This window comes from Strigops habroptila, chromosome 17 (assembly GCF_004027225.2).
Source record: "Strigops habroptila isolate Jane chromosome 17, bStrHab1.2.pri, whole genome shotgun sequence".
Taxonomy (NCBI): domain Eukaryota; kingdom Metazoa; phylum Chordata; class Aves; order Psittaciformes; family Psittacidae; genus Strigops; species Strigops habroptila.
In genome coordinates, this window is record NC_044293.2 from 6,798,081 (window position 1) to 6,901,038 (window position 102,958).

A 102,958-nucleotide genomic window follows, 5' to 3' on the forward strand; every position below is an offset into this window, starting at 1 on the left:
AAAACAATGTTCTTAATAGTAAAAATCACTGCATTAGTACTACTGGTGCCATTAACACCAATGACAAAATAGTGCAGATACCACGTTATGGTGTGATAATAACTGGGCATTAGCTTGGAGTCTTGAATTTGTACCTTCATTTATTTCTTCTGCTTTCTTTTAGGGACCTCTTCCCTCTCCCCAGGTTGCAGCACAGACTGCCAGACCCACTGCCTCATAGACTGCAGGCAGGGATATTACTACACAGCTGGCAACTGCTTGGAATGTCCAACAGGTTTCTAGTAAGTCTCCATGCTCCCTTCCCTCCTGCTTGGCACTGCAGGAAGGGAGTTAAACATTTGGGACATCATTTTTACACTCAGAATATCCTGAGAGCAGTCTTACAATGCAGATCAGGAGGTGGGGCACAAAGTGTAGTGCCCAGTCCCTTACAGGTGATCAGGAAAATCACCTTCTTTGGCTTAAACTGCCATCCAGGGCTTTCTGCAGCATCCAGAGCAACCCTTGAAGCCAATGGGAGTGGGGAATGTATGAAACCAGATTCCCTTTGAGATTGCTTAGGGCAGATTTTGTGTCCTGTGTATTCTGTATGGAGTGTGTGTTTAGGAGGGGCAGGGATGTTGTTTGGATTCAGGTTTCCCACTTCTTTATTTCTGATCCAGTTGCCCCGGGGGTCAAGCAGCTCCGAGGAAATGCCCACTGGGAACAGCCAATGTACTTACTGCTCAAGCAGATATCACAGCCTGCCAGGTGAGCTGGGGGATAGGGGGAGAGGGCAAGCAGCTGAAGTAGTGCTTTCTACCTCTATTCCCATGTATTCTGAACCATCAGGCTTCTTCCCAGATTTTACAGTCTACTTTGAAATTGTTCAGGATATTCCTGCACTGTTTGGCTCTGATTTGGCTCAGAGAAAGGGGTTTGCACTGATCATGCAAAGAATGTGTCTCTGTGATTCTGCTGCTCCTTGTGATCCCACTGCAGGTTTGTCCCAGTGGCTACCTCAGCCTTGAGAGTGGAGCTGGGTGCCGTGCGTGTCCGGAGGGTTATTCATGCCATCCCCAAAGCGGTGTGCAGAGGAGCTGTGCTCCTGGTCAGTACTCACCAGAGGGAGACTTGGAGTGTCAGGAATGTCCAGAGAGTTACATCTGCCCGGATGGACAGAGCAGACAGGTACAGAATGAGCATGTTGTTCTCTAAGGGCAAATTTTCAGTCTTCTGGGTGGGCGCAAGTGTGTTGTCAGGAGAAGTCAGGCTTCCTTGCTTTAATAGCAGGATATGGACCTTTCTTCATCAAGGAAAAGCACTCAGAACACTTCAGTGTTGTATAGTAGATCCAAGACCTTCTACAAGTAGCCTTTATTAATAGAAATAAATGTTTCTCATCTAAACTGTGAGACTGTTAGTGCTCAGATTATCTGCCACCACTAAAACCCTCAGCTGAGGGCTCAAAAAGCCTGGAGCTTGAAGTACCGTTTTTACTTCCCTGGATCTGAAGCTGTGCTGGGAAGGGAGAAGGCAGACAAGGAGGAAGCAGGAGATAGAATGAAGCACTTTTAGATAGAATGACTATAGAATGAAGATAGAATAAAAGACTTTTTCCTGCCTCGGGCCTCACTGGGTCACAGCTTTGGGCAGCAATGGCCATTTGGACCTTGTGGTGGGATCAATTTGTGTTTCTTCCCCTCAGCATTGCGGCGCTGGTGAGCAGCCGAATCCGAGCCGCACTCAGTGTGTAACCTCCGCTCCTGGCCCTTTCTCAAGGGAAGACTCTCCGCTGTGCCAGCCCTGCCCAGCAGGTAGGTACATCTTACCACGTCCTCCGTAGTCATTAGACCTTAAAGAGACTGAAATGGCACTTCGCTCTGGTAAAGCTTAGCTGGCAGTTTGGGAACAGAGAGAAGCTCCTTGTGGTACAGCAAAACTGGAGGTTAAAACCAGCAGATGTCATCAAGAAGAGTTCCTGAAAAGCAGGGAATGAGAATGAGAGAGCACCAAGGTTCACAGCTGGGTTTGATGGTCATCACACTTGCTGGGCTCAATGGCAGGGGTCCAGCCTTTGACACCAACAGTACATCTGGATGTGCAAGTGCTGCTGAGCAATGAGGGAAGCTTTTGCTTCCTCTTTCCTGACAGAAAGCTCTCCCACTCTGTGGGTTTTAACTGATCATCTGTGAAATTGATTCGCACACAGTTATGTCTTTCTCCACTTCAGGAGCTGGATTCACAGGGTATCACTAATACCCATTTATAGTGGGTGCTGTAGCATTACGAATCAAGTAAGACCGCACTGTGGTTTTCTTACCTAATTCCTCTTTCTGCTTGACACTCTCAAAGAAATCCAAATAAGCCCATGTTTAGGGAGTTGCAGTGTGTTATCATTGCGGGGGGGGGGGGCACAAATTCCTCACTGAGATGCTGATGCAGAATTAGGCAGGAGGGGAACAGAATAGGAGGGACTGGGTAGAGAATGTCATTTCACATGATTTATTAGCCAAAACCACCCATCAAAGGAAATGATGGAGTAACTCGGGAAGGCACTTTAAGTTACGTTCTGTGGGTGTTTGTTGTTTGGGGATAATCCAAATACAAAACCCCAAAGCTTTGTATTTGCGCATGGAGCATGCAGGTCTTCAGTGAAAGTGCAGGTTAAGCTGTCCTGGTACTGAATGGCTGCTTGGCTCGATTTGCCCATAAAAAGACAGCTTTCTGCAGCATTAAAATCCTGGCACGTCCTTATACATCCCAGAGAATGAGTATAAGCCTAGAGAGGATTTGGTAGCCCAAGGTTAGCTTTCAGTTGTGCTTGTTTCCTGTGATACAGTGTGGTGCTTTGGTGTCCCTCCAAGGCCCTCAGCATCAGTTCTGCTCCATTCTTCACCACAGTCCTTGGTAAGAGGGAAAGCTGGATGCTGCAGTAGCAGGAATATCACTAATAACTCCCTCCACACACCCTCAGACTCAATTCCCTAGCCCACCTGGCCTTATAGAGAGAGCATGGGGTAGCTGTTACTACAGAGATGCAGTTTGTGATCTGCAGTCCTATCATGCTTTTCCCTCTCTTGTAAGCCCTACACTGCATGGGAAGATGATTTAACAGCTCCAGGTGCCTCCTGCAGAGTCACCAAACTCAGTAACTTGATTCTTACCTCTGTAATTAGAATCCCTCTTATTAAATAATGAAGAGTTCCTGTACTCTGGGTACCTTACGTGTTGTGCAGTAGAAGGAGAAATGGAGTAGCTAATGAGATTATGCTAGAGCAAGATCTCAGGAGTTTAGATTTACTTATAATAGAGAGATGAGAAGAATAGAAGAGAGGATTTCTCTTCCTGCCATGCACATGACCAGCCAATGGCTGCAGTCAGGTTTCACCTCCAGTCTATCAACCACAAAACTGAGAGAGCAAGTGCAAATCTCTTGATGCTCAACAGGTTTGATAGATGCTGAGGATTCTGTGCTGAAATTCAATGTTAAAATCAGTCCCTCTTGTGTTCTTCAATCAGAAGTCATCCAGCCCAATTGCAAAGCTTCTGGCTGGTAAGGAGTTTGAATACCACCACAAGCAGGAGAGGCCTGACGATTCCCAGTGGGATATTTCATGGTTTGTTTAATTCCATATAACCTGTGTACTCAGCATTGCGTGCATATGAATAACATGTCATTGCTATGCTGATACATAACAACACATTTGCGTGTAGCAGTGGCTCTTCAAGGCAGAGTTAAATCCTTCTTTTCACTCTTCAAATATCCATCTGGAGTTTAGTAAACCAGTTGATACTCAAGTTCTACAAAGCCTTACTTGGAAAGAGTAATTCATTTTAGCTGGATATGAGCATTTAATCACTAAATGTACAACTGGCAGGAGGATCTCAAGGGAAAGATAGTGAGAGGAATGTGGTCCTTAGGGCAGGAACACTTCAGCTCATCTTTCCTCCCCATGATTTTGGAGACAGCAGAAGAATTGGGCTAGAAAGAGAAGAGTTAACTCTAATGATGCCAAGTAATAAAACTAACTGAGATATTTAGCTGGAAATATCACTGTATATTTTGAATTGAATTCAAATCACCAGCTCAGGTTTTACCAAAGGAAGAAACACTTTTGGATGGGAAATTGATGAGAATTTGTCATATCTTTTCAAAATTTCCAAGCCAGAAGATTTGGGCTGTCTATAATGTGCTGCTTTTAACTAAAGGAAGTGACCTGCTGGTTTCTTCCACTGATTATGCCCATGTATCTCTGCTTCTATTGCAGAACCAGGCCTTCAGGGTGCAATGTTCAGACACCATGATATGATTTAGCCATGGATACTTGAGCTTTCCCATTTGTCCCCTGCAACACAGACACATGTCAGTATGCAAGAAACCCACCAGCATTCTGCTCTGACTTGGCCAGAATGTCATTGCTGAACCACACGTTGTTTTCTTCTTCTCTGTAGGTCACTTCTGTCCTGATGGCCTTGCAGTCCCTCCATGCCCAGCAGGGAGCTTCAAGCCCAAAGAGGAACTTCACACACCCAGCAGCAGCAGCTCATCATGCTTGCCAGGTCTGTGTCATAAAAGATCTTCATTTTGGGCACTGGGGTTATAATTCTCACTGTAAATCACACTGTTAAATCACGTTCTTGTGAAGGGTCTGGCAGTTACAGTACTTATTTACTAGGCTCTGTCTCAGGCAATCCTAGAGCTCTGCATGAAAGGACCACCCGTGGAATTGCCTATGAGTCACCAGACTGGTGGTGAAGCATTCTGGAATTACAAAGCTGTTACATCCAGAAGTTACTATCCACTTATTTCACTTCACTTACATCACTTATGGATGTGGACCCTGGTACTTAGATATCTGCCCCATGCAGAGACTTGAAAGAAGTCGCCATGGCAGGGGAAAGTGATGCTTGTACTTTGAGTAGGAGGAAAGAAAATCAAGGAGCAACCTGACACAGTGTGCTAAAGGCATCCAACAGGTCAGTTGTGAAACCAAGGTCAGCAACTGCCCTGTTTTTAAAGCTTCTTCGACTGTGTCGGCTTTGCATGAGACACCTTTTTTAGCACCATTCTTGTAGCAAAGGGGAAATAAGGTTACAGACTAGGCAAAACTTTATTATACCAGTCAAAAAGCACTGGAATTGAAACCTTCAGAAGCTGTAGAAGCCCTGCCCTTAAGAGTTCTTAAAGCACCAAGTAGATGAAGCAGCATATCATGTTCTGAAATGCATGCAAAGAGGTAGGCACAAGGCTTACACAGATTTCCAGCTTTTTTCCTTTGATGTTTCCTTTGTTTTGCATCCAGCAGGGCTGAGTTCCCCTCGTGATTGGGAAACCTGTGGAAGGTGATTGGATTTTGCAGTTTAGTAGTGGATAAATGAATTTAAAAGGACAGAATAATAGAGCTTGGTAACTAAATCTTTGCTTAGACATGGAAAGAGAGACCTGGCTTTCTGCTGCAGCAATCGTGTGCTGCTGAGGCAAGCTCTGCCTGGGTTTGAACACTGCAGAGTACCTCAGTGTCTCACAAAGGTATAAAAATTGCTTCTTTCTCCTTCAGTGCTGTACAAATGGGAAAACAGAGACAATCATTCAGGGAATGAGCTCAATTCACTCAAGTAAACTTTGGTCCAAGTCCAGAATGTTTTGTCCAGGGTCACAAATCACCATGTGCACTGGTAGGAGCAGAGACCTTGAGTTTAGGTGCTCAGGTGTTATGTCTGTGCTGTTTTATATACTGATGTTGTCAACTATCCTAAGGAACACTTGGCAAAGGTAGGACAACACCTGCAAAGTAGGGGACGTGAATAAACTCTGACAAGCCATAGAGTATTTCATGTAGACTACCATGAGGCAGGTGATGGCTGATGTGGTTTAGCCAAGTGGTGTGGATTCTGGTTCTATCAAATGGCATTCCCACTGGATTTGTTGGGGGGACAGACCCACATCATGCAGCTGTTTTCATCTTAAGGCAATGTTTAAATTTCCATGAGGTTGCAGCCCCCCTCAGGTATGTTGACTCAGTTGCTGTGCTTAGAGCTGGGGGATTTTATAGCCTTGAGAACTTCAAACCTGGATCTCCCGAGGTTTTTGACCCTTGTGTTCTTCTGTGCCACGTGGAGTAAAGGTAAGGGGGAAACAGTGAGATTTTTGAGGGTTGGGAATGAGCAAGTGGGTGCAAGGCAGAGGGAGAGATGACCCTTAAACTGGCTTTGCACCCCGAGGAATCCTAATGTGGACCTGCACCTCCCATCCGTGGAGAGGGAAGCCTAGACTTTAATAAATCCTGGTCATTTTGGGGTGCTGGAAAGCTCTATTCCAGCCTGCAGAGGCACATACACACTGGGATGAGCTTGAGCCTTGCCTTGACAAGCATTTGGAAGGCAGCAGGGGTTCAACCTGGGAGTGCTCCATCAGCCAGTGTTATCCCTTCCCCCTGAATTGCTCTAGTTGCTTTGTGCAGGTGGGGAATGACTACTCCTGTGCTAAAGTTGTGTTTCCTCTTCACCCAGTGAAATATTTGGGGGCATTTTGTGATGAAATACACTTTCCGAGCATGGAAACAGCACTAAGGGATCGTTGGTTTGTTATGTCTTGATCTTACTAGTGTTCCTCTAAGTCACAATGCAAGCCTCCTGTTTAGCACCCGGGATTTTAGGGGTGCTCACAGCTCAGATTGCTTGTCATTCAGGCAAGGTATCCATGCGTTTGTACTGAGTGTATCTCCAGTCTGTGAAACATGGAAAACCCCATACAAACATGGAAAACCCCTGGCTATCTTGCAGTGGAGGCCTGAGCATGAGGATTATTAAATACACCTGCAGCAGAGCGTGGTTTAAGGCCGATGGTTTTATTTTTAATGTGTCTCATTTCTTGTCCTGTTGGCTCAGAACACAGTCCAGGTGGTTTTACTGCTTCCACGAGCCACTAAACCTCAGTAACATTCAGCTAATGCAACAGCACCACCTTCTGGCATTGCAGTGATTTTATTGTTGGTACAAGTGAACCTCCATCATGCAAGCAAAGGAAGCGTATTTCACGGGGCTCTTTGTTTGGTCAGCACATCATGCTCCCTATGGGGACCTTAAATGTCTTCTTTCTGTCCCTCTTTAGGACTTGGGTTGTGCTGGAAGTGCCCTGCTGGGTATTTCTGTCCTGCTGGAACAAGTTACCCAGTGCCATGCCAGCCAGGTACACACAACCCTCTGCAAGGCCAGGATGAAGCTGCTGACTGCAGAGCCTGCCCAGCAGGGAGAGCTTGCACCCAGGCTGGCTTAGCCCAGCCTGATGCTGAGTGCTTACCAGGGTAAGCCTGGCTTGGTTCCTGTGCTTCTGCTAATGTCTGTGCATATATTTCAGCTCCCCTGGTTTTGCTTTGTGTGCCGAGAGGTGCAGGTGGCATCCTCTACTGTGTCAAGACTCCACTGCAGTTCCTGTTGAGTCAGTGTGATGTAGACTGTTCTGATGGAGGGCACTGCTGCCTGCTGTTGCCACAGAATAGGTTGTAAAAATAGACAAGGATGAAGCCAGGCCACACATCCCGTGGTTATGAACAGCACAACCTGGCTGAATAACCCACTTTTCTGTTGATGAAAGATGTGACACAACCAGTCCATTCTTTAATCTTCAGGATTTCTGCATCTTCCCAGCTGCAGCACTCATCCTAATACTGTCACAGAGCACAGAGTTTGTCTCCTTCTTTAACCAAAGCTTAACCTGCTGTGTTTTGTTAGGTACGTGTGCCCAGCAGGGTCATCCAGCCCCCATTCTCCCAGCAATGCCTGTCCTCCAGGAACAGTTGGCAATGATTTCAACCTCTTTGAGAAGTCCCAGTGCGAAACATGCCCAGCTGGATTTGTCTGTGGGAGAGGTAAGGAGGGGCTTTATGGCCAAGTGAACTGTGTTCTTTGGTAGCTGATGTCACGGAGCCCACTGGGAAATGCTAGAACAGGTCAATGAGGTATCACGATGATGGTAAATGGGAAAAAGATGCCCTTTAGTGTTACTGCAGAGATTGCTGTGCCCTATGGCAAGGTAAATTTACTCTCAAGTTCTCTCTTTATGCCACCCAAAGTGACTGTTTTAACTTCATGACCTCAAAGTGGCCAGTTTTTAGTGTCTTCAAAGCTTTTAGCTTATTGGTGGCTTTAATATCTGTGCCAGCTTTGGACAGGGACACTGTGTAGGGTACTTGAACTGATGAAAAACTGCTTTAGTAACCAGTTCTGACAGAATCTCTCATCAGAGGAAGTAATTCTTGTTACCCTATTTCAAATAGAGAAAGGTTCAAAATGAGGGGAAGACATAACTCTGGGTCACCCAGCAGAGCCGAAAACAGACTGAGGGAACTGGGCTGTGTGAAGCCAGCTTTAGGCTACATCACTTGTCTTCAATGTGTGTTACAGGAACAGGGGGGAAGCAGAAACCCCCCACTCCATGCCCAGCTGGTCACTACTGCCCACCAGGCACGAAGCACCCAACACAGCACAAGTGTGCCCCGGGCACCTGGAGCAACAGGACAAGCCTGACCTCAAGGGAGGAGTGCTTCCCATGCCCTGCAGGCTGGTTTTGCTTCGGAGGAGCCCGTTCTCCTACTGGGCTGTGCAGCTCAGGGCACTACTGCCCTCAGGGTAGGCAGCTTTTCACAAGAGTGAAGGAAATTTAGTGTATATCTGTCCTTAGAAATGTTGTTGGACTATGATAAAATCACACCCTTACTTTAGTGGCGTATCTTCTGCACTGGATTTCCAATGTGGAGTTGGTAACAAAACGTTCCTTCTCTCTAGTAAATACTTACACTGTTTGCACAGAGCATATTTGTGGCATTGTTTTCTTCATTGGCAAAGAATTCAGATGCACAATCAAATATCTGCTGCAATTCTAAACATGAAACTTCCTGCAGAGATTCTGCACTGTTTGCTAAATGGTGATTTTGTTGTTGTTGTTCTCAGAGCTGTGAGCAGTGATTTTTATATATAGAAATACATATTTACATGTAACTCATGCAAATACCAGCAATGAAGAGCAGGGGGCTTATTGCCTCCTATCTTTGAAGCTGTATTAAGAATTAGGCTGCTTTTCTCCTCTTTCTGGCAAGGTACACAGAGGGGCACACAGTACCCCTGCCCTGCAGGAACCTACGCCACCAGGCTGGGAAATGGGAGAGTGGAAGATTGTGCTGCCTGCCCTGCAGGAGCTTTCTGCACCAGTGGGACCTCCAAGCCAGTTTTGTGCCCAGTGTAAGTACACCCCACGTGCTGCAGCAGCTGTGCAGGTACAAAAGACAACACTTCTACATGGCATTTCAGAACACTTCTGGTTTTAAATAATAGCTTTCTGCACCAGCAATGTTAGCAAGTTCCTTTGACCTCGCGTGTTACTGGATGGTCCAGGCAAGATTTTTCTGAGTCAGACAGTTTCTTGCCTCCAGAAATGGTAGATTTCCTCTATACAGAAGACTGAGGATCCAGACTAGAGGTGTGCTGTCATGGAATCATAGAATCAGAGAATGGTTTGGGTTGAAGGGACCTTAAAGTTCATCCAGTTCCAACCCCCTGCCATGGGCAGGGACACCTTCCACTAGAGCAGGTTGCTCCAAGCCCCCGTGTCCAACCTGGCCTTGAACACTGCCAGGGATGGGGCAGCCACAGCTTCTCTGGGCACCCTGTGCCAGCGCCTCAGCACCCTCACAGGGAAGAACTTCTTCCTTATACCCAGCCTGAACTTCCCCTGTTTCAGTTTAAACCCATCACTCCTTGTCCTATCACTACAGTCCCTGATGCAGAGTCCCTCTCCAGCACCCTTGTAGCCCCCTTCAGACACTGGAACATTTTGCTGCCTTTTTTTGACTCTCCCTTCTGTTGGATTTTCTGCTGCAGAGGAACCTATCGCATGGAACATGGTGCAGAAGTGGCTGCAGACTGCACCCCTTGTCCTGGAGGGTATTACTGCCCTGAGCTGGGCACTGTAATTCCTCAACCATGTGGTGCTGGCAACTTCTCAGTAAGTAGCAGAATTTTACCCTGGCATCTGCTGGGCAGAAGGACTGAATTTTGGCAGAAAGGGGAGCTTCAAGGGGAGCTTGAGGCTTTGAGTGCCTCAAAGGAGGCATTGGAATGAGCTCATCTCCTTGCATGATGGCTCTGATTTGGGGTGATTGTATACAGTGCTCTAAACAATATTGGCCACGTGTGCTGACTCTGCAAGTAAGGAGGGAAAGTGCTAGCGCGAAGGAGTGTTTCTACACAATCAGGTCTGGATTTGCTACAGACATGGTGCTAAAAGTACATACCATGTGTGCAATGCTGCTCTTGCTGTTATTCCCACTCCACAGGCTTGCACCAGCAACCCGAGTACATCTGTCATGTAGCTGAGCAGGTACTTTGGATTTTCATGGCATATTTGACCCTGGCAGAAAGGAGAGTTTGTTCCTGCTCAAAAGGAAGCATTTGATTGCAGTGGAGTCAAACTGCCAGTTAAACAACAACATGGAGCCACAACAGGGAGCAGCAATGGCCCAACTGTTCTCACAAGCAGGCGCTGAGGCCTGTTTCTGAGTTATCTACCCCCAAAACATCATCAATAATCTAGTGCTAATTGCCATGTTTCCCCATTGATGGGAAATGGGCTCTTCACTCCTGTCAAGTGACCCCAGTACCTTCATCCAGGCCAGTCTTCCATCACTGCACAGATTTGGTAGTTACCACTGGAACCCTTTACTAAGACTGGAGAAGAGGGAAACAGTGAATGGAGATTGATGTACAGCAAAGAGATTCTTTCTCATTTGCACTTTGGGGTTCAGTGTAACAAAGAAAGAGGAGGGAATGTGTCTGTGTTCTCTGCTTCTGCTGGCAAAGGGTGTTGGATTGGCTGTTCTGAGGATCAGAACCTTTTCCATGGATAATCCACAGGACCTGCTTCTTATTTGTGAAGCCCAGGTTTTCCTGCCTGCAGGGTGAATACACTGAATTGCAAGTTTGCTGCTCACAGGTTAGCTTAGGTGGGAAGCCTTCATGTTTCTGGTTGCATTACCAATTGTGCAAGGATTCTTTTGCCTTGAGAAGTAGAACCATGTGCTTTCCCTGTTGTAGGACCAAGGTTCAGCCTCCTGCTTGCCATGCCTGGTGGGACATTACTGTGCTGGAGAGCACACCAGCCAGGAGGTGATGCTCCTAGCCATGGTTTGCCCAGCGGGTCTCCTGTGCCCACAAGGACAGGCTGTTGTTCCAGATGCCAGTGCAAACGCCTGCCCAAGAGGATATTACTGTCCTCAGGGAGACACTGTGAGTGAGTCTGCTTTGGTCCTTGGGATTGGGATTGAGTTGGCTGTGCAGTTACAGTCTGCACTGGGCTTTGTCTTGCTATGGGAGCCTTTCCTAATAGCCTGTGAACTGATTTCTGTACTCTTTTGCTGTTCACAGATCCTAGCAGTATTTGCCCTCCATAAAACTGTTGCTAATACTGGGATAACGTTTTCTGTACAAAATCCAGAGGGTTGGATCCCCATTCCATTATACCATCTTTTCAGCATTCACCCCAGATGCCTAGTGCCTCTTGTCAGTGTTTGTTCCCAGTCATATTAATATGGTAAAGATCTATTTTTCTATTTCATTTCAAGGGAAAGCCTTGTCCCAATGGGACCTATGGTGAGCAGATGGGTCTAAGCAGTGTTGCTGAATGCTTACCCTGTCCCATGGGGAAGTACTGCTATAGTGATGGGATTGAGCCTCCAGGAATTCCGAGCCCTGTAAGTAGAGCCTACTTCCTCCTGACTATTTTCTTCTCCAAAGGCTACAACTGTTAATGGAGTGAACTTAATGCATGTTTTCTGTCTTTACTTAACCTTCTGCCTGTCAATGCAGGTTATGAAAGAGAGGCCAGGAATTGGTGCTGTTCTGTTTCTAATGAGTTTGGGGATCTTTCAGGGTAATTGTTTTGTCTCTAGAAAGAGTGAACTCTTCCAACATTAATAGCTGTTAAAATAGAAGCCTCTTCCTCTCCACATGGGTGAATCTGTGCTTCTATTTAGGAGCAAATGATAACTCTTACCCCAGTTACAGCCCTTTTCCAAGTGTGGAAGAAGAGCATCTTCCCCACAACTGTATAGGCAACATGTAGGGCCTGTCTCAATGACAAGATTTTACCTTCCAAAAACCTCACCCAGAATAATGATCCTACATGGTCAGAATTTTACTGATAAGACTGTGAATTCTCTCCCTTCTCCTCTTTTCTGCCCCATTTTCCTGCATTAAAAGATGCCAGGTTATTCAAATTATAGATTAAGCTTGGATCTTTTTGAGTCGAATCTTAAGAGGTTCCTCTTCCCTACTCAGAAGAAGACAACAAAGCCATGCCTGAGTGTGTATTTTGCTTTCCAGACAGGGGATTGCCCACCTGGCTATAACTGCCCTCCAGGGACTGGATTCCCTTTCTCCTTCCCCTGTATGCCAGGCTTCTTCTGGGATAACTCCAGCACAGAGGGTGAAGACCCTTGCACACCATGTCCACCTGGGTACTACTGTGACTCTCCTGCCATGCCAGAGCCCAAAGCTTGCCCAGCAGTGAGTTGTTCTTTCTTGGTTACCTCAGGGAAGAAACTGGCATGTGGGGGTCTAATAGAAGAGCTTTAAGTGCTGTATTAAGCTGGCTTTGGTTTGCAGGGCTTTTACTGTGTGGAAGGCAGCTCTAAACCTGAACCCTGCCCTGAGGGAACATACAGCAGCAAGAAGGGGCTATCTGGACCCTCAGAGTGCAGCCCGTGTGCCCGTGGTTTCTACTGTGCTGCTCCAGGACAGACTGGGCCAAGTGGTCCTTGTAAGGCTGGATTCTACTGCCAGGGCAGGGCCCTCACTCCAGTAAGTCTTGTGGCAAGTTCTTCTCCTCCTTATCTAATTGTGCTCCAATGTGGTGGTTCTTTTCCCACTGTGGTGCTTTTTATTAACTCAGTGACTTCAGGAGTCACAATTCTGTGCTGCTCACATAGAATCATAGAATCAACTAGGTTGGAAAAGACCTTTAAGATCAAGTCCACCAGCTGATGGCATGAGGACCACTTGCTGCCCTCAAGGGGAGTGTAACCACATCATACTTGTCCCTCTCCCCTTAACTAAAACAAAAAGTTGAGTGGATGTGAATCCCAGTGGGATTGCTGCTGTGAAAACCATATTTATTCTTCTTGTGTTTACTACATTTCCCTTAAGTAGGTATTGTCTGTGCTCTGTGCAACAGAGGATGTCTCTGTTTTCCTTTCTTCCCTTGGGCCCAAATCAGGATGATGCTCTAAACACTTGAACCCTGGTTACTCCTTGTTTCGAATGATGCCTTTTCCAATTCCAGCTGCCCACGGATGGTGTGACAGGAGACATGTGTCCTGCTGGGGCTTACTGCCCACCCGGCTGTCCCTCACCCATCCCCTGTCCTGCGGGAACTTACAGCAACCTCAGTGGCTTGAGGAGCCTCCAGGAGTGCTTGGACTGCCCACCCGGGTGAGTGCCCTCTCCAGAGAAAATGGCTCAGCCCTGCCCCGTTGCAAAGGGATTGTTCAGCCTTCAAGCTAATTGCTCCAACAGCCCATCCTTACCTTCAGCCCCCTTACAGAGCAGCCCCCTCTGTGCCAGAGCTCTGTTCCCATGTGCTACCTGAGTTCTCCACGTGTCACCAGATTTACAACAAGGGATTTGAATTGGTTGAGTTGTCCCCCAGCTTCTGCTGTTCACTGGCTCTGCCAAGACTCCTATCTGTGGTGCAGCATGGTTTCATCCAGCAGCTCTTGTGTAATCATCCTCCCTGATACTAATGTTATATTAGCAGATGGTATAACTCACCACCTGTCGCATTAATTTTAATGACCCCAAAATGACACAGCTAATTCTGAAGGCCAAAGGTATGGAGTGTGGTGGCTTTCACCTCTCTCTGAGTCTGCATTGAGTATGTGCAGCTTAAGGCCAGTGAGGGACAGTCACTTTCAGGTGCTGTAGATCTCCATGGGATGCAACCCAAAGCTCTGAGAGAATCCAAATTCAAAGAACTATCTCTCTATATTTTTACTTAACTCTGTTTTCCCAGGAGAGGTAGGCAGGAAAACTGAGCCGGAGACTGCTCTGAAATTCATATCTCACACAGAAGCTGGAGGGAATGCCATCAGAGTGGCTTTCTTATGTATTTTTAGCCCAGAGCTGCGGAGCTGGTTTGAAGAAAACCAACATTTGGGTGTTTGTATGATCTTCAGTCAGAAGTAGATGCAGATGCTGATCCCTTCTTGTAGAGGGGAGAATTATTCCCAGGATACAGCTACTGAATCTGCGAGGTTATGGTCTTTAAAAAGCATGTGTGAGAAGTGACATGTATCCTCTGAACTCCCTTTCAAGGCCTGTAAGCAAACAAGACCCAGGTCTCCAAGATTCCAGGTAGACAGCAGGGATATTTTTGTATTGGGACTGTGTTATCCAGTGACAAAAGGAACTATTGCTACCCAGGGTGTCTGTTTTTCCCCACATAGTCTGTATTGTGATGGGACAAATAACCAAGCTCCCTCAGGACCCTGTGAAGCTGGCTACTTCTGTACAGGAGGCGCCAAAAGTGCTCTTCAGCAAGTGGTGATGGAAGGGCATTATTCCTTACCAGGAGCTTTCAAGCCAGAGCCATGTCCTCTTGGCAGCTTCCAGCCTGTAAGTCTGTTAGTATACACTGTGTAATGTACTTGATGGGGCATCAGAGCCCTTGGAAAACTGTCCAGTGTGGGAATAGAAACTCAGGAGGTGTTTGTAAGTGGTCAGCTTAAGAAAAGGGGACTTGGGTTTTTTCCTACATTGGGTAATCACCACCTCCTTTGCTTTTACCCTGCAACAGAAGAACTCTGTGCAGAACTACAAAGGTTTGGGTCAGGACATCAGGTCCATCAGTCCAGCACTGTTGTCAATAGCTCATTTGGCAGTTTTTCTTTAGTTTTCTTGCATAGTGCAAATGTAGAAGTGGCTGAGGAGGCTTCAGCCTAGCATGGGTGAGTTAACGTGTGCTTGTGCATACTAATACGGCTGTGTTAGATCAGGGCTGTGCCCGCCACTGCTTTAGTGGTGGAAGGTGCTGTTCAGATCCCACAGATCTGTTGCATTTGGACTGCAGTTCATTTGCTTCAAGGTGCTTATTTTGTAGTATGGAGTTGGTAGAGTGTGCAAAAGTCATTGATTCATGTGGCAAGCAGCAATACCCCACATCTGCCAAGCGCTTTCTGTGTTTCCTCTTTAGGCTCGTGCTCAGTCTCTTTGTAGGGATTGTCCAGAGGGTACATTCTGCAGTGAGCCAGGCCTGGCTGCACCCCAGGATTGTCCCAAAGGGCATTTTTGCTTGGCTGGAAGTTCCTTACCTCTCCCGTGTCCATTGGTAAGAGTGGACTTGGTTTTCAAGTGGTGATTTTCAGCGGGCTCCCAGTCCCTTGGCAGAGGACATTCACTGGTTTTCTCTGCAGGGAACCTACACCAGTGTAGTCAGGGCAGGTTCATGCAAGCCCTGCCCAGCAGGCATGTACTGCAGCAGGGCTGCTCTGACTGAGCCAGAAGGATATTGCCAGCCAGGGTATTACTGCCTTCAAGGCTCCAGCACCTCCTCACCCGTGAGTACTGAATATCTCACATTGCTTCATGCCTTTTGGAACCACAAAAACTTTTATAAGCCACATTAATGTAATTTTCCTTGCTTCAGATGGGGCTTCCAGTTGGAGATCTCTGCCCACAAGGACATTATTGCCCTGCTGGCACAACACACCCAAAAGAGACGCCGTGTCCTGCTGGCACCTGGAATGCACAGAGAGGAGCCCAGGATGCCACTTGGTGCCTGCCTTGTCCCCCTGGGTTTTTCTGCAACATGTCTGGCCAAGATGCTCCTGTGGGTCTTTGTGCACGAGGTGAGACAAAGCTGCAACTACTTTGGCTGCTTAAAAATTCACTTGGTTTTGAATCAGAGACAGAACTCAAATGTTTTCTGCTTTCAGGTTATTACTGCACAGGAAGGACAAAGACTGCAAAGCCAGAGGATGGGATCACTGGAGATCTCTGTCCTCGAGGACATTTCTGCCCTGCAGGCTCAGCAGCCCCTTCTCCCTGCCCCAGTGGGGAATACAGTAATGCAACAGGTCAGGAACTGGAGCTTTGTGATTTCACTGTGAGGTAGAAAACACAGATTACGTTTCTTATCTGTATCCAAGAATGTCCTGACAGCTGCTGGCCATGATCAGCATTCAGTGTGTGGAGGGGGAGTAAAGAAAGGGGGCAGGGGGCTGTTGTTTTTTCCTGGTGTCACATGGGGAATGTGAGATGCCTCACACATGGCAGACAGCTCACGTGTGAGGATTGCAGCAGTAAGTGCACAGACAGCTGGTAAGCAGTTCACCGGGTTTCCTTGCTGTTGTGCCTGCCGCCTGATGGTGAGATGTGGAGGTTACCGGCACCCCGGGGCTGGTGGAGTTGAGAAGCTGAACCAAACCCTCCTGGTTTGTGGTTGAAGGGCTTACAGAATAACTTCATTTCCATTCCTGCTTCTTAAGGCAGAGAGAAGTTGTGTGCGTGGTGTTTTTCTTCCACTGCATTACATGGTTCTTTTAATGCCTCTGTTTCCTTCACAGGTCAAGACAAATGCTTCTCTTGCCCTGCTGGGTTCCACTGCTCAAATGGACTGCGCCGCCGCTGTCCTCCCGGCTTCTATTGCCCTCAGAACACTGGAATCAGCTTTTATCCCTGTCCCCCTGGGACCTACAACCCCTCGTATGGGCTCAGCCAAGCTGAGGGGTGTCAGCAATGCCCTGCAGGTGAGGAAATTGCTCTGTCAGTGTAGAGCAGCGTCTGTGAGGGTGAGCTCTCTGTATATCCCTTTTCCTAAGCAACTGATGCGTGTTTCAGCTCTAGGAAATACAAACATCAAAATACACAGTCCAGAAGGTTCCTTATCCCACTGACAGTGTCCCACAGGTTTTCCTGAGGCTCTGCAGAAGGTTGGGTTACACTCAGGGTTTCCCAGAGGAGCATGATCTGAGTTGGGATATGGTTTTGTCCCTGTTGTGCTGATGCTGAGGGACTGGCTCTCTCGGTCTTCCCTTTTGCCTCCCAATGAGTGCATGCAGCATAGCAGCTCTCCCAGCTTTTCTCCCAGTTTACTGATACTTGATGGTATTTTCCCTCTGTGGTCTTCCAGGGATGTTCTGTGGAGAATGGGGATTATCCGCTCCAAGTGGTCCCTGCTGGCCAGGATTCTTCTGCACAGCAGGTATTGAATTTAGAGTTCACAGGGCAAAAAGAGAAGTGAAAAAGCAGCAAGCTTTAGGAATTCCCTTTAGGAATCAGATTTTGTACATTATCTGTGCAATCTCTCCCTGGATTTTATTGCAGAGAGTGCCAGGATGGTCCTGAGGAATAAAGCAATGTAATAAGGTTATCATCAGTCACATCATAAGTTTCTCTAGTTAAATACCTGCTTTCTGAGCCTACTAGAAGGACCTGGGGGGAAACTACAAGAAGTAGACTCAAGCAAGTCATTACCATAGGGATTTGACTATTGTGAGTAAGTTTCCTGGCAGCTTTCAGTTGGTGTTTGCATAGAATAAAGGCTTGGATTTGTAGGGACAAAGGACTACAGAGAGATAGGAAGGTGGTGGCAACTTCGTTCAGTCCTCCTGCACGATATTCAGTAGCACTGAATGTTCTCTGTGCTGCATGCTGTAACCATGCTGCTGAGGATTAGTGTTTGATATACCTCACAGAACCACGGCTCCTGAATTTGGGTGATTTAATAAGGATCCTGACCTTTACTTTACTTCTAAGTTACTATGTCCTTGGAATTATTAAGAAAGGTCTGAGAAGAGAGCTGAAAACCACACGAATACAAATTTCGTAGAGGCCTGGCTCTCTGGTTGTGACTGGATTGGGCAGTTCATCCCTTCTTTGAGATATCTTTCAGGTCAAGCCCAGAAGGCAGTCAGCTCTGCTGTGATCAGCATTCAGATCCACGCTTTGCAATGTGGATGACAGACTTTGAACTCCATAGATGCTCTCAATATTTCCATATAAATCAAATAGCTTCTGTACTCATTGGCCCCTTCAACAAACAGATGACTCTGGGAGGTGGACAAGGGAGGTGGGCATTTGGGGTCACTTTTAGTCCTGGTTGCAGCAGTGGGAACTCAGATGAGCTTATTCTTTTCTGAGTATGTTTTCCTGGCCGTACACTGGAGAGGGATGCTACATGCCAGGGAAGAATTTTGTGAGCTATAGTTAAAGCTATGTAGGGGTTTACATGCAATTGTATAAGGTGTGGTCATGGTCTCCTTCTCCCTGACATCCCAGCTTTTAAAGGAGTAGGTCTGTGGTGGGCTAAACCATCCAAATGGTTCCATTCCCATGGTACTTGCTGTTAGTTATTCCATTCCACTATAGATTGGCCTAAGTAAGAATCAGCTGCTCTCTTCTTTCAGCTGTGGAAATGTTTCTTTAGGCATGAATAGCCACCCGTGTCATTCAGGATACCTTTGGTTTATCTTCCTCATGTAGGAGCAAGCGTCCCAAACCCTAATGGAGCCACGAACACGAGCACTGGTGGTCCGTGCCCCCCTGGCCACTTCTGCCCAGCTGGCACAAGCATCCCCCAGCAATGCCCTGTGGGCACTTACTCTGACAGGTAAGTAGTCTTCTTGGTTCTGCTGACGCTCATTGGTATTATCCTTTTCTTTTTGGTTTCTCCATTAGTCCTTTAAGTAGCAAAGTACAGCTCAGTGAGGCTCATTAGACTCGTCTTTGCATTGATCATAAAAGCCTCATGGGTGCTTTCACTTGGCCAGAGCTGTAGGTATCAGTGGTCTACCTGCTGAACTTGTGCTCCTGCCAACAGAAAGCCTGCTTGTGTCCCTCACCAGGCTCTACAACAGGCAGGACTCCAGCTGCACAGCATGTCCATCTGGCTATTACTGCAGCTCTGCTGGCCTCACAGCACCCTCAGGACCCTGCTCAGCTGGTTACTACTGCCTGAGTGGAGCTTCCTCACCATCACCACATGGTGAGCTGCCCTGAGTGAACGTTGGTGTCTTCATTTGCCTGTGTCCAATAATTAGGGGGTTTGGCACCAGGTAGTTGCCTGTTGTGCCTGTAATGGACGTAGCCTGGTTGCTCCTTGTCATTTTATTGTGTCTCAGAAATAAGAATTTCCAGAGAAGAATTCCAAATCTCTAATAGTCAATTCCATGGTCTCCAGAATTCCTAGTAGATGTGAAGCAGAGCCTTTAGAAAGCTGATCTGTTAAATATGGTTTGTTGTGGCTTTGCCTGTGAAGCAAGGAGGGAAACGACATGCTGACATAGCATCAAAGAATTCCAAAGCCGGGATACTGTGGTCATTCTAGTTACTGTGTTGATCTGTCTTCTGGGATCCCAGAGAAGACAACATCTTTCTTGGTGGACCTTTGTTAGCATTGTCCCTCCCTCAGCAGCTCCCTTTATTGGCTATGTCTCTGCGCTTTCTATGCTCTAGGTATGTGGGAGAAAGGAGGTCCTTGTCCTGTGAGCCACTTCTGCCCGGAAGGAAGCAGTTTTCCCTTACCCTGCCTTGCAGGGACTTACAACAACCTCACCAGACAAGTGGCATGCTTCCTTTGTGCTGCAGGCTACTACTGCCCGGAAAACACCACCAGCTACAGTGTGAACCCTTGCCCAGCTGGCTTTTACTGCCCCAAAGGTGAGATGGGCCCAAGGGACAAGGCAATCCATTGGCCAGGCTGCAACAGCCAAGAAATGATCTCAGTGGACCAAATGTTTAAGTGTCAGTCTGGTTCTTCACAGAAAGAAACCGCAACCCTGGAAACCACAGATATGGCTGTTGTTTGGGCTTTAAAGGCAAACTAAACAGCACTGCCTGCCTGGCCATGAAGGGCAAGCTGTGCACTGTGGAGGTCAGCAATGACATAAACTGGCAAAGATGACCTCGAATCGTAGGATGCCACATGAAGTGATACAGCAGGGTTGATAGCCAAGATAGTATTTACAGTCCATGAAAGCTATTTTCTCTCTTTATTCCAAAGGAACCAGGTTTGCTACAGAGTTCCCCTGTCCACGGGGCTACTATAACCCTGATCCCATGACACAGAGCTTGGATAGCTGCTTGCCCTGTCCTCCTGGGCACTACTGTGGGAAGGAGAACTTGACAGCTGCCTCAGGCATGTGTGATGGAGGTGAGGCTGGATCTCTGTGGCTCTTGTATTGCCCAGCCCTTGGGGACAGCATGTTTGGGAGCCTGATGCAGCAAAGCCATCCAGGATGGCTATCCACAAGAATTCCTGGGGCTCTGTCATTGCTAGAGCTTCTCGGTCATGTTTTCTGTTCTCAGGTTGGTTTTGCATCTCAGCTGCTTGGACCTCACGGCCTTTTGATCTGGATAACTACACCAACACCAACTGCCTCTGTCCAGCCACTGCCACTGGAGGGAAGTGCACAGCTGGTTTCTATTGCCCCAAAGGAAGCCCAGAGCCACTTCCTTGTCCTCCAGGGTTTTACTGCAATGCCTCAGGTTTGTGTGTTTGGAGAACAGGAGTGATCTGGTTTGAGGGGAGTTAAAATAAAGGCATTGTGTGGGCAGGGAAATGTTTGTTATTTCAGAATTCATTAGAGGACCCTAAAGCTAATTTTGCTTCTGGGTGATAAACCCGGTTTTGCCCAGAACTTGCTGTGTGTCCTCAGGTGAATCACTGCTTCCATGGCCATGTTCCCATCTTCAGAGGACCAGTGGGAACACAGGTCGCTATAGGTTCATAGACATGGAGTATCAGGGTCTCCTGTCAGAATTCCCTGTATTCTGTGCACCTGCAGAGCCTGCAGATGCTGCAACACAGACAAAATGCTGCTTCATTTTCTTCTGCTCCTTTTCTGTCCTTTCAGTATCCCTTTAATGTGTTAAACAAGAGCTGATTTTATCCTGACATTTCTGTAGAGCTGTGATGGTGCTTGTGAGATGCCTTTGGTGTCTTCCAGAGAGATGCTTCGAGTGGTTGTTTTCCTGCTTTCCTTCCTTTACCTTAGTGCTTTGAGTGCTATTATCCCCTCTGTCTTCCAGGTCTGTCCGTGCCCAGTGGGGAATGTGCTGCTGGGTTTTACTGTAAAGCTGGAGCAACAATCCCTAACCCAACAGATGGTGTGACTGGGAATATCTGCCCTGGGGGCACTTACTGCAGTAGGTATCCAGCATCCATCAAGACTAAAAATTTCATGTCACATAATGTCTGAAATACAGAAAATTTCATGTCATGTAACATCTGAAACACTGTGGGGTGATTTGGGAATGTGGTGGCCAACTTGCTAGTGCCTAAAGACTCAGATTCTTCCCCTAGTTTCCCCCCTGACCTGTTCTTTGAAAGCGGGGAGTGATAGATCTGTCTCAACACCTAAACTAGTCCATCTTTGGATTGTAATTAGCTGCACCTCGTTTTTCCTTGGTAAATGAAGCTGCTAATGTCAGTCCTCTTCCATGCAGCACTGTTTGAAAACACTGCATGAAAAACATGACTTCCCTGATCCTGTTCCTGTGCTGCTGCATGTTCATCCAAGCCCTGAATGCAGCAATGACCTCCTTCATCTTTCACTGTTCATTTCTCTCTGTCTTGCTTCTGTCCTTGCAGCTGCAGCATCTGCAGTTCCCAAGCTCTGCCCTGCTGGTACCTTTTCCAGCGTCCAGGGGAGGAGAACGCTTTCCGAGTGCCAGCCTTGCCCCTCTGGCTTCTACTGTGAGGAACCTGGCCTCAGTGCTCCGACTGGAGAGTGCTGGGAAGGTAAGTCATGGATAAACTGCAGCCCACTGCAGATTGACGGAGCCTCTGGGCACACGCTCAAAGGAAAGTGTGTTTGTGTGTATTGGACAGGTTCAAAATGAATGTCTTTGTGTGAGTCAGTGGTTTAGAGAGGAAAAGCCAAACGTGGAACAGCCATTCCCCTGCTGGGAGATCTGCCAGGAGTCAAAAAGGTGCTGTAGGCTGTGCAGGCATCCAGAAAACAGGAGTTCTGTTTTCACAGTATCCAAATGCTATTCCATGCATCCCTCATACAAGAGATGGCTGCTTATTATTGACTCCTGAGTCTTCCTATGGGTGCAAGTTTAGAGACTTGCTGCCTACCTTGGCGGTTTCCCTCTCTTGACTTGGAGAAGAGCAAGTTCTGGCTTTGTGTGAAAAGGCCTCTAGAGGTTAAAGCAATTCAGACGTGTGTGCCTGGGAGAACCTGTTCTCTCCTAATCAGCAGCACCTCAATAGCTACTATATCCTAGTAACTATCTCCTAACTCCTTGCTTTCCTCTGCAGGCTATTACTGTGACAGCCAGCAAGGGCCAGTTATTGATTTTACCCTTTACCCATGCCCACGAGGGTTTTACTGCCCACCAGGAACAAAGAGCAGCACTCAGTATAGCTGCCCTGCAGGAACCTTTGGACCAAGGCAAAACCTGAAAGCAATCACAGAATGTCAGAGGTGCCCACCAGGGAAATACTGTGAATTCTCTGGGCTTGCTGCCCCAACAGGTATATTGCTGCTCTCCTGAGTATATTCACTGTTGTTAGAGTCATGGCAGGGGCTGATGGACTGGAGTCAGGACTCTAGGGTGCTGATCTTGCCTTAGGTGAACTGTCCCATTTGCTTGTCAAGAACTTCCTGATATGTTTTAATAGAATCATGTATTTTGTATCTGTTATTCTGTTCTGTAGGAGACTGTGCTGAGGGGTTTTGGTGCAAAAGTGGTACCTGCGTAAGAAACCCCCAAGATGGAGAATCAGGACTTCCTTGTCCTCCTGGTCATTATTGTCCTGAAGGTAGAGTGCTTTGCTAAAGCACAGTTGTTCTTCAGCCACAGAAAGCATGAGGTGGTGTTTCCTCACTCCGGTGCAATGTATTTTACCAGGTGCCCCAGTTCCATTGCAGTGCCCTCCTGGCACGTGGGCTGGTGGTGAAGGCATCAGGAGTTTGCAGGAGTGCCAGCCTTGCCCTGGGGGATATTACTGCAATAGCTCAGGGCAGACAGCCCCCTCAGGACCCTGCAGCCCAGGGTGAGTAGAGGAGCAAACACATTTACGTGCTGTGTTGTAAGAAGAGGAGGTCTACAAGGGCTCTTCTTTAGCCTTGTGGAAATGAAGGATGTTTGCCTGGCTGCAGGTACTACTGCACCACTGGGGCCCAGTCCCCAGCTCCCACTGATGGCCTCTCAGGAGCTCCATGTCCAGTCAGTCACTTCTGTCCTCTCGGATCTAGCAGTCCAGCTCCATGCCCCCCTGGCTCCTATGTGCCACACACCCGTGGAGAGAAGTGCCATGCTTGCCCAGAGGGGGAATACTGTGTCTCTGGGGAGAAGCCACAGCCATGTCCCCAGGGTGAGTTAATGTCTGTTAAATGTCTGGCTTGTCTTTGGTGTTCCAAAGGCTGCTGATTCTGATCTGTTCTTTCTTTTCCAGGGTATTTCTGTCCCAAGGGTACAGCTCTTCCATTTGCTTGTCCAGCAGGGTCCTATAACCCTTCACCAAAGCAAGGCAGCTGCCTCCCCTGTCCTAAAGGGTAAGGGTGAGACACTGAGTCCCTTACATGTGTGTCCCTTGCTCATTTGAGGTGTGAGTAAGGGGCTACTAGAAATAATTGTTTATCCAGTCATCATGGAGAGGTATGATGGGGAAATGAGTTCTTTTAGCAAAGAAAAGCACTTGTCTCTGTGAGGAAGCAGAGCTCTGTTTAACCACACTACAGGTGATTGTGGGGCCAGGCAAAGTCCTAAACCCAGGTACAACTACACTGGAATTTAGATCAGGAAGCTGTTTGGAGCAAGGAAACCACTAGCATCATAAACCTTTTCCATGTCTGAAGTAAGAGACTATTCCCTTGGCAACAAGCCTGTTGAAGGGGAAGAGGATCTTGGGTATCACCTGGTGCTGAGTCTGGCTTTTCCCTATGGGGATTCATCTCCAATTACTGACTGGATTTGACCTTGATTAACTTTTACAAGTTGATGAATCACAGCCTGGATATGTTGTGACTCAAGTTAAGGAAATTATGTCTCTGTGGCTTTTGCAATTATGCCATCAATTTGGCAGAGGAGGAAACAACTCAGAATGTAGTAACATATGCATAAGTAGGTCTCTTGTGGTCAATACAGCCACATTAGACTAGCTAGTCTCACCAGTAAGTTGTTATTCAGGTATTTGTGGATAGAATGTTGCTAGAAAATGTCTTATTTCCTCTTTTTTAAATCTCTCTTTGCACTAGGTTCTTCTGCCCCCAAAATTCCTCTTCCTTTATGGAGAATGAATGTCCAGCTGGCCACTACTGCCCTACAAGTACTGCTTCTGCCACTCAGTTCCCATGTCCAAAGGGGACTTACAATCCCCAGGCTGGGAGCAGCCTGGTGTCTCACTGCACCCCCTGTGACCCAGGTAAGCAGCAAATAAAGATATCTCAGTATGACAGGAGAATGCATGAAAATTGGGAATGTTCTCGAGCTTCATGGATTCAGTGGATGAATTGTGTAGCTTGCTCTCTGGAGTATCTCTCTGGGGTGTTTTCCTGCCACTACTAATGGCATTGCCTTGCTTTTTCAGGGTACTACTGTGCACTTGTGGGGCAGTCCCATGTTACAGGACCCTGTCTAGCTGGGTTCTACTGCACAGGAGGTGTTTCTAGTCCAACACCTACAGATGGTCTTCTGGGGAACACATGCCCAAAGGGGAGTTACTGTCCTATGGGCTCTGCCTTTCCGCAGCCGTGTCGTCCTGGTTATTACAGCAACTCAACTGCGAATACTGGGATCAAGGACTGTCTCCTATGTGATGCAGGTACAATATCAAAAGAAAGGATGAATGAGATTCTAGCCAAGCACCAGCATTTCTAGGGCTCCTGAGACACTTTGTGGTTCCAGAGCAGGCAACCATGAACAACTGCTTTCTTGGAGAGAGATGTAAGGTAGAGCATAGAGAGACTGAATCTGCACTGCTTCCCTTTCCACCTTTTCTCTAGGTGCTTTGTGTACTTGGAGATCAGAAAGTCATAGAATTATAGAATGGTTTGGGCTGGAAAGGACCTGAAGATCATCCAGTTCCAACCCGTTGTAGATGATACAAGGAGTGCTGTTTGTTCAGGCATTTGTAAGCTCTGTACTTGCAGCTATTCTCAGTGACAGCATCTCCAGCAGAACAGATGTTGGTGCCATCAAACATGATGCTTCAGTGATGATTATTTCCTCATTACATACTTGCTGTTTGTCTGTCTTGTGTGACCAGTATCATTATGGTCTTTTTGTCTTCCCTCTTCATTTCAGGGTATTTCTGTGATGGGACTGGACTTGTTTCTCCAACTGGATTATGTGAGGCTGGGTTCTACTGCAGTGGAGGAACCATTTCCCCTAAGCCTCCCAGGGTAAGCTGTGCTTGTATCATGAATAGTGTATAATGTACCTGTGGAACTGAAGACCATAAGGTCACCTTAGTTCTTCTGCCCTTGATTGAACTGTCCCTTAACTACATTACGTTGTGTATTGGGTACATCCGTGCATCTGGTTTCTTGATAGGGAAAGGGGCACTTGGCCTTCTTTCAGCTTTTACATCTAAAATCTGACCATAAAGAACTCTGTGTTTATATGCTGATGCTGCAAAGCAGAGTGGAATGCTGTATCAGATTAAAATTCCAAAGGTTAGGAATGCATGAGTTTGATGAGAACACTGCATCTGTCAGCCCTCCTCCTAGGCAAAATACAATGAGAATCTTTAAAGGTGATAACAAGACACTGGGTTTATGCCCCAGCTCTCTGCAGACTATGAATGATGAAAGGGTGCTGCCATCTTCCAAATGGCCATCCCAGCAAGATTTGTTATGGGCACAATTCTGACCCCTTCCTTTGGAAAAGGATACATGTGCAGCCCGAGGGATGAGCACAGGATTTCATACGACATGTCTAGTTCTCTTCAGCATAAGAATCTGACCCAAGTCACTTTGCAAGGCCACCCCTGAGTTGGTAGGCTTGTAACTGGGGTGTTTTTCTTGCAAGACAACAGTAAGTGGAGGACCATGTCCACCGGGACATTACTGTGTGGTGGGGAGCAGCAGAGCCCAGCCGTGCCCTGCAGGGAGTTACAGCCCATCCTGGAGCATGGCACAGTGTTTGGAGTGCCCAGAAGGCTTTTACTGCACGTCTGCTTCCACAAACTACACAGACTGCCCTGCAGGTGGGTCTGATCGTTCCACCCACTCATTCTGGGACAGTTTGAGATTGGATAATCTGGAATTAGCAGATGCTCCTACAGCTGTTTGGAGTGGATTTGTCCTTGGACTGGGTTGCATGATGCAGCAGATGGACAGATCAATGTCTTTGGTTAAAGCACTTCAGCTCTTTGGGATTCAGCTCCTGTCTAAATGAGGAAAATGGTAAATGGAGCATCAGCTTTGACCTTTATCATACGCTTTGAGATCTTCTCATTAAAAATGAGAAGCTTGGGATCAGTCCCTCTCAGATGAAGAGAATGCTTTGTGTCTGGGTTGGGAATTCTTCAGCATGTGTTAACCTTTATGAAACCTCTCCTTTTGTAGGTCACTATTGCCCCAGGAATACAGAATTTGCCACACAGTATCCCTGTCCCCCTGGAACCTACAGCGAAGCTTTAAATATGTGGGATGCTTCCACGTGCCAGCTGTGTCCTCCTGGAAGGGTCTGTTCCAAGCCAGGCCTAGCAAGACCAGATGGACTGTGCATGCCTGGATGGTTTTGTCCATCTGGATCCACATCAAGCAAACCAGTGTTTCCTGGAAATCACTCTGGTACAAAGGGGAATGGTAAAGCATGATGGCTGTTATTATTGAGAAGGGGGCATTACAGAGTCACCTAGAGGGTCGAACCAGTCCAGGGTGGGTAACTTTCCTGTTTCCTTTCCTTCATTCAGTGCTCTAGTTCTGTTTTCCTGAGCTGTGTAAGTCCTCTCAATTCTTCCATTTCGACTCAGTCTGTGTCTTTTCCATTAGCAGGCATGGCAGCTCCAGCTTCTGGATCTGTTGGCTTGTGCCAAGCAGGAACCTTTTGTCCTGCTGGGTCCTTTCTTCCTCTTCCCTGCACTCCAGGTAGGAGAAGTCTTTCTGCTTCCTGCACAGGTTGGTTGGGGGTTTTGCCCATGTGTGCTGTTTTCCCTTTTGCCAAGGTCAGTAGGCAATCCCAGTCTTGTGCTGGGGCTGGTTCTGAGCTCTCTTACATGACAGCCTTGCTTCTGCCCCCTGCATCAGGTTCATACTGTGCAACGGCAGAGCTCTCGGCTCCATCAGGTCCCTGTGAGGCTGGCTTCTACTGCACAGGGGGCTCCACGCTCCCAAACCCCATGGATGGAGCAGGAGGGAACATTTGTCCTCGAGGCCACTTCTGTCCTGCAGGGAGTTCTTCTCCATCTCCATGTCCTCCAGGTAGGTTTGATGGCAGCTGCTGCATGCAATCATTTCTCTTCCCAGCGCACTGCTGAGCCTGAGGCTGTGCCATTGTCCTGCAGCCCCTTGTCACTTTATTTCCCCAAGGGACAGCTGCTATCAGCACAAAGCTCAACCTCTAATCCAGTGCTGTTGTACTGGGAACATCAGTCCTAAATGTGCGTTCAGAGAGTAGTTGCAAAACTGCCCCAGGAGCCTCAGCCTGTGGCCTACATGCTGCTGAAGGAGAGGTCACACAGCCCAGCACACCACTGCCACCTTCCCTGCACATCCAGAGCTGTCCTTTAACATCACCATTCATGAGATAAATGATTAAGTTGAATGAGAAAGACTGTGGAATGTTTGTTTCTCTCTTTTTACATTAAACAAGTGGTTGCACTGCTCCGTCCAGACCAGAAATAAAGAGGAATTCACCTCAGCCAGCATTCAGGACCAACCTATCATCTCCTCTCCAAAGGGAGTCCTAGGGACTGTACTCCCTTTGATTTCCTTCCTTGCCAGCATCCTTTTGGCATCTTCTGCAAGAGGTTGCTGGGGCTGGTGTAGTTAGAGAGTTACTGTGTGAGCAGCTCCTGCTTCTCTCCTTAGCCCCTTCCAGCAGGGTCTAAGAGGACATGAGGATGTGCTTTTGATGGCTTTTTATTTCCAGGCTCCTTTTTGGCTCATGGTGGCGGCCGGTCAGCACAGGATTGCCAGGCCTGCTCCCCAGGGTGGTTCTGTTCTCAGCATGGCCAGAGCTCCCCAGAGGGCTTGTGTAAAGAAGGATGGTTTTGCCCAGAGGGCTCTGTGTCAGCCCAGCATTCAGGTAGGAAATCTTTGGGTCATTCTTTACCTACAGGAGTTGCAGTGCTTAAAATCTGACCTTAGTTACGCTTTCAAGTTACGTTTAGAAATGAGTAATTATTTAGATTAAAACATGTTTGCAACACAGGTTAAGTGATGTGTAAATTGTGTGTATATACACTAGGAAATCCTAGGGGATCTTACCAAGGCAAAAACAAAGCTGGAAACAATATCCCAAGAGGAGCTTAATCCATGGGATATTTTCACCTTTGTTAGAAAGAGAGCAAGAAAATGTATAAGCAATTGTCTATTCTCCCTTTCATAATAGTGATATAAGGATAAATGTAACTCAAATCCTGATGGATTAAAAACATCCATGGGGCTCTGAAAATGAAGTTATTGAACCATGTGGAATGCAGAGAGGCTTTATAAAGCTTTTATATCATACTAAATCTTCCAGTTCTAGGTGTGTGGTGATGCTTCCTCTCATGGCACTATATAGCTGTTCGGCACATAAGCAGAGCAGTGACATTAGAAGTTTCTTTCTTTGCTCCTAGACTATTTGTGTCCTGTGGGTCACTACTGCCCCACTGGCAGCCCAGAGCCCATACCCTGTCCCTCTGGAAAATACCAGGATCAGGCTGGGAAAAGCCAGTGTGAAACATGCCCAGCCGGAATGTAAGTGAAGTGGATTCTCTCCTTCCTCTTGATGTTTTCCTTAGGAATTAGCATGTGCATTTCCCTCTGCCTTAGGCAGCACTGTGTGTTGTATCCTTTGATACACAAGGCTGGTTTTCTTCTTTCTGTTTTCTTATCACCTTTCCCTTTATTGTGTCATTTTTCTGTACCACAATCTGTGGACCATAGAAAACCCATCCTGGGAGCTCTGTCTGCTGGGATGGACAAAATGCTCCTGACAGGTTGCATCCTATTTCTCCATTTGCTTCCTTCCAAGTAATTGACTTTCCTTTTATTGTGGAGTCTTAGACTGTCACTGTTGTGCAGAAGTTTCTTGGCCTCTGGCAGAACAGAGGGAAGAGCGTGGCCTGAGGCAAGACTTGGGCTTTTTTGGGTAGGTTCTGTGCCCTAGAAGCCCATCCAGGTGATCTCCAGGAGAACTTCTCACATGGTGTGGTCAAAGCAGTAGAATGCGCAGCAGGATACTACTGCCTGCCAGGAACAAAAGCTGCCAATCAGTACCCGTGCCCAGAGGGCACCTACAGCAACCAAACTGGGCTGGAAAATCCCAGGGAATGCAAGCCTTGTCCTGGAGGCATGTTTTGTGCCAGTGCAGGTAGGAATTGCGTATGGATTAAATAGAATCCTAGACTGGTTTGTGTGGAGCAGAGCCAAAAAGTTTCTCCAGTGGGTGCTGTTCTGTATGTAGTTTATGTGATTTTGAAGTAGCATTTGCAGTGATTTCTGGGACCCCTTCAGTAGAGATTCTTTGTGATCATGTCCAAGATTCTTACAGTCTTTTGTAAATTTAATCAAAGAGACAGATTAAGGTGTGTCTGGTTTAGCAAAGACGATGAAACCACAAACCAAGCAGCTTGGGCTCTAGGACTCATTAGTTTTTGGTTGCCTTTTAGTGGATAGACCAAGCAGCCCCATCTGCAAAGGTGATCTAGAAAGCTCTTTAGGGCTTTAGCTACCTGGTAAGTGAATATGGAGACTCTGGGTTGAGCTTTTAGGGGGCCAGCAGACTCTGCGATCATTGTGCTGACAAGGCTTGGCTGGGTTGTTTAGCCTAGAAGCTGTGATTTATGGCATGCCACTAGCTTATGTTTTGTGCTTCTTGTCTTTAGGACTCTCCTCCCCAAGTGGTCCTTGTTCACCTGGGTATTACTGCACTTCAGAGGCCCGTGTCCCCAATCCTGTCCATGATGAGGCAGGCAGCCTTTGCCCAGCAGGACATTACTGCCCACCAGGCAGCAGCAAGCCAGAGCCGTGTCCCGCTGGCACCTTTCTACCTCAGGCTGGGATGGTTTATGGTAATGCCTGTCTGCCTTGCCCTGGGGGGAGGTTCTGCCAAGGAGAAGGCCTGGCCAGTGTTTCTGGTGTGTACTGCATGCGCCTGACATCTTTCTTGTCCCCCAGTTTGGATTTCTTGATGTTCTCTGGTTGCTTAAATCTAATGCCAAAGCTTTTCTTCCTTGCAGGAACATGTTACGCTGGGTATTTCTGTCACCGTGGAGCCACGCAGCCAGATCATGAGCACTGCCCCTCTGGCTTCTACTGTCCTGAAGGCTCTGAATCCCCAGTCCCTTGCAGCCCTGGCAGCTTCAACCCTGACAGTGGGAAATGGCAGTTGACAGACTGTCAGCCCTGCCCAGCTGGGTACTTCTGCAGCGGTGAGTCTCTGCTGGTCACTGTGAGCCAAGGTAGACACCCACTACAGCTTCATTTCTTACAAGCTCGTGCTTAGCAGGTACAGGAGAAGAAACTCAGTGCCACACACCATCTTTGGTTAGCAGCAGTTTCTGCAGGATGTACACTAAGTATAAATGCCTCAAATCATTTGTCTTCTAAAACTCCTGTTGGGATCTCAGTAGCAGTCTCAGGTCACCCATAGCACTTCTTGCTTGTTATTACACCTATCTCCCTTGGCTCAGCACCTCTTCTAGATGTCTATTATGTCTTTGGCCTCAGGAAAATAAAATAGCTCAGCAAACAGGCACTTGGAGCTGGCTAACAGCCAGGGTCTCTGCAGCTGCTCAGACGTTCTCACCATCTGTCTGTACAAAATGTTCATGTGCTCCCCCCCAGCACTGAAGTGTTTGTGGTCACACTGACAGCAACAGATTCACCCATCACCTTCTGTGAGACAAAGAGGCTTTGACTTTCTCAGGTGAGGAACTGAAGCAACAGGGAGGAAATTACTTGACTGAACTAACACAAAGCTTGTGGCAGAGCCGGAACCACAACTAAGAGTGTCAGAGTCACAGCTGAGCATTGAATTGGAAGCCTGTGTTAAACCAGGCAGATAATTCAGAACTTACTTTCCTGTACAATAAGATGTCCTTTGTCTGAGGCTGAACTTCAGAGAATAGGCGCTTTCTGACATGTGTTACAGGTGTATGATGAAGGAGATGGTGATTTCAGGAGCTAAGGGTTTCCACTGTCTTTGATCCGGCAAAGGAAAAGGAAAGGCTTTGCTTTTGTTGTTGCAGGGCTGCGCAAAACCAGTTCTGAAGGACCATGTCCTGCAGGGTACAGCTGCCCCCCTGCCCAGACTTCAATTACCCCCATCACTGTCCACGAGGCTTTTACTGCCCCGTGGGATCTGCCTTTCCTATACCCTGTGAGAATGGGCCATACCGGTCACAGGAGAGGAGGGACTTTTGTGACCTCTGCCCAGCAGGACTCTCCTGTGAGGAGTGTGAAGAGGGGCCGTGTATTGTGGTAAAAGGGATTCCATGTCACTAAGGGCTGAGTCTTCCTGTTAGTCTTAGTGACACAGACAATAAAAGGGATTTTGAGTGCTGCCTTTCTTCTGTTAAGGTTCTACTCAGTCGATGCGGATCGGACTGGACACGCCGGGGCAGCAGTTTCTGCCAAGAATGGAAGGCAAAATCCATTTCAAAGACCAGGGGGTTGTTAGGTGGACAAGTAGGCTGAAGCCAAATCTTTCTCCTATTTGGGGAAAGAAGCTTCATTGCCAGGAAAATACAAGTAATGAAGCTCTCGCTGTGTGGCAGCTCACGCATGTAACAAAATAAACCACACGGAATGGGGCTGCATGGCTCCCTAGATGGCATTATGCCCCTAAAACCATAGGCAGCTCCTGTCACCTCCTGTAATATCCCCTGAGCAAGGTGCTGTTCTTGTGTCCTAGGTTCTGGAGCACATACTGCTGAGGTGTGTCCTGCTGGGTACTTCTGCCTGCCAGGTACCAACTCCAGTACGGAGCACCCGTGCCCAAAGGGCACCTTTGGTCCCAGGAGTGGTGCCACCAGCGTGTCTGACTGTGACCCCTGCCCAGCAGGTGAGCAAGGACTTGGCACAAGAAACCCAGGGGCATACATGGGACGGATGAGGAAAACATGACTTCTCCCTTCATGTTATTGACTCCTCCGCTGATCTTCTGTGTAGGTCCTCACACTGAGATTGCTTTTCTGCTCCTTGCAGGCATGTACTGCTCAGCACCAGGCCTGTCACAGCCATCTGGATTTTGCTATTCAGGTTATCATTGCGCTAAGGGAGCCATCAGCCCAGCCCCATTCAAACACAGGGTGAGTGAGTGCCAGGCAGCAGCACAGTAAACCCAGTGACAAGGAGCCCTGTCACAACCTGTAGCTTCTGGTGCAACATTTTCCAAGCATTACTGCTCTGTATGGGGTTGCTTATGCCTTTTACTGCTGCCCTTGAGAGCTCCTCAGATGTAGTGACATGCTGCTGCTGCTCTTAATGTCTGCTGGAGTATGTTGCTGCCTACAAATAAATTCTGCTCAGACTCATGTGTAGCTTGCACTGGAGTGTCCTGTCTAACACCTCCTCCAAGAGATGGCACAGGGATACAATAGCCACATGTCAGCAGTCAGTGCCCTTTTTATGCCAGCTGTGGTCTTTGTTTAGTTTCAGTAGCAGCAGGCTTGTAGGACCTCAACATCAGAAGGACATGGAACTGCTGGAGCAAGTCCAGAGGAAGCCACGAGGATGAGCAGGGGCTGGAGTACCTCCCGTATGAAGACAGGCTGAGAACATTGGGGCTGTCCAGCCTGGAGAAGAAAAGCTGCTGGAGACCTCAGAGCAGCTTCCAGTGTCTGAAGGGGGCTACAAGGATGCTGGAAAGGGACTCTGCATCAGGGACTGTAGCGGTAGGACAAGGGGTGATGGGTTCAAACTGAAACAGGGGAAGTTCAAGTTAGATCTAAGGCAGAAGCTCTTCCCTGTGAGGGTGCTGAGGCGCTGGCACAGGGTGCCCAGAGAAGCTGTGGCTGCCCCATCCCTGGCAGTGTTCAAGGCCAGGTTGGACACAGGGGCTTGGAGCAACCTGCTCTAGTGGAAGGTGTCCCTGCCCGTGGCAGGGGGTTGGAACTGGGTGAGCTTTAAGGTCCCTTCCAACACAAACCAGTCTGGGATTCTATGACTCTGCTCCTCTGTGCCCTTTCCAGAACCTGTCTCTGTAGCACATGGTGCTAAATCTTTCAGTAACACGTCTCTCCTCTGTGTTTTATTGATGCAGGTGGAATCTTCCAGCCTTGGGCTGCCTGGGAATGACATCTGTCCTGTAGGGCACTTCTGCCCCAGTGGTACAGAGTATCCCGTGCCCTGTCCTCCTGGCTCCCTCTCCAGCATGGTGGGGCTGGAGGCAGAGGGGCAGTGCCAGCCCTGCCCGGCTGGACACTACTGCAGCGAGGCAGGACTGTCTGATCCAGCCCAGACCTCGCCGTGTAACGCAGGGTATGGGCAGACACTCACTTCCCAGGGGCAAAATACACCTAAAGGTTCTAGTAGACAGCCAGGCAAATGAGGAGACACTAGGCCTGAATATCTCTTGCGAATGCCTTGTGTGCAGATACTTGTACTCAAGTAATTAAACCACAAAGACTGTTCTTAGTCCTTCAGGTCAGCTACATAGCGCTACTTGGTGATCTCAGATGTTTCAGAGCCATTCTTTTCCATTTCTGTCTGCCTGGCATTCTGTTCCAGCCTTGTACATGGCTTTTTCACTGTTTTCACCCTAGGCTTAGTGTATGGAAGCTGTGGCTGCCCCATCCCTGGTACTGTTCAATGCCAGGTTGGACAGGGCTTGGAGCAACCTGCTCTAGTGGAAGGTGTCCCTGCCCGTGGCAGGGGGTTGGAACTGGATGAGCTTTGAAGGTCCCTTCCAACCCAAACCATTCCATGATTCTACTGTGGTGATCCTTGGTTCTTGATTAGTGCCCCCCTCATCTATTGCTTCAGAACAGGGCTGTGAGCTCATTGTTTTAAGTCTGAATTCTCTCTCTACAGGTATGTTTGCCTGGAAGGAAACTCTGCTCCCTGGCCTTCTGATGGGATTCATGGATACAGATGTCCCAGTGGCTTCTACTGTCCTGCAGGCACTGGGCTAGAGCTGCCCTGTGAGCCTGGCACATTCAGCCCCGTGCCTGGGGCAAGTGCCTGCCTGCCTTGCCCTGCTGGTATGGCCTGCAGCAGTGCAGCCACTGTCAAGCCACTGAGCTGCCCCAGAGGTGAGCAACATGTGTGTGCAGCAACTGGGAAGAGGTATGCCTGCACAGCTCCTGGCTCTGGTTCACTCTAGGGGATGGGGTATTTGCCCTTAGAGCAAGCTCAATGTGTCCACCTTTTCTCCTTTCTCTTTTGAGCAGCGTCTGACTCCCCTCTCTTGATGTACAGGTTACTACTGTCCAGTTCAGACTGCTGTCCCCCTGCCATGCCCCGAGGGGACACTGAACACCTTGGAGGGGGCATTGGCCCCCAGCGCCTGCAAGCTGTGCCCAGTGGGGAGGTACTGCAGAGGAGATGCCAACTGGGAACCCGATGGTGAGTTTGGTTCATAGCAGACACTTGCCATAGAGGGGTTGGAGAGTCAGGGCTGAAGGATGTGGGGAAGTAGAAAACATGTCTCAGCAAACAGAGGTAGTGAAGGCTATTGGAGGGTACCCCACTGCCCTCTGTCTGTGCCTATCAGTCATTTGTGTTTCGTTCGTTGAGCTGAGCATTTGTTTTGGATGTTGCTTTCGCATTACTGCATTACTTTCCTTGTCCCCCTTAGTTTTTTCCACTTTCTCATTCTATGTTTTTAACCCTTTTATTGCTCTTTTCTGTCCTCCAAAATCCTTCCCTTCCCATTTAAGCACAGAGTAGGTGTCACTGGGCCAAAAAGCAGAGGTTGGAGGCTTGAAAAGGAGAGTCACAGCTCTTCCCACACGAAACAAAATATGCGGAACCAGTTAGAGAAGTGAGGAAAATAAGCAAATGCCAGATGAGGTCAGTGCAGGTCAGGAAGAGAAGTGATAGAGGCGCAAGATGGATGGGAAGGAGGGAAGGCAAACCAAAAGTGAGTGGCCCAGGATATCAGTAGTGATAAAACAAGTTCTTGTGGGGGTTTGAGTTGAGAAGGTGCTTCCTCCCTGACCACCGTGTCATGGGCTGGTGATTGCCACCCTCTCTGTCCTCCCATGGCAGGTCTTTGTTCAGCTGGCTATTACTGCGAAGGAGGAGCCACTGATGCCATTCCACGTGAGACACCTGCATTCCCACTCAGTGGGCCTTGCCCACTTGGGCACTATTGTCCAGAGGGCACTCATTTCCCAGTTGCCTGCCCAGCTGGAACCCTGAACAATGCCACGGGTGAGTGTGGCTTCACCCACAGGGTTCTCCTGTGGTCCACACAGCCAGGCCTGATGGTGGCAATGTGTCATCAGTTCAAAGAAGTGCTGACGATGCTATGGCAGCACTGGGTGTACTTTCATCTCCCTGATGGCCTTGACTTTTGGTTTGCTCCTTAGGTGGTGCCTCCCCAGAGAGCTGTGTGCCATGCTATCCTGGTTCTTTCTGTGCTGGTGTTGGGTTGAGTTCTCCAACAGGACCTTGTGCTGAGGGGTTTTACTGCCCAGAGAACTTCAGCTCCGTCAGCCCCACAGCGTTCCTCTGCCCTAAGGTACTGCTTAGTGAGAGGTGGGTCTCAGCTGTGGGCAAGACGTTTCATTTCCCACAGTGGTGAAAGGTCATGGAATTGTTGATTACATCCCCACAGAATGCTGCTTTGGCAGTTCTGGGATCACCCTTCACACAGATCCTACCTCCATGCAATCCTCTTTTTCCTCTGTCATTGCCAGGGTCACTTCTGCAGCTCAGGGGCAGCCCACCCAACACCGTGCCCTGCTGGGGAGTACCAGCCAGCCCGGGGCTCTGCAGCCTGCATTCCATGCCAGAGAGGATTCTACTGCCAGGAGCTGGTGGCAGGAGACCCCAAGCGCTGCCCCCCACATTCCTACTGTCCTGCAGGTACACTGGAACTTGCACACCAGTTATACAAGGGTCTCAATGTTGTGACTTCACTGGGACCCAAGAGTTGTACAAACCTAATGTGTGTCGTCCTGTAGGCCAGGTGATGGGAAGTGGCAATGAGCAAATGTGGTGTAGTTGTCATCTTGCTTCCTGGGAGTCAGCTGGTTTGTTCTAGAGTCTTGTCAGACCACAACAGGCTGCCTGTGGTCTTACTGTCTCTGTGGGCTCCCTTTCAGGCACACGGGTTCCTCTCACATGTCCTGAAGGCACCTTCACTCCTGCAAATATGACTGGCCTATGGAGTGAGAAGGAGTGCCTGCCTTGCTTACCTGGTCACTACTGCAGGTTAGGATCCATTTCAATCTGACATCTTTTCTCTCTATTTTAAGTCGTTTGGCATCTTGTTTTGTGCAGATAAGTTGATGCCAAGTTCCGCCCAGCTCTCTACCACATCTCTCTCATTCAAAGAAAAGAAACAGAAGATTAGACACAGCTTTTGGTTACAGAGGTGTTGGATCTTTGAATTTTGGGGGGCATCTCAAAGCAGTCTGATACATCTGAAAGAGAGAGTAGGTAGCATTTGTGAAAGCATGAAAGTAATCCAGGAATTCCAGCCCAGTCAGCCACAATTGCATCTAAAGCAATTTGCCCATGTTCATGGAACCTGAACTGAGAAGTGCCTGGTTCAAGGCATCTGCATGGTTCTATAAGTGGAAAAATGGGTCTGTTTTCTCTCTCACATCAGTATAAGAAGGTCTTTTTTGTTGCCAAGTTCGTTGCATCTGTTCTTGCACCAAATCATTAGCAGTAGGCCCTACAAAAACTCTTCACTGTTCTCTCTGCTCCAGGCATGGGTGGCTGCAGGGGAAATGTGCTGCTGGATACTTCTGCCTTGCTGGGAGCTCCCAATCCACTCCCCAGGGCCACAGCTTCTCCTGGCACTTGCTGACTGGGTGCCACTGGGGTCAGGAGTGTGCAGGGCTGTGTCCGGCAGGTAAGTGAGGATCTCAGTAGTATTTAAAGTGTAGAACAGCGGCTTGCTGGAGAGCATCTGTTATCTTGCAGAATATATTGTGATCCCTTCGTTGAAGTTGTCATTGCTCATTGGTTTCTTCTGGTTTTACACATTTTGAACAAAGAGGTGTGCCTGACCTAAAGGCCACCTTGAATTTATGGTCCTAGACTGCTAGTGCTGTTGTTTTGGCTCTCTAAATGCACAGCAGCATCCCCACAGCTGTGTAGATGTTCATCCTACAACAGGAGGCTCTTGCTGAGCCATTTTGCTATTGGAGGGCTTTCAGATCTTACTTTCATCTCCTTCTCATCTGTATCTGTAGGTTTCTACTGCCTGGAGGGATCTGAGGTACCGACACCATGTCCTGCCAATACTATTAGAGATGTTCCAGGAGCTGTGAAGAGAGAAGACTGCCTCCCCTGTCCACCAGGCCACTGGTGCAAAGCAGGTAGGAACTTGGACATGAACAGCGAGGGGAGGGAATGGCCATTGTTTTTAAGGAGAGTTTGTATCCTTGAGTCTGGTGAGGACTTTGGAAAGCTGGTCTAGGAGAAAGCCTAGGAGACCAGGTACTGCACTGGGGACAGTCCTTGCGGTAGGCACACTCTCTAGTGATGAGTTCTAGTTTCTGCAGAGAAAGAAGACACTGAACACTTAATGCAATGTGCTGTTCCAGCAGACACTGGGAATGTACAAGAGCCTGAAACCACAACCAGGCTCCAAATATCTCTCTGTGTCAGAAGAGGGGCTTGGATTGTGAAGGTGGGTTGTACACATCTGTGCAGGAGTTTAGGAAGGACCCAGGAAGGACAGAAGTGTTCCAATGGCAATGCAAAGATGACTCCTTAAAGCCCTGCTTCCTGCTTGTTAGGGGATTCAGAGGCCTATCCATGCCCATCAGGACACTATTGCTTTGGAGGCAATGGCAGTGAGCACAGCAGTCTCCTGGCACCTCAGAAATGCCCTCCACAAACCTACCGCAAGCTCCCAGGAGCTCAGAGCCTGACAGATTGCCAACCATGTCCTCCTGGCTATCACTGCCCATTATCAGGTGAGTGCCAGGAGAAAACCAGCCCTTTCCTACCTCTAGAGTTGGTTACAGAATTCCCTGAGATGAAATAGCACTCAGAGCCCTTCTCTAAACCCCCTCATGGCCATTCAGCCTCCCTTTCTTCATTCCATTCTCCTCCTAACAGGTCTGACCAGGTTTGAGGATTATCCTTGCCCCCCTGGATACTGGTGCCCAGGTAAAGGGGATGCTTTCCTTTGTCCAGCTGGCACTTCCAGGATCCAGCCTGGTGCAAAATCGTTGGAAGAGTGTGATCCCTGCTCACCTGGATACTACTGCCCGGATCCAGCACAAACAGGGCTGCCTAACACCCAGGGAATACCTTGTAAACCTGGCTATGAGTGCCCAGCAGGTGATATGACCATGCTCCTGTTTTCTTCATTTCCAGCTATTTCTGGCTGGAATCAATCACTGTTTCCCCTTTTTTCCACCAGGTTCAGTAAATCCAAAGCCTTGCAGGCCTGGCCTGTACTGTGGTGCTCACACAGCCGTGCCTTCCATGTGCCCTGCTGGGTATTACTGTCCTGAAGGATCATCAACATACAATAGCCCTGAGCAGCTGTGAGTACCTGGTGTGTTTGGTGCAGCCAGCTTTAAGTTTCTAAAGACTCTGAGTATTGTGAAATGTGCCTGCGATAAACCCTGAGTTAATGCTACAGCCATGGACTTTGTGGACTGTGCAGAAGCAAAGGTGTCTCTGGAATAGATAAGTCATGGATTTGGTGGCTGCTAAGGCCGAGTAGGGTGATTTATGAGTTCTACTTGTTAGCTTGAGCCTGGAACCAGATGAAAACCACTTTTAGTTTTGCCCTCAGTTAGCACTGGTCGTGGAATCCAGAAATCTAAACACTTCCAGACACTTCCTTCCCCCGTCCCTCCTTGTTTTGCTTTCCAGGTGTGTGTTTCCCTACTACTGCCCCCCAGGCAGTGCCCATCCGCTGCCCTGTGAAGGAGGGTACATGGCCCTCAGCTTGCCTGGTCCAAGGGATTCATCTGAGAAGTTCTGCAGGATCTGTGATGCAGGCACCTACCGGAGTGACCCCCTCATCATGGCACCCTGTCAGCCCTGCCCTGCAGGCTTTATCTGCCCACAAGGTAAAAGGAGCTTCCACAGGAGGAGGAAGGCAAGAAATAGCAGCTTAAACTGCTAGTTTTAAGTTCTATGTGGGCAAAACTCTAGTCCTTTGCAGTTATAAACCCCTGGTGTGGGCTGTCACACCAGTTTGTGGAGCGTTTACTGTGGTAGGTTGTTATGTATTAAGAGAAGTGAGTCAAGAGTGGTTTGGATATCCATGTCCTGTCTCCCAGGGGATGACCCCTCAGGCCCTTGTGGACTGTGTTCTCCCTAATTCTGTGGCTTAGCTGAGAGGTTCAGAGTTAACATGTTACCACAGGAGTGAGCCTAAGGGTTCAAAGTCTGTGACAGCCCCTGCTGCTTGCAGCCTGTGGGGTTAGGATGCGGGAGGAACAGCTTTACAAGTGTGGGAAGCCTGTTGGCTGGGATCCTATGTGAAGCTCACTGATGTGTGTTGAGCTCCCATGGAGGAGATCTTGTCTGCTCACTCTTGCCACTGGATTTCTCCAGTGAAAGAGCCAGGACAAAGAAATGAAGACTTATATTTAAATATAGGTGAATTAAATTGAATGTTTATGAACTTTATATATACATACCTATGGTAAATGCCCCATCCCTGGCAGTGTTCAAAGCCAGGTTGGACAGAGCCTTGGGTGACATGGTCTAGTGTGAGGCGTCCCTGCCCACGGCAGGGGGTTGGAACTGCATGATCTTAAGGTCCTTTCCAACCCAAACCAGTCTGTGATTCTATGATAGAGAGGTGTGGATATGTATAACGGGAATAAGCGGCCTCTGCCTATCTCTTAGCACTTGCTTCGGTCCCTCCGCAGTGTCTGTGTCTGAGGTACTCCCCCCTTTCTCCAGGCAGTGAGAGTTACCACAAGAAACCTTGTCCCAGTGGCCACTACTGCCCTCCCCTGGCATCTGCCCCTCTGCCCTGTCCCCCGGGGACCCATGGGAGCAGCAGCTTTGCGAAGCACATAGAGGATTGCCAGGCCTGTCCTGCTGGCACCTTCAACCACCTCCCTGCTCAGGCTGCCTGCTTCCCCTGTGGCAGCTCTTCCTCCTCTCAGCCTGGTGAGTTGCTGTGTGTGAGTGAAACTTTCACTTCTATTGAGAGACCATAAAGGAAATCATCCAGAAACGTGATTCCCCACATTGTGGTTTCGTGGTGGACCACAAGCCTTGGGATCATCATGATGCTGTTGGTGCTATCAGCTGCTCTTCCTCTGTCCCACCCAGAAGGAGAATTCCATTTTCAAAGCTTTTTTCCCCTCTTACACTCTGTTAGCCAAGGGGATTCATCTCCTTCAAAGGAAGAGATGAGCAGCCCTACTGATTCTTGTTCTATTATTGCTTTGAAAACATTGGAGTTTCACCATGAGTACTTTTGCCCTGCACTGGGGAGCTTACGTTAAGTATAGGTGTGCCAAAATTGGGCACTGAACCATGTCCAGCTTGGGAAAAGTCTGGAAAACTGGAAGGTAGGTGGCAAATGCTTTACTGTGTGCACTGTGCTGTACCAACATTTCAAATCAGGTGGATTAGAGGCTGTTGAGGCACAAGAGAGGGGCCTGGCAGCATTGACTGACTGAGTCCTTACCCTACCCAGTGGCTTAATGTACAAATGACTGTAGTGCTTGTCAACACACTGCTGCTGCTCTTCTCTAAGGTGCAACCAGCTGTACCTGCCATGGGCTGAACCGGGCTTTCCAGCAGTCAGATGCCTCCTGCATCTGCCAAGCAGGTTACATTTACTATGATGAGAGAGGCAAGACAGACCCCGACAGCAACAGCGATCAGGATTGCCGGCCCCAGGTAAAGTTTGGCTTCAGAACAGAGCTGTTGTGTGATATGAAGGAGGGAGGGTGATTTGGTGCTTCAGGCCCTGTCTCAGGGTGCGTGCATGCAATCCGAGTTCAGTTCTCTGGGCTGCTGCAGACACAAGTCCTTTAAGCTGCTTTGTTTGAGACCCTTGGACCATTCTTGTAGGATAATGGCACTTGTCTTTGCCAAATTCATAAGGTATGGAGGCAAAGGATACTTCTTCCATGCTATGGCAATGGGGAGCAGCACAGTCGCAGACAGATGCAGGAATTAAAGCTTCCACATTGTTCCTATGGAGTCCTTCATCAGCTCTGCTTGAGGAATTTGGATGGGACGCCATGACCGTTCTTCCGTGCTTTCCAAGTTGTCTTTATCAGCCCTTGTGGGATTACCTTTACTTGAACGTCAGCAGTTTGCAGGGGGAGGAAGAGGATTTGAGGGCTGCTGCCCCTCAGTGGGAGCTGGTCAGGTGTCCCACACTGGCGAGTGTTGCTCTTGCAGGTGGATGAGCTCTGTGCTCCTGGAGAGGTCCGGCTCGCAGCCACGCGCCACTGCGTGCTTCCCGAGCGGTACGACTGCTCCCCTGCCTGCGGGCCTGCCGGGGGAGAGGTGAATGCAGAGCTGGGCATGTAAGTCCCATCCAGAAGCACTTCACAATGGGTTCTGAGTGGCTGTTACTGATCCCACCAGGGCGTTCTGAGGAAGGTGTTATTCCCAAGTTGCCTTCCTCTCCTCCAGGGAGAGCTGCCTGTGCTTTCAGCATCACCCAATGATTTTGTATGCCTGGGCAGAGACACCAGAATGACACTGGGTGACAAGGTGAGGGTGGGCAGAGCTCACATTTTCTGAGGTTGACCTTTTTCCATGTGCCTCAGGTTGAGGAAATCAATCCTCATTCCCCCCCTATCTTTAATGCCAACTAAAACACTAGTTTAATGCCAACTAAAAGCTAGTTCTTGTCAAATTATACTTTTAATCTCTTTCTGGATGAACTTCTGTATTGCAAAATCTCCTCCTGACATGGATTGCACAGAAATGAGGTGTATTAAAGTTAAGCTCTGTTTCTTTCAAGCGTTTACTTAAAGCAGAACTTTATGCATAATGCTCTGCTACAGGACTGATCTTGGTCTCTGCCGGAGAGTGGGGTATTACATTTCGGCCTTTCACATGCACGGAATAGCAGACAGTGCTGGATGAAATGGACTGTGAGCTTGCTCCATCCTGGTTTCCATGGACATAGTGTAAGATGCTGGTTGCTCAGGGATCACAAGTGATCAAGACCTTTTGTCCTCTGTACAGATGTCACTGCAAGCAGTATGTCTCTGCTGAAGAGCTGTGTGACCAACTGTGTCTGCTGAGAGCCCCACGCATCTCCTTGGGATTTGGCATTAATAGAGAGCTGCTGCTCAAGATGAATGGAGGAGAAGTGTGGGTAAGTGTGAGGTTGCACAAGGGTGTAAAGCTGTGAGTAGAGAGGAAAGGCTCTCATTGCCCAGGTTGGTGCACTGCTGAGAACTGGCAGCTTCTGCATGGTTGGGGAAAATCCTCTCTAGGGCAGCCTGGTACCACTAACACTGATCACAACCCAGGCTCTGAGCCCAGGCTTCAATCAGTGCCAAGTGTTCCCTCTGCTTTTAACAGGAAGTGGCAAATGTTCTGGGCCCAGATGAACACGTGCAGAAAAGCCAACGGGTGCATTTGGTTCTGTTCAGTCCCAGTGGAGTGCTGGGTTTCATTGTCTCCAGCACAGATGTTCTGGATGCATTTCTCACAGGTAAGGCTTGAGGGTGAACCAAAGTTCCAGTCAGACAAAGCTATTCATTTCCTTTCAAGTTGCCGCAGAGGGAATTTATTGTCCAAATTATTTACAAAGTAGGGAGAGATCTTGTTCCATGTGGGAGTAACCAGCGGTGACCTGCATTGGCTCTCTGGGAACGGGTCAAATACAGGTTATAGAATGATTTTGGCCTCCCAAGAAGCTAGAAGGAAACTCCACTCAAAGACAGGTCTGTTGCCAAGTGTGTGCTGGCTCCTAACTCCAGCTGCTCATTTACGGTGGTGTGGCTGAGAGCAGAATTTGACCTCGTGAGCTGTAATTGCCCACAGATACAAAGAAATAGTTCTTCATTTTCAAGAGCTGCTCATTCTGCAGAATTCATTCTGGTTTGTCCTCTTGCCTGTGGCAGGAGACTTTTCATCACATCAGTTGCTACAGAAAGGTCGTCGAGTCCAGACGGCTTCCTCCACAGATGCCCCCACCTTGCCCCTCGTTCCTAACCCAGTAGTATGTCTGGAAGCAGGAGACACGATCCTTTTCCAGCTCAGCATCAATTCCCACAGTGAGTGTTGTTGGGTCTGTGTGCTCTTTGTGTCCAGAGCAATGGCTCCACATTTGGGAGCACTGCATGTATGAGCGCATTCCATCACCTCCCTGTCTCTCTTGCCTTCGGGGGATTCCAGAGCTTTAGTCTAGTGACTTACATGGTGTTATTTCACTTTTTTACTGGATTTCTGTAGAATAAAGAAATCATTTGTCCTCTGTTAGAAAGCAGAAGTTGTTGTCAGGCAGTAATGCATACCTCAAATGAGTTGGCACTGCATGGCCCTATAAAAGAAATGCAGCTCCATAGTTGTTTGCCAGACCAGTATCAAGTGTCCTGGCTGAAGCGGGTCACCGTTGCTGACAACTATGCTGAACCATTCTCAGATCGTGCATCCAGCCATTACCCTGTCTATCAGAAGCAGCATCTCTATAACAGCAACCCAAGCTGGGATTTTGGAGCCTTCCGAAGGCTGGACCACCTCATCCAGGAGACTCACCTCAACATCTCGTGGTAATGCCTGCTGTGGTTAATATACATGGGTTATGGGCAGGACTTGAGAAGGAGTGTGTCACGGGATCAGTGAGCAGTGAAAATGCCAGTTTGGTGTGTTCATGTATTTAACTGTCAGCACAGCTGGAGGCTAAAGGAAGCTTTGATCAACCTCCCTCGCTTTTCTTCCTTACTTCTCCCTTTCAGGTTTGCCCATGTTTTCCTGGAGTCTGGGACATACGTTTTCAGGGATAGGACCATTCAGGAGCGCTTCCTGATCGTGACTGTGAACGAAGCAAACGTTCGTTGTGACCCCCGAGATGTGTCCTTCCAGCCCTCTTCTCTGTTCCAGCTGGCCAGACATGGGGCTCTGAAGCAACAGGCCCTGAACTTGGCTCCTAACTGGGCCACTATCACAGGTACAGCCAAAACATTGTGACAGAGGGAAGGACCAGTTGTGCTTCTCCCCCCACTCTGCTTGAAGAATTCAAATGAGGGCTTTGTTTCCCTTGGCTTGAAAGCAGATAGTGCCAGTGCCAGTTGCTAAACTCAACTGAACTTAAAGGCATCATTTAAAAGTTCACTCGAGGCTAAACGCAAGGACAGTTGAGGTCTTTCCTCAAAGCTGTGCCTCTGTGTGAGTGCTGTGCACATACCAGTCCCTTGTCCATCAGTGAGAGGACAGTAAAGCAATAGAAATGAAAGCATGGCTTGCATCCTCCCTGCCATCCCTCTTGGCTTTCTCAGTGGTCCTCTTTGTTCTGGGCTCCCTAATTGTGGTGCTGGCAACCCTGGCTGTAGTGCTCCAGCCCGCTGTGCCCATCATCAGCCCCCTGAAGAGCTGGAAGCCACGATGGAGGAGTCTGGGCGAGCCACACATCCCACCAGAGTACATCCTCCTCAAAGACAGGTAAACGCCCTTTGCATGGGAGCTATCAGGAGACCCTGATAGTACAAAAGCATGTCCTGTTGCGTTACTCTCAGTCCCTGATGCTGGACTTCTTGCCAGCTTTACAGTATGCTGAGTTTCTAACTGGACAGCGAGCTTGTTGGTATTACCAGCAGCATTCCAGCTCTCTTCCAGTATGGTGTGTAACAGATCTGTTAGATCTGTTGTGTCTGTCTTGGTTTTGACTTCAAAATCTAGCCAAGAAACCTATCCTCCTGCTTGAACTGGGCTGGTGATAGTGCAGGATCTGATTTTACTGAGGACGAGATACTCTTCACCCTCTTCTGTCATTCCCTTTAGCCTTCAGTTCTATCAGACAGTCGGTCCTCGTGCTTCTGGAGAAGATGCTGGCTTTGAAGAGAAGGGAGCTGTGCAGAATGCAGGTAAAGTACTGGACCAGCTTACTGTTGTCTTCTGTTAACTCTCTAGTACGATACTTTCATACCTACTCACCAAGGTCACACAGGCACTTTGGCTGCCATGCACTCATGTGTGCACATTTACACACACCACAAACACTTCCATTCCAGGTTCATTTGATCTCCTCACATGGGGGCTGTAACCTTCTGTCATTGAATGGGTTAGTGTTTTATTTCTTAGGAGTTATGAGTGCAAGTGGCCAGCCCTGAAAAATGACTAGTGAAGAAAAGAAAGATGTTTAAAAACAGTTCCTTGGGTTGTCCTCTTGGTTGGTCTGTTCTCTGAAGGCACAGGACTCATGGGCCTTGTTTGCCTTCTGGGGATAAACCTCATCTTGGGAATGTCAGGATGTTCACAGGGTACAGCAAAGTCCAGAGCCCAGCAGATGGTGATGCTGAGAACAGAGGAGCAGAAACCCTGAGTTAGGAGGTGGTAGTAACACTCTGTCATCCTCCTCCTCACTAAGGAATGAGACCTTCTCTTACATCTCTTGCCTCTTCCACTTTCCTTCTTCACATTGCACCATGCTGTTGCCTCCTATGGACAGGCAGTGCCCCTTGTGGGAAATACAGACTTGTGGCCACTCACCAAACACCCACCTTGTGTTTCAGAAGAGCATTTGACACGGAGGGTTCTGGAGGATTTCAGTGTTCGCACTCTCTACGATAAGCTGGAAGATCAGAACTTGCATCTGGCATCTCAGCTGGCCAAGCACAGGATGGACGTGCTGGTGTTCTACAATGGAGTCAGCCAGCAGATTCGGAGTCTCATGGTCAGTGTGGAAATGACTGGGGGAAGGGAGTCTTGGAACTGTGACGTTTGTAAGATAAATGGTTCCCCTGAAATGGCAGTTTACTCCTTTCAGCACCTTCTCTTGCCATAACATAGTAATGCTAATTTCTGGTTTTATACAAGAAGCAGAATGGGTGGACTGTGGGACTTGCAGAGTTTAACACTGCTGCTCTCTGTAAGCAGGACATGCTGCAAGCACTGGACTCTGAAGACCTGAAAATCTTTGCCAGGCAAAGGGCTCATGAGCATAAACCTGCAGACAGCAGTAGGGCGGCAGCGTGTGCTGAACAATGTGATGGACGCTGTGGACACGACTTTCAAGCAGGTGAGAAAACCACAGTGCAGAGCAAGAGAGCAGCAGAGTGTCAGGGAGCATCAGTGGATGGCACAGTACACGATGTGTACAGTGGATGGCTCATACACGTGAGAAGACATCCCACAAGATTGTGTCTTCCAGTGTTGTTGTAGTTCTGTAGGAGTTCTGTAAGAGCTGGCAGCCTGTCTTCATGTGAGTTCTGTGAGAAGACAGGCGCAGCTTAGGAACAGGTGAGGACAGAGTTCTTTTTGGAAATGCTACAGCATGAGGCAGCTTGGAGTCACCGTGTGGAATTTCCAAAGGTTCCTGCTCTTGGTTTTGCTCTGGAGACCATTACAGTTCTTCCTGTGGTTCTGTAGGAGTCCATTGAAAGTGGTTGTTGGGTTCATTAGGTGCTCCATGGCAAGAGGCAACAGAGTTAATGAAAGCTCTGGAGATGCTGCTGGGGAACGCTCTGTATAAGAACATGCCCCTGAAGCGGGACATGGAGCAGAAGGTCCAAGGGCAGGATGTGGTGGCAGTTGTGCCCTCACTGGACAGCCTGGCCAGTGAAGGTAAATCAGAAGGAATGGAAGGGCAGGTGAGTTGCAGGTGTCTTGTTGGGCCATCTCTCACCTTTCTGCTAGTTTTCCCACTTGCTCATTTCTTTAACTCTTGGGCCCCTTTTTACCACACAGGATCATGAGCTGCCTCAGCAGTGGGAGCTCTTCAGTGGGAAAGATGCTTTTTTCAGCTTCCCTGGACATGAAGAACACGGTAAGGGCAATGACTTAGTGTCCTGGGTTTGGCTGTGATAGAGTTAATGCTCTTCCTAGTGCTGTGCTTTGAATTTAGTGTGTTAGGTTACACACTGATGGTTTAGTTGTTGCTCAGTAACACTTACTCAAAGTCAAGAACATCTCAGTGTTCCATGCCCTGCCAGTGAGGAGGGGCATGAGAAACTGAGAGGTAGCAGAGCCAGGACCTGAACTAGCCCAGGGGATATTTCATACCATGGAACATCATGCTCAGGATAGAAACTGGGGGAAGCTGGCCAGGAGGGGCTCATCACTGCTTGGGGCTCGGCTGGGCATCGGTCAGCAGGTGCTGAGCAGTTGTACTGAGCATCACTTCCCCCCTTGAGTTTCATTCCTCATGTGTTGTAGTCCCCCAGCCATGAAGAGCCTCTTCTTCCTTTAGGCTTAGAAGTGCCCCTGTTTTCTTCAGGTTTAGATGTCCAGTTGGCTTATCTGACCGAGTTGGAGGTGGAGAGCCTGATAGCAGCTTCTCCCCTTGCCAAGACTCTGTGTGAGATCAAGCAAGCTTTGGTGAACCTGCAGCAACCTTCAGACTTTGTTAATGCAGGTAACACACCTTGGTCTGCATTGCACTGTTTCCCTGTAGTGGATAGGATATAAGATTACAAAATGGGAGAGAAGTTGTGTCTCATCCTTGGGAAAAGCCACACACAAATGTCTGCTGTTGAGCTGCAGGTCATTAAAGAGAAGGCACCAGGTCAGTAACCTTTGATCAGGCCAAAGTGCTTGGTTAATTCGCATGTGTACACTAGTTTCCGTCTATGAGCAGGTACTTACGCAGAGGAATTTAATTCCTTAGAGCTTTTCCATTCATCACAATGTGGGGAAAGTGGAATTCACCCAAGATCTGGGATCTTAGGGAGCAATTCACCACCAAGGCAGCAGGTTCTCTTCATGGTTTATAGCAGTGTGCACTACACAGCTAGAGCCCGAGGCAGTGCAGAGTGCTTGGAGCCAGTTCCTTGGCCATTGGACCAGGCTGCTTTACAGTGGCAGAGCTGTCCCCTGAATTTGCACTCTGCTTTTGAATTTCCATAAAGACAGCAACCACCAAACCAGCGTGGGGAGCTCAGCCCTCTTCTGAGCCCTATGCTTTTGGGCCACAAAGAGGGATGAAGCTCTGTGACTAGAAATAGAGAGCTGCATTGCCCAGAGGATTGAAGAGACAGAAACAGGACTTCACCTTCTGCAAAGTAAAATAGCCACCAGCTCCTTTCCTTGAGGAACCTGGTCCTTGGCAACTGCTGAAGGTGGTTTATGGGAGTGTGTAGCTTAGAGGCACACTTCTACCTGGCCTCCCTGCATTGCCTCAATATACTCACACTGATCTCAGCAAGGGGTGCTGGCAGACACCTTGAAAGTCTCTGCAGATGTTATGATTTGAGGATTTGATCACTTCCCTCTGTGGTGACTGCAGGGATCAGGGGAGCTGCCAGTGTCCTGAGCTTCACACAGGGTGCTGGGAAAGTCCTGGATATTATGGAATGGCAGGGATTGATGCTCTAGCCTGCTAAACACCTGGAGGTTGGGCTGTGAGTGTAGGTGGATTTGGGATTCGCCTTTATGAAATCACTGCATGAACAGCTCTGCTGCTTTCCACACACACCAGTAGTGTTTTCCCTGCTGTTTATTCCCTTTTGTCCTTGCAGGATGCAGCATCTGAGGAACAGCCTCATCCCAGGACCTGAGCCCACAGCTCCCAGGGAAACTTGATGGGGTTTTGCCTACTTAAAGCTCCACTTCTCTAGTTCTGTCTTTATACTGTAGTGTTTTGTATGTGGAAGCTTCTATTAAAAGCCTGTGCACTGACCTTATGGCTGGTGGGTCATTTACTCGCCCTCTCCAACCCCTCACCCAGGGTTTGTCTCCTCCCCAGCCCCAAGGACTGAGCACGTCCTGCCTGGAGGCAAGTTATTTATACACAGAGGACAAATTATGAGGTTTATTTCATATAAATTATGTCTCTGAGCAGACAGCATTCAACTTATTGCACTAGAGGACATCTGCGATATGGAGCTACAAGACATTGTAACAGAGGTTTGTATTACTCAGTGTAGCACTTCAGACCGGGCTCAAGAGGCACTCGAAGGGGGAAAACAGCAAAGCCACCACCAGTATCTGCCAGTATGAATTGGGTTTTTCTTCCTATGCACCAGCAAATACCATCACTCCTCATCCTCCTTCAACTGGTCTAAAATAAATCAAAAAGCAGCTCAAAAGGAACTAAAAAGCCTTCAACCCCCCCAAAAAAGCACAGCAGGTCCTTGCAGCATGAACAATACAAAGCTCTGGCTTCAGCTTCCCTGCAAGGGAGCCTGTGCCACCTCAACCAGAATGAAGGAACCCAGCGGAAGGGCTTTTGCTGGGTAAAAGGACTTTTATCCCCCAAAACCCAAAAACCATTCCCCTCACGCTGGCATCCCTTCATTATGGGAAGGATGAGTTGGGAACGGGGTAAAGCATGATCTTCTTGGACATCTGCAACAGCCACTGATGGGGTTCAGGCCTTCATGAGCGCTGCGACCACGGCCTTGGCGTTAAGGCTTCGCAGATCACAGTAGGTCTGCCCAGTACCAACGAAAACGATGGGCTTGCTCGTGATGTATGTCATGGAGATGGCAGCGCCGACCTGCCGAGGACAAGCAGCACCATCAGCTACCCTGCCTCCTTGTTCTCCACTCTGCACATCACTCAATGTGGTTGCAATGCAAGAGGAAGGCAAGAGATGGCAATCGGGACAGCACTGAAGCACCCTATGTTGGACACTTCCTGCCTCTCCAGTGGGAAGCTCCATGTGGAGTTGTCTCAACAGCCTCCTTACCTTGTCATCGATGGTATCAAACTTGGTGAGGACAATCCCGTCGATGAGCCGTGGCGTCTGGGCCATGGAGTGATCAGCCAGGGCCTTGTTGAACTTGACCTGAGGGAGAAAACAGATCCAGGAAACTCATTTATGGTGCTGCCACTGTCCAAATGTCTGATATAACCTATGGAAGCAGGGTTTTCCACCCATAATCATGGAAGGGTTTGGGTTGGAAAGAACCTTAAAGCTCATCCAGTTCCAACCCCCTGCCACGGGCAGGGACACCTTCCACTAGAGCAGGTTGCTCCAAGCCCCTGTGTCCAACCTGGCCTTGAACACTGCCAGGGATGGGGCAGCCACAGCTTCTCTGGGCACCCTGTGCCAGCGCCTCAGCACCCTCAAGGGAAGAACTTCTACCTTAGTTCTAACCTGAACTTGCCCTGCTTCAGTGTAAACCATGAGCCCTTGTCCTATTGCTACAGCCCCTGATTAAGAGTCCCCTTCCAGCATCCTTGTAGGCCCCTTCAGATACTGAAAGGATAATAATGACAACGATAATCTATCTTCCAGGACCCAAAGCCTGGCCACTCACCAGCTGATCCACTGCCTCATTTCCCACCAGCGCTTCCCCAACGAACAGGACCAGGTCAGGAGTGTTGACAGCGATGAGTTTGGCCAACGCCGTCATCAAGGGCGCGTTGTCCTGCATGCGGCCTGCCGTGTCCACCAGGACCACGTCAAAGCCCTGGTTCCGAGCTGGGGAAGACAAAGAAGAGGCAACATTGAACAGGATGTTCCCCCAAGACAACACCTCCCACCACCAGCTCTTGGCGTGTACCATAAGAGATGGCCTCCATGGCGATCCCGGCCGCGTCCTTGCCGTAGCCCTTCTCGTAGAGCTGCACCATGGTGCGCCCACCGTGGCTCTCCGGAGGGTGCAGGGCGTTGAGGCGCCGGGTGTGGGTGCGGAGCTGCTCCACCGCTCCCGCCCGGAACGTGTCACAGGCGGCAATGAGGACACTGAAACCATTCTCGATGAGCCAGAACGAGATCTGCAGGGGCAGGAGACAGAGAAGAAAAGCCCATCAGCAACTACAGCCTCACCTCCTCACCCTGACCTCCTCACCAGGAGCATCGTGTCCCACCTTGGCCAGGTTGGTGGACTTCCCAACACCGTTGACGCCACAGAAAGTGACCACGTAGGGTCGGCGGTGGCGCTGAGCATCCATGACATCCCGGAGGACATCCACCCGGCGCTGGGGCTGCAGGATCTGGACAAGAGCCTCCTGCAGGGCCTGCTTCACTGTCGACGTCACCGCTGGGAAGGAGGAGGTGGAATGAGAACCCATCACCCGTGGGAATGCCCCTGAGCCCCACACCATGAGCAGGAGGCCTCATGGCCACTTACTGGTGAACGTTCCCATCACCTTCCCTTCCAGTTTCTTGGCCACCGACTCGCAGAGCTGCACCGCGATCTCAGCTGCCACATTTTTAGCTTCAAGAAAGAGACAGAAAGAGAAGAGTAAGCACTGCTGAGAAGGTTACACCCACCAACCATCAGTGTTGTGGGGAGGATGGAGCCACCATGCAAGATCCCCGCCACACTAGACTGTTGACCCCCCTTTTGATGCATTGTCGAGGGCAAGACAAGAACCCACCACAGTCCCTGTGGACAAGAATGTCCCAAATCATGGGTGCCACCCCATGGAGCTAACACAAATTAAGCCACTTGCAGCAGATCCAGACCTACCAATCAAGTGATCCTTCATCTTCTCCAGCACAGGGTCCATGTCCTCTCTTGTCAAGCTCTTGGAGCCCACCAGGCCTTTCAGCATGCCAAACATGCCCCCCAGGCCACCTTTCTTCACACTGTGGAAAAGAGGAGTCACCTTTAGGTTCGAGTGGCGAGCTGTGTAGAGCCCACCACAGCTGACAACCACCACTTTGTCCCTATTTCACAACCAGTTAAGAGTAAAGGAGGAGTTAGAGGGGAGAAACCAAGACGTGTATGACAAGTGGGGGCTGCAGGAGCCTCTACCTGGGCTTTGAGGGGTTCTGAACAACCTTCTCCTCTTCAGCTTCCTCATCGCTCTCATACTCCAGGTCATAGAGGCGGCCGGGCTCCCGATTCCTGTCCCCCAGGGCCTGCAAGGAGGGGAGAAGACACCCTGAAAACCATCAACTGGTCCCCCTCACCCCGCTCCGCCTGCATCCAGAGTCTCCACGGGCTGGGATCGCAATGCCCGGCTGATCCCAGCACAACTCAGGACACAGTGACCTGGCTTTTCCTTACTGCATTGGGGTCAAATTCTTCCACGGGACAAGCCTCGGCGCTCCCGTTGGTAGCAGAGTTACTGTAATCCAGTACTTTGGCGTTAGAGTTCTCCAGATCCCACACTCTGGGCTTCTTCCCTTTCTCCTTCTGTGCTTCGGGCTTTGGAGATTTGCTGGAATAAAGATGGGAAATGTGGTTTGTTCAGTGCAGGGAAGCAGCAGCACTGGCCTCCTTGGAAGATGTGACAATTAATAGCTAGGCAATTAAGCCAAAAAGGCAGCAATTAAGGCTAAACCTGGTTGATTTAGTCTCCAGAGTTTCACTATCTGATGTTTAACCCTGTATCAGACCCCTTCACCCCGAGCCAGGCATCAATGCGCTGCTGCCTTTGCTCACAGCGCTCCTGGGCACACGCTGGGTTCCTGGCTCTTCAGGGAAAGAACGGATCAGGTGCCATTGTACCTCCAGAGTGTGCCCTCTCCCAATCCTCCCAGCAAACAGGGCAATACGGAAAAGAGAAAGCAAGGTTTGAATTCTGGGAGTCCCCAAAGGCTGGAGAGACTTGGCCATGGCTGAGGGGCAGCGGGTTTGGAGCACGGGCAGCCCGAGCATTTCCTTGTCACCCACCTGGACTTCTCCCCTGCTTTCATGTGTCTCCTGAAGAATTCCTCCCGGTTCTTCTGCAGGATTTCATCCTTAGTCAGCTCCTCCCTGTCCCCAGAGGGCTGCTTGTCGCCTGCAGAGGCTTTGCCAGGTGCTGCGACAGCTTCAGTTCCTGATGGAAAGAACCCAACAGGAGCTCAGCCCAGCGTTCGGGAGCAGGAGAGGACTGGGAAAGACACAGAACTCTAGAATCTTTATCCCTTCCCTGCCCCAGTTTTCTTTCCTGTGAACTCACCCTCCTTTTTGGAACCTTTGTTCTTCTTGTTCTTGACTTTCTCCTTTGGTTTCTCCCCTCGGGTTTCAATCATACACTTGACAGTCTTCTGAGACTTCAGAGACTGCTCAAACGTCTTCATTACCGTGGGAGCTCGCACTTTACTGCTCTCCTCTGCATCCCTGCGGAGAGGCAACCCATTAACAGCCTGAGTTTCAGCTCTATCTCCACTCTAAACACGAATGTGGGAGGAAAAACCAGGCTCTGCTACCGGAGGAGGCGCATGAAGTCGTCTTTAAAATCAAAGGTGCCATTTAGGAGGCCCAGGGTGCCCTTCTGCTGGAACTCATTGCGGTACTTGTCCCTGAACTCCTTGTGAACGTCGTCTATCAACTTGTCCACGTAGGTTAGAGTCAGGATCTTCTGAAAGCCCACCTGGGAAGCAGCACAGGGGAAAGCCGTTGGTCTATCACCTGATTTAAATGCAACATCTCCCTGGCATGGAGGGGAAAACCTCTCTGCTTAATACAGAGCTCTTGAATTTCATCAAGCTCCAGGCTACGTGTTCCAGTTGGACTTCCCAAGCAATTAAAAGGGAAAAGGGAGAACAGCGGCACAGAGCTTCACTTTCATAGACAACACTGATAAAACCAGGTTGACTGTTTCACAGCAACAAAGCCATGTAGCAGACCAGGAAAGTTTTTGCTTATCTCTGGGTGCAAACAGAGGTTGTGTGGATTTATGGAGATAAGGTCAGCAAGACGACAAGGAAGTGCATTAAAACATTCCAGGCCAGGTTGGACGGGGCTTGGAGCAACCTGCTCTAGTGGAAGGTGTCCCTGCCCGTGGCAGGGGGTTGGAGCTGGATGAGCTTTAAGGTCCCTTCCAACCCAAACCATCCTGTGATTCATTTTATGACTCTCTAAAGTAAAGAGATGACACAGGGGTCAGTGTTGGGACCGATGTTCAACATCTTTGCAGCGACAAGCGCAGTGGGACTGATGCACCGTCAGCAAGTTTGGCAACAACACTAAGTTATGTGGTTCAGTTGATACACTGGAGGGAAGGGATGAGATCCAGAGGGACAAGGACACACTTGAGAGGTGGCCAATGCCAACCTCATGAAGTTCAACCAAGCCAAGTGCAAGGTCCTACACCTGGGTCGGGGCAATCCCAGGCACAGCTACAGGTTGGGCAAAGATTCAGAGCAGCCTGAGGAGAAGGACTTGGGGTGTTGGTTGATGAGAAACTGAACATGAGCCACTTCAGTGTGTGCTTGAGCCCAGAAACGACCCGTGTGCTGGGCTGCACCAACAGGAGTGTGAGCAGCAGGTCATGGAGGGGATCCTGCTCCTCTGCTCTGCTCTCATGAGACCCCACTCGCAGCACTGTGTGCAGTGCTGGGGTCCTCAGCATAAGGACATGGAGCTGTTGGGGCAAGTCCAGAGGAGGCCACGAGGATGAGCAGGGGCTGGAGCACCTCCCGTATGGGGACAGGCTGAGAACATTGGGGCTGTTCAGCCTGGAGAAGAGAAGCTGCGTGGAGACCTCAGAGCAGCTTCCAGTGTCTGAGGGGGGCTACAAGGATGCTGGAGAGGGACTCTTCGTCAGGGACTGGAGTGATAGGACAAGGGGTGATGGGTTCAAACTGAAACAGGGGAAGTTCAGGTTAGATCTAAGGCAGAAGTTCTTCCCTGTGAGGGTGCTGAGGCACTGGCACAGAGAAGCTGTGGCTGCCCCATCCCTGGCAGTGTTCAAGGCCAGGCTGGACAGAGTCTTGGGTGACAGGGCCTAGTGTGAGACATCCCTGCTCATGGAAGCGGTTTGGAACTAGATGATCTTAAGGTCCTTCCCAAACCAAACCATTCTATGATTCTATGGTTTTTGGCTGGTTTTAAACAGATTTGGTCAAAACAAAAGGTTTCATTAGGCCAGAGCAACCTCTGCAGCTTCTACTGAAGGTTTAATGAGTTTAACTGATGATCAAAACAAGCTGCTCTGAAGTAGCGTGTGGCCAAGACCCCCATCATCCCCCAAAATCCTGCCATCTGGGAGCCAAGGTAGAGCCCATGGCAGTTAAAGCCCATTTCCTGGGGTACCCCCCTCTGGGGTTTTGGGGTGCCCTGGGGGCTGTGCCTTACCACAAACACCAGCTCAAACTGGTTGTCCAGCTTGTACTTGAGCGTGAGAGCTTCATGGGTGAAGGAGTTATTGCCACCACGCTCCTGGGGAAAGGTTGGAAAAGGGGTGTCAGCAGCGAGGAGACCCCCCTCTATCATCCCTACCCCCCTTCCTCCCCAAAAAGGGGTCCAGCCCACACCCCTGTGCAGGGGGTCCCATCCTTCCTCCCCTTCAATGGCTCAGTTCTCCCCCAAAATGGGCCAATTCTCCTCCCATACGGGTCAGTTCACCCCCAAAATGCTCACTTCTCCCAAAAGGGGCCAGTTCTCCCTCAGAATGGCTCAGTCCACTCCCAAAACGGGTCATTTCACCCCCCTCCCGCAGGTATAGGTGGGCTCACCCATGTCTCCCCCCTTCCCCAAGCAGATGGTCCCACCCACTTCCCCCTTAAACCCCCAAATGGACGCTCCCACTCCCAATAAGAGACTATGCCCGTGTCCTCCCCCCCCCCACCACCAGCTGGATGGTCTCACCTGTATCACCCCCTCCCCAGCTACATGGCTCCGTCCAACCACCCCCTATTCAGGCCCATGGTCCCGTCTGTCCCCCTACCTCTAAACGCTAGGCGGTCCCCCCCCATCACCCTCAAATGGTCCCGTCCGCCTCCCCCCACCGCCCTCAGGCAGATGGCGCGGCCCCGCCGCTGCCGGCGCGCACCTGCAGGAGCACGGAGCGGATGAGGGCGTTAACGGGCGCGGTGGCGGCGGGGCCGCCCTGGAAGCACCAGAGGACGAGGCCGCCCTTGCTGAAGATGGTGAAGAAGTCCAACATGGCGGCGGCGGCGGCGGGACCGGCTCCCGCACACGTCGCACTGCCGCCCCCCCACCTCCCCTTTGCCGTCCTTCCGCCGGAAAACGCCTCCCATTGGCGGAGGGGATGGAGAGAGGCGGGGCGTCGGGTTAGCCAATAGCGAGGAGGGAGGGCAGCCGGGGGCGTGGCCAGCGGCATGCTGCGCTGGGGGCGCGCGCTGCGGGGGGCGCTCCCGCGGGGGGCCCCGGGGCCGGGGGGGGCTCCGGGACGGACCCTCCGCACCGCGGCCCCGCTCAGCGCCGACCTCTTCCGCGGTGAGGCCCAGGGGGGGTCCCGGCACCGCGGGCAATGGGGATGGACGGGGCTGGGGGGGGGGGTTTGGAGGGGTCTAAGGGGGCGTTGGGGGTCCTGGGTGGGGGAAACGTGTCGGGGAGCGGGGATCTGTGCGGGTGGGGAGGGTGTCAAAGGGATGGGGGCTCGATGAGGGGGCTTGGGGGGGGTTATGGGGGTCGCAGAGGGGCTTTGGTGGGTCACTGAGGGCTGGGGGGGGACCTGAGGGGTTCCGGGGGGCTGGTGGTCCCAAAGGGGACTGAATGGAGGTCCCTGATAGTGGAGGGTATCACTGAGGGGGGGTTACAGGGGGTCTCAGGGAGGGTTTGGTGGGTCACTGGGGTGGGGGGGGTCGCAGAGGGGACTGGAGGGGTCCCGGGGGGGGCCCGGCGGGCTGGTGATCCCAGAGGGGACCTGCAGGGGACGTCATGGAGTGCCCCAGTGTGAATAGGGGGTCCCGGGGGTGGGAGAGAGCTTGGGGGGGTCTCAGGTGCGGTTGGGGAGGAGGTCCCGGGGGACTGCAGTGTCACAGAGGGGTTCCATAAGGTCATAGGGAGACATCCAGGGAATAAGGGTTGGCCTGGCAGGGGGTCCTGGAGGGTGCAGGGGGCTTCCAGGGGATGCAGAGGTCCCACGGGGTTGGTGATCCCAGAGGGGACTGGGGGAGATCCAGGGGAACCCAGAGGGGGACCTGGAAGGGGGGTCCAGGGGGACACTGGAGTCCGTGGGGACTGGGGGCTGTCCAGGGCGGGGAGGGTTACAGAGGGTTCTGGTGGGTTCCAAAGGTCCTGGGGGGGGCCTGAGGGTGCCTCCAGGGAAGTGGGGGTGTCCTGTGGGTGGGATCCTGGAAGGTTCAGGGTGTTTCCAAGGGATACAGAGGGCACTGGAGTGTCCCAAAGGAACCTTGGCAGGACCCCAGGGGTGCCCCCCAGACCCATCACCCCCCCCCATACCCCATCAGAACTGGGTCCAAGCCTGAGGCGCCTGGGGCAGACCCTGAAGGATCAGCTGCCGGCGATGAGGCCCGGGGGGGGGGAGCTGGGTCCCCCCGGGGACGCTCCGGGACCCGCGGCCCCCCGAAGAGGCTGACGTGGTGGTGGTGGGGGGCGGCGTGGTGGGCTGGTCCGTCGCCTACTGGCTGAAGGCGCTGGAGGGCCGGCGGCACGGCATGAGGGTGCTGGTGGTGGAGCGGGACCCCACGGTGAGACACCCCCCCCCGGGGCAGGGTATGGCCTTGGGGACCCCCCGGAACCCCTTTTTTAAGGGGGGGAGGTGTGTGTTTCTCTCTTTCAGTATTCCCGAGCTTCCACGGTGCTGTCAGCTGGGGGGATCCGGCAGCAGTTTTCCCTCCCAGAGAATATCCGCATGTCCCGTTTCTCCGCCAGTTTCCTCCGCAATATCAATGTATGTGGGGTTATTTGGGGGGGGGGGTGTGTGTGTTAATTCGGGGGGGGTCCAGCCGCACTCACTGGGTGCCCCCTCCTCTCACAGGAGCACCTTGGCATGCCGAATGAGCCCCCCGTCGACATCCAGTTCCAGCCTTCAGGATACCTCTTCCTGGCCTCCCCCCAGGATGCTGATGCACTGGAGGCCACCGTCCAGGTCCAGAGGTGGGACACACACAGAGTCCCCCCAGTCAGGGGTTTTTGGGGGTGGGGGTCTCATCCTGACCCCCCCCTCCATGCTGGCTGTCCCCAGGAAGGAGGGGGCGCAGGTGGCACTGCTGTCACCCACCCAGCTGAAGGAAAAATTCCCATGGATAGACACGGAGGATGTGGCTGTGGCATCTTATGGTATGTGGGGATCCCACCACCACCCTCCTTAGCCATATCCTTATCCCTATCCTCATACCTATCACCATCTCCATCCTCATCCCATCCCCATTGTCACCCCCATCCTCACCCCTTTCCCCATCCTGATCCTCATCTGATTCCCCATCCTTATCACCATCCCCATCCTCATTCTCATTCTCATCTGCATCCCATCCGCATCCCATCCCATTCTTACCCCCATCCTCACCCCATTCCCCATCCCGATCCCCTTCTTCATCCCTATTCCTATCCTTATCCTCATCCTTATCCATTCCCACCCTCACCCCCATCCCATCCCATATCATCATCCCCACTGGGTGCATCCTTCATCCCACCTTAATTTGGGGAAGGGGGCTCTTTCCCCCCCCAGACTCAGGTGGTTTCGGGGGGTCACACTGGCGTCCCCCCACCCCGTGTGTCCCCCCCCAGGTCTGGAGGACGAAGGCTGGTTCGACCCTTGGACCCTCCTCACCGCTCTGCGGCGCAAAGCCACATCCCTGGGGGCGCTCAGCTGCACCGGGGAGGTGCGAGGTGAGGGGGGGACACACACACACAGGGCGGGGTGTCCCCTGGGGGTGTCACCTCCTCACCCCCCCCCCAATCCTCCAGGTTTTGTCACCTCGGCTGAGGACATCATGCCACCGCAGGGCCCAGACCTGGTGTCCGCACGCATCAAACGTGTCCATGTGAGTGTATCCCCCCCAAAAAACACACCGAGGGGTCCCCACGGGTGTCCAGGACCCCCCACGCTCATGTGGGGTGTGTGTGTCCCCAGGTCCACATGAAGAACAGCCTGGAGTACCAGCCCGTGACCTGCGCCATCGTGGTGAACGCGGCGGGCGCCTGGGCCGGGGAGCTGCTCAAGGCAGCTGGGCTGCCCGAGGCACTGCGCCAGCCCCCCCTGCCCATCCAGCCCCGGAAGAGGTGAGGGGGGCCAGGATTTGGGGGTTCACGTTGTGGGGTTCACATCCTGGCATCACCGTGGAACCCCTTTGTGCTCTGTGGGGACGGCAGTTGTGTCCCGGTACCCACCATCCATCCCTTTGGAAGGGGGATGTGAAGCCCTCAGTGGGGTTTTGGGGGGGATCTCACATCCCAGCACTCGCTACCCTCCACTTCCAAGGGCTGGTGAACCCCTTGGTCCTTCTTTTGGGGTGTACCCCCCAGCCTCCAATTGTCAGGAATGCTGTGAACCCTCAGTGCTTTCATTTCCACACACCCTCCTATTCCTTATGTTTTTTTGGGGGGTCTGCTTATCCCTGTAGGTACATCTTCTCCTGGCACTGTCCCGATGGTCCCGGCTTATCCTGCCCATTCCTCATTGACACCACTGGTGCTTACTTTCGCCGTGAGGGCATCGCCGGCAACTACTTGGGCAGCATGAGCCCACCCGAGGTGAGCCCAAAGGGAGGTTTCTCTCTATTTATATGAATTATTTATGGTATTTGAATATATTCTTTATGTTATTTGTGTGATTTCTCTCCATAGTTTTCTTTCTAACCCCCTCCCAATGTGTTTTTCCCAGGAGGAAGAGCCAGATCCCAGCGATCTCTCTGTGGATCACAACTACTTCCAAGAGCAGATCTGGCCACGGTTGGCCCGGCGCGTCCCGGCCTTCTCCTCCCTCCGTCCCGGCGGCTCCTGGGCAGGTTACTATGACCACAACTCCTTCGACCGCAACGGGGTGGTGGGTCCTCACCCCAGGTTGGACAATCTCTATGTGGCCGCTGGGTTCAGCGGTCACGGGCTGCAACACGCGCCGGCGACCGGCAGAGCCGTGGCCGAGCTGGTGCTCAAGGGTCGATACGAGACCTTGGACCTGAGCAGGTTGGGCTGGAGGAGGCTGGTGGAAGGCGAGCCGCTGGTGGAAGGCGGGGTGGTGTGATGGAGGTGGGAAACCGAGGCACCAGCACCTCCTGCCCGCCGCCGGTGGGAGCCCCGTTGTGCCCTGCAGCAATAAAAGGGACGATGTGGAGTGTGCTGGGGAAGTAAATGGGGGGAATGGCGGCACCCCCGCTAAGGGGCTGCCCCCCGGCTCTGCCCCATGCACAGCTGGCACGCACCCAGTGCCCCCCCCCAGCGCTCCCCAGTGCTCCCCAGCCCCGCTGCCCCCCGTTCTGGTGTCCCCACTGCCCCCAGTGTCCGCCCTTTGTCCCCCAGTATCCCCGCTTGTCACACAGTTCCCCGCTGTTGCCCCCAGTAACCCCCCATTGCTCCCCATCACCCCGTGCTCGCGTGGCGCCCCCTGGCGGCGCGGCGGGGATGGTGCTCCTCCGGCAGCGCGCCTGCGCGGGGCGGGGCGCGCGCGGCTGCGCGGCGGGAGCCTGGCGCATGCGCGGCGGCGGCCGGGCCGCTGGAGCTGGGCCGTGCGCGCTGTGAGCCCGGCCCGCGGTGAGTGGCGGCGGGGCGGGGGGGGCCGGGCCCTGGGGGCAGCCGGAGGGGAACGTGCCGGGAGGGGAGCGGAGCGGAGCGGGGCGGGGCGGGAGGGCCCCGCCGGGAGCAGCCCCGGCGTGATTCGGGGTGTGGAGGGGTCCAGGGCGGGGGGGGCGCTGAGGTGATTCCGGGGCTGTGGGGCAGCCCTGAGGTACCGCTGGGTTTTGGGGGGCCGCTGGGGGCAACCCTGAGGTAATTCCGGGTCCGGAGGGATCCGTGGCGGAGACTCGGATAAGTTTGGGCTCGGGGGTCACTGTGGGCTTCAGTGCGTTGTGTCCCCCCCCGAGTTGCTGGGGTTATAGTGAGAATAACCTGAGGTAAAACAGAGCTCCCCCCGCTTCAGTTACTGGGGTCCCCCCCAGTACCCACAGGGGCGGCTCTGGGGTAGCTTTGCCCCCCAGGTAACCGGTGGGGGAGGTGATGCCCCTGCCCCAGTGTCACTGTGGGGCAGCACTGGGCACCTCTGGGGGCTGTGGGGATCCCCCCTTTGCACTGTGATCCCCGGCCCTGGAATTACCCATCAGGAAGAGCTTCCTGAAGGAGCAGGGTCTCGCTGTGGTTACGGTAGAGGTTTCCAGTGCCGGGAACAAAGAAAACCCTCTCCTCTGCCTTTTGTTTCTGCTGTGGCTCTGCCAGTGTGACCCGGACCATGGACACTTGTAAACCAAAAAGACACACCCCCCCCCCCCCCGACCTGAGTGTGTCTGCCTCCAAAAGCTTTGCTTTGGGGTGTCAATGCCTGTGATTAACCTGATGTTAATAACACAGGAGGCTGGTTCTGCTTCAACAGCTTCATCCTATTCGTGCTTCACAGGAGCGGGGTTCAAACCCTGGCAGGTTTTATCTTGGAATAACCCAAATAAAATCAATTTTTTTTTAATGATTATTTTAATAATTTATGCCTTGTGCTGCACGTTGTAGAGCAACAGCAACAGTGACATGTTGGGGCTTGTGATACCAGCCTGCTCCAGAGCTGTGATGGCTCCTGCCTAGGAAAAGCGATCAGTTTGAATCCCACTGGAAAAGCTCTGTGTGTTTTATTAGTTGGTGGTTTATTTTTTGTTTTCCTTAACTCAGACACTGTATTTCTGCAGCGCTTCACAAGAAGCAGAAGACTCAGCACAGTTTTACGGCAAAGAGCTGTTGGGAGTCATTAGTGCTTTGGGCAAAAGCTGCGGGGACAGCTCAAAGAGCAGCCCTGGTTTTGTCAGGCTCCGAATTGAGCCCTGGAGTTTGTTCCCTGTCAGAGGAGGTGTGGAGCTGGATGGTGTTAAATGAAGGCTGGATTTAGCACAGATGTGTTCACACCTTGCTGCCTGGGCTGGCTCTGCTGGCTTTTCTCTTCCCAAAATGAGTGGTGCAGGGTGGTGTTAGCACACAGCTACAGGCTGTGCTGTTCCTGAAACCCTGAGGTTTTTAACATGAACTACCATGACACGCACAGGATGGATCCTTTCTCTGCACTGTGTGGTTAATGCCTGCCATGATCCTTTGTGTTTTCTGTCTCCACAGGCTCCATCCATTTCCCATCCCTCCAGGATGAGAGAGGTTTGGGTTCGGCTTTTCCCCTCTCCCTGTAGTTGATAGTTTGGGAACCGGAGGTGATGCTGGAGTCGAGATGGCAGACAGCGTGAAAACCTTCCTGCATGACCTCGTCAGGGTGAGTCCATGCACTGCAGCTCCTCTGCCATGGGGACTGGCCCCATTACCTTCCGTGGCAGTGGGTCTTCTTTGGGGAGCATCCTCCTTCCCACATCGTCACAGGTGGATTAAAGAATTGGAAGGAAAAGGGTCTCTGGGTGTATTTTAATCAAAAACATCAATTTAGTCAAGTGAAGATACCTGTCAACAAGCTTTTTGCTGCTAGATTTGAGGTGGCTGTGTGGGATGCGTTGCTTCCTGAGTGTTTTCCCGAGCTGGCTGTGGTGTGTCTGTTGCAAAGGGTCACAGGGGTAAGGCTTCCTGTGACCTCAGTGCTCCCACACCATCTGGTGTCATCCAGGCATAAACACAGGCTCAAAACCACTGGTGATGGGATGCTAAGAAACAACTCGTGTTCAGAAACTGGTGTTCACTGGCCATGGCCTCAAGCAGGAAGATTTGGGTTGTAGAATCATGGACTGGTTTGGGTTGGAAGGGACCTTAAAGCTCATCCAGTTCCAACCCCCTACCACGGGCAGGGACACCTTCCACTAGAGCAGGCTGCTCCAAGCCCCTGTGTCCAACCTGGCCTTGAACACTGCCAGGGATGGGGCAGCCACAGCTTCTCTGGGCACCCTGTGCCAGCACCTCAGCACCCTCACAGGGAAGAGCTTCTGCCTCAGAGCTCATCTCAATCTCCGCTCTGACAGGTTAAAGCCATTCCCCTAGTCCTGTCCCTCCATCCATTGTTCAAAGCCCCTCTCCAGGTTTCCTGGAGCCCCTTTAGGCACTGGAGCTGCTCTAAGGTCTCCCCTTCAGGAGCCTTCTCTTCTCCAGGCTGCTCCAGCCCAGCTCTCTCAGCCTGGCTCCAGAGCAGAGCTGCTCCAGCCCTCGCAGCAGCTCCGTGCTCTCCTCTGGCCTTGCTCCAGCAGCTCCATGTCCCTCTTGTGCTGTTGCCCCAGAGCTGGATCAGGACTGCAGGGGGGGGGGCTCCCCGGAGCACAGCAGAGGGAGAGAATCCCCTCCCTGACCTGCTGCTCACGCTCTGGAGGTGCAGCCCAGCACACGGGGGGGTGCTGGGCTCAAGCTCACTGAGGCTGGGTCATGGGGAGCTTCTCATGGACCAACACCCCCAAGTTCTCAGTTGTTTCACAACGCTCTCGCACTTCATTTTGAAGTGAAATGTTTGATAACAAATCTGTCCCATATCATCCAGGGGTGGAAATAACTACTAGGAGTCTTTTAAAGCAGGAGTTGAGGCAGAGGCTTCTGGGCACTTCCCTGTTAACAGGTTTGCATGGATGTGGCTCCGAGGCTGTTTCTGGGATGCTTTTATCTGTAAAGCCACGAGCATCACACTCGGTCATGGTCAGGCCACAAGGGCTTTGCACATCCTGAATGTTTGGTGTAATTCCATTTTCTTTGGCCTCTGGTGGCTGGCAGGGGATGAAGGGCTCTCTGCCAGGCAGAAGAAATGGGCTGTGAGAGATGTGACTCTCTGGGTTATAAATAGTGGATTTTGGATGAGAAATCACACCTTCAAGTGAAAAACAGAGGCTGCTGCTGGAACAGGCAGTGATTTAGGTCACCAGGCTATGGAGAACAGGCAGCACTCCAAACCCTGGCTCTGCCTGAGCCTAGTGCTGCTTCCTCCGCTCCGGGCAGCAAGGCTCATCCCCTTCTGTAACCAGGAGGTGGGAAGGAGTGTCACAGCCTCTCCTCATATCCACAGGGAATTAAGGACTCCATCTGGGGCATCTGCACCATCTCGAAGCTGGATGCCCGCATCCAGCAGAAAAGGGAAGAGCAGAGGCGGAGGAGAGCCAACAGCGCACTGGCCCAGCGGAGGTTTCACTTGGAAGAGAAAAAGCAAGAGAAGTGAGTGTGGGGCCTGAGGGCTGGTCATTCTCTTCTCCCAGTCCATCGAGGGTGCATCGAGGTTCTTTTTCCCCAGCCGTGCTGTGTTCCACAGCCGTCTTTACCAGTTGCATCCACTAAAGCTGGAAACACCAGGATTAAATCCTGGCTGCACTCTTGGCATGTCCGTAGATAATGCTGTGAGGAGAGAGAAGCCCAAACCAGCCTTTGCCGAGGACAAAATGCCCCAACCCCCCCAGTTATGTTGCAGTGAGAGCTTGAGGCAAACCAACCCTGAGCTCTCCCATAAATGCTTAAAACTCAGGAGGAAAGCTTTGCTTCTCTTCCATTCCAGCATGGATACAGGGAATTACTAAAGTCCTTGGTGCATCTCTCTCCCGTTGCTTTGCAGTGAACCCCGGATAGTGAGCCGGATATTTCAGTGTTGTGCCTGGAACGGAGGCGTGTTCTGGGTAAGTGGGAATTTTGTTCTTTTCTGTGTTAAAGCCCCCTGTGGAAAGTACCCCTCGTGCGCCTTTGGTGGGGAGCCATCAGCTGGGCTGCAGGAATCTCTGCCAGCTGCCGTATTCCCAGTGTGTTTTAAGGGAACTGGGATATAGACCTGCTTGGGAAAGCCCACATGTTAAACCCAAGCTGCTTTGAGACCGCTCTCCACCCAAATACCCAACTCCTGCTCCGTTGCAGTCCGGGATGTTGCTTCACTGAACTGAATATTGATTCCTCGGCTCTGACCTTACCCGTGAGGCTGATCCTCATAAATCACCAGCTTCATTTTCCCATGAGGCTGTGGCAGAGAATGAGGAATTGGCCCGGGAATGTTAGAAGGAATGTGCTCGGTTGTAGATCTGGGGGGGTTTTACATGGCAGTCCCGGGCTGTTCCTGGATCCCCATGGGCAGAGGGTCCAGTTACGGCAGCCCAAAACCTGAGCCAGCAGCACCGAACCTTCCTCTTCCCCCAGCTCAGTCTCTTCTTGTTCTACCGCGTGTTCATACCCGCCCTTCAGTCCGTCACGGCGCACATCATCGGTGAGTTCCTCCCCAACACCCCACGAACTGCCTTGTTCTGCTACTGCTCCCTGAGCTAATTAAGGCTGTTGTTAATTATCCAGGGGGAAATCCGAGCTCCTGCTCACGGGCTGTATGTGGTGGGATCTGTGCAGGGTTCTACCACGCAGCTGTCACTGTGGGTTTGCAAATGAATGAAAACCAAGTGGGATTCCTGCTGTCAGGGGTTCCCCGGGGAGCGGAGATGCCGGGGGAATTTCTAATGGGAAATGAGAAGGTTCCTCCAATGAGGAGCTTCCCAAAACAAGGAGCTTCCCAAAATGAGGTTCCTCCAATGAGGAGCTCCCTGAAACATGTAGCTTGATGTAATGAGGAGCTTTCCAAAACAAGGAGGTTCCTCAAACAAGGAGCTCTCTGAAATGAGGAGCTTCCCAAAACAAAGAGGTTCTTCCAGTGAGGAGCTCCCCAAAATGAGGAAGTTCCTCTAATGAGGAGCTTTTCGAAACAAGAAGGTTCCTCTGATGTGGAACTCCCCAAAATGAGGAGGTTCCTTTAACATGGAGCTCCCTGAAACAAGGAGGTTCTTCCAATGAGTTGCTCCCTGAAACAAGGTGCTTCCCTCTCGGATTCCTGACGTGTTTCCCTGTCTCCGGAAGGTGACCCTTCCCTACACGGCGATGTCTGGGCCTGGCTGGAGTTCATCCTCACCTCCATCTTCAGCGCCCTCTGGGTCCTGCCCCTCTTCGTCCTCAGTAAGGTCGTCAATGCCATCTGGTTTCAGGTGGGTGCCTGGAAAACAGGGTCCGGGTGTATTCCTGGTGACATAATCCCATTGGATTTTGGATCCTCTCTCTCCTCCCCATCAGGACATTGCGGATCTCGCCTTCGAAGTCTCCGGCAGGAAACCTCACCCCTTCCCCAGCGTCAGCAAAATCATCGCCGACATGTTGTTCAACCTCTTGCTGCAGGCGCTCTTCCTCATCCAGGTGAGGATTTAACCCCCCAAAACAACCGCATCGCCCAGGAGCAACCTTCTCCAGAGCTCCCCTCATGTTCCCGCTGGGATTTTATCCGTAGGGAATGATCGTGAGCCTCTTCCCCATCGACCTGGTCGGCCAGCTGGTTGGGCTCCTCCACATGTCACTGCTCTACTCGCTCTACTGCTTCGAGTACCGCTGGTTTAACAAAGGTGGGAGACACTTCCAGATGGGAATGTGTTGGGATGGAGGCTGCTCCGTGCTAGTGGTTGGGTTCTGATGGGTTTTCTCCCCTTTTCCCACCAGGAATTGAGATGCACCAACGCTTGTCCAACATCGAGAGGAACTGGCCCTACTACTTTGGCTTCGGCTTGCCGCTCGCCTTCCTCACGGCGATGCAGTCGTCCTACATCATCAGGTGAGGGAACAGCCGCCATTCCACATCCATGTCCTCCTTCTTCCTCACCCCAACTCCCGTTTTTTGTGTCATTTTATCATATTTTGGGGCTTTTTCCCTTCCAGTGGTTGCCTCTTCTCCATCCTCTTCCCCCTCTTCATCATCAGCGCCAACGAGGCAAGGACCCCCGGCAAAACCTAGTGAGTGAGACCTTCCGTGCCCCCAGACCTTCAGCCTCACCCCCCCAAACCTCCATCCAGGAGGAAGCTCACGGGTCTCTCTTCCCTTCCCTTTTCCAGCCATTTCCAGCTCCGGCTCTTCTCCTTGGTGGTTTTCCTCAGCAACAGACTTTTTCACAAGACCGTTTACCTGCAGTCGGCCCTGGGCGGTGCTTCCTCCTCCTCCTCCTCCTCCTCTGACCGCCCCCTTCCCCCTCAGCCCTCCCCTGCCAAACACACACCGGCCCCGGGGCACTGAGCTCCGGGCGGGGGTCCCTGTGTCCCCCGGTGACCGGCAGCCCCCCGGGGGTGGTTCTTTGCCCCACTACGGGAATTTTAAGGGGGGGGGGAATACACTTTTTAAGGAGCTCCCGTCCCCCTCCCGGTGCATGCGCCGGTTCCGGTAGGGTCGGGGACGGAACCGGGGACGGGGGTTGGTGGGTTTGGGGGTGGTTTTTTTGGGGGGCGGTTTACCAACTTTTCTCTAGTATTTTCACACGGAAACATTAAAACGGACGAAACACGAGTCGCGCCCGTCCTGCGCCGGCCCCTCTCCGTCCAGTGCGCGGCCGGTGCCCGCCGGGACTCCCCGATCCCGCCGGGATCCCGCTCCCGCCGCAGACGCCTTCCCCGTGGCACCGCCCCACGTGTCGCCACCCACGTGGCGGGGCTGCTGCCTCCTTCCGCTTCCGTCCACGTGATCCGCTCCCAAAGTTGGGCGCGGACACGTCATGGCTGGTTCTCTGCTGGTCCCGCTCCGCCAATCAGGAGGCGCTGTGCGAGGCACGCGCCGCCCCTCCCTCGGCTGAGTGCGCGGCGCCTTGGCCAATGAGAGCGGCCGCATTCGGAGTGACGGCCGTGACGACCAATGGCGAGCGGGGGGCGCGGCGGAGGGCGAGGGAGGCTGCGCGGGGCGGATGGACGGGGCGGCGGATCCCGGGTGAGGGCCGCGGAGCGGGCGCTGCGGGGTGTCCGGAGCTGCGGCTTTAGGGTGGGTGGTGCGTGGGGTGAGGGGCCGCTGACTGTCAGCGGCTGGAGCCTGTGGGGTGCGGAGCTGTGGGATGCTGTGTGCTGTGGGGAGATGGGGTGTGCTGTGGGGTGCTGCTTGCGGGGCTTGTGGGGGGCACAGTGTCCTGCGGGGCACAGACCCCCTCAGAAGGGCTGGTGGCGAGTGCGGGGCCGTAGTCCATAGCCTGGGGGTGGCTCTTCCTCCTTCCCATCCCAGGATCCTGGGGCTGGCTCCCCCCACGGTGGTGTTACCGGGTGGCAAAGGGTCCCCCACACCCCATGAGTGCTCTACTGGAGCTGTGAAATCGGGGTACCAGAGGGACCCCAGTGCCAGAACCACTCATGCATCCACATTGTAACTTGATGAGCTGCTGCTCGTTATCCCCAGGAATCCAGGAAATAAATCCATCAGGGGCTGATTTCTGTGTCAGTGTTGAATGCGTGCAAGTTAAAATCACTTCTAGGTCACCAAAAGGTCTTTTTTCAGGCCCAGTTTGTATTTGACTTTTAAATCTCAGCCTGTCCCAATCTCGACTGCAGCTCTGAGATGGGAACTAAGGATTTAGCCACCAGTTCTGGGACTCGGTTTTTCCGTGTTGATTGGGTCAAGAAGTGTTTTAAAGCAATCGGTGTTTTCAGGAGTACAAAGACGTTATTCCCTGGCCACAGCTTCATTTCCTTAGTGTCCAATACCAATTTCTTGTGTTCTGTGTGGATTCATTTTCTTAGAAGTGATGGTTAAACTCCAGCCAGGGAAAACTTAGTGGTTTTGCTAAGAGCTTACACCTGGGTTTTGTTTCCTATGCAGAGAAACAGACACCTCCTGTGCCCCAAAGAAGCTCTGGTCTCTCTAGAAGAAGGAAAAACCTCAGCTGAGACTTGGGGCAGCTGATCAGGTGAGGATGGGAGGGAAGGGGATTTGGGGAAGGGAAGTATGGATCACATCCATAAATCCAGGAAGCGATTTACGGATGTGACAGAAGTGGAGTGTTGAAGGTGTGTTTCATGAAACCTTTGGAGATGCTGAGCTCTGATCCTCTTCCTGCTTGTTTTCAGGTGTTGGAGCATCCTCAATCCCCACTTTTGATGTGAAAATGACCAAGCTGGGGTTTTTCCGGCTCTCCTATGAGAAGCAGGACACTCTGCTCAAGCTCCTCATCCTGTCCATGGCAGCCGTGCTCTGTAAGTCCTGCAGGTGCCCTGGAAGAGGGACCCCGGGAGGGAGCTGCTTCTGCTCTTCCTTTTGTAGGTTGGGAAACTCTCATCTGGCTTTAAAGTGAATGATCTTACTCCTACAGTACCTTTTCCTTTGAAAAATGCATCTTCCTTTGTCTTCTCAATGACCAAGTTAAGGCAATTTGGTAGATAAACCAAACCTAACCCTGGCTGGGTGAGTGCTGGCGAGTGACTGCCCTTTCTCTGTGTTTGCAGCTTTCTCCACGAGGCTTTTCTCTGTCTTAAGATTTGAAAGTGTCATCCATGAATTTGACCCGTAAGTGCCGTCTGCTCATCTCCTGGGGGTTTTCTTCTTCCAGAGCACACAGAATTCGGGTGGTGTACACCAGGCTCAAGTTAACCCCATGGAGGATGAGGGATTTGGAGGGAGGTTTTCACTGCAGATAGGTTTTCCTCTTCCAGACCCAAAATTCACTTCTCGGGACTCTTCCTGCAGCCTGGATCTAAGTAATCACTTGCCACTGGAATCCTGGAATGGTTTGTGTTGGAAAGGACCTAAAGCTCCTCCAGTTCCAACCCCCTGCCACGGGCAGGGACACCTTCCACTAGAGCAGGTTGCTCCAAGCCCCTGTGTCCAACCTGGCCTTGAACACTGCCAGGGATGGGGCAGCCACAGCTTCTCTGGGAAAAGTCTGTGCCAGCGCCTCAGCACCCTCACAGGGAAGAGCTTCTGCCTCAGAGCTCATCTCAATCTCCCCTCTGGCAGGTTAAAGCCATTCCCCTTGTCCTCTTCTGCTGGGGTTTGGTTTTTCTTGGCCTGAGCAGCACACAACAGGGGAGAGGGCTCATAGTGCAACTAGTCCTGGGCTTGTTGCTGACTAAATCAGGCTCAAAGGAGGATGTTACCTTTGCAAACCCACTTTTAAACCCCTGAGAGGGAGGCTGAGCTTTTGCAGATGAGGTTTGTAGGAGTCTTGGGTGGAAAACACACCTTACAACACTGTCCTGCCCCGGGCATCAGAGAAGGGCATCCAAATGGGCTTTAATAGGATTTAACTGCCTGTCCCAAGCTGCTGATTTAACCCTTGTCCCTGTTACAGGTACTTTAACTACCGCACCACCCGCTTCCTGGCAGAGGAGGGCTTCTATAAATTCCACAACTGGTTTGATGACCGAGCGTGGTACCCCTTGGGCAGGATCATCGGTGGCACCATTTATCCAGGTAAGCTTCTGCTGAGCCCAGATGCACCTCACATGAGGGGAAAATGGGAAGAGGGGTGGTGGGGAGGGAGCAGAGCCCCAGTGCTGGATAGGAGAAGGGGGATTCCCTTTGTCAAGACATCCCTGGTGAGACTTTTGGCTGCCCTGGTGTCATTTCCACCCCACAGGCCTGATGATCACATCAGCAGCGATTTACCACGTGCTGCACTTCTTCCACATCACCATCGACATCCGAAATGTGTGCGTGTTCCTGGCTCCACTCTTCTCCTCCTTCACCACCATAGTGACTTACCACCTCACCAAAGAGCTCAAGGTAAGGGGTGAGTGGGATGTACCTCGCAGGAGGAGCATGGGCTTGTGGAAAAGCACCTTGTGGTTGTCTTGGAAGCTTGGAGGTGGCCACCACCCCTGTGAAAACCCACAGCTTCTGTTCTAAAATGTCGTTTTGATGCTCAATTTCATAGAATCGTAGAATGGTTTGGGTTGGAAAGGACAAGATCATCTAGTTCCAACCTGCTGCCATGGGCAGGGGCACCTCACACTAGATCATGTCGTCCAGGGCTCTCTCCAGCCTGGCCTTGAACACTGCCAGGGATGGAGCATTTACCACTTCTCTGGGCACCCTGTGCCAGTGCTTCATCACCCTCACAGGGGAGAACTTCTTCTTTATCTCCAACCTGAACTTCCCTTGTTTCAGTTTGAACCCATCACCCCTTGTCCTATCGCTACAGCCCCTGATGCAGAGTCCCTCTCCAGCATCCTTGTAGGATGTATTCCTTTGAGGTGTACCCATGTGGCATATGGCAAAATTCCCAAGCACTGATGGCTTTTCCCACCCTCTGGCTGGTTTCTCTGCCCAGGACGCAGGCGCAGGGCTCCTGGCTGCTGCCATGATCTCGGTCGTGCCCGGCTACATCTCCCGCTCTGTTGCTGGCTCCTACGATAACGAAGGTGAGTTTGAGGCATGGGGAGCAGGGAAAGCTGTTACCAGCTGTTGGCTGCCGGATAGTGGTGGTAAAGATGCTGCAGGGAACGACAGAGGGACCCTGTGCTCTGTTTATATCCATTCCAGAAGCAACTTCGGGGCTGGCAAAGGCAACAGTCTTGTTGCCAGTGATCAGGTTCCTCTCCTGCAGCTGGGCTCTGGGGCCTGTGTGAGGAGCTGCTGTGTCCAAAAACTCTTTTCCCACCCCTGCCTGTTTGCGTGAGGCTCTGTTCTATCTTCTGATGGAGCAGGAAAAAGCATTTATATATCCATTTTTAATGCATTGAGTGCTCTGCTGTGCCCCAGAGATCATAGATTAACGTTTCAGGGCTGATGCAAGCTGGCTTTGACCTCTCTGTGTCCTTCCACCCAGGTATTGCCATCTTCTGCATGCTGTTAACTTACTACATGTGGATCAAAGCTGTCAAAACTGGCTCCATCTATTGGGCAGCCATGTGTGCTCTGGCCTATTTCTACATGGTGAGTGTTTTTAATCCTGGCACTGAGGTACTTTGGACTCCAAAGTCTATTCTGGATACGGTGACCAAAAGTATCCAGTGTCCCATTCCTGTGTCCTTGTGTTCAGGTAGTTAGAACTTCTTGGTGTGAAAATCACAGCTTGGTTTGTGTTGAAGAGACTTTAAAGCTCCTCCAGTTTCAGCCCCCTGCCACAGGCAGGGACACCTTCCACTAGAGCAGGTTGCTCCAAGCCCCTGTGTCCAACCTGGCCTTGAACACTGCCAGGGATGGGGCAGCCACAGCTTCTCTGGGCACCCTGTGCCAGCGCCTCAGCACCCTCACAGGGAAGAGCTTCCTAACATCCCATCTCAATCTCCCCTCTGGCAGGTTAGGCCTGCTGTCAGTTTAGTCTCAGGGCCGCTCTCAATCCAGTCTCCACCCAGCTTGTATTTGTGCTTGATCCCAGGAATATCAAACCTGCTGCATTTGAGCTCTGCTGTGAGACCTGCACCGTCCTGGAACTTGTGGTGTGTTGTTTGTTTTCTCTCTTGGCAGGTCTCCTCGTGGGGTGGCTACGTCTTTCTGATTAACCTCATCCCCTTGCATGTTCTTGTGCTGATGCTGACCGGGCGCTTCTCCCACAGGATCTACGTAGCCTATTGCACTGTCTACTGCTTGGGAACCATCCTCTCCATGCAGATCTCCTTTGTTGGCTTCCAGGTGGGGACCAGAATGATTTGCAAACTCAAGGATGGTCGTTTTGTTGGCTGTAACAGGACAACAGCGAGTTGTTTATCCTCTTGCCTTCTCCCTTGAGGCTATAAGTGAGGTGCTGGCTTCTAGTTGGAGATCTTGATTAGTTGCAAGATTAGCTTTTGGACTCTTGTTCTCCTCCATCCCTGATCCACATCTCCCCTGCTTGCAGCCTGTCCTCTCCTCAGAGCACATGGCTGCCCTTGGAGTCTTTGGCTTGTGCCAGATCCACGCCTTTGTCGACTACCTTCGGAGCAAGCTGAACCCGCATCAGTTCGAAATCCTCTTCAGGAGTGTCATCTCCCTGGTTGGCTTCGTCCTCCTCACCATCGGGGCTGTGCTGATGCTGACAGGTAGCCTGAGATGGTGGTGACCATGAGCGCGTTTCACTGCCTCCTTTCCTTGCTTTGGATTATAGAACCCCAGACTGGTTTGGGTTGGAAGGGACCTTAAAGCTCATCCAGCTCCAACCCCCTGCCATGGGCAGGGACACCTTCCACTAGAGCAGGTTGCTCCAAGCCCCTGTGTCCAACCTGGCCTTGAACACTGCCAGGGATGGGGCAGCCACAGCTTCTCTGGGCACCCTGTGCCAGCGCCTCAGCACCCTCACAGGGAAGAGCTTCTGCCTAAGAGCTCATCTCAATCTCCCCTCTGGCAGGTTAAAGCCATTCTCCTTGTCCTGTCCCTACAGGCCCTTGTCCAAAGCCCCTCTCCAGGTTTCCTGTAGCCCCTTTAGGCACTGGAGCTGCTCTTAGGTCTCCCCTTCAGGAGCCTTCTCTTCTCCAGGCTGCCCCAGCCCAGCTCTCTCAGCCTGGCTCCAGAGCAGAGCTGCTCCAGCCCTCGCAGCAGCTCCCTGCTCTTTGAAGAGCAATCGTTTGTCAATCCAAATTCCACATTGCTGCCTGCAGACCCCCCCTCTGAGGTGGAGGCTGGGACCTGCCCCAATTTCTCCATCACCAGGAAGAGACTTAGGAAGCAGCTGTAAGATCTGGGCTGCTGCTGTCATGAGGCACAGAGAAACCTGCCATGACTTGGCGTGCTGGGGACGCTGAGCTGACGTGTGTTGATCTGTAGTAGCAAAGAGATGCTAAAAATGGCTGGTGGGTGAGGGAGAAGCCTGTTTTAGGGTAAAATTGCTCCTTATTTCCTTTCTAAAATGTCAGGTTTGAGTAATAGGGATGTTAAACAAGCTCTGGGATTGCTCAGCCAGCCTTGCACGTGCTTCCCTTGTGAGGGATCGTCTCAATGTTGCTGGAACTGAAGTTGGTTGGGTTTCCTCTCCTATTCCCTAGGGAAAATCTCCCCATGGACAGGGCGTTTCTACTCCCTCCTGGATCCTTCCTATGCAAAGAACAACATCCCCATCATCGCCTCAGTCTCCGAGCACCAGCCCACCACTTGGTCCTCCTATTACTTTGACCTGCAGCTCCTCGTGTTCATGTTCCCAGGTGAGCCCAGTGCGGATGCCCTCAGACCCTGATGCATTAAAGAATGTGCCTCCCCAGCTGTTTCTTACTGCAGGCAGCAGATCCCTGAGGTGGGCCTCACCCATTTCTCTCTCCACAGTTGGTCTCTATTACTGCTTCAGTAACCTCTCGGATGCCCGCATTTTCATCATCATGTATGGTGTGACCAGCATGTACTTCTCTGCTGTGATGGTGAGGGGCTGCTGCCTGCTGGGCGCAAGCGTGATGACGAAACGGTCCTCATGAAGCTGATTTAATGTTCTCTTTTCTCAAGTTGATCATGGTTCTTCCACCCTGAGCCGACTGAAATGTTTGTGGGGCTTTGCTCCCTTCCTTAAAACTGCTTTGTTGACCTCCCTGTGCAGTGAGGGAGTGTGATGTAGCAAAGATCAAAGGGTTTGGAGTTACTTGCTTCTGAGTGGGGGTCTCTTCCTGGTCTCCCATAGCTGAGTTGCAACCCCAAACAAATTTTCCAGGTATCCGAGCAGGCACTGCCAGCAAATAGCTGCTGATGAGCCTGTTTCCACTCTTGCTTTAGCACCCTAGGCCCTAAATATGGGTTGAATTCTGCTGTGGAGGCATCTACTAATCCTTTGTTCCACCTAAGCCTGCCCAAGGGTGCTCAGTTGAGATCAATTCTGCATGTTGGCCAATTTTGAGGTCTTCAGAGAACATCCCTTGGGGGCTAACTAAATCAGCTACAGGTTTATCTCGAGGCTGAGGTTTCTGGTGTTTCGTTTCCCTTCTCTCAGATTTCTGCCTGGATTTCTTCTCCAGCAACCACTGATGGTTCTGCTGTCACCCATAGGTGCGTCTCATGCTGGTGCTGGCCCCGGTGATGTGCATCCTGTCTGGCATCGGGGTTTCTCAGGTGCTGTCCACCTACATGAAGAACCTGGATATCAGCCGGCCAGACAAGAAGAGCAAAAAGCAGCAAGACTCCACCTACCCTATCAAAAATGAAGTGAGTTGGGCTGGCGTGGGACAGGAGGAGGAGACACCTCATCCTGGTTGAGGACAAGTGCAGGTGGTGGCCTCTTTCATCCGGCGTTGATCCCCGTTTGTTCCCCCAGGTCGCCAGTGGCATGATCCTGGTCATGGCTTTCTTCCTGATCACCTACACCTTCCACTCCACCTGGGTGACCAGCGAGGCGTACTCGTCCCCCTCCATTGTGCTCTCTGCCCGTGGTGGCGATGGCAGTAGGATCATCTTTGATGACTTCAGAGAAGCTTATTACTGGCTGCGTCACAACACACCGGAGGTAAACGGGGGTGATTTGGGTGGTGGGGACCCAATGTTGTCCCCTGAGGTGCCAACAGCATGGCTGGTGTTTGCGTGTAGGATGCAAAGGTGATGTCCTGGTGGGATTATGGGTACCAGATAACCGCCATGGCCAACAGGACCATCTTGGTGGACAACAACACCTGGAACAACACGCACATCTCCCGTGTTGGTCAGGTAGGTTCTTCCCTCACCCACTGCACTGTCCTGCCTTTCTGGGGCACCTCGAGGCATCACTGACACTGCGTCTGCTCCAGGCCATGGCATCAACGGAGGAGAAAGCCTACGAAATCATGAGGGAGTTGGATGTTAGCTACGTGCTGGTTATCTTCGGAGGCCTCACCGGGTACTCATCTGATGGTAAGATCTCACTCTGAGCTGGGTCAAACCCCTCCAGGGGCCGTTTGTGGCTCAGGCTTCTCCAAAACAGCTCTGAGGAGTGAAGTCCCACCTGCAGCTGAGGCTGCAAAGTGGGAACGGTACCAAAACACTCCTCTTTGGAAGCTGCATGTGCCTTTATTGCACTCCACCACTCAACCTCTTGTTCTTGACCTCCCAACTCAACTCAGCCTCTTTGCTTTGGGCCTCCCAACTTGGCTCCTTGCTCTGGGCCTCCCAACTCAATTCAACCCCATACTCAGCCCCCAGACTCAACTCAAGCTCCTCATTCTTTCACCTCAACTCCTTGTTCTTTCACCACCCAACTCAACCCCTCGCTCCCCCAACTCAACTCCTTGTTCTTTCACTCTAACTCAACTCAATCCCTTACTCTTGACCCCCCAACTCAACCCCTTGTTCTTTCACCCCCCCTAACTCAACTCCTCCCCTTGCTTTTGGCCTCTCAGCTCAAATCCTCATTCTTTCACCTCAACTCATTTCATTCCTCAACTCAACTCCTTGTTCTCTCCTCAACTCTGCTCTCCCCCTTTCAGACATCAACAAGTTCCTGTGGATGGTGCGGATCGGGGGCAGCACGGACACGGGGCGCCACATCAAGGAGCACGACTACTACACCCCTACAGGGGAGTTCCGGGTCGACCGCGAGGGCTCCCCGGTGCTCCTCAACTGCCTCATGTACAAGATGTGCTACTACCGTTTCGGCCAGGTCTACACCGAGGCCAGTAAGTCCCCAAACCCACCCCTGGAGGGGGTGACACCACTTTAGGGACACCCCACTGTGCCCCCAACGTCTCTGGGGTGTGATGTGCAGCACTGCCTGTACTTTGCCCTCTCCTAGAGCGACCACCGGGCTACGACCGGGTGAGGAATGCCGAAATCGGCAACAAGGACTTTGAGCTGGATGTGCTGGAGGAGGCGTACACCACAGAGCACTGGCTCGTCCGAATATACAAGGTACAGCCCCAAAACAACCCCAGACCCCCCAGATTTGAGTAAAACCATTAAATTTCACCCAACTGAGCCTTGTTTTTTACCTCCCAGGTGAAAGATCTGGATAACCGTGGCTTGTCGAGGACGTAGAGGTGCTGCCAACCACCTCACACCGCACTGACCCAGCCTTTGCCTGTGAAGCAGAAACGTTTTGGGCAGGATTTGGTTGTTTTGGGGGTTTTCTTTCGGGGGAGTTGGTTGTTTTCTTTTTGTTTTATACAGTTTGTAAGCACAGGCAGCAGTGGGGCATACCTGCCTGGTTTTGCCTGCCAGGGAGTGATTTTTATACACGGAGCAGTCGCCAAATCGGCAATAACGGCTTTAATGGGGAATTATAAATAATAAAAGTTTAAAAAAAGGCGCTCGTGGTGGTTGGGGATGGATTTTGGGGGTATTTTGCCGCTTTTACTCAGTACGGGTGGAAAGCCGGGCGGCAGCGGGGCTGCCCCATGGGGCGGGCGGGCGCAGGGACCCGAGGCGGCAGGGGCGGGGCTTGGGCGCTGCGCGCGCAGGGCGGGGCGGGGCGCGGTTGGCGCTGGCGGGAAACGGGAACGGAGCGAGCAGGAACGTCCGGGAATGGCGGTGCCGTTCGTGGAGGACTGGGACCTGGTGCAGACGCTGGGAGAAGGCGCCTACGGGGAGTGAGTGCGGGGCGCCGGGAAGGGGAGCGGGGTTTGGTCGGGGTTGTTGCCAGCGCTTGCACGCCCCTTGTACGCCCCTTGCACGCCCAGTGTCCCCGCACAAACGCATACGCTGCGTGTGCCTCTTGCGTGCCCGCTGCTCGGCTGGTGCACGGCCACTGCATGTCCTCTGCTTCCCGCTGTGTGCCTGCTGCTTGGCGACTGCTTGGCCATTGCGCGCCCCTTATGTGGCCACTGCTTGGCTGTTGCATGCCCCTTGTGCGGCCACTGCTTGCCCATTGCGTGCCCCTTGTGTGCCTGCTGCATGGCTACTGCTTGCCCACTGCTTGGCGAGCATATGTGCACTGCTTGGCCACTGCTTGGCTGTTGCATGCCTTGTGTTTACCTACTGCTTGGCCATCACATGCCTACTGTTTGCACACTGTATGGCCATTACATGCCCTGTGCATGCCTGCTGTTTGCGCCTGCTTTTTGGCTGTTGCATGCCCTTTGTGTGCCCACTGCTTGCCTCTGATGAGGCCGCAGCTTGCCCATTGCATGCCCCTTATGTGCCTGCTGCTTGGCCACTCTGTGCCCTGTCTATGCCCACTGCTTGGCAGTTGCATGCCCCTTGTGTGCCCACCACTTGCCCATTACATGACCTTATGTGCCTACTGCTCGCCCATTATCTGCCCATGGGCTGCCTGCGCCTGCATCCCCTAGCCGTCCCTGCCTTCAGCCCATCTCTGTGGCAGCACCTCAGGCCCCTCCTGTCCCCAGGGTGCAGCTCGCTGTCAACCGCCGCACTGAGGAGGCCGTGGCTGTCAAGATTGTGGACATGAAGCGAGCGGCCGACTGCCCTGAGAACATCAAGAAGGAAATCTGCATCAACAAGATGCTCAACCACGAGAACGTCGTCAAGTTCTACGGGCACCGGCGGGAAGGTGCCACTCAGTACCTCTTCCTGGAGTACTGCAGCGGCGGGGAGCTCTTTGACCGCATCGGTACGCTGCTTACAGGCACCTCTTAGAATCTAGAATGGTTTGTGTTGGAAGGGATCTTAAAGCTCATCCAGTTCCAACCCCTGCCACGGGCAGGGACACCTTCCACTAGAGCAGGTTGCTCCAAGCCCCTGTGTCCAACCTGGCCTTGAACACTGCCAGGGATGGGGCAGCCACAGCTTCTCTGGGCACCCTGTGCCAGCGCCTCAGCACCCTCACAGGGAAGAGCTTCTGCCTCAGAGCTCATCTCAGTCTCCCCTCTGGCAGGTTAAAGCCATTCCCCTTTGTAGGGGGATGTAGGGACATGTCCTGTCCCTACATCCCTTGTTCAAAGCCCCTCTCCAGGTTTCTTGTAGCCCCTTTAGGCACTGGAGCTGCTCTAAGGTCTCCCCTTCAGGAGCCTTCTCTTCTCCGGGCTGAACATCCACAATTTTCTTTGCCTGTCTTCTCATTAGAAACTAATCTCTAAATTGTTGAGGATCTCTTCCCATTCTTTTCCCCCTTACACAGAGCCGGATATTGGGATGCCAGAGCCGGAGGCGCAGCGGTTCTTCCAGCAGCTGATTGCCGGTGTGGTGAGTGTGGTGGCAGTGCTGGTGACACCAGTGGTGGTCCCTGCATGGTGCTGACCCTTCTCTGCCATCTCCAGGTCTATCTACACAGCATTGGCATCACCCACCGTGACCTGAAGCCGGAGAACCTGCTGCTGGATGAGCGAGGTGAAGGGGGAGGGCACGTTCTCTGTCCATTCATTTTGAGTTTTAATTTGAATTGATTTGTAAATTGCAATTTGGCCTCTGTGTGCCCACTGCTTGGCCATCACATGCCCACCATGTGGCCACTGCAGGGCCATTGTATGTGCTGTGTTTGCCCACTGCTTACCCTTGGTATGCCCCTTGTGTGCCTGCTGCATGGCCACTGCTTCCCCACTACTTGCCTGTTGCATGCCCCTTATGTGGCCGCTGTTTGGCCATTGCTTGACCATCATATGTGCCCTGCTGGCCTGCTGCTTGTTCATTGCGTGCCCCTTATGTGCCTTCTGCCTGGCCACTCTGCACTATATATGCCCACTGCTTCCCTGCTGTGCTCCTGCTGCTTGGCCATTGCTTGCCTCTTCTGTGGCCACCACTTGCCCTCTGCTTGCCCATTGCATGCCCACTTTGCCTGACTTTAAATTCCGTCTCTTCCCCACTTTCAGATAACCTGAAGATCTCAGATTTCGGCCTGGCCACAGTCTTCAGGCACAACGGCCGGGAGCGGCTGCTCAACAAGATGTGTGGGACGCTGCCCTACGTGGCCCCCGAGCTGCTGCGGCGCCCCGAGTTCCGCGCGGAGCCTGTCGACGTCTGGGCCTGCGGCGTGGTGCTGACGGCCATGCTGGCCGGAGGTGGGGCTGCCCCCCGCGTGTGGGACACGCATGGCGTGCTCAAGGGACACAGGGGAAATGCATAGAGGGAGATGTGTGGAGTGCATGGGATGGGAATAGGGCTGACCTGTCGAGGGAGGGGATGCTCCCCCTCTGCTGCGCTCTGGGGAGCCCCCCCCTGCAGTCCTGATCCAGCTCTGGGGCAACAGCACAAGAGGGACGTGGAGCTGCTGGAGCGAGGCCAGAGGAGGCCCCGGAGCTGCTGCAAGGGCTGGAGCAGCTCTGCTCTGGAGCCAGGCTGAGAGAGCTGGGCTGGGGCAGCCTGGAGAAGAGAAGGCTCCTGAAGGGGAGACCTTAGAGCAGCCCCAGTGCCTAAAGGGGCTCCAGGAAACCTGGAGAGGGGCTTTGGGCAACGGCCTGTAGGGACAGGCCAAGGGGAATGGCTTTAACCTGCCAGAGGGGAGATTGAGATGAGCTCTGAGGCAGAAGCTCTTTCCTGTGAGGGTGCTGAGGCGCTGGCACAGGGTGCCCAGAGAAGCTGTGGCTGCCCCATCCCTGGCAGTGTTCAAGGCCAGGTTGGACACAGGGGCTTGGAGCAACCTGCTCTAGTGGAAGGTGTCCCTATCTGTGGCAGGGGGTTGGAACTGGAGGAGCTTTAAGGTCCCTTCCAACACAAACCATTCCATGATTCTCCATGTGAGATGCAGAAGGGGGATGTATAGAATGCACAGGGGAGGGATACGTGAAACATAGAGGGGGATGTATGGGATGCAGAAGGAAGACGTGAAACACATGGAGGGGATGTATGGTGTGTGTCACACATACGAAGTATCTAAGGGAATGTTTGGGAGGGATAGGGGGGTGTATGAGGTACTAGGGGAGGTATGGTCTGTACAGGGGGGCAACACAGGGGATGCAGTGCAGATATGCCTGGTATGAGAGATGACCATGGTGTCATAGGTAGCGCTGCTGGGTGCTTGTGCACACTGCAGGGCTTTGCAAATTGCCTGTCTTAAAACCTCACAGAACTGGTGTTCATTCCCCCTCCTCTTGCAAAACCTCCCCATGTGCTGCCTCCTTGGCTGCGTTCTCCCCTTCTCCTGGTGCAGTAACAGCAGGTTTCCCCTCCGGCAGAGCTGCCCTGGGACCAGCCCAGCGACAGCTGCCAGGAGTACAGTGACTGGAAGGAGAGGAAAACCTACCTCCCGCCTTGGAAGAAGATTGATTCCGCACCCTTAGGTAAGCACTCAGCACCCCGAGCAGCGCCCCATGCCATGCTGGGATCACCATTGCCACCCTTCTCCATCTCTCCCAGCTTTGCTGCACAAGATCCTGACGGAGAGCCCTGCGGCGAGGATCACCATTCCCGATATCAAGAAGGACCGGTGGTACAGCAAACCCCTCAAGAAGGGTAAGGGGACACGGGGGAATGCGCTCGTCACTTCTGATTTAGGGAATTATTGGGGTATCTTGTCCATTTGCAGGTGTCAAGCGGGCTCGTGTGTCCTCAGGCGGGGTCACTGACTCTCCCGGTGGCTTCTCCAAGCACGTCCGATCCGATATGGACTTCTCACCGGTGAAGAGCCCGCTCGGGTGAGCCCCTGATTCCCTTCGTGTCCCTCTCCATGCCCTGAGCTGATGTAAGTGCCTTGTCAGTGTTGTGCCATGCAGTTCTTTGCACCTTCCAGGGCTTTCCCTGTGTTTTCCCCATGAGGTGGGTTGATGGAAACCACGCACAAGCCTCTGTTTACCCTGCTTGTGCAATGCACCATCGTCCAGAATCATAGACTGGTTTGGGTTGGAAGGGACCTTAAAGCTCATCCAGTTCCAACCCCCTGCCACGGGCAGGGACACCTTCCACTAGAGCAGGTTGCTCCAAGCCCCTGTGTCCAACCTGGCCTTGAACACTGCCAGGGATAGGGCAGCCACAGCTTCTCTGGGCACCCTGTGCCAGCGCCTCAGCACCCTCACAGGGAAGAGCTTCTTCCTTATATCCGACCTAAATCTCTGTTTCAGTTTGATCCCATTCCCCCTTGTCCTATTGCTACAGTCCCTGATGAAGAGCCCCTCTCCGGTATCCTGCTACAAATCCCATGCTGGAATATCCCTGCATTCCCCATCCTTGCAGCCTCTCCTTTGCACTCGCACCTCTATAACACCCCATCTCCCCTTGCATTGCAGTGAGGAGAAGGTGAGCTACTCCACGTCGCAGCCAGAGCCAGGCACTGGTGGGATGCTCTGGGATTGTGGAGCAGCCGCCATTGACAAACTGGTGCAGGGCATCAGCTTCTCCCAGCCTGCCTGCCCCGAGCACATGCTGGTCAACAGCCAGCTCCTCGGCACTCCGGGCTCCTCGCAGGTATGGGGGTCAACTCAGCAGGGTCTACTCTGTTGGGGTGCAGCTCTGCAGTACTTAGGGTGTAACTTTGCAGTATATATAATACTAAGGAGCAGCTATGCACTATTGATTATCTCTGGATGTGGTTTTGCAGCATTTAGGGAGCAACTTTGCAGTATTTTTAGCAGCAGGATGCAGCTTTGCAGCCTTTATGATACCAAGATGCAGCTTTGCAAGGTTTTATCATCTCAAGATGAAACTTTGCAATGTTTTGGGTATTTTTAGCAGCAGGATGCAGCTTTTCAGTGTTTAGGGTGCTGCTTTGCAGCTTTCACAATATCAGAATGCAGCTACAGTCTTTGGGATGCAACTTTTCATCCCACTTACAACCTCAGGGTCCAAATTCAAAGTATTTATTACGTTTGGGATGTAACTTCGCATTATATATATGAGATTCAGAGGCAACTGTGAAATACTTATGCCATAGGGAGCAGTTTTGCAGTACTGGGATGCAGCTTCACAGCGTTTATAACGTTTGGGGTGCAGGTTTGCATCCTGGGCGTTGCAGCTCGCAGCCTTTGCCATCAGGGGGTGCAGCTTTCCAGGCTTTACCCTCGGGATTGCTGCAGCCTGATGGGATTTCTGACCTTTCCCATGGGTTTGGGGCCGGCAGAGCCCGTGGCAGCGCCTGGTGAAGCGGATGACACGCTTCTTCACCAAGCTGGACGCTGACGGCTCGTACCGTGCCCTGAAGGAGGTGTGTGAGAAGATGGGGTACGGCTGGAAGAAGAGTTGCACCAACCAGGTGGGTGCTGGGGGGAGAGATCCTGGGGTGGGACCCCTCTGCTGTTGTATCTGCAAGTAATCCAGGGGCTCCTCCACTCCGTGCTGCTGTTTTCAGGTCACCATCTCGACCACGGACAGGAGGAACAACAAACTCATCTTCAAGGTGAACCTGGTGGAGATGGAGAGCAAGATTTTGGTGGATTTTCGCCTCTCCAAGGTGGGCACATGGTGATGCACAGTAGGTGTAAGGTGGTGCAGGGACTTCAAATGTGATGCAGGACCATTCGAGGTGATGCAAGACCAAGCTAGGTGGGTGCAGACCATGAAAAGTGGGTGCTAAGTGATGCAAGATCATGCTAGGCAGGTGCAGGACCATGCAAGGTGGGTATGAGACCATGCTAGGTAGGTGCACGGTGATGCAGGACCATGCTAGGTGGGTGTAAGACTAGGCAAGGTGGGTGCAAGGTGATGCAGGACCATGTTAGGTGGGTGTAAGACTAGGCAAGGTGGGTGCAAGGTGATGCAGGACCATGTTAGGTGGGTGTAAGACTAGGCAAGGTGGGTGCAAGGTGATGCAGGACCATGTTAGGTGGGTGTAAGACTAGGCAAGGTGGGTGCAAGGTGATGCAGGACCATGTTAGGTGGGTGTAAGACTAGGCAAGGTGGGTGCAAGGTGATGCAGGACCATGTTAGGTGGGTGCAAGGTAACACAAACTCTCCCCCCACAGGGCGATGGCCTGGAGTTCAAGAGGCACTTTCTGAAGATCAAGGGCAAGCTCAGCGACATCATCAGCACCCAGAAAGTCTGGCTGCCTGCAACGTGAGCCCCAGCACCCCCCCGCCTCCTCCTCCTCTTCCTCCTCCTTCTTTTTCTCTTCCTCCTGTGGGGAGCATCCAACCGACCGCGCGCTTCGGGTTTTAAAGGTTCAATAAAGCACTCGGGGAGACATGAAGTGGTGCCTCCTGCAAGGGGGGAGGCTGCAATGGGTCAGAGGGTCCCATCCTGCCACGGCCACGAGGGTGCTGGGATGGACTGATGGGTTCACTGTGTAAGGCGGGGGGGCAGTGCCGAAGAGGCGGGGTCAGACCTGATTGAAGCCAGCGGCGCCTCCCGAGGCTGGTGCGTGCAGGGAAGGTCGGACCTGACTGAAACCACTGCGTTGATTCCACCACGGCCGGCCCCGTCCTATAGGAAGCGTCCTACAGAATCCTGCCCAAATTGCTCCCAAACCCACCCGAAGTGCCCCAAACATGCCCACATTACCCACATCCAGCTCAAGTTGCCCCAAAGCCCAACTGAAATGCCCCCAAACCAGCCCAAATTACACAAAACTCAGCCAAAACCAAGCTTGAATTGCCCCCAAACAGCAAAACCCAACCCAAACTGCCCTCAAATGGCCTTAAAACCAGACAGAAATGTCCCAAGCCCACCCCAAGCGCCCTCACACCTGCCCGCATTGCCCCAAAAAAGGCCCAGAAAGCTCCAAAGCAGCTAGAAGTGTCCCAAAATAGCCCAAACCAGCCTTAAATGCTCCAAACTGCCCTCAAAACCCACCGAAATTGCCACAAATCAGCTCAAATGACCCCCACAGTGGCTTTAGCCATCCTAAACCAGCCCCCAAATCAACCATCCAACCAAATAACCATCCAAAACCCCCAAATGCTCCACATGTCCCACAGCAGCTCAAAATACACCCAAAATGCCCGCAAATGGCTGGAATTACCCCAAGTTATGCACAAACAGCCCAAATCGCCCCCAAACCAGCTCAAAACCATCCAGCAATGTCCCCAAACCACCTTCAAATGCCCCAAATTACACTCAACGCACCTCATCCCGAAGTGCAAACTTCCAGCCCCTGCTCCTAAGCCTAAGGTCACCAGGACAGAAAGCTGCTGCTTGGCGATGATTTCGCAGACGAGCAGGTGAGTGTGTGTGGGGGGTCCTTTGAAGAAAGGTGAGTAACAGCTTGATTTGGGTCTGATTCCCCAAAAAGACCTTTCCATGTCCGGCTGTGCTTGTGGAGCAGGAGCCGCGGTGGTGGCCCAAAAATAATCCAAAACCCCTGATTCTGGGTCTGCAAGGGTTGGGGCGGGTTCGGGGGGGGGACACCCAGAAATCTCGGTAGAGCGCGGGTGGGGGGCGGCGGTGTGGCGCCGCATGCCGCTCGCTGCTGCCACCCTGTGTCCGGAATTCGGTACTGCAGGTGTTGGTGATGGTGGACGCCATCCTGCGTCCTGATGAGGGAATGGGTCTTGGATTTTGGTGTCTGAGAAGTTGAATTATGACAAAGGGTCTCTGGGTTCAGGCAGGTCTCGGTCAGACACAACAGTGAAGCAGCTATTTATTCCACGTTTGTGCAAAAACGAGTGTCCTGGCAAGCAGGCACACACAGCAAAGGCAGAGCTTTGATTTAGGTTTCCCATCCTGTCTGCAAGTTGGGTAGTGTAGGTGGCAGCTTGGGTAGCATAGGTGACACTTAGGGTAGTGTAGGTGGCACTTGAGGTAGTGTAGGCGTTAGGTTAGGTAGCATAGGTGGTACTTTGGGTATACTCATGAGGCTGATTCAGGGTTAGCACAGCTTTATTAGACTGGTTACGTCAGAGGTGCTTGGAAGTGGGACAACTCGTGCTCAACACTAAGGGCATGCTGACATAGGAGATGGCATAGTCCAGACGTGTGGACTGCCAGGTGCTTGGTGATATTTTGGGGTCACGGTGTGAGGGGGGTTCTTAGGCAGCAAGTGAGGAGGAAGAGGACAAAGAAGATGCAAGAGGCAGCCAATGAGGTCTGTGCGTGGAAAGGTGGTTTGTTGCATCTCATGGGATGAAGGCTGTTATTTGGGAAGGATTTGGGTAGGTGGGTGCATGTGGGTGCCAGTTGGGAAGAGCCAGGGAAGCAAAGGCCTGGAGGAGAGAGCAGGCACAGGTCTGCCCATGCTCCACATGCCTGTCGAGAGGCAGGAGGAGATAATGAGGGATAGATTCAAGGATGGAGCACGGCAATGGTGTAGGGCTAGGCATGCCACCAGGCCAAAGAGTGTGGTGAGGAAGCTTGGTAGATAGATGCAGAGAGAGTAGAGGGTTTTTTCCCCAGGCAGCTTGGCCCATGTGGACAGAAATGGATGGACAGCCAGAGAAGGAGGTACCAGATCCAGAACATCAGGAAGTACAAGGAGATCCAGGGAAGACCAAGGGAGACAAAAGGTGACATCCTAGCAGGAGTCACTATGCATCCCCTGGCTGAGATGTAGGCACTGGTGAGTTGTTGTATAGGGAGTTAGGAGGACTATCTGGATAGGTAGGGCTTTTCCTTCTAGGACATTGCAGGTATCACCTGTGAGCAGCTCTCAGTCTGCAGCAGAGAACCACATCTTTGTGGAGGAGACAACGATGGAGGAGATAATGGAGGAGACCACACAACCATCAGGACCGGAGGAAGCAGATCGCCCTGGTGGTGGGTAGGAAAGGTGGCCAACAGAAGATGCATGAAGAGATGGTGGTGGCAGTGGGTGCTCTTCTTTCTTTGCAAACAACAGGTCGGGCACCCTGGGATGGTCAGCAATGACAGCTGTGATGCCAGAAGGGACACGACATTTGTGATGGACTCCGGGCAGGTATAAGAATCCCCTCCCTTGCCCTGCCCCCTCCCCTCTGGAGGGGGTTGGGGTTGGGGGAGGGCTTAGGGGAGGGAAGGGGTTAGCTAACTCCTTCCCTCCCCTAAGTCCCTCCCTAACCCCCCTAAGCCCTCTGGGGAGGGAGTGGAGGAGGGGGGTGAGAGGAGTGGGGAGGGAGGAGGGGAGTGCTAACCCATTTCTACCTATAAGATGTCCTCTCTGGAGTGAAGAGTGCAGGGGGCACCCCCCCCCACCCTATACCCCTGCCCACCTCCCACCCCCCCTCCGCCCCCCTATTCCCACCCTTCTCTCACCCCTAAACCCGTCCTCCTACCCCAACTCATCCTACCCCTATCTCCCCTGCCTCTATTCACAACCCACTACTCTGATGTAACCAGTCTAATAAAGCTGTGCTAATCCTAAATCAGCCGCATGAGCATACCCTAAATGCCACCTATGCTACTCAACCTGCAACCTACACTACCTAAAGTGCCACTTAGGATACCCAACGTAACAACTATAGTATGCAAAGTGCCACCTATCATACCCACCCTAACACCTATGGTTCCCAAAGTAACACCAAGACTACCCAACCTAACACCTATGATATCCAACCTAACGCCACCTCAAGTGCCACCTGCACTACCTAAAGTGCCACCCACTCTACCAGTCCCGACTCCTACAATACCTGAAGTGCCTCCTACACTACCCACCTTGACACCCACAATACCCAGCGTACCACCTATGGTATCCAACTTAACACCTGTGGTACACAAAGTGCTACCTACGCTACCCAACCTAACACCTATGCTACCTCAAGTGCCACCTACAGTTTCCAGCATAACACCTGTAATACCCAAAGTGTCACTGACAGTACCCAGCCTATCACCTATGATACCCAAATATCACTGACACTACCCAACCTAATACCTACGATTTCCAATCTAACGCCACCTCAAGTGCCACCTACCCAGCCTGACACCTACAATACCCAATGTACCACCTACAGTATCCAACCTAACACCTATAGTATCCAAAGTGACACTGACACTACCCAACACCTTTGTTATACAACCTAACAGCTATGCTTCCCAACCTGATACCTACGCTAGCCAAATTGCCACCTACACTACCTCAAGTGCCATCTACACTACCCAGCCTAACACCTACAATACCCAACTTGACACCTACACCACTCGACACCTACAATTCCCAACCTGCCACTGCCTGCACCCCTTAACAACTGCCTGTATGCCTGCCAATAGGACAACCTGCAAGTACCCTACACTGTGTCCCAAAGTGTGACCTTACTTGCTGGGGCCCGCTCCTTGGGCCTGCGTTCCAACGATGTCCTGTCTGTCTCTTCACCATCCGCTGCTCATCCCTAAACAAACATCCACCGTGACCACCACCGACCACCATCAAGCAGTGCCCTCCTGCATGGGGCAATGCAGATCTCCTCATCATCCTCTGATGTATCCTGTCCACTCAGAGCTCGTGCCATTCGGCACCTCGATGGGCTGGCATTGCTAAATAAAACCCATTCCCTTCCATCACTGGCCACTCAACCTCCTCCTCTTCATCCTCCTCCTCACAACACCTTGCTGCAAAAAAACCAGGGCATCTACCATGCAGGATGATGCTGGCATTGGTGTTGCCCAGCTTGTTCGTGGCCACACACGTGTAGTTGCCATAGTCCTCCTCTGAGATGTTGAAGAAGGTCAGTGTGGACAGGCAGCCCTTGCTCTCGATCCGCACACCCTCCAGCCCATTGGCTAACCTGCAGGGTTCAAAGACACATGATGGTGCTTAGAGTGCAACATGCTGTGCTCCCTGCCCTTCCCACCAGCCAAAAGACCCACACATTCCCCCTCCAGACTCCCCACATCCCACCAAGACAAGCCCTGACACACTCTCCATCTCTCCACATAACCTTTGTGGCCCACATCAACCCTACCAGCCACTGCCATTGCCTCTGAGAGAAACAACCCACTTAGACCCAGCACAACGTGTTAACCAACTCTTCCTCCACACAAGGCCCTTGACCGCCTTGTCTCTCACCCAGTGTCCTCACTGAACCATTGAAACTCCGCCAGGGGAATGGGAAGGAGAATCATAGAAGTGTAATACCCAGAGGTTGAGATAAGAACCGTGTAATAACTACCGTGTAATCATACAATCATAGGATCAACCTATGGCTCCGTGCCTTGCCACCACCCCAACCAGAGCTGCTCCAGTTTGGGGGGACTGTAATGGGTTCACACACAGGGTATGGTGAGTGAGGGGTAATTTGGGGCTCACTTAATGCAAATGGGCTGATTTGGGGTTGCATGGACCTGGTAGATCAGGCAGTACCACCGCTCTCTCATGTACTCTCTTGAACATGGTGTTATTTCTACATCCAGCCTATGGTGCTGCGATTAATTCCATCTAATTGGTTCATCTTTGCCTGTTTTACTGCCATTATACAAGCCCAGATGCTACGTTATTCCCTCTCATCCCAATTCTGCCATCCACAAATGAAAACAATGCCAAGAAACCAGCTGCCCAGCCACAAAATCCTTTCACTTTATTCAACTTCTTATTATTTTTCACCCCATGTGCTCACAATTCTATAGATTTCCATTTTGCTGGTTAATAGGCAGAGAGAAAGGAGGGGGAATAAGTCTGGAGTTTCTGCTTCCATACGCTTTTCTCCCCTGTTTTTAGCACTGCACAGATGTGTCACACATCAGAGCCTCTTGACAAAAGCAGCCTTTTTCTGCTGGGGAAAAGCTGCTGGGAAGGAAATTTTCCTCCGAGCTCCAATCCCAGATTTCTTCAGGTTTCCCATGGCTCTCCCTGCGCTAGAGCACAAGAGAGAGCGTGTCCTCTGGGCTATCCCAGCACACCGGTCTGCCTCGAGCGGTCACCCAGCCTTGCACATCTACAAAAATGGCACCATTGTGGAGCACACCCTGTGCAGGTGATGCCCAGCACCAGCTTTCTGTTCTGGCTCCTTGGCTGTGGGAGCAGGGGCTGGACATTGGCACTCCGTGTGGTGTGCTTCATGATACTCGAGAGCACTCAACACAAGGGCAGTATACAACTGTGTGGCTGTATACAGACTCGGTGGCCATTGTGGTTTAAGCTAAGGTGAACTGCATTGTTGATGGCACTGTTCAGAGGTGTCCAGGTGTAAGGGCTAACAAGCAGCAGCTTTCTGTACTGGCACCTTGGATTAGGAACATGGGTTGGATGTTTACGTTCTGTGAGCTCTGCTCCAGGACACCCAACCGTGTTTTACAGAGGAGTAGCACAGAGATAGAGCTTTAGATGGCAAAGCATGGACGGATTGCCATGTTGGTGGAACTGTTCATGAGATCCCCATGGGTAGGTGATGGGCAACAAAAACCAGGCATGCTTCTACATTCACCAAGCTACTGACATCTAAAAAATGACTCCTGGTTCCACCTTCTTGTCACTGCTCTACTTTGGTTCTCGTAGCAGTAAATATTTCACCTAATAATCCAATACAGAACACAAGTGGTAAAAAGCAACCTCAAAACTCTGTCTTCAGTAAAGAAAACATTCAGTGCCCAATAATAAAAATAACAGAACGTACCAATAAGCAACCTTAGGAAACCTAAACACCTCCTATAAATATAATACCTTAGAAAAGAAAACCTTACAGAGATACTTATTAATACATACACTGGTAAACTTTGACATGTCCTGAAGCTCTTCACTCAGCTGATTCCATTTCAGTAAACATGAAAAAACAACAGCACAAAATACCACAAGACTCAAAAGCTACAGAAGACAAAACAAACACCAGAGAACTGACCCTAATGAAGCCCAAGATCTGAATGAGCTCCCTTAGAGAAACGCTGTGCGTTATACACCCCAGGCAACACCCACAACCCCTCCCTCAACGCCCTGGGGCAGGGGTGGTGCAAACCACCACCTGGGTAAAAGAGGCAGGATAATCAATGTTTTCTTTTTGGTCTGATGTCTGTAGCACACAAAGGGTCCAAGAGAGAAAATGATTCTTCAATAATGCGAAACCAAGAGTACCTTCTCCAGGACTACATCTGTTCTCCAGGATGCCCGAGAGCAGGCACCAGGGAGGCAGTACGCAGATGGAGTTTTAGGTGGTAAAGCGAGCGCAGGAGCTCTGTGTGTGTAGGTGATGCCTGTGAGAGAAACACTGTTGCTTTTGCATACTGGGGAGGAGGCTTTGCAATATTAAGGTTTTGTAATATTAAGGCTTTGCAATATTAAGACTTAGCCCCAGCCCCAATATTGCAATGTTACTAAGGGAACGAAACAAACGGTTTGAAATACCATGACTTAAACAGACACACTCTGTGGTTAAAGACAACATCATCTTTGGGCAACAGACAGGCTCTGTGGTTTAAAAGAATGCTCTGTTTGTACAACCTATGAAACTAAGCCAGTACAAACTGATTCTGCAGTTAAACAGCAAATTGGAGTACCACGTCTGCCAGACAGTTATGAAATCAAACTGTAAAAGGAGATAAATAAAGAAATAAGAGGAAGCGGCATACGAAATCGAATAACGGGAGGTGTAACCAGAGGCGGGACAGTTAGCATGTAGATTATACACGTTGGATAGGCTGTAAACCTTGGGGCAACAAGGGAGGGAACTTGCAGACAGGATGGGCAATCTAAATCAAAGTTCTGCCTTTGCTGTATGTGCCTACTTGCCAGGACACTCATTTTTGAACAAACATTAAATAAATAGCTGCTTCACTGTTGTGTCTGACTGAGGCCTGCCTGAACCTAGAGACCGTTTCTCGCAATTCAACTTCTCAGACACCAAAATCCAAGACCCATTCCCTCAGCGTGATGCTCACCCAAGACTCCAACTTCTCACCTTCCTCCTTTTTCTGAGGCTCTGCTCTGGGAGGGGCAGTTTCTTGCCTGACTTGCTGGAGGCTGCTGCTTCTCTTCTCCCTGCTCTTCACAGGCACCTTCCGCACTGCTTTTCTGGTCTTGTTTCTTCCCCCTGCTCTTCTTTATCCGTCTCTGCTAGGCATTCTTCTTCTTCTTCCTAGTCATCACAGGCAAGCAAAGGGGAAAACAAAACAGTTGTGTATTTTTTTAATGTAGAAATCTCACACAAGTGTTTCACAGACAACACAATCCCCTGCAAAAAACCCTACGTATGAAAACCAGCACTCACAGCGACTGCAGCCATTAGCGAGGGCCTGTGCTGACCTACGACAGTAACTAAGAGTCACTTCAGTGCAGGACGTGACTCCGTGACAAAGCAAGGAGCCTACCAGACACCTGCACAGACAACACACAGCCAGGAGCCTGGCCACAGAGCACAAGGACAATCTAGAAAGGAGAGACTACCCTAGAAACAAGTCCTGGAGCATTTTCAATTCATTCTCAAATAACCTCCTGTGACACTACATTCATTTTTAGCAGCACGGAGTGACCAATAAGGTCATACATATTTTGTACTGTAGGGTGCTGTAGGCATAGGCTGCGTACTGGGCCATCTATAGCTATCCCATGCATTAAAAGCACTAGGATTTAAAGGGCATTTGTAGAGCTTTAATAAGATAAACTCTGTTTAATTTTTAGATAGCATAATTTTTAGATGGCATAAAATGACATGAACAAGCCTTAGATCAACTGCTCCTTCAGCTCGATGACCAGGGCAAATCAGCAGCAGAGCAAATAAATAAACACTCTGCCTGTTCTCAACAGGCTGAGACTTGAAATGAGTTAGCATAAACTAGAGAAGCCCTAAAGCCACCCAGTCTGGTAACTCGAAGTGTCTCCTGCTACAAGCACCTTGCAACACAGATCGAGATCTGGCTCAGCTACCTCAAAACGGTGTCTCTGCATCTACAATAGTAAGCATTTATGAAGAAACCTAATGACTTTATTATAGCCAGACACCTGTCCAAACCGAGGGAAACCAGAAGAGCAGCAGCAGCAACTGAAATCCTTCCTGACAGTCTCAACAGAAAAGCTGTGATTAGCTGGGGTCCCCCAGGGCACAAGGCATCAAGGTCTACTTGCAGAACAAAAGGAGGGCAATTAGCCCTGCTGCTGCTGCAGACCTTACTGATTTCATGGGGAAAGAATTTCAGTCTCCAAATCTTTCAGCATCTTAAAGCTACAGTACACAGTCTCATTTCCAAAATAACTTCAATTTTAGAACGGAAGTGAGAAACAGGGAATTCCTTAGCTAGTTTCTAAATGGGTATTTCCATCTTCGCCCCTTTCCCTATGAATGAAAATGCAGTGTGAATTAAGGACCCTCTGGGTAACTCCCCCCAGTTTCTATACCAAGCACGACGTGCTGTGGGATGTACGGAATACGCCTTTGGCTAGTTCAGGTCCGGTGTCCTGTGTCTGCTCCCTCCCGGGTTCCTGTGCCTCTCCTCACTGGCAGAGCACAAGGGACCGAAAAGTCCTTGTTCAGGGTAAGCGCGACTGAGCAACAACTAAAACATCAGCGCCTTACCAGCATTATTCTCAGAGTAAAGCCGAAACACAGCACTGCACCAGACCGTAGGAAGAGAATTAACTCTGCTACAGCTGAAACCAGGGCAAAGGGAGAGACAAGCACAGGGGCAGGGCGCAGGATGTCGGGGCAGGAGCCTCCGAGGCGCCTGAGATTAACCAAGGGAGATTAAGAGAGAATCCAGCGCACTGGACGCTCCTGACCCGGTTCCTCTCCGGCAGACCGCAACCCTGCCGCACCGGCCAATGTGAAGCTTCTCGCCCCGGGCGGCCAGGGGACAGGAGACGCGCGTCTGCGAGGAAGGAAGGAAGGACGGAAGGAAGGAAGGAAGGAAGGAAGGAAGGAAGGAAGGAAGGAAGGAAGGAGGGAGGGAGGGAAGGAAGGAGGGAGGGAGGGAGGGAGGGAAGGAAGGAGGGAGGGAGGGAGGGAGGGAAGGAAGGAGGGAGGGAGGGAGGGAGGGAGGGAAGGAAGGAGGGAAGGAGGGAGGGAGGGAGGGAGGGAAGGAAGAAGGGAGGGAGGGAGGGAGGGAAGGAAGGAAGGAAGGGAGGAAGGAAGGGAGGGAGGGAGGGAGGAAGGAAGGGAGGGAGGGAGGGAGGAAGGAAGGAAGGAAGGAGGGAGGGAGGGAAAGAAGGAAGGAAGGAAGGAAGGAGGGAAGGAGGGAAGGAGGGAAGGAAGGAAGGAGGGAAGGAGGGAAGGAGGGAAGGAGGGAAGGAAGGAGGGAAGGAAGGAGGGAAGGAAGGAGGGAAGGAAGGAGGGAGGGGCGGGCGGGCTGGATCGCCTCCCCAATGGCCCCGGACCCCCGGTGGGCTCGGATCTCACCTGCTGCCGCCGGTGCCGGGACCCGGGCCCTGCGCGCCGCCGCGCTGCTCCCGGGCGCTGCGCACGCGACACTCGCCGACAGCGCGCCGGAGGGACTGGAACCGGTGCGCGAACACCGGGCTGCGGCCACGAGCACCCCGCGCGCCCGCCGACACCTGAGCGTGGAGCGGCGGCGGCTCCTCACCGGGTGGCAGCGGCGGCCACGCGGCACCGGCCCGCAGGATCGCGCCGCCACTTCCGGCGAACAGGAGCGTGGGCAACGGGAACGCCGCGCCGCATGCCCGGAGCCCGGGCTGCAGTACCGAATGTCGGACACAGGATGGCAGCAGCGAGCGGCTCCAGGCGCCACACCGCGCCCCCACATCACCAACACCTGCAGTACCAAATACAGAACACAGGATGGCAGCAGAGAGCTGCATCTGTCGACACACCAAGCCCCCCCCCAGTTGCTGTACCGAGATTTCTGGGTATCTCCCCCCGCCCGCCCCCGGCCCCAACCCTTGCAGACTCAGAACCAAAAGTTTTGAAATGTTTTTGGGCCAAAACAGCTGATCCTGCTCCACAGGCACAGCCTGTCATGGAAAGGTCTTTTTGGGAAATCAGCCACAAAAGCTGTAACACAACTTTCCTTACGCCCAAACCAAGCTGTTAGAAACCCTAACGGTGCAACCGGCTTTCCCACCCAGAAGTCCAATGGAATGCAACCTCTATGCCGCCAACTCCAGGCCGTCCCGCAGCATGGCGAGTGGAGCATGAACATCTGGCCCAGGCTTCCACAGCCAAAAAGCCATGACTGAAAGCTGCTGCTGGGCCTCTTCTGCACATGGTGAGCTCCGCAACGGTTCCACCGGCATTGCTCTCGCTCCTCGCTTTCCCACCTAAAAGTCCAATTGCGTGCAAACTCTACAGCAAGCACTGCACACTGTACTGGAGCCCAGCGTGACAAGAACGCATGTACTGATACTGCTGCCATAGCTGAAGAGCCAGGACAGAAAACTGCTGCTGGGAGTCTTCTGCACATGATGAGCTCCGCAATGGTGCTACCAGCGTTGCTCTTGCTCCTCACCTTCCCACCTAGAAGTCAAATTGCATGCAACCTTTACGATGTGCGATCAAGGCTGTGCCGAGCCCGTCGCATTGAGCACGAACGTCTGGGCCCTGCTCCCACAGCCGAAGAGCCAGGATTGAAAGCTGATGCTGGGCCTCTTCTGCACACGGTGAGCTCCACAACAGTGCCACTGGCATTGCTGTCGCTCCTCGCTTTCCCACCTCAAAGTCCAATTGTGTGTAACCTCTATGGCAAGCACTCGAAGCTGTGCCGGAGCCCAGCACATAGAGCAGAACATCCGGGCCCTGCTCACACAGCTGAAAAGCTAGGACAGAAAGCTGTTGCTGGGTATCACCCATGCATGCCGAGGTCTGGAACAGTGCTCTTATCGTGGTAGTTTCCCCTCGGTTTGCCACCAAAAACTACATTTTCTTTCTGCCCCTCTGCTGAGTGCTCTCAGGCATTAAGTAGCACAGCTCATAGAAGGCAATCATGCAGTGTCTGCTCCCACACCTGGTGTGCCAGGATGGAAGGCTGGTGCTAGGCATCATCCACCTCCGTTGAGCTGGGGATCGGTGCCATCAACATGGCAGTCCCCTCTCACTTTGCCACTGGAAACAGCACCAGAGCTACCAAGGACAGAATGCTGGTGCTGGACTTCTACATGGGCTAGAAACAGTCTTATGGTTTTATATCTTTGTCAAAGCAGAATAGAGAAGATTAATTACTTTCACAGCCATGGTCTGAAGCACAAGATGTAATCCTGGTGAAAGTGCCGGTGTTTTAGCTTTACCGGAGAATCCTTTTCTCTATTTGGCCCTTTGTTTGTTACAGACATCAGACAGGAAAGAAAACAGAGTATGGCTCATCAGTTTGCATTTGGTGGTGGTTTGCCCCAGCCCTGCCCTAGGGCATTGAGAGAGGGGCTGTGGGTGGGGCCTGGGGTATATGAGGCACAGCCTTTCATTGGGGAGCTCATTCTGTTCTTAGGCTTCACTAGGGTTACTTCTCTGCAGTTCATTCAGTCTTTTGTAGTTTCTAAGATTTGTGATTTTCTTTCTCTTCTTTATTTGTGCAGTTAGTTTTTGATGCTTATTGAAATAGAGTTGGTTGAGGGGAGATTTTCAGGACATGTCAATGTTTACCAGTGTATGGATTAATAAGTATCTTTGTATGGGATGGGTTTTTTTTTTTCAGGGTAGTATATTTGTAGGATGTGTTTAGGTTTAGTAAGGCAGTTTAATGGTATGCTCTATTTTTTTAGGGTTTTGGGGGTTTTTTTTATAGTACTGTGTTTTGTGGGGGGTTTTTTACTGAAGGTAGAGTTTTGAGGTTTTTTCCCTTCTGCTTTTATTCTGTATTGGATTAGTAGCTGAAATATTTGTTGCTCCTAGGACTTAAGGAGACGTTATTCAGTAGACACAAGGTTACATGTGGATTTCTACTTGGAGTTTCAGGGTGTGTTAAGGAAGTTCTATGGAGAAAATGGATTGTGTCTTTCACATCAAGGGATGGCTTATTGCTTTTCCCCATTATTTGCAGAGTACCTTGCTATCCCTAGAACCTGTGAATCTTCTTGTAGGCCGCTAGTAAATTATCAGTCTCACAACTTCATGTATGCTGTAGGTTCGTAGCAAAGCCCAGCATCTCAGGCAAGATGGGAGATAAGAGGTACTGCAAAATGCAGGGGGAGGGTTAGAAGAACAGCTCTTGAGGAGCAGCTGGTGCAGGGGGTTCAGGAGTGCAAGTACAGGGGAGGGGGAGCTGTCAGGAAGGAGCAGGGTTCTTCTTTTGGGGTTCAGGACACAAGAAGGGGTTAAAAAAGTTTTAGACAGAGCATGGTTAACAAAGAACAGCGGGTTCATCAGCCTTTTGAAGTCAGATTTTGGTGTCGGTGATGTGTATTTCATTTTAGTCTCCCTGCAGCTCATGACAGGTATGGCAAAGTCACAAGAGATGCAACATTAACGCCTCAGGCCTGTGCCTCTTAATCTGCAGGGCTGTGCGGAAGACAAGTCTCATCTTATAAAACAACAGTGCTGACTCAGGCAAGGAGAACAGTGACAAGCAGGTCCAACCTTGTTTGTGTTATGCAGGTGATGCACAGGCCTAGATGTGGCAGCCAGACATATCAGGCTAGGGTTAAGGTTAGGTTAGGGTTACGGGTAGGGTAAGGGTTAGGTTAGGGTTAGAGTTAAGTTAGTGTTAAGCTTAAAGTTAGGTTAGGGTTAGGGTGTTAGGGTTGGGATCATTAGTCTTACGGTTAGGGTTAGGGTTTAGGGTTAAGATTCGGGTTAACGGTGTTAGGGTTAGACTAGGGTTAGGTTAGGGTTAGGAATTATGTTAGTGTGAGGGTTAGGGGTTGGCTTTAGGGTTAGGCTTTAGGGTTAGGCTTTAGGGTTAGGCTTTAGGGTTAGGCTTTAGGGTTTAGGGTTAGGGTTTAGGGTTAGGATTTGGGTTAACAGTTTAAGGGTTAGGCTTAGGGGTTAGGGTTAAGTTAGGGTTGGGTTAGGGTTAGGGGTTATGTTAGTGTTAGGTTTTAGGGGTAGGGTGTAGGGTTAGGGTTAGTGGGGGTTAGGGTAGGGGTTAGGGTTAGGGGTTAGGGTTAGTGAGAGTTAGGCTTAGGGGTTAGGGTTAGTGGTTAGGGTTAGGGTCAGGGTTTAAGGTTAGGGTTAGGTTAGGGTTGGGGGTGGGGTTAGAGTAAGGGTCAGGTTAGAGTTTAGGGTTAGGGGTCATGGATTAGGGTTAGGGTTGGTTTAGGGTTAGGGTTAGGGGTTATGGATTAGGGTTGGGATTACGGGTTAGGGTTAGTCAGGGTTACGGACAGGGTTAGGGTTAGGTTTAGTAGGGCTGGGGTTGGGGATAGGGTTAGGTTAGGGTTAAGGATATGGTTAGCCGTTAGGGTTAGTGAGGGTTAGGGGTTAGGGGTAGTGGTTAGGGTTAGGTGTTAGGGTTCATGAGGGCTAGGGTTAGTGTTAGAGGTTTACGGTTTGGGTTAGGGTGTTGGGTTAGGCTTAGGGGTTAGAGTTAGGATTAGGGTTAGGGTTAGGGTCGGGTTAGTGTTAGGGTTAGGAGTTAGGGTACGGTTAGGGTGAGGGTTAGGGGTTAGGCTTAAGGTTAGGGTTAAATTAGGGTTAGGGGTTCGGGTAGGGGTTAGGTTTAGGGGTTAGGGTTAGTCAGGGTTACTGTTAGGGTTAGGATTAGTAGGGTTGGCGTTAGGGTGAGGCGTTAGGGTTACGGTTAGTTCTAGGTTTAGGTTAGGGTTATGGTTAGCCATTAGGGTTAGGGTTTAGGGTTAGGGTTTACATTACAGTTAGGTTAAAGTTATTGAGGGTTAGGGTTAGAGGTTAGCATTCGGGGTTAGGGTTAGTGAGGGTTAGGGTTAGTGAGTGTTAGGTTTAGAGTTACGGTTAGGGTTTAGGATTAGGGTTATGGTTTGGGTTAGTGAGGGTTAGGGTTAGGGGTTGGGGTTAGGGTTAGTGAGGATTAGGGTTAGTGATGGTTAGGGATTAGGGTAACAGCAAGGGTTAGGGTTAGGTTGGGGTTAGGGTTCGGGGTTAGTTAGGGTTTGGGTTTAGGGTTAGGATAACGTTAGGTTTAGGGTAAGGGTTAGGGTTAAGGTTAGGGGTTAGTGAGGGTTAGGTTTAAGTTAGGGTTTAGGGTTAGTGGTTGGGGTTGGGTTTAGGTTTACGGTTAGGATAAGGTTAAGTTTAGGGTTACAGTTTAGGATTAGTGTTACGGTTATTGAGGGTTAGGGTGTTAGGGTTAGAGTCAGGTGTTTGGGGGTAGGTTAGGGGTTAGGGTTAGAGGTTAGGGTTGGGGTAGGGGTATGGTTGGTTAGGGTAGGGTTAGGGTTAGTGTTAAGGTTAGGGGTTAGTGAGGTTTAGGGTTAGGTTAGGGTTAGGGTTTAGGGTTAGGTTTAGTGGTTGGGGTTGGGTTTAGGGTTAGTGTTAGGAGTTAGGGTTAGGGGGTTAGGTTTAGTAAGGCTTAGGGTTTGGGGTTAGGGATAGGGTAAGGGTTTAGTGTTAGGGGTTAGGGTTGGGTTTAGGGTTCGTGTTAGGGTTTGGGGTTAGGGTTAGTTAGGGTTAAGGTTAGTGTTAGGGTTAGTTAGAGGGTTAGGGTGAGTTAGGGTTAGGGTTTACGTTTAGGGTTAGGGGTTAAGGGTTAGGGTTAGTGGTTATGGTTAGAGTTAGGGGTTAGGGTTTAGGGCTTAGGGTTAGATTTAGGGTTTAGGGTTTATGGTTAGGGGTAGGGTCAGGGTTAGGGGTTAGTGAGGGTTAGGGTTAGGTGTTAGGGTTTAGGGTTAGGGTAAGGTTAGGTTTAGGGTTAGTGAGAGTTAGGGTTAGGCTTAGGTTTTATGGTTAGGGTTGGGTTTAGGCTTAGGGGTTAGGGTTAGGTTAGGGTTAAGGTTTAGGTTTTAGGATTAGGCTTAAGGTTAGGGTTAGTGAGGGTTAGGGTTAGTATTACCATTGGGGTTACGTTTAGGGTTTAGGGTTAGGGGTTGGGATTGGGGTCAGGGTTTAGGGTTAGGGGATAGAGCTTACTGTTAGGGTTAGTAGTTAGGGTTACTGTTAGGGTTTAGCCTTAGATTTAGGGTTAGATTTAGGGTTAGGGTTTACGGTTAGGGTTGTTTTATCCAATATACAATTTTGTTTCTACATTACCTTAATATTAATAGTAAAATACGATCATTATTTCCCTTGGTGTCTGTGTCCTTTCTATTGCCCCCGTCCAAAAAGCAGGGGGCAAAACGGGGTCCCTGGGGCTCCAGGGGAACACCATGAGAAACAGCCTGAAGCAAGCACTCATGTTCCCTCCCTCAGCTGGGAGACACACTTATTTCTGCAGTATTTCAACTATCAGGCACACAATTAGGCCCTGTAATCGCCTCTTCTTGTCCCATCATTAAGGAGAACACTCCAGCAGTAACAGGGAGGGATCTTCTTTGCCACCCCTGCTGGGGGAAGTGATGCAGCTGACTCAATCCGGGCATCTCATCCTGGGTTTCTTTTTGGGCTGGTAGGAGACTCAGGGGAACACCATGTGAAACAGCCTGAAGCAAGCACTGATGTTCCCTCCCTCAGCTGGGAGACACACTTATTCCTGCAGTGTCATTTCTCTGCCAAGAGGCAGAGTTAAGGCTAAAAATCAACCTTTCATAGAATCACAGCATCATTTAATTTGGAAAAGACCCTTGAGAACATCGAGTCCAACCATTAACCTGTCACTAGCAAGTCCACACACTGACCATGAGAACATCCCTGGTGGGATACCCTGTTTGGATGGTCACCAACAGCAACTGGGACTTTAAGTCGAATTTTACATCCTACCATAATTTCACTAATTTCTATTCTATTCTGTTTGTTGCTAACCATTCTGCTACACATTAGAGCATGGAAATCAGCTGGACAAGTTATGTTATTGCAGAAACCTCCTCGTATAGATAATGGTACTTCAACACATTTAACAAACTCTTAACAACTGAGTAAACCATCCAAAAGTGTCCCTCAATTTATCACTGGAATTCAGCACTACTCTGCAGGCACAGAGGCAAGAGGTGCCTCTTGCCAACACACCACTCTGTGACAAAGATGGACTGAGGGAGACCCTTGTTGCTGTTTCTCCTAGAACACAGGGGAGTAGGGAATGAAATATTACTTTTAATAACAAAACTACATTCCAATTACCATGGAAAATATGGAACAAGATGCTAAAGCCCAACAGGTTTTACCAGGAAGAACAACAATTCACTAAAAAATCCCTCCTTTCCCAGCCCATGGATAGTTTCCTCAATAATTGGCAAGTGCACATGACACAGCAAGTGATCTGTGTGTCTACTGCACGTGGAGGTGAACAATTCCTTTTGGTGTTAGATCTGTATAATTAGATTTATCTCCAAATCAACTCAACTATGTACCAAGCAAACAGCCAGGCAGTTTTCAACTGTATCTGCAGTGCCCTGCTAGGACCTGCACAGCTGGGGACTCCAGAAATAGCTGGGACTTTTTATCCCAAGAAATCCACCCGTGACAGGAAGGAAACACACACTCTGCTCTGTGACACCAGGGGTCACTGCCTCAGCTGAGCTCTAATCCCTTTTCAGAACCCAAACACAAAGCCACTGTGCATTCAGCACACCAGGAGCTTTTATCAAAACCTGATCTCCCTGGAACACTTCAGTTGTAGAGGCACTAAATATTTATGTACATGATTGGAAGGGACCTTAAAGCTCATCCAGTTCCAAGCCCTGCCACGGGCAGGGACACCTTCCACTAGAGCAGGTTGCTCCAAGCCCCTGTGTCCAACCTGGCCTTGAACACTGCCAGGGATGGGGCAGCCACAGCTTCTCTGGGCACCCTGTGCCAGCGCCTCAGCACCCTCACAGGGAAGAACTTCTTGAGATCTCATCTCACTCTCCCCTCTCTGTCAGGTTAAGGCTGTTCCCCCTTGTCCCGTCCCCACAGGCCCTTGTTCTCCCCACAAGAAATGAAGGGAGATCCCAGGATTTAAGGCAGCCGGAGCACTCGGCTGCTGGCTCAGCCAGCGGAACTCACACAGCGAGTCCAAAGCAGCGACTCTGGTGAAGTCACTTGAGGTGCTCTTGGGAACTCCTAAAGCACCCGAAGAACGCGATCGCCACCCACCTCGTTCCACGCTCGTTTGTCCACAGGCGTCACCGGCACCAAGACACGAAGATGGGAACCACCAGAGGAGCTGCTGTTGCCTCCTCCACCGGTAGCTTGTGTTCCGTGGGGCAGTCTCCTAGTGCCTCCAATGGCGGGTTCCGTGGGGTTCCGTGGCCTGCACACCTGAACATGGGGTGTTCCAGAATCAGCCACTCCTGTGCGCCCCATGGTCATTGTGATGCCTGTGTCCCCATGGTCCCCATGTGCCCCACCATGTCCCCCTGGTCCCCATGTCCCCGTGTCCCCCCATGCAGTGGCAGATGGCCCTGTACCGCGAGATGGCCGACAAGGCCGAGGGCTCTGACAGCCCCGAGCAGATTGCCTGGATGGTGCAGGAGGTGTCGGCCGTGCTCTACCTCCTCGAGCAGGTCGGGGGTGCTGGGGGGTCCCCGGGTGCTCCTGGGAGCTGTTATTGGATACAGATACACTGAGTAAATTACATGCATAAATTAGGTTTAAAGAAAGAAAATTCAGATACATGTTCCTGATGAAAAGGCTGTGGAGTCTCGAGTTTTTACGTTACAGAAACCAGCCACTGAGCTGGATATACCAGAGGAAGTGGAGAATACGCCCCGCAAGTATGGGCTGCTGAAGCACCGGGATGATCATGAAATGCAGAAGCAGGAACTATTCATCTGAAACCAAACATCAGACCGGTAAGACTGAAACAATGTCCTACAAAACTGGAAGCAAGAAAAGGACTAGAGCCTCTAATAGAAAATTATGTCAAATACTTTGGGACAAGAATGGACTGTATTTGTACTTCACATGGTAACAACCGTTCTGGAACAGAAAAGCAGTTATTGGCTTTCCCCAAGCAGGCTGCTAAAATATCAGGCTGTGCTTTTTAGAACAAGAGGATGTAGAATTGAAAGTAACTAACTTTTTGAACCCAGCGGTGGTTTTGACAACCGATCCAGAAGCAGGAGAGCTGACTCACAACTGTTTACAGGCTATTGAGCAGGTGTATTCCAGTCACACTGACCTGACAGATACATCCCTGAAGGATGTGGACTACCAACTGTTTGTGGATGGGAGCAGCTTCATGAAAATGGAAACTGGAAAGCAGGATATGCTGCAGTAACCAAACATAAGAGAGGCTAAAGCCCTGCAACCCCCCCCAACACATCAGCACAGAAAGCTGAGCTCATGGTGCTACTGAGACTTCTGGAATTGTCAGAAAGTCAACATTTGCTTTTAAGGCACATCAGTTTGATAACACTCCAGTGAATATTGGTGATCACGTTGCTGACAAAGCAGCCGAAGAACCTGTAGTGAGGGCCCTTTCATTAATATTGCCCCATAAGTATTAGTGCTTGGATAAGGAAGTTCCAAGTTCTCAAACAGAGGATGGGAAATTACCTAGTCTATTAGGAGCCAAGAAGCATGATGGAGGATGGTGGGTTACGCCAAACAGGCAAGTAGTAATTGCCCAGCCTCTTAGGAGAAGAAAACCACCAGGCAGCTCATGGGGGAACAGAATCAATGACTGAGGCTTTAAAGCTGCAAGATCTGAGTACGCAAATAGCTGGAATTATAAAAGTGTTATAAAGAAGTGTGAACCTTGTTTAGATGCTAAGAGTCCCCGCCTGGAACAACAAAGGCAATTGTCCAGGAGGCGTACT

General features: G+C 51.3%; 8 protein-coding genes and 2 long non-coding RNA genes across 12 annotated transcripts; 8 read left to right on the plus strand and 2 right to left on the minus strand.

Moving 5' to 3' along the window:
* The first annotated feature begins 21,097 nt into the window (after positions 1-21,097).
* LOC115616338 lies at positions 21,098-22,772 on the plus strand. The gene is made up of 4 exons (XR_003994270.1): positions 21,098-21,177; positions 21,623-21,772; positions 22,298-22,513; positions 22,697-22,772. It is a non-coding gene; the product is annotated as an uncharacterized LOC115616338 (long non-coding RNA).
* Positions 22,773-24,667: 1,895 nt separating this feature from the next.
* Positions 24,668-26,799, plus strand: LOC115616239. Its single transcript, XM_030505242.1, has 4 exons — positions 24,668-24,805; positions 25,288-25,385; positions 26,021-26,191; positions 26,553-26,799. Exons 1-4 carry the CDS (start codon positions 24,668-24,670, stop codon positions 26,797-26,799), a joined length of 654 nt encoding a protein of 217 aa, XP_030361102.1.
* Positions 26,800-28,200: 1,401 nt separating this feature from the next.
* On the plus strand, positions 28,201-31,298 carry LOC115616240 (signal peptide, CUB and EGF-like domain-containing protein 3). The gene is made up of 6 exons (XM_030505243.1): positions 28,201-28,236; positions 28,772-28,892; positions 29,291-29,508; positions 30,023-30,274; positions 30,377-30,568; positions 31,291-31,298. Coding segments are annotated over exons 2-6 (672 nt in total). The 5' UTR covers positions 28,201-28,236; positions 28,772-28,890.
* A 2,069-nt stretch (positions 31,299-33,367) lies between these two features.
* Positions 33,368-49,059, plus strand: LOC115616241. The gene is made up of 29 exons (XM_030505244.1): positions 33,368-33,620; positions 34,173-34,393; positions 34,560-34,706; positions 35,352-35,516; positions 35,675-35,826; positions 36,005-36,173; positions 36,413-36,521; positions 37,025-37,170; positions 37,514-37,639; positions 38,063-38,242; positions 38,388-38,612; positions 38,695-38,821; positions 39,156-39,355; positions 40,200-40,412; positions 41,008-41,153; positions 41,664-41,791; positions 42,462-42,594; positions 42,804-42,936; positions 43,349-43,501; positions 43,870-43,996; positions 44,183-44,394; positions 44,723-44,885; positions 45,225-45,307; positions 45,956-46,116; positions 46,320-46,461; positions 46,845-47,032; positions 47,130-47,208; positions 47,659-47,796; positions 48,899-49,059. Exons 1-29 carry the CDS (start codon positions 33,397-33,399, stop codon positions 48,910-48,912), a joined length of 4,404 nt encoding a protein of 1,467 aa, XP_030361104.1. The 5' UTR covers positions 33,368-33,396; the 3' UTR covers positions 48,913-49,059.
* Positions 49,060-49,176: 117 nt separating this feature from the next.
* SRPRA (SRP receptor subunit alpha) lies at positions 49,177-56,220 on the minus strand. The gene is made up of 14 exons (XM_030505392.1): positions 56,043-56,220; positions 55,346-55,429; positions 53,476-53,639; positions 53,226-53,386; positions 52,955-53,102; positions 52,346-52,499; positions 52,091-52,197; positions 51,803-51,921; positions 51,461-51,547; positions 51,198-51,370; positions 50,891-51,104; positions 50,645-50,808; positions 50,071-50,169; positions 49,177-49,878 (listed from the first exon to the last, which is right to left on the minus strand). The coding sequence occupies exons 1-14, from the start codon at positions 56,154-56,156 to the stop codon at positions 49,750-49,752; spliced, it is 1,917 nt and encodes a 638-aa protein (XP_030361252.1). The 5' UTR covers positions 56,157-56,220; the 3' UTR covers positions 49,177-49,749.
* A 111-nt stretch (positions 56,221-56,331) lies between these two features.
* Positions 56,332-60,254, plus strand: FOXRED1 (FAD dependent oxidoreductase domain containing 1). Its single transcript, XM_030505246.1, is given in 11 exon segments — positions 56,332-56,449; positions 57,427-57,524; positions 57,526-57,666; positions 57,759-57,869; positions 57,957-58,075; positions 58,164-58,258; positions 58,706-58,807; positions 58,886-58,962; positions 59,052-59,200; positions 59,542-59,671; positions 59,802-60,254. Coding segments are annotated over 11 exon segments (1,500 nt in total). The 3' UTR covers positions 60,162-60,254.
* A 305-nt stretch (positions 60,255-60,559) lies between these two features.
* Positions 60,560-67,352, plus strand: EI24 (EI24 autophagy associated transmembrane protein). The gene is made up of 11 exons (XM_030505414.1): positions 60,560-60,667; positions 62,222-62,369; positions 64,083-64,228; positions 64,620-64,680; positions 65,189-65,255; positions 65,891-66,015; positions 66,101-66,220; positions 66,312-66,423; positions 66,518-66,629; positions 66,734-66,808; positions 66,908-67,352. The coding sequence occupies exons 2-11, from the start codon at positions 62,328-62,330 to the stop codon at positions 67,083-67,085; spliced, it is 1,038 nt and encodes a 345-aa protein (XP_030361274.1). The 5' UTR covers positions 60,560-60,667; positions 62,222-62,327; the 3' UTR covers positions 67,086-67,352.
* Positions 67,353-67,543: 191 nt separating this feature from the next.
* On the plus strand, positions 67,544-76,926 carry STT3A (STT3 oligosaccharyltransferase complex catalytic subunit A). Of its 2 annotated transcripts, none has more exons than XM_030505389.1 (19): positions 67,544-67,766; positions 68,643-68,730; positions 68,891-69,016; positions 69,266-69,326; positions 70,111-70,232; positions 70,399-70,544; positions 71,092-71,182; positions 71,590-71,696; positions 72,231-72,395; positions 72,601-72,781; positions 73,721-73,876; positions 73,995-74,086; positions 74,703-74,858; positions 74,968-75,156; positions 75,237-75,353; positions 75,434-75,536; positions 76,109-76,297; positions 76,414-76,529; positions 76,617-76,926. In XM_030505389.1, the coding sequence occupies exons 3-19, from the start codon at positions 68,929-68,931 to the stop codon at positions 76,653-76,655; spliced, it is 2,118 nt and encodes a 705-aa protein (XP_030361249.1). In that variant the 5' UTR covers positions 67,544-67,766; positions 68,643-68,730; positions 68,891-68,928; the 3' UTR covers positions 76,656-76,926. The 2 variants fall into 2 exon arrangements, with proteins under 2 accessions (XP_030361249.1, XP_030361250.1); XM_030505390.2 differs by having other exon boundaries at positions 67,725-67,817.
* Positions 76,927-77,075: 149 nt separating this feature from the next.
* Positions 77,076-83,629, plus strand: CHEK1 (checkpoint kinase 1). Of its 2 annotated transcripts, none has more exons than XM_030505394.1 (12): positions 77,076-77,206; positions 77,966-78,189; positions 78,697-78,761; positions 78,836-78,905; positions 79,385-79,573; positions 80,687-80,791; positions 80,868-80,963; positions 81,037-81,145; positions 81,734-81,911; positions 82,564-82,695; positions 82,792-82,893; positions 83,405-83,629. In XM_030505394.1, the coding sequence occupies exons 1-12, from the start codon at positions 77,142-77,144 to the stop codon at positions 83,498-83,500; spliced, it is 1,431 nt and encodes a 476-aa protein (XP_030361254.1). In that variant the 5' UTR covers positions 77,076-77,141; the 3' UTR covers positions 83,501-83,629. The 2 variants fall into 2 exon arrangements, with proteins under 2 accessions (XP_030361254.1, XP_030361255.1); XM_030505395.1 differs by having other exon boundaries at positions 81,064-81,145.
* On the minus strand, positions 82,288-93,884 carry LOC115616336. Its single transcript, XR_003994269.1, has 6 exons — positions 93,600-93,884; positions 91,170-91,346; positions 87,602-88,070; positions 84,505-86,244; positions 83,765-83,862; positions 82,288-82,845 (listed from the first exon to the last, which is right to left on the minus strand). It is a non-coding gene; the product is annotated as an uncharacterized LOC115616336 (long non-coding RNA).
* Between the last annotated feature and the right edge of the window lie 9,074 nt (positions 93,885-102,958).

Excerpts from the sequence above, each read along its gene's own strand:
- LOC115616239 (XM_030505242.1), top strand. The coding sequence starts at position 24,668 with ATGGTCTTCTGGGGAACACATGCCCAAAGGGGAGTTACTGTCCTATGG. Across the intron at positions 24,806-25,287 it reads CTGTCTCCTATGTGATGCAG|GGTATTTCTGTGATGGGACT; the intron begins GTACAATATCAA and ends TCTTCATTTCAG. Across the intron at positions 25,386-26,020 it reads TTTCCCCTAAGCCTCCCAGG|TAAGTGGAGGACCATGTCCA; the intron begins GTAAGCTGTGCT and ends GCAAGACAACAG.
- LOC115616240 (XM_030505243.1), top strand. Across the intron at positions 29,509-30,022 it reads CATGTTTTGTGCCAGTGCAG|GACTCTCCTCCCCAAGTGGT; the intron begins GTAGGAATTGCG and ends TCTTGTCTTTAG. Across the intron at positions 30,275-30,376 it reads AGGCCTGGCCAGTGTTTCTG|GAACATGTTACGCTGGGTAT; the intron begins GTGTGTACTGCA and ends TCTTCCTTGCAG.
- LOC115616241 (XM_030505244.1), top strand. The coding sequence starts at position 33,397 with ATGCAGGTGGAATCTTCCAGCCTTGGGCTGCCTGGGAATGACATCTGT. Across the intron at positions 36,174-36,412 it reads ACATTCCTACTGTCCTGCAG|GCACACGGGTTCCTCTCACA; the intron begins GTACACTGGAAC and ends GCTCCCTTTCAG. Across the intron at positions 45,308-45,955 it reads GGGAGCTGTGCAGAATGCAG|AAGAGCATTTGACACGGAGG; the intron begins GTAAAGTACTGG and ends CTTGTGTTTCAG.
- SRPRA (XM_030505392.1), bottom strand. The coding sequence starts at position 56,156 with ATGTTGGACTTCTTCACCATCTTCAGCAAGGGCGGCCTCGTCCTCTGG. Across the intron at positions 52,198-52,345 it reads AAGAATTTGACCCCAATGCA|GCCCTGGGGGACAGGAATCG; the intron begins GTAAGGAAAAGC and ends CCCTCCTTGCAG. Across the intron at positions 49,879-50,070 it reads TTGATACCATCGATGACAAG|GTCGGCGCTGCCATCTCCAT; the intron begins GTAAGGAGGCTG and ends TGTCCTCGGCAG.
- EI24 (XM_030505414.1), top strand. The coding sequence starts at position 62,328 with ATGGCAGACAGCGTGAAAACCTTCCTGCATGACCTCGTCAGG. Across the intron at positions 64,229-64,619 it reads GAAGAGAAAAAGCAAGAGAA|TGAACCCCGGATAGTGAGCC; the intron begins GTGAGTGTGGGG and ends GTTGCTTTGCAG. Across the intron at positions 65,256-65,890 it reads CGTCACGGCGCACATCATCG|GTGACCCTTCCCTACACGGC; the intron begins GTGAGTTCCTCC and ends TGTCTCCGGAAG.
- STT3A (XM_030505389.1), top strand. The coding sequence starts at position 68,929 with ATGACCAAGCTGGGGTTTTTCCGGCTCTCCTATGAGAAGCAGGACACT. Across the intron at positions 73,877-73,994 it reads CCTCGTGTTCATGTTCCCAG|TTGGTCTCTATTACTGCTTC; the intron begins GTGAGCCCAGTG and ends CTCTCTCCACAG. Across the intron at positions 75,537-76,108 it reads CACCGGGTACTCATCTGATG|ACATCAACAAGTTCCTGTGG; the intron begins GTAAGATCTCAC and ends TCCCCCTTTCAG.
- CHEK1 (XM_030505394.1), top strand. The coding sequence starts at position 77,142 with ATGGCGGTGCCGTTCGTGGAGGACTGGGACCTGGTGCAGACGCTGGGA. Across the intron at positions 77,207-77,965 it reads GGAGAAGGCGCCTACGGGGA|GGTGCAGCTCGCTGTCAACC; the intron begins GTGAGTGCGGGG and ends TCCTGTCCCCAG. Across the intron at positions 81,912-82,563 it reads GCACTCCGGGCTCCTCGCAG|AGCCCGTGGCAGCGCCTGGT; the intron begins GTATGGGGGTCA and ends TGGGGCCGGCAG.